This window comes from Cinclus cinclus, chromosome 27 (genome assembly GCF_963662255.1).
Source record: "Cinclus cinclus chromosome 27, bCinCin1.1, whole genome shotgun sequence".
Classification (NCBI taxonomy): Eukaryota; Metazoa; Chordata; class Aves; order Passeriformes; family Cinclidae; genus Cinclus; species Cinclus cinclus.
Window position 1 is genome coordinate 2,514,483 of NC_085072.1, and position 136,983 is coordinate 2,651,465.

At 50.2% G+C, this 136,983-nt stretch overlaps 7 protein-coding genes across 12 annotated transcripts in view; 6 read left to right on the forward strand and 1 right to left on the reverse strand.

Annotated features, from left to right (window-relative positions):
• The first annotated feature begins 991 nt into the window (after positions 1 to 991).
• SLC41A1 (solute carrier family 41 member 1) lies at positions 992 to 12,804 on the forward strand. The gene is made up of 10 exons (XM_062509485.1): positions 992 to 1,348; positions 5,411 to 5,518; positions 8,172 to 8,243; positions 8,656 to 8,800; positions 8,890 to 9,036; positions 9,669 to 9,816; positions 9,890 to 9,969; positions 10,712 to 10,846; positions 11,226 to 11,374; positions 12,619 to 12,804. The coding sequence occupies exons 1-10, from the start codon at positions 992 to 994 to the stop codon at positions 12,802 to 12,804; spliced, it is 1,527 nt and encodes a 508-aa protein (XP_062365469.1).
• A 5,232-nt stretch (positions 12,805 to 18,036) lies between these two features.
• On the forward strand, positions 18,037 to 25,785 carry RAB29 (RAB29, member RAS oncogene family). 2 transcript variants are annotated; one of them, XM_062509407.1, is made up of 5 exons: positions 18,037 to 18,160; positions 19,633 to 19,704; positions 20,811 to 20,992; positions 22,515 to 22,636; positions 22,959 to 25,785. In XM_062509407.1, the coding sequence occupies exons 1-5, from the start codon at positions 18,037 to 18,039 to the stop codon at positions 23,074 to 23,076; spliced, it is 618 nt and encodes a 205-aa protein (XP_062365391.1). In that variant the 3' UTR covers positions 23,077 to 25,785. The 2 variants fall into 2 exon arrangements, with proteins under 2 accessions (XP_062365391.1, XP_062365392.1); XM_062509408.1 differs by lacking the exon at positions 19,633 to 19,704.
• Positions 25,786 to 28,246: 2,461 nt separating this feature from the next.
• NUCKS1 (nuclear casein kinase and cyclin dependent kinase substrate 1) lies at positions 28,247 to 45,276 on the forward strand. Of its 3 annotated transcripts, none has more exons than XR_009934000.1 (9): positions 28,247 to 28,547; positions 35,467 to 35,516; positions 36,564 to 36,669; positions 37,701 to 37,756; positions 38,051 to 38,203; positions 38,429 to 38,581; positions 39,968 to 40,117; positions 40,748 to 41,344; positions 43,178 to 45,276. XR_009934000.1 is itself a non-coding variant. In XM_062509544.1 (8 exons), exons 1-8 carry the CDS (start codon positions 28,531 to 28,533, stop codon positions 40,945 to 40,947), a joined length of 885 nt encoding a protein of 294 aa, XP_062365528.1. In that variant the 5' UTR covers positions 28,247 to 28,530; the 3' UTR covers positions 40,948 to 45,276. The 3 variants fall into 3 exon arrangements, 1 of the variants encoding a protein (XP_062365528.1); XR_009934001.1 differs by having other exon boundaries at positions 39,971 to 40,117; XM_062509544.1 differs by having other exon boundaries at positions 40,748 to 45,276.
• A 28,901-nt stretch (positions 45,277 to 74,177) lies between these two features.
• SLC45A3 (solute carrier family 45 member 3) lies at positions 74,178 to 80,957 on the forward strand. The gene is made up of 4 exons (XM_062509456.1): positions 74,178 to 74,561; positions 74,781 to 75,596; positions 77,025 to 77,290; positions 78,646 to 80,957. The coding sequence occupies exons 1-4, from the start codon at positions 74,414 to 74,416 to the stop codon at positions 79,105 to 79,107; spliced, it is 1,692 nt and encodes a 563-aa protein (XP_062365440.1). The 5' UTR covers positions 74,178 to 74,413; the 3' UTR covers positions 79,108 to 80,957.
• A 4,892-nt stretch (positions 80,958 to 85,849) lies between these two features.
• On the forward strand, positions 85,850 to 87,388 carry LOC134054067 (Krueppel-like factor 15). The gene is made up of 2 exons (XM_062509517.1): positions 85,850 to 86,718; positions 87,211 to 87,388. The coding sequence occupies exons 1-2, from the start codon at positions 85,850 to 85,852 to the stop codon at positions 87,386 to 87,388; spliced, it is 1,047 nt and encodes a 348-aa protein (XP_062365501.1).
• Positions 87,389 to 104,731: 17,343 nt separating this feature from the next.
• On the forward strand, positions 104,732 to 110,549 carry ELK4 (ETS transcription factor ELK4). 3 transcript variants are annotated; one of them, XM_062509469.1, is made up of 5 exons: positions 104,732 to 104,938; positions 106,245 to 106,643; positions 106,749 to 107,174; positions 108,945 to 109,061; positions 110,302 to 110,549. In XM_062509469.1, exons 1-5 carry the CDS (start codon positions 104,732 to 104,734, stop codon positions 110,398 to 110,400), a joined length of 1,248 nt encoding a protein of 415 aa, XP_062365453.1. In that variant the 3' UTR covers positions 110,401 to 110,549. The 3 variants fall into 3 exon arrangements, with proteins under 3 accessions (XP_062365453.1, XP_062365454.1, XP_062365452.1); XM_062509470.1 differs by having other exon boundaries at positions 106,767 to 107,174; XM_062509468.1 differs by having other exon boundaries at positions 106,245 to 107,174.
• Positions 110,550 to 121,228: 10,679 nt separating this feature from the next.
• The window catches only part of MFSD4A (major facilitator superfamily domain containing 4A), a 16,529-nt gene continuing 774 nt past the window's right edge, over positions 121,229 to 136,983 (reverse strand). Inside the window, exons 2-10 of the mRNA XM_062509633.1 lie at positions 131,876 to 132,074; positions 131,223 to 131,462; positions 127,109 to 127,277; positions 125,687 to 125,802; positions 125,132 to 125,305; positions 123,646 to 123,793; positions 122,949 to 123,019; positions 122,665 to 122,785; positions 121,229 to 121,293 (exon numbers count right to left, since the gene is read on the reverse strand). Coding sequence (XP_062365617.1) covers positions 121,229 to 121,293; positions 122,665 to 122,785; positions 122,949 to 123,019; positions 123,646 to 123,793; positions 125,132 to 125,305; positions 125,687 to 125,802; positions 127,109 to 127,277; positions 131,223 to 131,462; positions 131,876 to 132,074 — 1,303 coding nt within the window. The remainder of the gene's footprint in view (positions 121,294 to 122,664; positions 122,786 to 122,948; positions 123,020 to 123,645; positions 123,794 to 125,131; positions 125,306 to 125,686; positions 125,803 to 127,108; positions 127,278 to 131,222; positions 131,463 to 131,875; positions 132,075 to 136,983) is intronic.

A 136,983-nucleotide genomic window follows, 5' to 3' on the forward strand; every position in this document is an offset into this window, starting at 1 on the left:
GGTGCCCGTTCCAGAGGGCGGCTCAGGCTCCGCATCCCCTCCGAGCCCCTGAGGGTGCCCAGGGCTGGGAGAACGTCTGGGGGTATTTGGGGAGTACGGCCAGGGCTGAAGCTCAGTGGCTGTTGGAGCGAAGGGTGCGAGCCGGTGCTGAGGTACCAGGGGACCCCACGGAATATCGGCTTTCCTCCCGTGTGTTTCAGGTGAAAGACGAGTTCTTGGAAAAGCACGGTGAATCTCAGGCTGTCTAAATGCCAGCGCCCACCCTGCAGCCTGCCCAGCTCCGTGAGTAACCTTCACTGGGGAGCTGCTGTCACTCGGAGTAAGAACTGTGCTCGCCTCGTGCTGCTGGGTGAGAAATTCTTCTGGGGGAGGAGGAGGACGGCAGTGACACTCGAAGCCTGCTGGAATCGCTGGCTGTTCTGGCAGAAAGCCCGCAGGAGCCTTCAGACAGGAATTCTGCAGAGGGACGGTGCCACTGGACGAAGTGGCAAAGCCCTGGTAGCAGGAAGAGCCTGAGTGGGATCATCTTTAAAATCCAGTCCTCTCCTTCAGTGTTCCTTTAAGCTTCTGTGTCCTTCACATCATCTGGTTTTCCCTCTGCCCCATCCCATCTGCTGGAAAAACCGCTGGGACAAGATGCACTAAGGTGTCACATCGAGGGAGGAAAGCTTGGATCCTGCCTCGGCGGCTGCTGCAGCCCACAGTGCTGGAGAGGAGCAGAGCCAGAGGGAATCGCTGCCATTCCCAGCTCCTGCCGCGTCCCCTGCCCGCCCCGTGCTCCGTGTCCCCTGTCCCTGGGCGCTGCTTGATGGGGATCTCTGCTGCAGGAGCAGGCTCTGCACTGCCGGGCGGGCGAGCAGGGCTGGCACAGGTCGCTCCTAGATGCTGGAAAGGCCGTGTGGATAAGCTGCTGCTGGCAGAAGATCCCTTCTGGAGCAGCTGCTGGCTGTAGGCCCAGCGAGCCAAGGGTCAGGAGAGCCTGTCCTGCAGCATGGCTTCCAAGCTGGAGCAGAAGGAGACCCCCCAGGCCAACGGGGCCGTGCCCGGGGACCGCCTGGCCAGCCCGGAGCACCCCGAGCCCTCGGATTTCCTGGGGCCTGATGGCACCGGGGTGGAAGTGGTGGTGCTGGAGTCCCGTGCCAACGCCAAAGGGGTGAGGGAGGAGGATGCCCTGCTGGAAAATGGCAGCCAGAGCAATGAGAGCGATGACACCAGCACGGACCGGGGTCCTGAGCCTGCCTCTCCCCTCAAGGAGACCTCGTTCTCCATCGGGCTGCAGGTCCTGTTCCCATTCCTCCTGGCTGGCTTTGGCACCGTCGCTGCTGGAATGGTGCTGGACATTGTGCAGGTAGGGTTGGTGCTGCCCTGGCTCTGCAGATCAGGGCTCTGTGGGATAATGGAATAATGGGATAATGGAATGCCAAGGATGGTCCAGCCACAGGGAGTGGGGGGAGAGCAGTTCCCTGGTGTGCTGGCTGGGGAGGGGGAGATGGGGAGCCCTCCATCACTTTGTCCCAACCCTGGCTCTGCACATTAAGCTCAGTTAATTTAAGGAGGTGGGAATGATGTGAGGAATGAAGGAAGGAGAGGACGCTGTGGCTCAGAGGAGAAGGTGCAGCTGGAACTGAGAGCGCTCTGTGCATCACAGCTGGAGAGAAATCCCCTCCCTGCTGCTGCCTGGTGACATCCCAGCCCCAGGGACTGCTTCCTCTGTCCCTTTCCCACCTCTGGAGCTTGCTGTGCTGTTCCAGGCTCGTGCCAGCCAGGTTAAGGTTTCTCTCAGGCTGTGCCAGACCGAGTGGCTCATTCCAGAGCTTCCTGCACCACTTCCTTCTGCTCCGGAGGCACCCAGGGATGACAGGGCTCCCGAGAGGAGGTGACTTTTAGCAAAGGCCAGCAGAAGGAGCTGGCGGTTGCCTCTGGATGGGAACCAAGGTGTTCCCTGTGGCAGGTGAGGCTGTGGGAACGTGCCAGCCTGGCTGTGTTTCCATGTGGGAATGGTGCCTTTGCAAACTGAGGCTCCTGTGCTGCTCTCCACATTTCCCAAGCGTGCCTGGCAGCACATCAGCTTCTCCTTTACCCTGAAGGCCGGGCTGGGCAGAGCCTCCCATCCCTGAGGCACAAAACTGGGCTCCTCCATGGGTTTGGGATGGGGATGCAGCGCTCTGGGAGCTGTGGGCAGCCAGAAATGCTGTGCTTGGAGCTGCTGTGTTTGCTGGGCTGAGGTAAACAAGCCCTGCTGCGGGCAGAGAGAGGCTCCAGTGTCAGCCCCTGGCAGCTGGGATCAGCCCAGCTCGCTGCCAGGAAGTCAGAGGGGTTTTTTTGGGGTTTGTAGGTGGTCAGGCAGACACTCCTCGTGCTGTCCTGCCCAGAGCAGCAATTTCCCTGCGTGCCTTTGTGCTCTGGTCATCCTTGTGGCTCCCTTGGTGGAACCTGCCGGGAGAGCAGGGGAGTGACTCCAGACAGGAAAGCGTCAATTAATCCAGGAGGGATTTACCAGAACCGTTCTCGGAAAAATAAGGACATTTCAAGCATGTTTTCCCTTCAAAAATCCCTGCAAATTCATGCCTGCCTATTCTGGAAGTTCCCCAAAGTGATTTGAACCCAAGCTAAAGTTTTTCCTGGAGCAGGCAGAGCCCCTGCCCCGATTGTTATGGCCTTAAGGAATAAAACTTTGTAATTCCTGTGTAATTCCTGCTCAGTGTGTGGCTGGGCAGCCTGTGCTGCCAGCAGCTCCTGCTTCCTTCTGCCTTGGGGTCAAATGAGCCATGGAAATGCCATAGGGTGGGGAAGGGGATGGTTCTTCCAGAACCTCCAGCAGAGCCAGGTCCAGTTCACTCCTCCAGTGCTGCATGGGAGACGCTGGGATCCTGGGCAGATCCTGAAGGATGTTGTCTGCTGTGTTTGGATCCCTAAATCCATTTTGTTTCTGTATTTCTGTGCTTCTCACAGCAATCTTAAGAGCTCCATGTCCTGAACTGAAATTCTTTTTTCCTATTTTCTTTCCCTTTTTATCTTGTTGGCCTTTTTTAGGGTTTTGGTGGTTTTTTTTTTAATTTATTGTGTTTTTTTTGTTGTTTGTCTGGGTTTTTTTTTTTTTTTTTTTTTTTTTTTTTTTTTTGCTGTTGTTGTTTTTTTTTCTTTTTCTCTCCTGACATCTCCCAGCAGCCTGGCTCTGGTTGTGCCCCTGGAACCACACTGTGGGCACTCCTCTCCATAGGGAGCTTTGTTCCCTGCAGGAGCCACCAAGGCTGTGGAGCCCCACAGACTCCCAGTGTTGTATAACATCTTATATTAAGAAATCTGGCAGGAGCCCACGGGTCCTGCTCTTTGCAGCCAGCAAGCTGCTGAGCTCTGCAGAAATCTCCTTGTTTTCCTTCCCCAAAGATGGCTTTTCTTCCTTTCTCCAGGAGCAGCCCTGTCCTGCTCAGGGAGCTGCTGCAGCAGGCTCCAGTTGGCAGAGCAGCCTCCCCAAAACTTCCTTTACAAAGCCAGGCTTGGGACAAGGTGATGGAGAGCTTGAGCTGCTGCCTGATCCTGCCCCTGGGAGCTCTGGAGCCAGGGAAGTTGTGGCCAGCCAATAATGGCAGTGTGGTTTTGGTGACAGCCAGCCTGTCCTGCTGGGCAGTGCCAGCGTGGTGCTCGCTGCTGGAGCCCTGGGTGCTGCCAAGGGGGGTTGGAATGAGGGATTCACCCACTGGACACGCAGCAAAACCATCCCAGAGTCTCCTAAAAATAGCCTGGGGGAAGCTGAGCTCGGCTGTTCCTGGAGGTGCCTGAAAGGAGGCACAGCCTGAGCTGGGTGAAGAATTCCAGGTTGTTCTCCCAGCAGTGAGCACTGAGCTCAGATCACAAAAAAATCCAGGAATTTAGGCTGGAAAATCCTTGCAGGATCATCGAGGCCAGGCTGTGCCCCATCCCTACCTTGTCCCCAGCCCAGAGCTCCGAGTGCCTCATCCTTGGGCAGCTCCAGGGATGGGGACTCCAAATCTGCCTGGGTTACCTCAGGAGCCTCATCCTGCAGATGCTGGGATTGTGAAATACCTGAGAGATCTCGTCTGTGTCCCTGAGAGTCAGCTTGGCATAAAATCCCAGAGGGTTTGGGTTGGAGGGACCTTAAAGCTCGTCCCAGTCCATGGCAGGGACACTTTTCCCCATTCCAGGTTACTCCAAGCTCAATCCAACCTGGCCTTGGACATTCCCAGGGATGGGGAGTCCACAACCTGTGCCAGGGCCTCCCCAAGCTGTCAGAAACATGAGGAGGATTTTTATCACTGGAAAAAAACACCTTTTCTTTTTGAGGAGAAATGATCCCAGTTCCTCCATCTCAATCTTGTCTCCACTGTTTTTTTTTTGTTTTTATTTTTTTAATTTTTATTTTTTATTTGCCTCCAACTATTTCTCAAGTGCAGCTTGAATTTGCTCTTGCAAATCACCAGGAAGCTGCAGCTCGTTGGCTCAGAGGTGAAGGGTGGAAAAGCAAAACACAAAATAACAGAACTCACAGGAAGCTGTTAGACAAATAGGTAGATTTATATTTGCTGATGGCTTTTCTTGTCCTGGAGAGAAATCCGTGGCACTGTGAGAGCTGGAGCCTGGCACAGGTGACATTTGCAGGTGACATTTGCAGGCAGAAAGCTGCACAGTGGTGTTCAGCACATCCCCAGCTGGGATTCCTAGTGGGAAACAGGAGAGATTTTGGGCACTGGCCATAAGAGCAGAGCAGTGAGGTTTGGGTGTTTTTAAATGTGGCTCTGAGGGGTTTTGGAGTGGTTTTGTGTTTTCAGCTGCTCCCCTGGAAGGCTGCTTGCCCTGCAGTTTGCAATTTCTCTTTGTTTTTGTTTTTTTTTTTCCTAAATAACTATGGCAGCCTCTGTCCCTCACCCCAGGGCAGCTGGAGAGGCAGAGGAGTTAGAAACAGGTAGCAGGGAAAGGTGGGCTGGGTTTTGGATCAAATATATATATATATATATATATATATATATTTATATTTGCAAGTCACACACATAGAAAAGACTCTCAGCTGAGACTGACCAAACTTCAGCACTCAAATCTGCCAAAAAAACTGCAAGTATTGGGCAAAGCCTCTCCATCTTTCCCTGTTCTGGCCTCTGGGTGTGTAAACATTTTGTCACTGGTGGCTCTTTGGAGGATTTTTCACTGAAAGTTGCTGGCTCAGAGCGGATTTTTCAGCCCAGCAGGATCATGTGGTCACTGCTACGAATGTCAGAAGTGGGAAAACCACTGCAGAATTGCAAGTGTGGCAGCAGGGAGGGCACTGGGATGTCTGCTCAGGGCAGTGCCAGCTGTCAGAGGTGACGATGGGTGGGTGACACTCAGCCCAGAGCGAAGGTTTGTATCAACCACGGTTTTATTTCATGGTTTTATTTCGTGTGCTTGGATCTTGCAGCACTGGGACGTCTTCAAATACGTGACTGAGGTGTTTATTTTGGTTCCTGCTTTGCTGGGCCTGAAGGGGAACCTGGAGATGACCCTGGCATCCCGGCTGTCCACAGCTGTGAGTGTGCAGGGGGCTGGGAGGGACTGGGACACCTGCTTTGGGAGGGGCTGTGCGCAGGTAAAATTGCCTGCAGCAGGTAAAATTCCCTGTGGGGATGGCAACAGGCACCAGAGCCTGGGGTTCAGCCTGCTGGGAAGGTGTTTCCACCCTGCTGGGCTGATGGGATTTGAAGGATTAATGATCCTGAAGCTTTGCTGACAGTTCACTTCCTCGCTCTGGCTGCTGGGGCCTGGGGGCACAGGCTGGGAGCTGGCTGGGGTCCAGCTTTTCCACAAGGAGCTGGGCACAGGAATGTCACCAGAGCAGGCTGGCAGGAGCCAGGGGGAGGAGGGAGCAGAGGGGAGCTGGCAGGGGGACTCCAAGGGATGGAGATCACAGCTGGGCATTTCTCCTGCTGGAATCCACTCTGGTCCTTGGGAGCAGGGAGCTCCCTGTCCCCTGAGCATCCCCGAGGGCTGGGGGAGGCTCTGGCAGCTCCTCAGAGCTCTGTGTGAGCCCATGAATTGCTCTGTGTGCTCCCCTGGAGCTGAGCAGGGTGGAGAAGGACCCATACCCTGTCCTGGCAGGGACAAGGACAGGGACAAGGACACTCCCTCCTCCTGTAAAGCGTCTCCAGCCTGATGTCCCTGTGTCCCCGTGGTGAGAGCTTGGGATCTTCCCCCTGCAAGGTGTTCTCTGCCTGCTGCCAAGATTTTAACTCCTCTGGGATGGGAATTCCTCAGGGGACGCCTTGCAGGGGGGTCCTGGTCCTGGCAGTGCTGATGTTCCTCAGCCCAAGGAGCTGCTTGGGAAGCCCACACTGAGGTGGAGGGATGGAGAATAAAATTCTGCTTGGCTCGTTGCCTTGCTCTCAGCCCTGCCCTTGCTGCAGGGGTTGGTTTCTCTCTGGATCTGCTCTGCCAGGTCCTTTCCTCCCCATCCTCTGGAGGTTGGTGCTGTGGCTCTGCAGCTCAGGCTGCTCTGCCCAGCTCTGGGAGGACAGAGCTGCTGGGCCCAGCCTGCAGGGACAGAGGCTGAGCTTTGTTCACCTCTTCGCTCTGGGAAACAAATCCCTTTGTTTGACTCCCTCAGACAAAGGGATCAGGACAGGATCTTTGCTGTCCCAGCCATAGGGGCCTTCTCCCTCCTGGCCCTGGCCACCTTCTGGGCTGCTCAGGGAGAGTGCTTGGGACGTGGGCAGGGCTGGCACTTGTGTGTCCCTTCCTGGGGCTGGCAGGGGCAGCTTTGGCAGAGGAACAAGACTCTGGAAAGTCAGGAATGCAGAACTTTGCCCTGCTGGCTGCAGGAGGGTCACGGGGACACCACAGCACAGGGAGCACCCCCAGATCCTGTCCTGGTGCTTCCTCCTGTCCCCAGGCTGACCCCAGCCAGGATTTGGCCTCTGCCTGCCCTCTTGTGCTTCCTTAAAATCATGGAATCACAGGAATCCTGCAGAGCACCTCCAGGATCATCCAAGGAGCTCCCTGTGCCTGTGCTGGTGGGACAGGGGGATCTCTGCTCCCGGGTTTGTGTAGGGAGCTCCCCCTGCCCAGAGCTCCCGGGGTGGATCCCGAGCTCTCTCCACAGGGAAGCAGCCTGGAGTGGTTTATCAGACTTTGGGTTTCTAATTAGTGCTGCTGTAAGGCACCTCAGAAATTCCTTTCACAGTTAAGAGGCAGAACTCCCCCATTAGTTAAAGGATTAAGTGCCTACAGGTTATGTTAATCCCAGCCTAATTGCCATGTGGCTGGAATTTTAAGGTCAGGCTCAGATTCCTGTGCTGGATGTGCTGCTCCAGTCAACTTCTTGTTGGTTTTTCCCCATTCCTTCCTCCTCTTTGTCCAGAATGATTTGCCCCAGGGATGGGGACATCTCAGTAAAATGAGCTGGCAGCTCTCAAGCACATCCAACAAGGAAAGCAGGGGGATTAATTCATCAGTGATTTCTGGTTTTCTTGTTTTCCACCTTAGAGGAGGAAAGCTGCTGCTGTGCACAAGTTTGGTGCTGTCAGGCAGCACTTCCAACTTGCATTTCCCACTCCAGTGTTTGAGCCTCTCCCTTGTTTCCTGAGCTCAACAGCTCCTAATAATGCAAATTGGATATAAACTTATCAGGGAGGATAAGAGGAGCAGAGCTCATGCCCTGCAGTGATTCCTCTGGGTTATTTTGGACCGTCCACCAGGAATTAAAGCAATTTCCATCTCCTGGTGGTCCTGCTCAGCACCTCGAGGTGAGCCCTGTGCCACTGCTGCCCGCTCCTCTGCGTGTCCCCACGTGGCACCAGCCTTGTTTGCTCAGCTTTTTCCAGGACAGGAGGGTTTGCTACCAGCTCTGCCCCACGTGCAGGGCACAGGGCTGACCTGAGGCTCTGCACCCCTGGTCTGAGGGGCAGCTTGACCCAGCTGGGCCCCCCAGGCATGGCTGGGTCAGCAGTGCAGTGAGTTCCAAGAGAAATGCAATGTGGTGCTGCAGGGGCACAGAGAGGTCTTGCTGCTTTTCCAACATTCCCATCAGATTTTTTGGTTGATGTTTATTCCCTTCCACGCTCTCTTTTCTGCTGAATCCTTCTCCTGTAAGAGCTGTGGGTTTGAGGTCCTGTCCTGCAGGAATTTGGCTGTTAGCAGGTGTGAAGTGCTGTCAGGCTTTAATGGTGTCTCATTTGTTCTTCCAGGCTAATATTGGCCAAATGGATACACCCAAAGAGCTCTGGAAGATGATCACAGGCAACATGGCTCTGATACAGGTGAGGAGGGGGAATATTTGCAGCTGGGGCAAATAAAAAGTGTGGGAGGTTTAAGTGCCCAGGTTTTGCTGTTTGCTGTCAGTATTCCCTGTGTGATTCTGTGTTCTGAGGCAAGTGGCACCTTTGTGGCCCTGCAGGCTGGACTGAGTGTTTCCATGCTGGATTCTGACTCCCCTGGGTGGGGTTTCCCTCTTAGAATCACAGACTAAGATCATGGAATGCTTTGGGTTGGAAGGGACCTTCAAGCTCATCCATTTCCCAAGGGCAGGGACACCTTCCACTATCCCAGGCTGCTCCAACCTGGCCACGGGCACTTCCAGGGATGAGGCAGCCACGGATTCTCTGGGAAACCTCTCCTCACACCCCGGGACTGTTTTTGGTGTCTTGGTGAGCCTCTGCTTTCCATTTGCAGGTCCAGGCCACCGTGGTTGGCTTCCTGGCCTCGATTGCAGCCGTGGTGTTCGGGTGGATCCCGGATGGGCACTTCAGCATGGACCACGCTGTGCTGCTGTGTGCCAGCAGTGTGGCCACTGCCTTCATTGCTTCCCTCGTCCTGGGTGAGAGCCACCCCCTCTGTGCACCTCTTCCTGAAATATTAACCTCCCCTTGGCCTTACCCTGGGGTTTTCTCCTCTTTCTGGCTGCAGGCATGATTATGATTGGGGTCATCATCGGCTCCAGGAAGATGGGGATCAATCCTGACAACGTGGCCACGCCGATTGCTGCCAGCCTGGGGGACCTCATCACCCTGGCTCTGCTGTCAGGGATCAGCTGGGGCTTGTACAAGGAGCTGGGTGAGGAGCAACAAAAGGCCTTTGTCTCTGCCTGGTCCTTGCTGTGTCTCCCTCTCATTTCACCCTCTGTTCTTGGAGTGTGTGGGATTCCTGCTCTGGAGCTCCCTCAGTTGGGCTCAGTTCAGGTTAGGGGAGGGAATGAACCTCCTCCCTGCCTTGTACAGCTCCCGCTCTCCAGGTAAAGGGCTCAGGGAGAGGTTGGTCCCTTCCAGGTGCTTGGCTGGGGCTGAAGCAATGAGAGAAGGCAAATTTGGTTTCCATCTGCTGAGCTGTCAGCTCCAGCAGGGGATCCTCAGGGCAGGCCTGGAGACTCCAAAATTTCCTGCTTCTTCCTCTTCCTCCTTCCTTCTTTCCCTGGGACATGGGGCTGGGACTCAGCCAAGTTCACCCAGGAGTGAAGGAAGCAGCACTGGGAGATCCTGCCCAGGCGTGGGAAGTGGGAATGAGCAGCTGGAATTGAAGATCTCGCTCAGATCTGTTGGAAAACAGATCCCAGTGTTTTCCTGTCACCCCCTGTGAGAAGGAACCACCACATCCTGCACAGCCCAGGCTGACCTGGCCCAGCCTTTCCCTGCCTTTCCTGGTGCTCCTGAGGGACGTGGCTTTGATTTCTCTTCTTCTTCCCTTTCCAGAGAGCAAAGCCTACGTGAACCCCTTGGTGTGCGCCTTCTTCATCTCCCTGCTGCCCATCTGGATCGTGGTGGCCAAGAGGAGCTCAGCCACACGAGAGGTGCTGTACTCGGGCTGGGAGCCCGTCATCATCGCCATGGCCATCAGCAGGTGGGACTGTCCCTGTCCCCAGGCCCTCCCTGGGCTTATTCCAGCCCTGACCTCCCCCTATCTCCCCCTGCAGTGTTGGGGGGCTGATTTTGGACAGGACGGTGTCGGATCCCAACTTTGCTGGCATGGCAGTTTTCACACCCGTCATCAATGGTGAGTCCTGCCCTGCAGCTCCTGGTAATCTGGGATGGGCTGGGGTTTTGGGGCAGTAATTCTCTTTTGGGGTGCCAAAAGTTATTCCTCTTTTGGAAAGGTGAGTTATTCCTCCTTTGGAAAAGCTAGTTAGTTGTTCCTTTCCTTTAGAAAAGTTAATTATTCCTTTAGAAAACCAGGGGCACACAGGTTTGGCTGTGCCACTTTTACAGGTAAAAGACCTGGAAGGCTATTCCCTAAAAAAAACCCACATTTCCAGGGACTTCTTTATTTCCTTATTCCTCCTGTCCTATTTGCACCTGGCAACACAAAGATTTGTATCTGTACCTTGGAGTCAGGAAATCTAATTGGTTCTGGTGTAAAGTTTTCACCTCCTTTCTGCCTGATGGACCAGGAGAAGTAATTTTTAATTTTTTTTTTTTTTTTTTTTACAATAGGTGGAGTTAATTCTGAGCCAGTGCATCTTGCGCTGCTGGTTTTCACAGTTTCATGTGAAAAAGAATCGTTTTGAACTTCCTGTGTCTGTTTTGGTGCCTGACTCATCATTTTTTGTTTCACGTATTTCTTCCACCCCGAGCTGCAGTAGCAGAACTGCTTCAGCTTTGCCCCAGCTCCTCACATCCTACAAAAATAAAGCTGTCCCATTTAATCCCAGCACCTGGCACTTCCACATCTGCTGGCAGCTGAGAGCAGCTCCTGGAAGTGTCCGGGACGTGCCCTGAGTGCTGTTTGTGCCCTGCAGGTGTGGGTGGCAACCTGGTGGCAGTGCAGGCCAGCCGCATCTCCACCTACCTGCACATGAGTGGGGAGCCTGGAGACAGCCCCGGCACAGCCCCTCGGAAGTGCCCCAGCCCCTGCAGCACCTTCTTCAGCTCAGGTACAGCCCTGGGGTGCAGGGTTTGTGCCAGCTGAGCTCCTGGGCAGCGCTGTCACAGCAAAGGGGGACCCAGCCCTGCTCAGGGCAGCTCTGGGATCGATGGTCAGGTTTAGGGCAGGGGAACGTGGGTGTGGAATGTCCTGAGCTGGAAGGGACCCACAGGATCATCCTGGTGCTGCCCACACCCCCCCCCCCCCCCCCTCAAAATCCCTGCCAGCCCTCAGCCTTGGGATGTGGAATCACAGAATGGTTTTGGGTGGGAAGGGACCTTAAATCTCATCCAGGACACCTCCCACTATCCCAGGCTGCTCCCGAGCCCTGCCCAGCCTGGCCTTGGACACTTCCAGGGTTTAAGTCAGGCCTCATGTCCCCTTTGCAGACGTGAACTCCCGCTCTGCCCGCGTGCTCTTCCTCCTGGTGGTGCCCGGGCACTTGGTGTTCCTCTACACCATCAGCTCCATGCAGGGGGGACACACCACGCTCACCCTGATCTTCATCGTGTTCTACATGACAGCAGCACTGCTCCAGGTGAGCTGGGACCCCTCAGGGGGCTGGGCTGGCTCGGGGGACATGGGTGTCACCTGCTTGGGTGCAGAGACCCTGTCCCTGCCTAAGGGATCCCAGGTGGGACTGAGCCACTCCTTCCTGGACACACTGTTCCTCCATCCTGCCATTCCTGGGGAGTTTAGAATCTGCCTTTGGTCTCTTTTAAGTCCTTTTGATAGCCAAAGTGTTTCCCTCCTCATCTGTCCCGGGGGTTGATTTGGCAATTGGAAAAAGGCTGTTGATGGGTGGAAAGAGGATGTGGAGTTTGCAGGGAATGTTTGCCCTTTTCCCTGGCATTTCCTGGAGCTGTGGGAGCCCACAGGGATGACTCTTGTCAGGGACACAGAAAATCAAAGGCTTGAGAGGATCCACTGCAGATTTTGTCTGTCTTTAAATTCCAACATGAGCCTCTCACTGCATTGGAGCTGATGGAGGAGAAAATCCCACTTTGGCAGTGCCAGCTGCTGGGCTGAGAACTGATTTCTCTAGAAGTGATTCCTCTGGGAGAAGTGATTCCTTTAGGAGAGTCAGTCCTTTAAATTCCTCTAAAAAACCAAAAGTTGCTCTTTTATTTCTGGCAGCCAGGTGTTGCTGGCCCTGCCTGAGCAGTCCCCTCTCTGCCTCACGTCTCCTCAAGCTTGTTTTGGTTAGAGCTGAAAATTCAGGTGCCAAATTTGAGACTTTTTGTTGTTCAAGTGCCAGTTTAAGCCCAAACTGGGTGGTGAGAGGAAGCTGAAGGAGGACAGGCAGAGGCTGTGAAGGACAGAGAGGATTTGGGATGCTCAGGGAGCCACTGAAGCTCTCCAGCTCCTCTTTGAGCTGCACTGGTTGCTTTGGAGATGTAGAGGCAGAGAGCAACACTGGGGAAGGCAGTTCCAGCTCGTTTTTTTTGGGATGGGGCTGTGCTTCCCTGAGCCAGGGAGCACTGATCTGGGCTTGCAGGGCTCAGGAGCTGTGACTGACAATTCCAGCTCATTTTTTTTGGGATGGGGCTGTGCCTCCCTGAGCAGAGTGATCTGGGCTTGCAGGGCTCAGGAGCTGTGACTGACAATTCCAGCTCATTTTTTTGGGGATGGGGCTGTGCCTCCCTGAGCAGAGTGATCTGGGCTTGCAGGGCTCAGGAGCTGTGACTGACAATTCCAGCTCATTTTTTTGGGGATGGGGCTGTGCCTCCCTGAGCAGAGTGATCTGGGCTTGCAGGGCTCAGGAGTTGTGGCTCTTCCCAGGTGCTGATCCTGCTCTACATCGCTGACTGGATGGTGCACTGGATGTGGGGCAGGCACCTGGATCCTGACAACTTCTCCATCCCCTACCTGACAGCCCTGGGGGACCTCATTGGGACAGGGCTCCTGGCCCTCAGCTTCCACGTGCTCTGGCTCATCGGTGACCGGGACTCTGATGTTGGGGATTAAATCCCTCTGCTCCTCCCTTCCCACAGCTCTCCCTCTTCCATTTGTTGTTTCTTTGCTTCCCCCTCCTCCCACCCCCTTGAGACTTCATCTTTGATACTGGATTCTCATTATTTTCAATGGGAATTTTACATGGTTTCTACTTCAAGCTGAGTTTGTACAGAAAATCGATCTAGTTTTAGGGAGGACAAACAAACAAAAGTGTAATGAGACAATCACTAAGTGCAATTTTCATAGCAGTTTTGTCTGAACCAAGGTTCCAGTGAAGTTCCTGCTCTGTCAGGTCATGCAGGGAGCCCCCCCTGCTCACTCTCTGGAGGTGAAGGGCTGCTGTTTTTTCACTTCATAAGCGTTTTAAACCCTGCAGGTCGAGCTCAGGTTTGTTTGGCTGAGCTGGCACCTTCTAGCCAAGTACAACCTCATGGCTGAGGGCATGGGGCACCCCTGCCTTGGCTCTCTGGAGCTCCAGCCCGGGCCCACATCCACAACTGGGGAGTGTCTGTGAGGAGGATGATGAGGAAGGCTCCTGTGTTCACCCCAGGAGTGCGAGTGAGTTCATGTTGAGATCCCCAGCCCCTGGCTGGGCTCTGCTGGCTCCTTCAGGCTCCCTTGTGCCACCCACCCCAGACTGCAGAGGCTGTGCTGCCTTGGTGAGCCGAGCTCAGCTGCTCTGAGCTTTACCCAGAGGGGCTGGGAGCTCTCCCCACTCATCATCCCCTGCCTCAGAAATCCTCTGCAGGATCTGCTGGAGCCCTCCTGGATGCTGCCTCCTTGTGCTGCTCCATTTTCCTGGCTCTCCTCAGTGCAGCTGACTTTCTCAGAGGGGTGGACAGACAAAAACAGCTCCTGGTTTTTGTGTCCAGGTTTCCTTTTGGCTGCTGAGTGCTGCTGATGGGCCCCTTGCAGGCAGGAAGAAGCCCCCCAGCACCTCCCCCAGCTGAGCCTGAGGTGTTCTGAGCTGGGCAAGAGCATTTTCCTCCTGGTGTCTGTTAGGAAGGGACACCTATGGGATCCATGGCATTTCTCTCTCTGCGTAGGTGCCAGCTGGGAAACAGCTGGAAATGCAGGCACAGCTGGATTGGTGCAGCCCTGTGGAACAGGAACCCCCCTGCCCTTGTGTGAAATGTGGGACTGGGGTTCAGCCCAGCTGGGAGGCCCTGGGAGTGCAGGTTCCCTCCTCTGCTGCTTCCCCTCCTGCTTTTTGTGCTGCTCAGATCAGGGCTGGCTGGGATTCCTTCTCTTCCCCGTGCTGGGAAGGCAGCAAAAAACCAGAACTAGTGCACCCAGACGGGTAAATCAAGACCAAAGTTAGTCCAGGATCCTTGTCCCAGCCCAGGATCCAGAGATGAAGCTGCTGGAAAAAAGGGTCAGGATTAAGGAGTTCTGGAAACCCACGGGAGCAGGTGGAGCCAAACCTGGCTCCTGGCTGCTCCAGGCCCTCTCTGGAGTTGTGGAAACCCTTCCCTGCTGCTGGTGCTGTGCAGGAGGCAGAGGTGAGCTCCAGGCTGCTCCTCCTCAGCCCCTCAGAAGAGCAGTGCTGTAGTTCTGAGATGATTTCCCACCTTTTTTTTCCTTTGCTAATCCAACATCAGGCTCACTGCCCCTCCTCCCTCTGCTCCCTGTCCTGTGTGGGAGCAGCTCTGATCTCCTCCTCCACCCTGTGACATTTCACAAATCTCCTTTGGCCAAAGCTGGGCTCCAAGTAAAAAAACCCAACCACAAAACAAACCCCGTCCCTGCTGTGCTGACCTTTCAGCCCAGGGACTTCTGGAATATTTTTTCAGGAATATTCTCAGCTGCTCACCTGATTTCTCTCCCTGATGTTGAGGAGTAAATGCAAGATTTCCTTCCATTAACACTTCAGCTTTTATGGATACACAGAGAAACTCTGCTGGCCTTTCTGGTGTCACATCACCACTTGATTCCCCAGGAAAAGATTCCCTAGAGGAGGAATCTGCCTCTCCTGGTCGGGGGTGGTGGGGCTGGGGGGGTCTGTACATTAAATACGGTCAAAGGTGTGCTTGGGGAATGGTCAGGGAAGAATCTAACTTAAAACTGAGGAATATTGATGAAAAAAAAAAAATAACCTCTTCCCACTGGTTGCACTCCAATGCATGCCCACTCTACAGCTGCCTGCAGATGAAAATCCTGGTTTACTCTTTTATTAAAGGAAAAAGACTGTCTTAATTATTTATAGTTCCTATAACTGACAGAGGTTGACCTAATGGATAAATTATATTTGGTTAAATAGATGACATTTATTTATGTGGACTGTAGTGTTTTTTTTTCCTTTGGGTTCAAGGTCCCTCTCAGGTTTTGAAGCTTATTTGAGCTCGGGCTGGAGCTCTTTTGATAGGAGAGTTACGAAAATCAAACAAATTGCTGGGCATGAAGCAAACTGGGATTACTGGGAGTGCCAGGTGACCTCGGCCGTGCCCTTGGCCAGGTCCTGGCAGCTCCTGGGGGCTGCCAGCAGGAATCCAGGTGTTTGTTCTGGCCCTCCCTGGGTTCACAATGCAGGTCCAGCTCCCCGAGCGTTGCTGCCACGTGGCCTCTGCCCATTTCTGCTGATTTCATGGGTTCTGCACCTTCAGGGGTGCAGAAGAACCCCTGGATTTGCAGGAATTGGTGTTTCCCTGCAGGGCTGTGCCTCAAGCTCACCCAGAGCAGGATCTTGGTGCAGAACCCCAAAACAAAGCATTGGGTTTGGGGAGCAGAGCCCCAGACCCTGCTGGCTTCACATTTTGGGGTGAATTTTTGGGTGCTGGGTCATGGGAGGGGGCTCCTGGGGCTGGGGAAGGAGCAGGAGCTGCAGAAAGGAACAAACACCTGGGCTTGAACAGGCTGGAGAAATGCCAGCAATAGCATTTCTTAAATTTCTTAAATTTTAAAATTCAATTTAAAAATTGATATCTCTTGGGTGCGGCGTTTGTGCATGTTGTGGGGTTGGATCTGGGGGTGCAGGGAGCATGGCCTGGGGTTCTGGGGTGCCTGGGGCAGGACACAGGGGTGCAGGGTTGGATAGGAGGGTACAGGGGTCTATGGGGCTGGATCTGGGGGTGCACAGAGCAGGATCTGGGGACACGGGAGCTGCTCGGGGCTGGATTTGGGGACACAGGGGATGTTCAGGACCAGATCTGGGGATGCACAGAGCAGGATTTGGGGACACAGGGGATGTTCACAGCTGGATCTGGGGGCGCACAGAGCAGGATTTGGGGGCGCACAGAGCAGGATCTGCTGCCACAGGAGATGCTCAGGGCTGGATTTTGGGACACAGGATGTGCAGGGCTGGATTTGGGGGTGCACAGAGCAGGATCTGGGTGTGCACAGAACAGGATTTGGGGTGCACAGAGCAGGATTTGGGGGCGCACAGAGCAGGATCTGCTGCCACAGGAGATGCTCGGGGCTGGATTTTGGGACACAGGATGTGCAGGGCTGGATTTTGAGGCGCACAGAGCAGGATCTGGGGACACGGGAGCTGCTCGGGGCTGGATTTGGGGACACAGGGGATGTTCAGGACCAGATCTGGGGATGCACAGAGCAGGATTTGGGGACACAGGGGATGTTCACAGCTGGATCTGGGGGCGCACAGAGCAGGATTTGGGGGCGCACAGAGCAGGATCTGCTGCCACAGGAGATGCTCAGGGCTGGATTTTGGGACACAGGATGTGCAGGGCTGGATTTGGGGGTGCACAGAGCAGGATCTGGGTGTGCACAGAACAGGATTTGGGGTGCACAGAGCAGGATTTGGGGGCGCACAGAGCAGGATCTGCTGCCACAGGAGATGCTCGGGGCTGGATTTTGGGACACAGGATGTGCAGGGCTGGATTTTGAGGCGCACAGAGCAGGATCTGGGGACACGGGAGCTGCTCGGGGCTGGATTTGGGGACACAGAGGATGTTCAGGACCGGATCTGGGGATGCACAGAGCAGGATCTGGGGGCGCACAGCAGGATTTGGGGGCGCACAGAGCAGGATCTGCTGCCACAGGAGATGCTCGGGGCTGGATTTGGGGGTGCACAGAGGAGGATTTGGGGTGCACAGAGCAGGATCTGCTGCCACAGGAGATGCTCGGGGCTGGATTTGGGGGTGCACAGAGCAGGATTTTGGGCGCACAGAGCAGGATCTGGGTGTGCACAGAGCAGGATTTGGGGGCGCACAGAGCAGGATCTGCTGCCACAGGAGATGCTCGGGGCTGGATTTGGGGGCGCACAGAGGAGGATTTGGGGTGCACAGAGCAGGATCTGGGTGTGCACAGAGCAGGATTTGGGGCGCACAGAGCAGGATCTGCTGCCACAGGAGATGCTCGGGGCTGGATTTGGGGGTGCACAGAGCAGGATTTTGGGTGCACAGAGAAGGATCTGCTGCCACAGGAGATGCTCGGGGCTGGATTTGGGGCGCACAGAGCAGGATTTGGGGTGCACAGAGCAGGATTTGGGGTGCACAGAGCAGGATCTGGGTGTGCACAGAGCAGGATTTTGGGCGCACAGAGCAGGATCTGCTGCCACAGGAGATGCTCGGGGCTGGATTTGGGGGCGCACAGAGCAGGATTTGGGGTGCACAGAGCAGGATCTGGGTGTGCACAGAGCAGGATTTGGGGCGCACAGAGCAGGATTTGGGGTGCACAGAGCAGGATCTGGGTGTGCACAGAGCAGGATTTGGGGCGCACAGAGCAGGATCTGGGTGTGCACAGAGCAGGATTTGGGGCGCACAGAGCAGGATCTGGGTGTGCACAGAGCAGGATTTGGGGCGCACAGAGCAGGATTTGGGGTGCACAGAGCAGGATTTGGGGCGCACAGAGCAGGATCTGGGTGTGCACAGAGCAGGATTTGGGGCGCACAGAGCAGGATCTGGGTGTGCACAGAGCAGGATTTTGGGCGCACAGAGCAGGATCTGCTGCCACAGGAGATGCTCGGGGCTGGATTTGGGGGTGCACAGAGCAGGATTTTGGGCGCACAGAGCAGGATCTGCTGCCACAGGAGATGCTCGGGGCTGGATTTGGGGCGCACAGAGCAGGATTTGGGGTGCACAGAGCAGGATCTGGGTGTGCACAGAGCAGGATTTGGGGCGCACAGAGCAGGATCTGCTGCCACAGGAGATGCTCGGGGCTGCATCCGGCGGTGCCCGGGGCTGACTCAGACGGAAAGCCGTGAACTACAGATCCCGGCAGCCCCGGGAGGTTCCGCTCTGCCCCAGCTGCCTCTCACATGACCGAGCGGGGCCGGGCCGGGCCGGGATGGGGCAGCGCGATCGGATGTTCAAGGTGCTGGTGGTGGGGGACGCCACGGTGGGAAAAACATCGCTGGTGCAGCGCTACGCCAACGACAGCTTCAACCGGCACTACAAATCCACCGTGGGAGGTGAGCCCTCCCCGGGGTCCCGGGGCGTTTTCTGGGGGTTCCAGGGGGGTTTTTTGGGGGTTCCCGTGTCCGGCACCGCGCCCGTCTCGGTGCGCATCCCGAGCCGCGCTCCTCGCCCCCCGCCCCGGGGAACTCGCCCCTCTGTCCCCGGGCTCTTGGGGGGTTCCCTGTGATTCCCTAGGGGTTTTCTGGGGGTTCCGGGGTGTTCCTGGGGGTTCCAGAGGGGTTCCCGTGTCCGGCACCGCGCCCGTCCCGGTGCGCATCCCGAGCCGCGCTCCTCGCCCCCCGCCCCGGGGAACTCGCCCCTCTGCCCCCGTCCTCCCCGGGCTCTGGGGTTGGGAATTTGGGGTAGGAACAGCCTCGCATCATCAGTGTTTTATGGGGTGTAAACTCCCAGAGCGTTTTCCCTGAGCTCCCGGGGGATTCTGTTCCTCTGCCCGGTTCGTTTGAGGTGTCCCATCTTTCTCCCACCCCAGGAGCTCTAAACTGGATAATCGGAGTTTACAGGCTCAGCTCATCCCAGTAAAACCAGCAGCAGAGCTGGTTTGGCGTTAGTTGAAGAGCTCTGAGTCCCTGGGGAGTTCTGTTCCTCTGCCCAGCTCATTTGGGGTGTCCCATCGTTCTCCCACCCCATGGAATAACCATCCCAGGAGCTCTAAACTGGAAAATCCGAGGTTACAAACTCAGTTAATCCCAGTAAAACCAGCAGCAGCGCTGGTTTGGCATTAATTGAAGAGCCTGGGCTCGCTGCTGAAGGGTCAGCAGCACTTGGGAAGGTCTGGGAGGAGGAGGCTGGGAATGGGGCTGAGCAGGATTTGGGTTCTTTGTGTAAATGAATAACCTGGAGGGGAGCAGGAGCTGCCAAGGGTTTACCCAGGAAATCTCCCCAAGGACCCAAAATGGTGAGGGTTGAGCAGAGCTGTTTAAATCTTCTTATTCCTGGCCCAAGAATGGATGGATTTGGGGTTGGAAAACACCAGAGAGCCACAGAGCTTTGGGCTGTGCCCGTGGTCATTCCCAGCAGGAAATGCTGCACACTGGTTTCTTGGTTTCTGGTACCTTTTTTATTTATTATTATTTTTTTCTTTTTGTACTTTGTTCCTGGTTTTGGGTCTGGCTGCCAGTGGAGCAGGGCAGGTTTTGCCCTGCAGTGAAGCCCTGACACATCAGGATCTGAGAACAACCCCAGGGCTTCCCCTTTTTTGACTCCCTGGGCTGCTTGCAGCAAATCTGGGGTGGTTCAGCTTGGGAGGGACCTCACAGCTCCTCTCACCCCATGGGCAGGGACACCTTTCCCCATCCCAGCCCCATCCAGGCTGGGATTGTGCCTGGGCTGGTGACCCTGAGCCAGGATTCCGTGCTTGGGGCTGGGTTGGTGCTCTGGAGATGGGGAGAGGCTGTGGGGGGAGCGAGCCCACGGTGCAGAATGGCCCTGATCACCTTTCCTTTCTGGTTTTCTGGGAATTCTCCAGTGGATTTTGCACTGAAGGTGGTTCAGTGGTCGGAGTCAGAGACGGTTCGGCTGCAGCTCTGGGACATTGCAGGTGTTTTGAAGTTTTTTTTTTTAAATTCTCTTTTTTTTGGCCTTTTTTGCCTTCTTTCCCCCTTTCCTCTTCCTCTGCTTCCCCCCTTCCTTTCCCCTTTCTTTCCCCCTTCCTTTTCCTTTTTCTTCCTTTTCCTTTTCCTTCTCCTCCCCAAAAAAAAAAAAAAAAAAAAATCCCAGGAGCCTTTGGATTCCAGGAGCAGGACTGCTCTGCTTTGCTACCTCGAGCCTGCTGTAGTCATTTAAATATGTAATTAAAAATCCATCTGCAAGGAATGCATGCAGCAATTCCTGCTGAGCCTTTCCTTTCTGTTCCAGAGCCACAACAGAGGGAATGTGGAACTGGTTGGATTTGAGACTGCTCAGCTCCCAATTTTGTGTTAAAATCTAAATTTCTGGCAATGAGACACACTCTGAGGGGCAGAATTACATGAGCTGGAGTGGCACGAGGAGCTCCTGCTCCCCAAAGAGGGGCAGAGAAATGAATTTCCCAAATTTCCCTGGCACCAGGAGAGGTCTGGGCAGCAGCAGCATCTCTAAAATGGCACCTCTGGATGTGGAGCAGGGAGGAAAACAGAGCTGTGGTTTCCTCTGGTTTTGCTGCTCGGGTGCCTGGAATCCTTGAAAAGGCAACAGGAAGAGAAGTTGGCAGAGTGAGCAATGCAGCAAGAAATTAGTTTCAGTTTTGGTCCCAAAGAGGAGTTGGAGGTGTGGGCAGCAGAGGGGCCACGCTGGCACTGGGGTGCCCAGGCACACTCAGGTACACTGGGAATAATTCAAATATTGGGGCTGCCCCATCCCTGGAAGTGTCCCAGAGCACTTGGAGCACCCTGGGATAGGGGAAGATGTCCCTGCCCATGGCAGGGGGGTGGCACTGGGTGATCTTTGCTCCCTTTTAACCCAAACAAATCTGAAATATCATCATTCTGCCATCTGAGATCACTACAGAGATACCCAGGCACAACACATCCAGTGCCTGAACTCCCACATTAATTAACCAGAGATCATTAGTGCCAGCTGCAAAAACGATGCACAAACACAATATTTCCATGAACAAACCCCAAACCCAGCAGCTGGGGGGTGTTTTCCCTGGCTCTGACCCCGCAGGGCAGGAACGCTTCACGTCCATGACCCGGCTGTACTACAGGGAAGCCTCAGCCTGTGTGATCATGTTTGATGTCACCAACATCAGCACTTTCAGCAACAGCCAGAAGTGGAAGCAGGACCTGGACAGCAAACTGGTGCTGCCAGATGGGAGCCCTGTGCCCTGCCTGCTGCTGGCCAACAAGGTGAGCAGCCCTGGCTCCGTGGGTTTGTGGGTTTTGTGTGCTTTGTGTGTTTCTTTGTGGGTTTTGTGTGTGCTCCTGTATTTATTTGCATTGGTTTCTGCTTTTTAATGATGTATTTTTCCCTTCATTTCCAAACCTCCTGTATGTTCTCCCTGTGCTCAGGTGCCCTTTCCAAATTCAGTTTGAGACTTGCCTGCCTTGGGGGATGCAGATGACTCAAAAATGGGGTGGGCGGGCAGGAAAGTGGCTTTTCTGATCCACTTCTCCACAAACTGCATTTCCATAATTATTTATTTCCCTTGATTGTTCTCAAAACTCCCTGACAGGAGGGGACAGCCGGGGGGGGATTTGGGATCTCATCCCAGGGAACAGGGACGGGAGGAGAGGGAACGGCCTCGGGCTGGGCCAGGGGAGGCTCAGGCTGGAATTTCCTCCTGGAAAGGGCTGGAAGGGGCTGCCCAGGGAGGTTTGGAGTGCCCATCCCTGGAGGTGGCACCTGGAGGTGGCACTGAGTGCTCAGGGTGGGGATTGAGCACAACTTGGACTCCACGATCCCAGAGGGATTTTCCAGCCTCAGGGATCCTGGGATTCTGTTTCAAGGCAACAGCTTTGCCAGGATCAGGGAAATCTGGGTGGCTGCACCCACGAAGCCAGACATTGTCTCTGCCTCTGTGTCCATCCTGATGGCATCTGTGCCACCTTTCCTGGTTGCTGAGAGCCTGGGCAGGTTTGGGATGAGGGACAGTGTTGGAAGCTCCATTCTGGGTGTGCTTGACTGAGGTGTGTCAGTAACTGAGATATCAGATAAAGAAATTGCTGCTTGCAACATCCCAGGGAGAGCCCTGCCCCAAGACCTGGGAGCTGCCTCACACAGCCACTGAATGAACCCTCCCAGCTTCAAAATTTGGGAGAAATTCCTCACTGAATGAACCCTCCCAGCATCAAAATTTGGTAGAAATTCCTCATTGAATGAACCCTCCCAGCTTCAAAATTTGGGAGAAATTCCTCACTGAATGAACCCTCCCAGCATCAAAATTTGGGAGAAATTCCTCACTGAATGAACCCTCCCAGCTTCAAAATTTGGGAGAAATTCCTCACTGAATGAACCCTCCCAGCTTCAAAATTTGGGAGAAATTCCTCACTGAATGAACCCTCCCAGCATCAAAATTTGGGAGAAATTCCTCACTGAATGAACCCTCCCAGCTTCAAAATTTGGGAGAAATTCCTCACTGAATGAACCCTCCCAGCATCAAAATTTGGGAGAAATTCCTCACTGAATGAACCCTCCCAGCTTCAAAATTTGGGAGAAATTCCTCCCTCTGAGAGTGGGGAGGCCCTGGCACGAGTTATCCAAAGAAATTGTGGTTGCCCCATCCCTGGAAGTGTCCCAGGCCAGGTTGGAGCAGCCTGGGACAGTGGAGATGTCCCTGCCCATGGCACTGGTGGAACTGGGGGATTTGGGGATCCAAGCCAAACCATTCTGGGATTCTGTGATCTGAAATGCCCCATTCCTGCTTTGCAGTGTGACCTTTCCCCCTGGGCAGTGACCAGGGAAGAAGTCGATCGGTTCAGCAAAGAAAATGGATTTTCAGGCTGGGTGGAGACGTCTGTGAAGGAAAACAAGAACATCAACGAGTCCATGAGGTAGGAACAGTGCCTGGTGATGTGTCCAAGGGTTCATTCCCTGCCCAGGGCAGTGTGGCTGCCCCTGGATCCCTGGAAGTGTCCAACACAGGGTTTGGATAGAGGGAGGTGTCCCTGCCTAAGTCCATTTACCATTCCTTATCCTGATTTTTTAGTCATTTCCTGCAGTTTTTCTCCTTCCGAGCTTCGCTTTTTATTTTTTTTTTACTTCTTTTCTGCACTGCCCAACGCTGCTGGTTAAAATAACCACCACCCCACAGAACAAACTCAGCAATGATTTGGGTTTGTTTGGTTTTGTTTATTTTTTTTTTTTTTTCCCCAGGGTTCTGATTGAGAAGATGATGTCCTCATCCACGGGAGAGGGAAGTTCTGCCTCTGCTGGGACTGGGGATTACATCAACATCAAGGAGACCTCTCCTCCAGGCTGGGCCTGCTGCTAAAGCCAGCACGGATGGGCTTCATCTCACCATCATCATCATCACCATCATCATCACCATCTTCGTCACCTTTCCCTAAACTCTCACTGGTTTGGGGGATTTTTTTCCCCTTGTGATTTTGAAGTTTTCTCCTGCTCAGTGACAATTTCCTCAGCAGACACTGCTGCAGTGACTTGGAGTGAGGAATGGAAGGAAGAGGAGTGGGAAGATTTCTCTTTTTTTTTTTCACAATGGAAGCTTTGATGGAGCTCAATCCATGTCCAAGCAGTGGCTTGGATTACACTGATTTTTATTTTATTTTTTTTTTTTTTTTAAATTTTAATTTTTGAGCACTTCCTCCTCTGGCAGTGCTGGGCTGTCAGAGAGAATATTTTTAATTTTCTGCACCTTTATCCCTGCTGTGACACCCTGATCCCAGGTGGTGCCTGTGGATTCCCAGACCAAACTGCTGCTCTGGAATGATGGATCTGTGTCCTGCAGGGACCAGCACACCCCATCAGTGCCACCACACATCCCCAGGACGTGGAGCTGCACCTGCATCAGCACTGTGAAATTCTGGGGCTCAATTTGGGGCAGCTGCAACAGCAAAACCCTCACCCCACCCTGGGCTCTGCCTGTGGAGCAAAGACCCCAAATTTTGCTCAGGAGCTGCCAAAAAATGGGAATTTGGCTCCTGCCCTTCCCATGTCCTGCCCAGCCCCTTTCTTTTTCTGCTGCCCCTTTATTGGGGTGAGAGGGGGCTGTAAATCCCTTTGTGTGCCCCACAAGGGTTCTTTGCACTTTTTTGGGACAGCCTCCAACCCCCCCACCCCAAAACTGCTTTTGGCAATTGCTGCTCAATTGCCTTCCCACCATTCTCCTGCAGCCAGGAGGGAATTTGGGATAGGAAACAGCTCCCTAAAAAAAAAAAAAAACAACAAAAAAAAAAAAACCAAAAAAACAAAAAAAACCCCCTGCTGTTTTAGTGAGGAGGAAGAAAAGACTTTGTGGGATAAAAGGAAAGGAAGGAACCACTCCCCATTTCCCTTTGGTGCCACTTTTCCCCCCACACATCCCAGATATTCGTGGTGGAAAGCAGTTCTGGCCCAAAAAAAAAAAAAAATGGAAAATTGGTATAAATTGAGGAGAATTTATAGAAAACCCACACTTCAGGGCTGGAGTTTTGTGTGTTTAATTCTGTTTTGTGTGTTTAATTTTACGTGTTTAATTCCCCCAGACATCCCAGATATTCGTGGTGGAAAGCAGTTCTGGCAAAAAAAAAAAAAAAAAAAAAAAAAAACGGTACAAAGTGAGGAGAATTTTTAGAAAACTCACACTTCAAGGCTGGAGTTTTGTGTGTTTAATTCTGGATTTACTATTCCATGATTCTCTGATTGTACACAGTCACCTTGCCCATGTTTTAGGTTTGTATTTCAGCAAATGGCCTTCAATAATTGTTATTTTTTTGTTTGTTTGGTTGGGTTTTTTTTTGTTGTTGTTGTTGGGGTTTTTTTTTTGTTTGTTTGGTTTTTTTTTTTTTTTTTTTTTTTTTTTTTTTTTTTTTTTGTTTTGTTTTGTTTTTTTTTTACCTCCTGGAGTGGTTAAACTGGAAAACAGGACCAGAAATTGCTGTGTCCTGGTTCCTGCTGAATTTGGACTGTTTCGCTCTGGTAAATTGTTCCTTGCCTTATATAGAGGGAGGAGCTGGTAAAAATCTGAGTTTTCATTCTCTGGAGCTGTAAAGAATTTCCAACTAAACAGCAAGGGTCAGGAAATTTAGAATTACTTGTGCTCCACTGTTTTAAAGAAAAGCTGAAATACCTGGGCTAGGGTTCTGCCGTGCAAATATTGCCAAATTTGGGGTCAGAGGTGCCTAAAAATACCCTTTTCTGCACCCTTGGTTTTGGAAGCAGGGAGGATTGGTTAGCAACAAAACTGAAGTGCCTTGCTGGATTTTACTTCATTGTTTTAAAAGAAAAAAAGAAAAAAAAAAAAAGAAAAAAATGGCTTTTTAATCCTATAAATATTTAATCCTATAAATATTTCTAGTTCTTTGTAGAACATGAGACAAGTGCCTGACTTTTTAAAGGAGCTGCCACAAAACCTAGTTAAGATTCAGGTGATATTTATTGATTTTTTTTTTTTTTTTTTTTTTTTGTACTTGCACCTTAAAGTATTTCAGCCAAGATCTCTCCTTAGAGGTGGAAAATCCTGCCCAGCCCCACTGGCTGCTCAGAGCAGTGAAAATTCCCAATTCCTGCTCCATCCAATTAAAAAATGATGGAATGGTTTGGGTGGGAGGTCCCAGCCATGGGCAGGGATATTTCCAAATTCCAATATCCCAGCCTGGCCTTGGGCACTGCCAGGGATCCAGGGGACAGCCACGTTAAAAATAACAATTAAATAATTGTACAAGAACGAATTAAATGAATTATAATAATATAACCTGTGCCAAAATGAATTAGGAATTTTGCAGGGAAATTTTTTTCCATCATCACTTGGATTCCTCCCAGTGACTCTTTGGTGCCTGCACCTCTTCCTCCAGAAATGTCTTTAAAAATCAACCAAAAAAAAAAAAAAAACCAATAAAAGAAGGTTTTACAAAAATCTATTTCACAGCATTCCTGTGCTGCCTGTTGGTTTCCACTCCCTATGTGTGCCTTGGGTTTTTGTTTTTTTTTCCCCCTACATTTACTGTTGGTTAACATCTGAAAAAAAAAAAAGTTAAATGAACCCGCCCCCCCCCCCCCCCCCACAAGCTGCACAAAAGGAAGAGCTGGATGTAAAATTTAAATCAGGCAGGAAAACGATTTCCCTGGGTAGCTGGGAGTGTTTGCAGAGATTTCCCTGTGCTTAAAAAAAGCCAAATAAACCCCCAAAAATGCCCCTTGATTACAAGAAATTCCAAAACCCCATCCAGGGGCAGCGTGGGAGCAGCAGGGGCTGTGCCCAGCTTGTGCCAGATGAAATAATTCTGGTTTTTAAATAGCAGAATTATTAAAAACTGCAAGGGGAAAGCCAAGAAACGTCTTAATTTTTGTTGAAAACCTGGATCTTTCAAATAGGAATCAGAAATTTTCTTTATTCAGCTTCACTCGTGGCCTCATCAGGAATGAGATTGGGAAAAAAATGAATTTTTTTTTTTTTTTCCTGCTTTCTCTCTGTACCCTCTGTGTGACTCTGGGCCAGCTGTTCCCATTTCCTTCTCCTTTTTCCTTCCTGGAAATTCAATTTTTGGACTGAAAAACCACACGAATTTCAAGGTGGATTTTGTGAATTTGTGGCTGCACTCTGTGGGACCACACAGCTGGAGAATTTTACTGCAGCCCCAATAAGTCAACAATATCAAAATTTAGCTTTTTTTAATTATTATTTTTTTTTTAATTGCCTGCTGTTTCTTATAAATATTTTAGAGTCAGGGTCCTGACTGTTGTAAAATTCAGTGTTATGGTTGTGCAAAGAGGAAAAACTGGATTTTAATCCACATCAAGCAGTCACTGGTGCAGCTTTGCAATGGTTTGAAATAAAAAAAGTTGGCATTGCTCGGTTGGTGGTTGTTGTTTTGCTGTCTCCACCGTGCTAAGGAACAAGTTTGCAAGTTGAAATTTGGAATAAAAACAACAAAAATGTACAAAAACCCGCGCTGTGAACTGCCCTGAATTGCCAGCAAAAGAAATTCCCCTGAAATATTCTCAATTTTTTTTTGTGGTTTTTTTTTCTTGGGCTACAGAACTTGAGCATCTCTGAGCCAGCCCCGGGGGGGTTTAATCCAATATTTCCAGTAAGGAATTCCTTGATGTGGTTTTTTTTGCACCTTCCTCCCCGGGGTTCCTTAATTCAGTGTATTTTGAATTTTGAACTTTTTATTCCACAATCAGCTAGGTTTTCCTGAGGGTTGGTTGGGTGGAGCAGGAAAACGGCCACAATTCCAAAAGAACTCCAAAAGAACTCCAAAAGAATTCCAAAAGAATTCCAAAAGAATTCCAAAAGAATTCCAAAAGAACTCCAAAAGAATTCCAAAATAATTCCAAAATAACTCCAAAAGAATTCCAAAAGAATTCCAAAAGAAATCCAAAAGAATTCCAAAAGAACTCCAAAATAATTCCAAAAGAGCTCCAAAAGAATTCCAAAAGAATTCCAAAAGAACTCCAAAAGAATTCCAAAAGAACTCCAAAAGAACTCCAAAAGAACTCCACAAGAACTCCACAAGAATTCCAAAAGAGCTCCAAAAGAATTCCAAAAGAGCTCCAAATGAACTCCAAAAGAACTCCAAAAGAATTCCAAAAGAATCCCAATGATGTCAAGCAGGGCATGACACGAACCCAAATCATCCCAAAACTGAAATGACTCCCATAAATCTGCCCACCTTTGTATAATCCAACCATCTCCTCACAGTTCCCAGTGCACAAAAACAGGATTTAAATGCTATTTTTTATTAAAATGGGGGCACGAACCTCCAGAGACCCCAAGGCAAAGCAAAAGTGAGAAGCTGCATTTTATTGACTGCGAAATACTTTTAATTTTTCCATGGGTCAAGCATCCGCTTTTGTAACCAAAATGAGGAATTTTGGGATTTCTGGGGAGTTTAAAGTGTGAAAAAAAAAAAAATCCAAAATCTTCATTGGACGTTGCATAAATGGTGAGTGTAGTGAACTGCTGACTAGCACAGGGAGAACTGGCGGTGCTGGCATCAGTGCTGGTGTCAAAATCTGCCGCTGAGATCGATATTTCGCATTTCTTCAGAATAAAAAATTAATGACACCGAACCCGCGCCGGGGCCGCCTTTTCCCTCCAAAACCGCGCCGGGCCCGCGCGGCGAATCTGCGGCTCGGGCTTTGAGGCCCCGCAGCTCCCCGAAAAATTCCCGGAGAAACGCGGAAAAAATTCAGCGTGGCGCCGGTAAAGGAGGGACGCGGCAGGCGGGGCGGGAAGGGCGGGACGGGGCGCGGAGGAGCCGCGGCAACACCCGGAGCCCGTGGCGAATCTGCCGCCGGAGCTCCGCCGCGTGCGGGCCGAGCTGCCCGCCCTCCCCGCGGGGACAGTGGGCGGGCCCTGCGCGCCGTGATGGTTCGAACGAGCCAATGGGGCGCGGGCTCTCGCGGCCTCCGACCAATCGGCGGCCGAGGGGGGGCGTGGTCAGCGGGGTCGGCGGCACCGCCCCCCCCGCTCGCATCCTCTCGGCGGGGCGAGCGCGACCATTTTGCGGGGGGGAGCGGCGGGAGCGGGACCGGCACCGACACCGGGACCGCGACCGGGATTGAGGGCGCGACACCGGGATCGCGGCCGGGATCGGGATCGGGGAGCGGCACCGGAGGCGGCGGCGGCGCCTGACGGGGGAGCGGCGGCTCCGCAGGCGCGGCCTGAGGCGCTGGGCCCAGCGCTCCCGCTCGCTCCGGGCGGCCTCAGCGGCCCCGGCGGCCTCAGCCCGGTCCCCGTTGACTCCGCTCCCAGCCGCGGCCGTCCCGAAGCGCGGCGAAGATGTCGCGGCCCGTCAGGTGAGTCCCGGCGGCGCCGCTCCCGCCGCTGCTGCCGGGCCGGCCCCGCGCGGGGCAGGCCGCGCTCAGGCCGTGCGGATTTCTCCTCTATTTCCCCTTGTTTCCCCCCTGCTCACTTGGCACGGCCACCGCAATAAACACCGCATTTCACACCGCGCCTCTCGCCCGGGCCCGGGGAGGGAGCGCGGCGGGGCGGCCCCTACGACCGCTGGCCCATATTTTATAACGGGGGGGGTGGGTGGACGGGGAGGGGGAGGGGGGGGAATAAAAAAGAAAAATTTTTTTTTTTTTCTCCGCCGCCTTGACCCACTTGGCGCAGGGCGGGCGCCGCGATCCGCGGCCTCCCTTCCCTCCCGCGGGGCCGAGGCGAGCGCGGTGCCATCCGGAGAGGGTCCGGGGCACGGGGGCTGTGCATGGGGAACCACGCGGAGGGGAGGAGCCGCCAGGAGCCGCCCCCTCGCAGCCAGCGCCGCTGACACACGCCCTGCTCCGCCCGGCCGCGGGCTGAGCGCTCCGGGCTCGCCTTCTTGCCGCTCTTCTTGCCTTCCTTTTTGTACTTTTATTATTTTTGTTATTCCACCCCCCCCCGGCGGCGGTTTGGTGGCTGGGTTTTGTGTGTGTGTGTGTGCGCCCCCCCCCCCCCCCCGAGGTGGGTTTGGGGTTGGTTGGGGTGGGAGAGTGCGGTGGTTTTGAGGATCTGCGGCGCTGCCCGAGGGAAGGGATGGATATTTGGGAAAGATTCCCCCCGCCCCGAGGGGTTTGGGGCACTGCTCAGGTTCCCCGGGGAATGGGCACAGCCCTGAGGCTGCCAGAGCTCCGGGAGCATTCCCAGGGTGGGATTTTTTTAGGTCTGTGCAAGGCTAGGAGCTGGACTGGATGATCCTTGTGAGTCCTTTCCAGCTCAGGATATTCTGGGATTCCCTTGTGTCTCTAAGGGAATCTCAAAGGTGTCTCTTTACCAAAGATGTGGCAAAAGAGTGAACTCGTGATTTAAGTTGTCTTTATAGCCAAGGTGTGAAATTTCCCACGGTGTTCTTCCAATGCTTTGGGTTTTCCTTATTCTCAAGTAACTGGTTGTAGTTTTATTCCCAGAGTGAGCCCGGTCTGGGGTGTGGATATTGGGTGTTTTGGTTTATTTAACTAAAAAGTATAAATTAATTATGTCTATAATACATCTATAAGTTTAAAGATGACAGCGTTTGTATTTAAGTAATACCTGTCATATGCAGAATTTAAAATGCAAATGGAACCCAGGACTGCTTTGCTAAGTAGGGGAGTGGCTCATTAATGGGCGAGCTTCCCAAATTAGTGCTGATGTGACTCTGCTGCTTGAGGGGACACTTCAGTGTTGGTCATTCCCCTGCCAGCTCTGGAGATTTGCTCCAGGTAAGGAAAAGGTGCTGTCTTAAAAAGCAGAGCCTCCAAGCGGGCTGGAATTGAGTATTTTTGCAAGGGTTTAAAAGAAAAAAAAAAAAGTAAAAAAATTAAAACACCTCTGTCCAGTCCTGCAGCGTTGTGAGAGGTCTGCCTGGTCTCACCCTCAGCTGGCAGGAAAATGAAGCACCAAAGTCCAGCAGGTTGTTAGGAGCACAAAACCTCGTGGCAGGATAGATGCAGCAGTCCCTTATCTCCCTGGATTTAATAACCCTTCCAGGGAAAAAAAGGTAAATATTCAGTGGCTGCTACATTATATTGCTCTGTTAACTAGAGAACTCTGGCAATAGATTTAAATCCATGCTGAAATGAATTTTTTTTTTCTGCTTATCTTAGCTGTTTCTTTGGCAAAATGGAAGCCTGGTGAAAGGTTCTTCATCAGAGTGAGATTTAGTGGTGGGAAAGTTTTCCTGTAGTCAGTGTTTTTGGAATTCATTCCTGGTGCCTGCTGGTTTCTGGTGAATATGTGTGCACCTAAAGTGGTGAACTTCATAAAATCCATCCTACATCCCAAGTTTCTACTCCACTTGTTGAGAAAATTGACCTGAGGCCGAGTGTGGTTGTTAAAGTCAGTTATTTAAAATTAAGTAGTCATAAAGTCCTGGTATTTACAGGCTTCGTGTGCCTAGCACTGAGAGCCAGGTACTTCCTGCACAATTCCATTTCTCCTGGATGGATAATGATGGGGTTTGCAGGGTTGTTAGAAAAAGGCAAGAAGGGAAAACTAAAGGAACCTGAGATTCCTGAACTTCTGCATCTCTTGTGTAACTCTCCTGAAGTTCTGCAAACAGAGCTGGGGCTGCTTGTAGAGCTAAAACAAAATACAATACTTTGAGCCACTATTTTTAATATATATATACATATACACAACATAAATTAATGTGTTTTAAGTCAGAATTTTGATTTCTGGTACAACCTTTCTTCTGCTTTTTCTCTCTGGTCACTTTAACTCACTGGTCCTCTCCTGCAGCCTTTGCAAATTGAGATGCTGTGGAAATCTCAGGGGGTTTTTTTTGGTCATTCATTTTAAGCTTAAAACCAGTTATGAATTTATCTCAAGTGCTTCAGTGCTTCTCTTTTCATTTTTCTGGATTTGAATCCCAGCAGTGGAAGGTTGAAATTTTACTTGCAGGGAAAAAAAAAATAATCTGTCTGTTAAATGTAACTTGTAGCCAGTGTTGTTGCTGGGCAATGTGTAGTAGAAATATTGTGGTTGTGGAAAAGCATCCATGGGATTGCAGGCAAGCAACAGTTCCTTGGGTATTAGCACTTAATAAAATTGAGTGATGCTGTGTGGTCCAGAGATAAATGAGTAAAAAGATGATTCTTGCTCTCTTTTAATCTGAAGAGAAACAGGGAGAAGGTGGAGGTTCAAGAAAATTCAAAATACCTGGGTTGGGGAGTGAGCTGGGAGTTTGGGTTTGGTGCTCTGCATCATTTCTGTATTAGAATCTCAAACAGAGAACAAACACAAAACTGCTTCAATTACTGCTGAGGAAATAATTTAATTTTAGTTTTGTGGAGTCGTGTGGATCCCTGAAAATCCTGCAGGTGCCATGAACAGACCCAAACTCTGAGCTCTGTAGTGGGACCCTCTCAGTGGTGAGTCCTGAGTCCAGTTTTTACCCAGATTTAACCCCACTTTTACCCAGATTTTCACCCTCACTTTAACCCCAAAATGAGGTGGTTTGGGTCCCAGGTACCCTGTACCACCTTCTGGTGGTGATTTTAAATCAAATGTTCATGGAAAATCCAAATCCAGCACTGCACATTTGCTTTGCACAGCTCTGAAAATCCCTGCAGGAAACACTTCTGGCTGGAATTTGTATTTTCTATGGATAAAAAAGCACAAAAAAAGTGATGTTAACAACAATATTTATTGATAATACTGGTGTGGAAGTGAAACCTGACTGCTGAGCCAGCTCTGAGGGTCAGGGAGGGCCTGGAGCTTTGCTCACAGAGGTTTTTTTGGTTATATTGGTTAAATAAAGGCTGTGGTGAAAAAAAACCCAGAAAAATCTCAGAACTGACTCTCCTTGCCTTTGCTGTGTGGGGTGGGTGGTTGTCATTTGACCTAAACATTCAGTGCCTGGATATTTGAAGATTCCTTTTAGCCCTGATTTTCAGGACTATGTTATGTTATTGTATGTTGTGGATTTTTTTTTTTTTAATGTTGATTTCATCAGTGGGTTTTAATGCCTCTACAAATAATCTGAGAACCTGCATTCCCTTTAAAAAACCCCAAAACTTTTCTACCTGATTGTAGGGCTGATGTTGGCTTTAGGGTTGGTTTAAAACCTTGTAAAGGTTTTAGGGACTGAATTGAAGATGAGGTATGAGATCCTTTCTCAGTTTTGTGGGCATTTAGTGTTCCTTTGACATACTGATGTTGCTTTTCAGAATTCCAGAATTGCACTTTGGCAGGCATCAAGAGCAGGTTGCAAGAATTTCTGAGCTGCAGTTATTTTATATTCTATTACTGTATTATTGTTATTATTATTATTATAAATTATTGGAGAATTCCTTTGCTGAGTGCATCCATCCCAACATGCTCATGAGTTACTGTTTATTCCAAAAATACTGGACTGACAGCTGTTATTAAAAACATGTGCTGTTCAACCTCTCCAAACCTTTTACACACACAGTTTTAATTTGAATTAGCAAGGAACTTGCCTTCAGATTTCAGTTTACATTTTAAACCAGACCCAGCAATGCCCATCCCAGCTGTCTTTTTATGCTCAGCCTAAGTGGGTTTAACAGAGAGTTTATTTTGATGTCTTCTTGCTTGCCTTAACAGCAAAGAGAAGCTCTTGACTGCCACCAGCAGCTCCTTTTCCCTGGCTCTTTACTCCAGTGATCCTCCACTGAGTGTTTTTATCACCTTGGTGTAGTAAACACCGAGTTGTTATTGCACACAGTTCTAAATAAAACCTGCCTGGGCTAAAAGAGGTGAAAGATGAGTTTGGAGTGAGGGGAAGGTTGGTTCTTTCTGTCCCCTCTGAGCTCTTCTGAAAATTTGTAGCTTTTTTTTTTTTTTTTCTTTAAAGATTCCTTCTTTACTCCACCCTTTGTGCCCTGTGAGATAAGATAATGCAAGGGAACAGCTTCACTTCTGGTTTCTTCTGAAACAGTGATTTTTTTTTTTTTTTTTTTTTAACAAATATCACTTTCTGCTCATCATGTGAGGAAAACTGAGCAGGGTTTAGTCCCTGGCTGAAAACCCAGGGGATGGTGCCTGGGGAAAAGATGTTTTCCATAGGATCAGGGATTTTGTTAAAGGATGATTTCCATAGGGACTGGGATTTTTTGTTAAAGGATTTTTTTTATAAGGATCAGGGATTTTGTTAAAGTGTGTTTTCCATAGGGTCAGGGATTTTGTTAAAGGATATTTCCATAGGGACAGTGATTTTGTTAAAGGATATTTCCATAGGGACAGTGATTTTGTTAAAGGATGTTTTCCATAGGGACAGGGATTTTGTTAAAGGATGTTTCCATAGGATCAGGGATTTTGTTAAAGGATATTTCCATAGGGACAGGGATTTTGTTAAAGGATATTTCCATAGGATCAGGGATTTTGTTAAAGGATATTTCCATAGGATCAGGGATTTTGTTAAAGGATGTTTTCCATAGGGACAGGGATTTTGTTAAAGGATGTTTTCCATAGGGACAGGGATTTTTTTAAAGGATATTTTCCATAGGGACAGTTTTGTTGATGCTCTAGCTGCCACTGTCACGTTCCCAGTACCTGATTTAATTTGTCTCTGAAGGAAGCAACGTGGAAAAACTGCCATTTCCATCTTGTTTGGCAGCTCAGTGATGTTTAAAAATGTTGTTTGTATGTGGAAATTCTGCTTTTTTTTCACCCTGTTTCTGCTTTCACAGGAAAAAAAAATCCAATATTTGATACGTAAAACCAGACTTCTTATTTAATAACTTAATTGTAAATTCATATTTTCACTTGTGAGATGGGTCAGGAGGCAACTTTCAGGAAGTCTCCTTGTTGGAATAGGAATGTGAATCAAAAATTGCCAATAATTGTGTCCCTAAACTGGTATTTTACCACCCTCAGACTGGGAGGGAGTGACCAGTGCAGGTCACTGTTGTGCTTTGCTCCACTCACACGTGCTCCAAAGCTGGGATGGAATTCAACCTGTACAAATCTTATCTTCCTTTCATTTGCCCTTTTTGGTATTTTTGGGGTGTTTTCTGACGAGGTTTGGATAGAAGTAAAACAATTTCGCTCCTGCAAAAGGAATTCTGTGAAAACCTTGTCTTTCATTTGCCTTTTTGGTATTTTTAGGGTGTTTACTGAAGAGCTTTGGGTTGAAATAAAACAATTCTGCTCCTGCAAAGGGAATTCTGTGAGTCATGAATTAGAAGTGCGTGTACAGGAGAGCAACTTAAAACTTCATTTACCTGTACAAACCTTGTCTTTCATTTGCTTTTTTGGTACTTTTGGGGGTGTTTTCTGAAGAGCTTTGGGTCGAAATAAAACAGTTTTGCTCCTGTGGAAGGAATTCTGTGAGCCATGAATTAGAGGTGCTTGTTCAGGAGAGAAACTTAAATTTGATTTCAGGTGGAACAGCAGCGATGGCTTTGGGGTGTCTTTGAACTGACCAGGTTTATCAGCAATTAATGAATGCTAATGAATTCATTTTGGGGAGCTCAGGGTGAGAGCAGGAGGAGGAAGGAGTGGATGGAGTTTTGCAGCTGTAGAACTCTCGTGGTGAGTGCTGCAAAATCAGATTGATCCCTGGCTTTGGGCTGGAAGAACTGGAAAAAGGAACTGTGGGAATCTCTTCTTTCCAGCTCCTGGCACTCCTTGGTGAGGTGTTTTTTGAGGCGTTTTCAGCTAAAATTTAATTGAATTTGTGGCTGTCCCCATTCCCTCTGGTGGCTGTTTTATAGAGCAGTTTTCTTGTCAATAAAACAGTTGGGATTTGATTGACAAGGTGCTGATAAAATAACCAACAATTCCATTTTTGGAGGTTTCAGTAAGTTGAAGAAGCAGTTTTGATTTTGTTGACTTCCAGATCAGTGTAACTCATTCAGAAAGCTCCTGCACACCCCAGTGAAAACTTCAAATGCTTTAAAAACAGGGATCGTGTGGGAAAATAAAAATTGGAGAAGGTGTGACAGCAAGTGAGCTGCGAGATGCAGAAAATTCCAAAAGGAGAAGTTTAGAAGTGCTTGATTCATGATCTTTGTGTATTTATCAAAAAAAAAAAAACCCATTCAGGTTCTGAGAGTGTAATCCAGATTGTTATAAAACCTCCTCAGGAAATTGCTATTTATGCTTTAATACACTTAATGTACTTTGTGTTCACTTCTAACTGCAAAGCTGGAGGTGGATGAAAAAAAATCAAAGTTTTCTTGGGATGTTTTTGGGCTACAAATCCAGCACTGGAAGCAGGGATGTAGCACATAAAGCTTTTGTAGCTCTGAAATGATGAATCCCTAATTTTTTCTTCTCCTGTTTTAACAGGAACAGGAAAGTGGTCGATTACTCCCAGTTTCAGGAATCAGATGATGCTGGTAAAAGACTTTTTTTTTTTTTTTTTTTCCCCTTAATCTCCTCATTCTTGCCGTGCATATTAATTATTCTCCTAATCCCATCTTCAACTCTTGATTCCAAGGAGTTTCTGTTCTTCACAGCCTGAACTGTTAATAAGTATTTGAAAATACAATGATTCTCATCTGTTTTGTGTTAAAGAAACAATGGTGATAGAAATCTTACTCTTTAATGCTGGTATTGTTGTAGTGCCTTGAGGCTGTTGGCAGCAATGCCTTCCTTGCTCTATGTTATGTGGCTCCTTGATGCCACTTTTCCCCCCCTCACCCCCCCAGGAAAATATGTTTTCTATTTATTTTATGGCTCCAGTTGAGCCCACATTATCAGGCATTTTGGGGGGATTGCAGCTGAAAAAAAAAAAATAGAATCTGTGTGAATTAACAAAGTATTTATTTCTGGTTCGCTTTTTGAAAAAAAAAAATGTAATCTCTCTGAAGTAACATTTCTGGATCCCGTTTCTAAAAACAATATAATCTGTGAGAATTAGCAGAAGATTTCTGGAATATGTTTTGAGTTCTTGGAAGATAAACTTAATGATGAGGTTGCATTGACAATTAAAATGAGACAAATGCTAATAATTCTTAGTTATAGTGCTTTTATTCATTAAATAAAGTGTTGTGTAAGAATTGTAAGGAATTGTGCTGTAAACTCCTATTTAATGACATCCTTTATCCCATCACAGGAAACAGTGTGTTAGAAGCATGTCGAAATACATATGGATGTAAATTTTTAATAGGTTTATACAGTAACTAAATGTAAAAGCAGAGCCTGTGTCCCCTTGTGAGGGTTGTTGTGTTCCTGTGGGTGAGACTTGACTGTACAGAGCATTCCCATGGGGCTGTTGGCAGAAGAAAAGGTCAAATGAGTGCTTTAAAGCAGGACTTTGGAAGCTTTGTGATGTCTTTCTTCCTGATGTGCATGGAGTGATCAGTTTGAGTTGTAGCTGAGGAAAGCTCAGTTTGATTTTGAAAATGAAAAGTTGGATTCAACCCCATTTTTGTCCTGTCCAGATGATGATTATGGGAGAGATTCAGGTCCCCCATCCAAGAAAATCCGTTCGTCTCCCCGAGAGGCCAAAAACAAGAGGAGATCTGGGAAGAATTCTCAGGAGGACAGGTAAAAAACAGCTTTTCACCTGCTGGGAGCATTTCTCAGAGCTTGTCCTGTGTGTGGGGAGCAGCATCTCCCAAGAGCAGTGACTGCAGGTGCAGCTCCAGTGGGACTGGGAGCTCTGGGCTGAGACACTGGGGTGGTTTTCTGAAACACTTGTCAGTGAGTGCTGCATCATTCCAGTAGCTCCAGAGGCAGCTGGAGTGGCAGGAATGTGATCCAGGATTGGCAGCTGCTGCATCCTCAGGTGAGTCAGGGCCAGGGGCAGCTCCTGCCCCCTGTTCTGCAGCATCCCTGGTGCCAGGGTGGGTGGCACTGAGGGCAGGGACAGCTGGAGCTTCTGTGGCTTTTTGTTCCTCATTTTGGGTGATCCATAAACACAGAAATCTGTTTGGAAGCCTCAGTGCTGTCCTACTGAAAAGTGAAATTTTTCCTGTACAATTTCCATTTTGCAGTCCACAAGTGAAACCTCTGAAATAATTTTTATGTTTTCATGACAGATTTTAGCTTCAGGGATAGACATTCTGCCAGCTGGTTCCTATTCTATCACCCCCAAGATCTCTCTAATTTTCCAGATCAATCAAATGATCAAATCGTGGAGAAATCTTAGACCAGACATGTGCCATTGAAGAGCAACATGCCCAGAATGGAATCTAAACAATGACATAAAAACAAGTGCTGACTGAAAATCTATCCAGGATAAACCTTTATTTCATCTATAGACTGCATATAAACCATCAAAATTGTAACTGAAATGGAAGCCTTGTGGATTGTGGGTTGGTTTGAGAGTGAAGTGCATTGTTCACCTCAATCTGATTTTTTTTTTCCTGCCTGGTTGAAGTTTATCTGTGATTCAGAATTTGAACATTATCTTCCCAACCATGATAACTCCACAGACACCTGAGTAATTCTAAAGTATGCCCAGGAAAAGTGAGAATTCCCAGCCTAGACATCAGTTTGCTCGTTAAAAACTATCATTTTAGTGACTGAAATCAAAGTTGAGACAAGCACTCAGACTTTCTTTCTCTCATTTGCAGTGAGGATTCAGAAGACAAAGATGTGAAGACTAAGAAAGATGATTCACACTCAGCAGGTAACTGATTGCATTGTGCTGATTGTGTATCTTTAAATTGTGTCTCTGCACACCTGTGAGAGTTGCAGGAGTAAGATTTGAGAAAGAAAAGAAATAATTCTGATTTATTTGACATTAGATGCTGCCTCTGCTGCTGTTACTTCCCACTCTGCTTTGGGATAATGTTCTTTTTTTGTGTGATGTGATGGTCCTATCTAATTTATCTTCACAAGTGGATAGATCTGGTGATCCCTTCCCTGCAGCTTTTATCCAGAATGATGCAAGAAACTTGACTTTGGTGGTTTTTCCTTGCAGATGAAGATTTTGGTAGTGAAGACGACGACGTAGGAGCTGACGATGGCAAAGCCGACAGCGACTACGAGAGCTCTCAAAAAAGCAAAAAAGGAAAGAAAGCTAAACCAGACAAGAATAAGAGAGCAGCCTCCAAATCCAGGAAAAGACCTGCAGGTAAATAATAATAAAAAAAAAAAAAATAAAAAGAGAGGGAGGAGGGGGGGAAAAAGTGGTTATTTTACAATGAAAAATATTGGAGGTTCTTTGGGTGAGTAAGGAAGGTGTGGAATTGTCCTCACAGTACCTCAGTGAGTGTTTGAACCCCTCACGAGTGCCCTGCCCCTCGAGGCAGGAGCTCTGTGCTCCGTGCTCATCCCACTTTGGGACTTTCTGCTGCAGAGGACAGCGAGGATGAGAAGGAAGATCACAAAAGTGTTCGTCAGCAGCGGCAGGCGGCGTCCAAAGCAGCCTCCAAACAACGGGAGATGCTCATGGATGATGTGGGCAGTGAGGAGGAAGAGCAAGAGGATGATGAGGCACAGTTCCAGGAGAGTGAGTAAATGTAAATGGGCTTGGAAAAAGGGACAGCACAAGGGACACAGTTTGTTTTTTGGCTTGGATGTAAATGGTCCTTTCTCTTTTCCTTTCTCTTTTCCTTTCTCTTTTCCTTTCTCTTTTCCTTTCTCTTTTCCTTTCTCTTTTCCTTTCTCTTTTCCTTTCTCTTTTCCTTTCTCTTTTCCTTTCTCTTTTCCTTTCTCTTTTCCTTTCTCTTTTCCTTTCTCTTTTCCTTTCTCTTTTCCTTTCTCTTTTCCTTTCTCTTTTCCTTTCTCTTTTCCTTTCTCTTTTCCTTTCTCTTTTCCTTTCTCTTTTCCTTTCTCTTTTCCTTTCTCTTTTCCTTTCTCTTTTCCTTTCTCTTTTCCTTTCTCTTTTCCTTTCTCTTTTCCTTTCTCTTTTCCTTTCTCTTTTCCTTTCTCTTTTCCTTTCTCTTTTCCTTTCTCTTTTCCTTTCTCTTTTCCTTTCTCTTTTCCTTTCTCTTTTCCTTTCTCTTTTCCTTTCTCTTTTCCTTTCTCTTTTCCTTTCTCTTTTCCTTTCTCTTTTCCTTTCTCTTTTCCTTTCTCTTTTCCTTTCTCTTTTCCTTTCTCTTTTCCTTTCTCTTTTCCTTTCTCTTTTCCTTTCTCTTTTCCTTTCTCTTTTCCTTTCTCTTTTCCTTTCTCTTTTCCTTTCTCTTTTCCTTTCTCTTTTCCTTTCTCTTTTCCTTTCTCTTTTCCTTTCTCTTTTCCTTTCTCTTTTCCTTTCTCTTTTCCTTTCTCTTTTCCTTTCTCTTTTCCTTTCTCTTTTCCTTTCTCTTTTCCTTTCTCTTTTCCTTTCTCTTTTCCTTTCTCTTTTCCTTTCTCTTTTCCTTTCTCTTTTCCTTTCTCTTTTCCTTTCTCTTTTCCTTTCTCTTTTCCTTTCTCTTTTCCTTTCTCTTTTCCTTTCTCTTTTCCTTTCTCTTTTCCTTTCTCTTTTCCTTTCTCTTTTCCTTTCTCTTTTCCTTTCTCTTTTCCTTTCTCTTTTCCTTTCTCTTTTCCTTTCTCTTTTCCTTTCTCTTTTCCTTTCTCTTTTCCTTTCTCTTTTCCTTTCTCTTTTCCTTTCTCTTTTCCTTTCTCTTTTCCTTTCTTTCAGGGATGGGAGTGTGTGTGGTTTCTTTTCCCCAAAGGTCTATTTCTTTGTAAGCAGCCCTAAAGGATAATTGTAAAGTTCTTTTTTGCTGCTACTTACTGGCCCTGTGGCATTGCTGATGTTAAAACTCAGTCAGATTTTGTACCATAGCAGATAAATGAAAACCCCCAAGGTCTCAGAGTCTGTGTCCACAATTTTCTGGCAGATCTCAGCTGTACCATTTCCTTTTTTTATTTTTTTTTTCCCCCCAAAAACCCTGAAATTTCCTTATGCTTCCAGCAGATTCAGGAAGTGATGAAGACTTCCTCATGGAAGATGATGATGACAGTGACTATGGCAGTTCAAAAAAGAAAAATAAGAAGGTCTCCAAGAAATCCAAGCCAGAGAGGAAAGAAAAGAAAATGCCCAAACCCAGACTAAAGGCTACAGGTGAGTCTGTGCAATGAAAACTTCTCAGTTTAAAACCCAGGTTTTTCTTTTTGCTGCAGAAAGCTTGGTAGAAATCTTGGGGTCACAGATATCCACAGAAATGTTGAAGGGCTAAAATGATTTAAAGCTGCAGTGTGGAATAATGAGCTGGCTTTAATTCTTCCTTTAGGGTTTGAAGTGGTGTCTGTGTCTTGATGGTAAAAAGTCACAGTATTGAAAGCCTTCCCTGCTGAGGTGCTGCTTTCTGACTTTGTGTGTCTCACAGCCAAATATTAACAATTTGTGGCTTTATTTGGGACTTTGTGATGCTGTCAGGGTGGGGAAATGTGAACCAAAGGAAAACTGTGGATGCATTTCTGCAGGAAATTTCAAATGATAACAGCAATGTATGTTCTGCTTTGACAAGAGCTGTGTCCATTTATGATGTCACATCCAGCAATTAGCCAGGACCTGCAATTAAGCAGCTTTTAAATCTTGTTAATTGCTCTTCACTGCAGCTTTGCTAATTGGGAGTGCTACAAAACACTGTGGGTACAGTCAAACTGCTGCTGAATGACTTGGAAATCCCATTTGCTGTGAGTTCTGCTGCCTTTGCTGCTGCTGAGTTTTACAAGGTTTTTCTTTTTCCAGTGACCCCCAGCCCAGTGAAAGGCAAAGGGAAGGCAGGTCGCCCCACAGCTTCCAAGGCAACAAAAGAAAAGACCCCATCCCCCAAAGAAGAGGATGAAGAGCCTGAAAGTCCCCCAGAAAAGAAAAAATCAGCCAGCCCTCCACCAGAAAAATCAGGGGATGAGGGATCTGAAGATGAAGCACCCTCTGGTGAAGATTAAAATGGCAGTTGAGGAAAATCTTTGTTTAAAAAAAAAAAAAAAGAGGAAAAAAAGGAAAAGAAAACAATACTTAGGGGTAGAACACGGTTTTGGCTGTGGCTTGACTCATGGGCTTTGAATGCTGTCTTTACTTTCAGCTGTTTAATACAGTGTATTCTTTTTTAATAAGAGGAAACCCTTCTACAGTAAGATTTTGAAGTCAGTGTTCTCTGTTGGCCATTCCGTTCTCCCTCCCCTGCCAAATCTGAAAAGCCATTTGAGACAAATTAACAGACCATTCAATATTTTATTTTTTTTTTTCCAAGGGATACTGCAGTTGTGAAGCAATAAGGTTTGAGACTGATCTGTGGAAACCATACTTACAAATCCTTAAGTAGAATAGATTTTCCCAGTGCTGGTAAGAGCTGTTTAAAACTATTATTCTGTATTTGGAATATATGGGGGAAAAAAGAAAAGGAACTTGTGCTTTAACAGACTTGGAGATGAGTTCACTCTCAGCAGAAATGTAGTTGATGAAATTCCAATGGAGGAGGATGGAACACAGGGAGGAATCCTGTGTTTCTTGGATTCAGGCACGTTTTTCATGGAAAGCAATCAAGAAACTCGGAGATGCTCCAGTGTCTTTGGTTTAGAAAAGACCCTCCAGTCAGGATGGGAGATCTTTTGTCTCTGCTGGATAGAATACTGTTCTGCTGTAGGCAAACTGCAGCCCATTCCAGACAAAATTCAGATATTAACCTACAGCCTTCCCACATCCGTTCACCCTTACTTTATTCCTTCTGTAGAGGGACAAAACAGGGAAGAGAAATGGCAAAATCACTTCTAAAACTGCTTTCCATTGGATATCATGGAAAATGGGCTTATTACAGATTCTTCCCAGGAAAAAAAAAACAAATTAATGGGTAATATAAAATGAAATTCTTCAGCTTACGGGGCGAGGGGTGTCCTTTTGTGGGTGTGAGCAAAGGGTTCCTGTAGTGCTCTGGTCACTTGGGATCCCATGAGTCAGCCTTGAGGGGTTCTGTTCCCTCCCTCCTGCCCTCAGCAGAGCTCCAGGGATCCCTGGCAGAGGGGGCACAGGGACACTGAGCACTCCTGTGCCCACCCTGCTCCCTCTGGGGTCTGTGGGATCAGCTCCCATCCTGTGTGTGGGGTCTGTGGGATCAGCTCCTCACCCCTTCCTGCCTGGGGGATTTACTCAATCCCCTCCTACTTGTGGGATCTGCTCCCCTTCTGCCTCTGGGATCTGTGGGATCAGCTCCTCACCCCTTCCTGTGGGATCTGTAGGATCAGCTCCTCACCCCTCCTGTGGGATTTACTCAGTCCCCTCCTGCCTGTGGGATTTACTCAGTCCCCTCCTACTTGTGGGATCTGATCCCCTCCTGCCTGTGGGATCTGTAGGATCAGCTCCTCACCTCCTGTGGGATTTACTCAATCCCCACCCTCCTGTAGGATCAGCTCCCACCCCTCTAAGGGATCTGTGTGGGGCACTGGAGCTGGGAGCAGCTGCAGTCAGGATGTCCCTGTCTCCCTCAGCATTTTATTTTTTTTTTTTTTAATCCAAGCAGCCATATCCTTTCTTCCTTTTTCTGTTTTCTAAACGTTAAACTCCACAACCCTTGGTTTTCACACCCTTACACAGAATTTTCTGCCGAGTTTGTTGGTGGAACCATTGAAAACTGGACCTGCTGTTTTTATTTTTATTTTTTCCTTAAACCCTCTGTGCTTCTGTCTGTTGCTCACACTCTCTTCCAGCTGACAAATTCTGCATTTTTCTTGTGTTTATTATTTTTTTTAATCACAGAAGTACCCATTTTGTAACCAGCCTCTCAAAGGTAACTAATAAGGCAGCTAATTAACGAGTTTGGGATTTCTGCTGTACGTGGCAGCAGATTTAGAATTGTTTTTGGGATTTTGGAGAGTTCTTAAGAGGTGACACACTAAATATGATCAGGAAGGACCCTGACTCTGTAGGAAGCTGAAGATGCTGAGCACAGGTGGGGAATGGAATATTCCTCCAGCAGCTGAGTAATTGTCCCTGTGTGATTCCCTAGCCCTGGATTTTCTTGAGGCTGGTAAATTCCTTTATCTTATAAAAATTGGAAGTTCTCTAACATTCTTCACTCTCATGGAACTACTGTTGCAGTTACAATAAAGATGATGTATCATTGTAAATCTTTAATTTTATTTTTTAAAGTGCTTTGATTTTTTTTTTTATTTTTTTTTTCAGAACAGCTCCAGGCTGCAGGGAAATCTCAGTCTTGAAAAAGAAAATGTAATCTCCTGTCCCAAACTTCTTCCCACCTGCTGGATTTCTGGGAGAGCAGAAATTCCTTCAACTACTTGAGTAATTCTGAGAAAATAAACAGCCACATTTTAAAAATAAAAATCATTTGGGGGGGTAACAAACTCTTGTGCAAATCTGATTCCCAGAGTTGTTCCCTGCAGCCCAGACTGTTTCAAGCTCCATTGGGTTCTTAGGTTTTGGGTTTTTTTTTTTTTTTTTTAATTTAAGTGTACAAGGAGAATTCCAGGTGATCAGTTCTTGGATGTTTTCTGAAATGTATTTTGTGATTCTCACCTAAAATATATTTTTTCTAACATGGTTAAGGGGGAGAAAAATCCTTTATTTGTTTCAGTTCAGCTTTTGGTTTGTTTGATCCTGGCAAGTTTGGCCCTGTCTTTTCCAAAGCTGTTCTGCTTTCTGCCACGTTCATTCCTGATGTGTTGGAGGCTGCCTGATGCTTCTGTGTCTCACAGCCCAAACACTCTGAAAATCCCACATTTTGAGGATTCTGTAATTTCTTCTAAACCTGTTTTGCTGATTTAAGCCCTAATGATGTCTATTAGAAATACAGCAAATAATTTCACGTTTTTACAGATAGGAGAAAATTGTCAAGGTGAATTTTTTTTATTACTTTGTTTATTTTTAACATCATTTTTTCAGCAGCAGCAGACTTCATCTTTTAAAAAACCCATTGGAATTAATTAGCATTAAGCATTCTGGAAGGAAAGCTGGGAAAATGCCTTTCTTGAGGAGCATGAAGAGATTTTTGGAGGAGCTGAAAGTTTCATTCACAGGAGGAAGAGGCTTTGAGAAGATTCTCTGTCCCACAGCTGTAGTTCTGGAGCTTTGCAGAGAGAGAAAATGGATTTATTCCAAAATTCATTGAGTCTCCAGCCCTGCCCTGGTCTTGCTGTTAAAATTTCAGCTCAGAGCTTCCATCCTGTCCCTGAATCCAACCACCACAGCCAGCTCTGGTTTATGGCACAAACAGTCAGAAACCTGCAATTCCTGCTGGGATTTTGTGCTGAAGATGGTTTGGTTCAGTTCCAGGGGGGTCAGCAGGAGAATGACCTGAGCTAGGGGGGTCAGGAGGGGCTGAAAAATGGAGCAGCTGAGGAGCTTTTAATCAATTTTAATTTCCTCCAGGCAGAGAGAGAGGGGAGAGAAGCAGCATCACCAAGGCAGTGGCACAAATCTCAAATTCCTGGGGTGTTTTTTTTTTCTTTTTTTCCTTTTTTTCCCCCCCTTTTTTTTTTTTTTTTAATTCAGTTTTTAAATCTTCCCTCCCCTGATGGTCACAAAGGTACAAAAGCCACTGAGGCAGCCAGGTGAGAGAGAGGGAGGGAAGCAATCTGTACCACGCTGGAAGCTTTTTGGAGCTGTAGAAAACTGGTGCTTTGCTTTTTTTTGTCCTTTGTTTGTGAAGCGTTTATTTTTCTAACAGATCCTAGCGTTGAATACACGGTTCCTAAAAGCTACAAACTGATGCAGGAGTTGTAATAATTAGATTAATTCATTCATCTGTTGGAGGGGGGAGGAAACGGAGCAGTTTTGAGGGACGCTGTCACAGAAATGTCGGTGGAATTTAGGACGTGTGAGTTTGGGGAGGGGGTGGTTGTCACATCCTTACCTGGAAATGATAAACTCCGTGTTTATCTGACCAAACAGAACATTTCCCCTCAGCTTTGAGTGTTTCCCTGCAGTTATAGGAGGCTTAAATCCAAGTGCTGATGGAATAGAAGCAACACTAAAGCTTTGTTCTGGCTGTCCTGGAGGATTTTTGGGGTTGTTTTTATTTTTTTTTTTGGACCCAGTCAGAGCAGGGAGAGCCACCAGTGCCCTTCAGAGACCTCCCCAAACCCAACCTAGCTCTAAATCCAATTCCAAACTTGCCACTCGAGTAGCTGAATGTTTTTTTTCCATGGAACTCTTGCTGCTGCAGCCAGGAGTTGTCGTGGGCCGTGTCCCCGCCGTGAGCCCCAGCATGCTCAGTGTGACTGCAAAGCACCCGTGTGCAAACGCTCTGTACAGTGGGGCCAGGGTTTTTTATATATATATTTTGGGATGTTGGGGGGGGGGGGGGGAGGGGGGAGAGGGAGGAGGGTGGGTGGAGATCCTAAAATCCAGCTTAAGCCAGACTTAAATGTGTGTAAAAGCCCCCCGAAATCTTTGGTGTGTGAGTGTGGGAGTGTCTGACATCCCATTCCCTTTGTGTTCTCAGCAGTTGTGAGGTTTTACTTCCTTTTTTTTTTCCCCCCCACCCTCCCTTTCCTGCAGAAGCAATTGTTAAAAAAAAAAAATAATTGTAAATAAGAGCTACGTAAATTTTTTTTTTTTGTTGTTGTTCACCATCATGTCACAGCAAACCCTGAGTGAGCAGTGTAAAGGTGGAGGAGGAGACTGGCAGCATTTTCTGGTATGCAATGAATATTTTTGTCTTGAGTATCTGCAATCCCCTGGTGAGCATTTGGGGGAAAAAAAAAAAAAATCAGGCTCTTTGCAGTTCCCCTCCCTGTCCTTTTAAATTTTTTTATTTTATTTTTTTAATTTCAAAAGCAGATAAAAGGGGGCAGCTGCAAACAGTCATCACTGTGGGGTTGGGAACTCTGGACAACAATGAGATCTAGCATGGTACTAGGAGTTAAGTCTGAATGTAACATTAATGCTTTATTTAAAATTAAAAACAAAACAAAAAAAATTATTTTTTTTTTTTTTGAAGGGGTTGAAGTGAACATGACTGTTGACCATGTTCGTGAATTTCTAGATGCAAACATTCATTGGTAGAATCGTGTGATGGTCTTTTGTGCTAATTAATTTGACATATTCCGAGTCTCTCTGTATGTACCTGCAAAGAAAGAAAAACAAAACAAAAAAAAAATAACAAAAAACCCTGCTTTGCTTTGATTGAAAAAGGGTTCCTGGGACTGCATACCTGCTCCTGAGCTCTGTTTTAAATATGTGTATCCTTCGCTTGTATTTTGTATTAAAAAAAAGAACCACGAGGAAAAAAAAAAAATGAACCCTTTATTGTTCAGCATGTTGGAATTGTGTCCCCTCTTTTATTTTTTCTCCTTTTTGGAATATATTAAGCAACTCATTCTTCTGTATCTTTTATTTTCTTTTGTAAACTTTTTGGTTTTGTTTAAAAATGGCTTTATAAAAGGGCTTTTATAACCCATGAACACGACTTGTGTTGTTTTTCTGCTGCTCCAAGGGGGTCATCCCACGAGAGGTAAAACTTGTTCATCTTCCAGCATCTCTGGGAGTTTCGAGGTGAATTCCTTGGAATTCTCTGAGGAGGGAAAGCCACCTTTGAGCCAGGTGAGACTTTCCCATCGTTACTTGAGAACTGAAGGGGGCAGAATTAAATAATTCAGCAAACTGCGCTTTCCCCAGGCTCTTCCTGGAGTTGTAAATTGAGATTTAAAAACCCAAAACTAACTTGAGGGAGAGATGAGAGGAAGGACAAAGCCCTTGGAATGTCACCTTCCCTTCCAGGAGCTTCCCCTGGCGTGCCCTGGCCGTGCCAGCAGATCCAGAGCCTGTCCTTGGGCGGGGGGGGGAAGAAAAATTCATGGGGAATTTGGGATAAATAATTCATCCTTGCCTGTTGTCATGGCGATCACGGGATCGTCCGGCTCCGGGTGCTCTCCACGCTCTGGAGCTCACGCAGGGAATTTTTTTTTTTTTTTTTTTTTCTCCTTTTAGATGGTGTGGAGCAGATTCCACGTCGTGTCCTTCCTGCAGCTCCCAGGTCGGATTTTTTCCCGATTTTGGTGTTTTTTTTTTTTTTTTTTTTTTTTTTTTTTTTTTTTGGATGCGCGGTCGTGCCCTCATTGTTCCAGCAGGGGGCGCTGGGAGGGCGCCCTGGCCCCGCTTCCCTTTGCCATGAAAATCCCAAATCCCTGGAATTGCACCCAAAATCGGAGCTGGGCACGTCCTGGGTCACGGCTAGCACCACCAAGGGCAGGTGCTGGGCTTCATTCGCGTTTTGCTCCCATGTTTTTGGTAAAAATTGGAGTTGTGGCTCTTGGGGATGAACACCTGGAAGTGTTGGTGGTTCTGGGATTTGGCTGGAGCTGCTTCTAGGATGTGAAGGGGGTCTTATCCAAAATGTTTGGGATGGGAAAACGTGCCTGTGACCCTGTGGAATGAGTGATTTTGGGGTGGTGGTGTCCTTGTCCCAGCTCAACAGGACACAACTAAAATGGGGCCAAAATCTTGGAATGTTTGGTGCCCCACAGAGCCAGACAGGAGCAGCAGGGAACAGCTGCTGGATTCCTTTGGGGTAATTTGGGAAGTGGCATCTGTGCTGCCCAGGGTGGAATCCCAGATTCTGGCATGTGGCTGCAGATCCTGCTTCTCTTGCCGTTCCCTCTATTTGATCCCACAGGGAGGTGAAAGCAGGTTCTGGATCATGGGAATGTTTGGGGTTGGATGCTGCTGCCCCAGGGCTCTGGAATAACGGGATCAGAGTGGTTCAATCCTGCAGCTTCTGGAATTCCTCCTTTTCCTTTTGAACACCTCAGCCAGGTGAAATTCCCACCTCACTGCTGGGGAATCTGCAGTTCCAGGCTCTCATCCTGACACAGATTCCTCATCTGGAGCTCCCTTCAGGAATTTCCATCCTCCTTCACTTCCAGGCTGCTTTCCCCCCCTCCTCTGAGCCCGCTGCTTTCCCTGCTGCTCCTGCAGAAGTTCAAACCACAGGGGCAACTTCCCTAATTAAAATTCCCGTTGCCTCTGTAGCATTCCCAGGGAACGAATCCCACAAGCAGCTGATTTGTTTGGGATTTGCTGGATGAGCAGTGGACACGGATGAGGTTCAGGAACCTCCAGCAAGCGCTGCCAAACTGGGGGAATCCCATTCCCTTGGCAGACAACGATCCCTGGGGAGTTCTAATGCAAGGGAATTTTGCCTCAGGAATATCCTGTTTGTGTCTTGGTGCCGTTTGATCCCAGGGATGAAAATCCAGTCCAAAGGTGGGACCCAGGATGGATTTGTTTGGGCCACGGGGGTGTCCTTGGAAGAGTCAATGGGACAGAGTTGATTTAAAGAGCTGCTGCTCCCTGAGCAAGGACAGCACTGGGGAAGGGCTGGGGCTGTGCCAGGAGTGGATATTTGGGAAAAGTTCTTCACCCCAGAGGGTGCTGGGCACTGGAAAAGGCTCCCCAGGGAATGGGCACGGCCCCAGAACTCCAGGACAGCGCTCTCAAGGATGCCTGGGGTGGGATTTTGGGATGTCTGGGCAGCGCTCCCTGAGGGTCCCTCCCAGCTCAGGCTCTTCTCTGAATCCCTGATTCTGTTCTTGACTATCTTGAACATTGATGGAAACCTGGAAAAACTCTGGCAATTGGGTTTTCCAGGATATTCCCTGTGCTTTAAAGGCCTTTCTTTGAGGGATTTGTTTGGTTCCCTGTCTCTGGAATGAGGGATTTGTTTGGTTCCCTGTCTCTGGAATGAGGGATTTGTTTGGTTCCTGCTCTGGAATGAGGGATTTGTTTGGTTCCCTGTCTCTGGAATGAGGGATTTGTTTGGTTCTTGCTCTGGAATGAGGGATTTGTTTGGTTCCCTGTCTCTGGAATGAGGGATTTGTTTGGTTCCCTGTCTCTGGAATGAGGGATTTGTTTGGTTCCCTGTCTCTGGAATGAGGGATTTGTTTGGTTCCTGCTCTGGAATGAGGGATTTGTTTGGTTCCCTGTCTCTGGAATGAGGGATTTGTTTGGTTCCCTGTCTCTGGAATGAGGGATTTGTTTGATTTTTGCTCTGGAATTGTGGTTTGAGGGTTCACAGCCACACCCAGAGCTCACTTTCAGTTCCAGCTCCGGGGTTTTGTGTAGCCCAGAAGTTTTTTTGTGTGTGTGTTTTGGGTTTTTTTTTTTAACTCTTCCCATTGATGGAGGTCAAGTTCAGGAGCTGCTGTGGAATTCACTCCCCCGTGGATGCAGAGCAGGGAGAGCTCCTCAGGAAGTTGATGCTGAATTGAAGTTTTTAAGCTAGGTTTAGCTCCATTTTTAGCTCAATTTAGCTCAGTTTTTAGCTCAATTTGCCCTTGGCCCCAAAATATCTTTTCCAGCTCTCCCTCCAGTGTGCAGGGAGAAAGCAACCCTGCACAGACCCATTTCCTCCTCAAAAATATTTCATTTACCTTCCAAAACCCACAATTTTGCTTTAAATCCAAGAGCTGCCTTCACATTCATCGTGAATCTTGATGAGGAGCTGGGATTTTATTTGAATTTTCTCTTGTCTTTATTTGAATTTTCTCTTCTTTCAGGTTTGTGTTGGGGTCAGATAACAGCTCCAGCAGCATCACATTTCCTGTGCCACCCTCTCTTCTCTCCTGCAGCATTTCCAGCTCAGCTCTTGGCCCTGGGAGAAGATTTTGGGGTTTCATTATCAACAAGTGCCTCCCCTGACCACAGGGCTCTGGTGGTTTTGCTCGTTACAACCCTTTTCAGATTATTTTTGATTAATTGCAGTTAAGGCTTAGTTAAGCCTGAGAATTTCTGTTTTCCTCCTCTCGTGAGATCAAGCCATTACTGATTTTTTTTTTTTCCTTTTTAAAGTCTCTGCTTGGAATTGAGGTTTGTTTTTTTTTTTGTTTTTAAGGTGAATGGTTTTATGAAGGTGATATTATTGTGGTATTTCTGCTTCACTTCCTGAGAAATGAGTGAAGGAATAATTTGTCTGTAATCTAATTTATCACACAGAGCTATCATTTCTTTTTCCCTAAACTGGCCTTATTTTATTTATTTATTTATTTATTTATTTATTTATTTATTTTTAATTTCACTGCTAATTATAACTCTAGATTTGAAGCAGCTTCTGTTCCCAGAAACAATTCAGCCCATTAATTTTAGATTAATAAGTAACACATTTGAGCAGGTCTCACATTTGGAAGTGACTCAGTTCTTTCATTCCCATTAAACTGGTTTTACACCTTTAAACAAAACCACTGAAGTGACTTTGAAACATTTCCCCATTTCCTTCTTTTGGACAGCAAGGTGCCAGAAGGAAAAAGAAAAAAAGCTTGGGTGCAAGTCCTTGTTCTCAGTCTTGAATCTCCTTTTCCCCACAGGTGCTTTTAAGTGTAAAAAAGACCAAATTGGGGAGTTTAGCAACTTCTTACCCTTAAATTGCATTTTCCTAAGTGAGTTAAATGCTAACAGGAATGTTCTTAATGGGCCTGGATCAGCCTGGCAAAGGCAGATTATTAAATGTTGTTATCTTGGCTCACATCTCAGGGGAGACTGCTGGAAATTTGTTTATTTCCAGAAATATTATATTATATTACATTATATTAATAAATGTTATATGTATGTATATATGGATGAAATTTATATTTATATATTTATATTTATATTTTTATATATTTATATTTATATTTTTATATTTTTATATTTTATATTTTTATATTTTTATATTTTTATATTTTAATATTATTTATATTTATTTATATTATTTATATTTATTTATTTATATTTTTTCTCCTCTGCCTGCTCTGAATTCAGGGGTTCTGCCTGGCCCTGACCAGGTCTCTGTGCTGGAAGAGGGTGAGGGCAGAATCCATGAAATCTCTTGGGAAAAAGGGCCCCAAAATCCCAGAATTATTTGGGTTGGAGGGACTTTAAAGCTCATCCTTGGGCAGGAACATCTCCCGTGGTCCCAGGCTGCTCCAACCTGACCTTGGGCACTTCCAGGGATGGAGCAACCACAGATTCCCTGGGAATGAGTCAGGAATCCTGAAACTGGGATTTTTTTTATTTAATTTTATTTATTTATTTTTTATTTTTTTTTATTTTTTTACAGAATCACAGAATGATTTGGGGTGGAGGGACTCCCAGGGATGTGACAGCCACGAATCCTCTGGGAATTCCATCCCAGTGCTGCAGCTGTGAGAGTCTGGGCAGGGAAATCTCCCTGAGCCCTGGCTGGGGGAAAATTCCCTTCCAGGGCTGGGAAGAGCAGCGTGGGAATTTGGGAATTCCTCCCTCTCCTCCTCCAGTTCAAACCCAACCAGGAAGAAGCCAGGCCTGTGATCTGCACTAATTAAAAGAAATAAAAATTCCCAAGGTTTTCAGAGCTGGGAGGCGTCGCTGCCACCAAAACAGAGGCAGGATTTAAACTGGGCAGCTGTTGGCAAAAAACAGAGTTTAAAAATAAAACAAAATTAAAGCTGCCACCTCCTTTTTCTTGCTGATCCTGCAGGATTTCTCAAAACTGCCTTTTAATGTACAGATTTTTCTCAGAAAAATGCTGGGAAATGCCATGTCCAGGCTGGTGCTTCTTCCAGAGCAGGTTAAAAACTTGGGAGTGTGGATAAAGTTTGTCCTGGAGAGGTTTGATAATAAATTCGGGTTCACCCTGCTCTAATTACAGCACAATCCTCTTTGGAATACATGCTTGGGATATATCTGAGCAGAAAAACAGAAGGTTTTTCTACATTTGAAGGTAATTCCTTGTGTCCTTGGAAATCTTCTCTCACCAGATTTGATGTCTCAGGATCCTGCAGCCCTTCCAGAGCTGAATGAGGGAGCTGCTCTCTCTGGGGGGGAGGAAAAGTTGAGAAATGTGGTACAAAAGTCAGGAAAACAGGGGAAAAAAAACCCCCCTGGAGGCTCATCCTGAGTGGCTCCATGTCTGGAGCACCTTCAGGATTTTAGGGATTTTTTAGGTTCACCAGCAGGGGATTGGGAGCTGCAGGGAAAAAAATTAATTTATCCTGTGCAGAATTAACTCTACTCTCTGCAGCTCCCCTGGTCAGGCTCCTGAGAGTGAAAAATTCCCCCTGGAAAAAAACCAAATTGGAGGGAAATCCTTTTCAGAAGTGGCTCCTTTAGGGCAGTAAAGGAGGGGGCTGAGCCCATGGTGCCAGCGCTCAGCACAGGGCTCTGACTGAATTGTGTGTCACAAAATTGTTGGGTTTTCTTCTGAGTCAATGATATTTCAGTGGGTTTTGCTTAAATTGTCACATCCCTGGCTGGAAAAATAGGGGGGACCCTGCCTGGCCCCACTGCTGGGATCAGCCCCAGGGCTGTTCAAGTGTCCTGACCCCAAAGGGCAATTCCTCCTTTCTTCCCTCCTTAATCCAGGGATCTGTGGAATTCCAGTGACCCCTGGGGCTGGGGGTGACACGGAATTGTCAGTGGGAATATCGGGGAGAGTTCATCAGGGAAAGGCTCCTCACGTGAGGGGTTAAAATCACCGCTGGGATTTGAGATCAGGCTGAGGAGAATTAAACAAATTAATCATGAAGTCACTGGTGCATTCCTGCTGGGGGTTTTTTGATTTTTTGGGAATGGCAGGAGTAGAGGGGCTGGTTCCAGGACATCTCCTGCCCCACTCCTGGTGCTGGAATGGCAACAAAAATTCCAAAGGGATGTGACAGGAAGGAAAATAACTTTTAGGGAAGATGAAAGGGAGAGAAGGGAACACACCGAAACCTGGGGTGGTGATGAGCAAATGAGATAAAATCATAACAGCATTTTTGTCCTGTTCTGTCACTGTGAGATTTAATGGGAAACCATCTCATTATTCTTTTGCTGAGCCTTTATTTTAATTTATGAAATTAAGGATCTCCCAGTCCTGAAGGATCCCTCTTGGGGCAGGCAGGTGCATGGCCTCATCCTCCTCCAGCACCTCAGCTACTCCAAGGCAAGATTCACCCTCAAAAAAAAAAAAAAAAAAGATGGATTTTATCCAACAGCTGCTTCCAAGCCTCTGGAAAGGAGCAGGGCTGGGGTGTCCCTGTTCTGCAATCGCTTCCTGCCTGCAGAATAAACACTCTGGGAAATATCTGCACCCTGTCCCATAAACAGGGCTGTGTTGTTTACCTGCAGCAAATATCGGCCTGACATCCCCAGAATAAAACCAAAGGGAAAAAAAAAAAAAAACCCAAACAAGTAAAGGCACCATTTTAATCCCCTGAAGTTTCACAGAGAATTGTTCCTGATCGACTGGTTTGACCAGAAATGCCTTTTACAGCAGATAGGACTGGGGTGGTTTCTGTAAATATTTTATCGTTCTTTTTCTGGTTTGGGTTTCCTGCTGTGCCCAGGAGTGGGGAATTGGCCCCAAATTCTGCACAGAACTGGATGGGAAAGTGAGGAGGGTTGTGGGAGTTCAGGATATTGACTGGAGGGGGAAAGGGGAAGGGGCCAAGGGCACTGTCAGGAGGAGGCTGGGGACACCTCCAGTGTGGCTTTAGTAACTCTGACTCTGTTTGGAGTGAGAATCTAAGAATTCCCTTTCTTTAGACCCTGCTTTTCTCCAGCAGCTGCAACTTTTCCTGTCCTTTTGCAGAGGAGCAGAATTTGGTTAAAGACAGGGCACAAACACAAACTCTGCTTTTCCCCTGGCTCTGGACTCGCCCTGGTCAGGGACTGTCCAGGGAAGGTCCCCCCTGGCTTTGGGGGTGTCCAAATCCCCACATCTGGGGCTGATGCTATGCTGGGAAATCACCCAGTGGCTCCTGGGGGGGGTCACTGGCAAGTGGCTGAGCAAATGAGCGGCCAGGAGGCTGAGTGGGAGCTGGCACCCAAATCCTTTAAAGATCCAGCTGCCTTTGTCCCCTGGCTGGCACAGGGACCCTCCCCGGGGGTGGCAGTGAGCTCAGCCCGTGGGCACGGCTCTCCCTGAGCTGCCTGGAACCAGATCTGGCCTTTTTCACCTGGAACGGCCTCAAATCTGCAGCCTGGAGCTGGGAATTGTGAAGCCACGCTGGAGCTGCCCCGTGGCAAAGGAATCTGGGCTGCAGCGAAATCAAATTTACCCCGGGGGAAGAGTGGGAGGGAGGGTGGGGTGTGAGCCAATATTTGATGGTCTGGAGAGAAAAGTGGAGCTGTCAGAGGGCAGTGGGACCCAGAGGGAAGATTTTCCCTGTCTCATTTGTAGGACTGAGGTGGGCCAGGAGTGATGTGCCAGGGAGGACGGGCAGAGGTGCCCGCAGGCTGTGGGGTCAGTGCGAGGTGTCCCCTGCGTGTCCCCAGCTGTCCTTGGTGTGCAGAGGGTTCGGGAGCTCCCCAGGCTGGCTGTGGGGACACTCGGGGTGGCACCTGAGAGAGCTGGAGCCTGCCCTGCTGTGCTCAGGGGCACAGAGCTGGGAATCCCGGGCTCACACTGGGGGTGACAGTGACAATGACAGTGACAATGACAACAACAATGGCAGCGACAGTGGCAGTGACAATGGCAGTGACAATGGCAGTGAGAGTGACAATGACAGCGACTGACAGTGACAATGACAGCGACAGTGACAGTGACAATGACAGTGGCAGCGATAATGGCAGTGACAATGTCAATGATAGTGACAGCGACAGTGACAGTGACAATGACAGCGACAGTGACAATGACAGTGGCAGCGATAATGGCAGTGACAATGACAATGATAGTGACAGCGACAGTGACAGCGACAATGACAATGACAGCGGCAGTGACAATGACAGTGACAATGACAGCGACAGTGGCAGTGACAATGACAGTGACAGTGGCAATGACAGTGACAATGGCTGTGACAATGACAGTGACAGTGGCAATGACAGTGGCAGTGACAATGACAGCGGCAGTGACAATGACAGTGACAATGACAGTGACAATGACAGCGGCAGTGACAATGACAGTGACAATGGCTGTGACAATGACAGTGGCAATGACAATGATAGTGACAATGACAGTGACAAAGCAGCGTCGGGCAGGGCAGGGGGCTCTGCAGAGCCTGGAGGATCTGGGGGTTCTGCTCCTCCTGGAGCTCCCCTGGCTGGGGAACTTTGGTTTCTGCTGCTTTTGTGCTTGTACAGCCACGACAAGGCCACCCCTCCCTGCTGGGCTCAGCCATGGCTTTGGGGACACCTCTCCAAACCCTGGGACAGTCATGGCTTTGGGGACACCTCCCACAGTTAAGGATCAATCGCAGCTTTGGGGACACTTCCCACAGTTCTGGGACAGCCACAGCTTTGGGGACACCTCTCCAAACCCTGGGTCAGTCACGGACTTGGGGACACCTCCCAGAATCACAGGACAGTCACAGCTTTGGGGACACCTCCCAGAGCCCTGGGTCCCCTCAGGGGACAGAGCAGAGAGGCTGTGCAGGGACAGGAGCCTGGCAGGGACAGGCAGAGGTTAAGAATGCAGCCCAGGGAGCAGCGGGGGGACGCTGAAATGTTTGTGCTGCTCTCTGTAAATAGAGCAGAAATACCCAGATTTCAGGCCTGGTTTCAGCACTGAGAGTTTCCTCCTCTCTGCAGGTTCTGGGCAGCAAACAGGAGCCAGGCCAGGATCAATGAGGATTTTGCAGCTTTGTTTGCTTGGCTGCAAAGGCCTTGGAGTCCAGTGAGTGACCCCACCAAACGAGAAAATCTCTCAGAACCAGATCCTGCTCCCCACAAGCTTTGCAAAATGTCAAAATCCTGAGGTTGTTGAAGTCTTGAGGCTCTCTGTTGACAATAAATAAATAAATTGCTCCCTGGGTTTGGCAGTTTATGGCAAATCGTGGTTCCAAAGCCTTCCTCCACAACCAAAACTCTGTTATTTTTAAAAAGCAAAATAAATTTTTTAAAAAGGAGAAAACCCTCATTGAAGCCAAGTGCTTGGAACTCAAATATTGTGAAACTTTGGGCAAAAACTGGGGCAGTTAAAAATTATGCAAGGTAGAGTGAGCACAGTGCTGATCCAGTGCCCTCCCTGCAGCCTCATCCAGGGAAAACCAATTGATTAATTGGGGATGAGGATGAGGAAGGAGACGGGGTAGCTGTGGGATGCTGCAGCTTTGCTTTGCTCTTGGAGAGGCAGCAAAAACACCCTCGGAGCCTTCAGGAATGGGGAATCCTGGAGCCCTGGGATGGGTTGAGTGGGGAGGGACCTGAAATCTCACCCAGTTCCACCCTGAGCTTTTCCTGCCACACAAAATGCAGCTCCTGCAGCTCCCCTGCCCCAGATGCTCTGACCCTGGCAGCTTTTCCTGCACAAGAGCAGCTCCTGTCGCTCCCTTCCCATGCCCTGATTGTCCCTGGGATGTGCTGGGGGATCCCTGCCAGCTCCCTCCGTGCATCCCCTGCTGCTCTGGGCACCTCCCAGCCCTCCCGAGGGTGCTGAGCTGCTCGTTTTTGGCACCCTGCGCTCTGAAATGTGGAGCCTGGTGGCTTCTCCTGCAGTGCTGAGACAAAAATACATTTCCTGTTTTGAGAGAGAGAGCCCTGAAGTGCTGGGACTTCAAACAGCCAGTGCTGCTGGGAGCTGCTGGAGCTCCTTCCAGTGGCTTCTCCCTTTTTTTAAAGGTGCTTTAAACACAATTAAACAAAGCCCAGCATCACTCCTGACTGGCACAAAAGTATTTTTTAACCATCAGCTCATCAGGAGAGAGCCTTCTAAAAGCCCCAGTGTGAATTCTCACTTTTGTGCCCCAGGCAGCAGCTCTGGACACCCTCAAAGTGGATTTTGTTTTGCATTTCTTCACCAGTTTTCCACCTTGGGATGTGGGAGTTTGGTAAACACTCCCTGCAGCCACCCTGGGTGGGGTGCTGAGGTCGGGTTTGTGCTCTCTGCCTCCAGAAAGGTTTGGGCTGTGAGTCAGCAGTCAAGTTCAGGGCTTGCATTTTCTGTAAGAAAGCACAAAATGGATTTAAAGACGCCTCTGGACAGAGCAAACCAGAGCCCCCAGAAAATCGAGGTGTGGAGGGGATTGTCCCACGTGTGATGCTGCCTGAGCCCTGGCAATATTCTGGTCCATGCCATGAGCCCGGCTTGGCTGGATCCATCAGATTTAGGTAAGAGCAGGGCTGATCTCTGCTGGGATCTGATCAGGCAGGAGCAGCTGAGGCAGCCGTTGACTTTGTATTTCCTCTGCTTGATAAATAATTTTACTTCTCAGATACCCGTGATAGCTCAACCCTGTGTTATTCTGGCCCTGCTTCAGAAAAATGATCCATTTTTAAGCCCAGGACTGGATCTAGTAAAATAATCAGTGTAAATAAGGCCAGGCTCTTGTTTGGGTGCCCAAGTTTAGGCTCCCTGCACTCAGAGTTCCTCATGGAGCCAGTCCTGCACAGCAGAAACAGAGATAAAGGTCTAAGAGTGAAAATTCCTCTCTGGAGAGGGAGAACAGAGCTGCAGCTCCAACCCACGGTTGCTTTCCATGGAGGGACAGCGTGCCTGGCTGGAATTTCAAGGGATTTTTGCCATAAAGATTCCTTTATCCAAAAGCTGCCCCCAGAGTGTGGGTCAGCAGTGCTGTCAGTGCTGCACCACAGGGAAAATGAAATCAGGGGTGGGAAGGCTCTGCTCCCAGGAAAAAGGGACATGACAAGGGGAAAGGGCCTCAGAGGTTGGACACCAGCAGGAATTTCCTAATGGAAAAAAGAGTGGTCAGGCCTTGGAAGTGCCCAGGGAGGTTTGGAGTGCCCATCCTTGGAGGTGTCCAAGGAAGGATGGATGTGGCACTCAGTGCTCTGGGCTGGGGATTGGGCACAAGTTGGATTTGGTGACCTTGGAGGGATTTTTTTTTCCCACCTAAATAATTCTGTGATCCACAGCAAACCCTCTGTAAGAGATTTCAGTCTTCTCCACCGGCATGAACTAATAAATGTTCATTTATCTCGTGACTTTTGAGAGAAACGAGGCTTTCTGTGATTTCCCTCCCATGTCCTGCTGCTGGTGCAGATCACCCTGGAGCTGTCACTCCCCCTCTGGCCTGTGCCACCCTCTCAGGGACATCCAGGAGCATCCAGCACCACCACAGGCTGTAATTTCTGCTTCCAAATTGTCTCAACCAACATCACCCAGTGACTCAGAGCCTGGAATAGAAGACTGGAAGCTGAAATTCACTCTGCTCCTCCTCTGACCACTGAGCCCTGCAGCGCCCAGCTCTGTGCAGGCACAAAGTTTGGGAATCCACCTTGGAGAGTCATTTGCTCCAGTGCTAAAGAGGAAGGAAAATAGAAAAAAAAAATAGAAATAAACCAGTGCTAATAGCTATTTAATTGCTTGTGAACTTCTCTGACTAAAAAACAGGGGCAGCTCTCCCCACCCAAATTTGGATTCTGGCCCTTTCCCAGCTGAAGTCATAGCCCAGCTCTCCAGCGTTTTTTTTTTTTTTTTGGGTTTTTTTTTTTTTTTTTGGTTTTTTTTTTTTTTGTTGGGTTTGGAGTTTTTTATTACCGAGTTCCTATCTGCATCTGGACTGCCAAAAATGCTTTTTTTTTTTTTCCCCCCCCAGGAAACAGCAGTGTCGTTTCTCCTCGTCAGCCACCCCAGCGAGCTCGCTCTCATCAGCTCAAGTGACAACAAATGCAGGTGCTCCTCTGCTTTTTTTCTGTGCAGGGAGAGTCCTTCCAGCAAACTTCGGGAGGGAGCAGCTGTTTCCAGTGGGAAAAAAAAAAAAATCCAACAAAAAAAACCCCCAAACCCATCATCCTGCTGACCCAAGATGACAATGTGACGTGGAAATGGGATTTTTTTGACCTTGAGATTTACAAAGTTCCTCCAAAGGAGGGACGCTGTGAAGATTAAAAGTAACTAATCTTTGTAATGCTTCTGTAGCTCATAGAGCCGAGTGAATTCATCACAAAATAAAAGGCCAAAGCTTTAAATAGCACGAAGTAGCACAAGGCTTTTGATGACTTTTTGAAGTCTTCAGCTGAAGAACTCACCCGAGCATTCACAAACATTCATTTAGGAACAGCTGGTTTTCTCAACTGCATTCTTGTCTCATTTTTCCTCTCCTTTCGTTCACACACACACACACACAAAACGAGATACTTGTTGCCGCAGATGTTTAGGGGATGAATAGAACGCTGATTTTTTCCTCAATTCCGGGCTCAGTTTAGCTCCTGATTTTCGGGTTAGATGCTGATACAATGTCTAGATTTCTCTCTGTATAATTGTATATATTTTGTGTCCCTCTCCCTCGCACGCCATGTGGGTTTAAGCACTCATCCACCATGAATAATGTCCAGGGCCAGGTCACAAACTTCCCATAGCGGGGGCCCTATTTCCATCCAATCCAGGCCGTTACAGGGAACCACCAGCTCAGAAAACCCAAACAAACCCAGGAACTTCTCCTGCTGCGGGAAATGCTCCGACGGGAAGGGGGGAAAGAGAAAGGGATGAGAGAAAAGGGGATTTTTTTAAAAAGAAAGGCCAGGTCTTTGGGGTGAATGGTGCTGTAGGATGGACCGGCTGGTGGGGGCTGGGGAATGGGGCTGAGGAAAGGGGGATGTTCTCCCGGTGGGGGCTGCGGGAATTGGGGCTGCGGGGACGGATCTGCGGGGGCTGAGGATGCGGGGAACGGGGCTGTTCTCCCAAAAGAGCCTGCGGGGAACGGGGCTGCTGTCCCGGAGGGGTTTGACCTCGGGGATGCGGGGATCGGGACAGAGGGGATGGAGCTGTAATCCCTGCGGGGACTGCGGGATCGGGACTATGGGATCGGGACAGAGGGGATGGGGCTGTAATCCCTGCGGGGACTGCGGGATCGGGGCTGAGGGGGTCAGGATTGAGGGGGTCGGGACTGTGGGATCGGGACTGAGGGGTCGGGACTGAGGGGATGGGTCTGTAATCCCTGCGGGATCGGGACCGAGGGATCGGGACCGCGGGGACCGGGGATGCTCGGCCGGCGGAGCTCGGCGGGGCGGGGGCGGCCGGGGGGGCTCCGCCCGCGGCAGCGCATGCTCCCTGCCGGGCACAACCTGCCCTTTTAAACGGCGGAGGAGGCGCGGACACCGGGCTGGGGGCCCGGGCTGCTGCGGGGGTACGGCTGGGTACGGCTCGGGGCCGGACCGGGACCGGGGGATGCCGCCGGTCGTGCCGGGGTGCGGCTCCTGCTGCCTCCCCCGGAGGGCTCCGGGCAGATCGAGGGGCTTTGGGGGTCACGCTGCACTCGCAGCCAGCACCGAGCGCTGCCCGAGGGTTCCGGCCCGGCCGGCGGCGCTGCCGGAGGAGGAGGAGGAGGAGGAGGAGGAGGAGGAGGACGAAGCGCTCCGGGTCTGATGCTCCTGCGCTGGAGCTGCTGCGGGAAAACAAAACAAAAAAAAAACCCACAAAAACCCGCGTGTGGGGAAGCGGAGCGGGAGTGGTCGCGGGCGGGGCTCTGGGAGGGTGTCCTGTCCTCCCTGTGCTCCAGGAGTTCTTCCCAAACTTCTCCTTCTTGCAGCGACATCCGCGGGGACCGCGCTGGTTTAAGGATTTCTGAGCGGGCAGAGAGTTCGGGAAGCGGGATGGACTCCCAGAAATCCTGAGGACTCTCAGGGACAGGTCAGTGAATCCTCAGGATCCGAGCGGGGCAGCGCAGTTTTCCTTACACCTGGTTGTAGGTTCTGCTTGGGGTTGGTGCCTCCCCTTCAGCTCCGTGGGATCTGCTGCCTCCGCAGCCCGTCCCTAAATGCCGTAATGGGGATAATTCCAGGGATTCCTGGCTTTGGCAGGACTCGAGGTTTTGGTGGTAAAACGCTGTAGTTGTTTATGATAAACATAAATGACCGGATTCATTTGTTTTCCCGCGGATGACAGCTTTAGGAGGGAGGGAGAAGCACTAAAATTAAATTATTAATTTTATGCTGGTGATGGCCAGACCTGGCAAGACGCTCGATTTCTGGTTTTGTGTTTCGAACAAACAAGCACAAAATTCGGGAGCAGCTTTCCTGGTGCTCACCTGGACCTGTTAGATTCACGAGCAGCACAGAGAAAGTGGCCAGGCTCAAAATCCCATTTTTGTCCTGTTCTGGTTCTAGATGTGATTCAGGAGAGCAGCCTTTACTTGTGTACCATGAGAATATCTCCAAATTTGTAGAAATAGAACATGAGTAAGAACTTCAAAAGTACCCAAATGACCTGGGCACTGAAGTCATGCAGACACTCCTGAAAAACGTGTACCAGTCTTGAAACATTCTCTATTATTCACCTCACCTGCGATTTTCTTTTTTTTTTTTTTTTTTTTTCCCTTTTAAATATGTTCAAATGTTTCCTTTCAAATATGCTACCTGGACTTTCTGGCATCATCCAGAGGTGTTTCTCCTCATGGGGAGTGGCACTGGAACCCAGATTGCCAACCCTGAGGCTCCAGGCTGTGCCTAAAACTTTGGAATTTTTTTTTTTTCCCAGAACGTTGTGGAAGCCAAGAGCGTTTTGCTTATGGGATTTGGGGAGGAGGAAAAAAAAAAAAAAAAGAATTAGAAATTTGATATGGATAACAAGGTTCTCCAGAATTAATAGCAAATTAAATGAGAGCTTTACAGGGGCTATAAATCCCTGTATTTCAGGGTATAAACGGATCTTGGGATTTAGGGAGGAAATTCTCCTTGCTGCGGCCGCTTTGGGGATATTCTGTGGGTGCCGTGTCCTCTTCACGAGGTCCCAAAGAAAGCATCCAGGTGTTCCCCAGCATCTGGAGGCTGCTGGAACGTGCAGAACCAGCCTGGAGGCAGCAGCACCGTCCCCTGTGAGCGGAGCAGTTTCACAGCCCATCATCCCCGGAGTAAAGTGCTTGTAGATGCCTCGCTGTGCTCCACCAGCAGCATCGTTTTGAAGGAACAAAATCCATTTTTTATCAGCAAAAATTTTTTTTTTGTTGTTGTTGTCCATGTCTGTGCTGTATCCACGGTGGGAGAGGCTGGAATCACTGATCCCTGAGTTTAAAAATTCAGCCCTGGCTCTACTTAATCTTTGCCAGAGTCCCTAGGAAATGATGTTTAGCATAAACTCTTGGTAACCTTTTCCCCAAACTGTTTATTTCTCTGGAGCACTCAAGTGGCAGTGCTGGGGAGGGGAGGAGGGGTGCTTTTGGTTTTTTCTCCCTGAGTTTCATCTCTTTTCAGCCAAAGCCTCAGCACAGAGCTCCAGGTGATGGCTGGGTTCTCGTGGCTGATTGGGAGTGCATGCAGGCTCTTAAAAATAAAGAAATCACCTTAGTGCCATGCTCAGGGTCTGTTTTCCTCCTCTGATTTACTCCCTTCAGAGGTTCACAGTGCTTTTGTCACACTGGGGATGTCTGAGCCTTCCAGAGGAGCTCTGAGTTTGTGTTTATCCCCCAGGAGTGGTTGCTTTAGGTGCTCTTTAATGTGTTGCTGTCGCCTTGTGTTGGCTGAGGCATCACCAAAGCAAAGCTTGAAATCTGGGGAGGTTTTTGATGGATTCGAAGCTCTGAGGGAGCCAGGAGGGAAAGGAGCAGAGGGATGGATGGGAGGTGGTGCTCGGGGTCAGCAGGGAATTGCAGATGTGAAGCCTTGTTAGGAGCAGGGAGAGCAGAGGGGATGGAGAGGTCGACACAGAAACCCAAAATGGGCTGGAAATAATTCCATCAGGTGACGCTGCCCTGTGGCTCACGGAGTGGGCAAGCAGTCTAGGACAGCTCCTGGTAGCTAAAACCCAGCCCAAACAACCACCCTGGCAAGTCTTGTGACCCCTCAGCCGTGTTCAACCCATGATGAGAGCTGAGTGTGGAGCAAGGGAGTCATGAGAAGCTCGTGAGCAGCTGTCAGCTCCTCTCAGTGCTGATTTCTTGGTTTCTGATTGCTTAATATCAGCCATCCAGACTGCCCTGTGGCAACAGGGACTCCCAGCTTGGCTGGGAAGGGGATGGAGACCCTCAGGGAGGAATCCTGGCTTTTTAAGAAGCAGAGGGAAGTTTTAAAACTGTTCCTGCAAGGCAGTCAAGCGTGGATCTGCACGGTCTTGCACTCACCATAAAGAAAAGGATAGGAAAGCAGTAAAACACAGGATTATTGAAGTTCTGTGCCCCAGTGTTCGATTATCTCAGGCTCAGGATGTGAAAACCGTCCTGCTCCTGGTGCTGCTGTTCCTCACTGCTGGAAGAAGCTGATCCTGTGTCATGGAGCTGCAGAAGTTGCTGATGTGCCCAACCCACTGAGCTGTGGGGTTGCTTGTTCAGAAAACAAAGCTGAGTGGGACTCTGAGGCCACCATTTCATTCCTGTTTGCCCGCGTGGTGTTCCTTGGAGGTCCCCTAATTTGTGCCCTTCCTCCTTGTTTTCATATCCTAAAATGTCAGTTCCTCTTGCCGTTCCCAAATATTTGCTTAACATTTTGCCAGCCTGCAGAAGAGGAGAAACAGACCCCCGTGAATATTGTCTGGCAAAATAAGGAGGAATGTGGTCCCAAAGGCTCCTTTGTCTCAGGGCTGGAACACACACGCAAGGAGCAGGTGCCTCATTTGCAGCTCTGAACAGTTTTTCCTCCTTTCTGGTGCTGCACATGAGCTAAAAGAAACTTCTCTTAGTCCACATCCCAAGGACTGGCCCTGTCCTTCATCCAGGGAAACCTTGTGGGATTTCAGATCCGGCTTTTGGTGACTTGCAGATGAATTCTCATCGTTGCCAGGGCTGGAACACTCAGGAGGTTTAAGGATGGCCTCTGGCAAAGTAATGAGTTTTATTTGAAAACAGCAACTTAAAACAATGCCTGGCACCGGGGTTGGTTTGTGAGGTGTGAAAGTTTTTCCCTTCAATCAAGGGAGCTGTTTTGGGGTGGTTTTTTTCCCACCTTTGTTTTGTTGGGAGTTGAAGTTCTCAGTGGTGGTTTGTCTGCAGGAGCTGGGACTTCAGGAGAAACAGAAATATAATGAGTGCAGTGACTCAAATCCGTGCAGGTTGTCAGCACTCAGAAGATGTTAATGTTCTCACAGAGCCAGCTCCGGGAATAACGTGCACAGAGTTGTGGGCAGCACCAAAATCCTGCTTTAGATTTATGGCTTGAGACTCTGTGTGTGAAATGGGGCATGCAAGAAAATCCCTGGATCACACTTTCCTTCCCAAACATTAGGAGTGAATCCTGCTGGGATCTGATTTGAATCCGCATGAAGAAACCTAGATGAGAATCAGACCTCAGCTCTGGTGCTGTTTTGTATCCCAATTCCTTGTTCTTAATTTAGGATTAATGAGCTGAACTGGCTCTTGGGTGGGCTTTGAAGTGGGTGTGAGCAAACCCCTGGACCTTGTGAGTGATTTTATCCCTGATGGTGATTTTGTACCTTTTCCATCAGCCTGGGAATGTTGGGCTGGATCTGCTCACTGCTCCAGGGTGTTTTCTCTTTCTTTCTCCTCTCCTGGAGCTGTGGGGTCACTTCAGTCAGGAGGGGAGATACCCAAAGTGGTTTTTGGTCATCTCCAGGGCCGGAGCTGACACAGAGTGTCCTGTGAGGGCTCTCCCTGTGATCACCTCGCTCTGGATTCTGGCAGAGTCACCAAATTCTCCACTGGGAGCTGTGCAAAGAGAATAAAGGATTGTTGTGGTCACGGGGCCAGCGCTTCCTTGGAGGTCACCAGCGGCTCATAAATCCAGAGAGCCGGAGCACAAAGGGACAAGGAGGTGGCAGTGGCAGCAGGCTGTGCCAGGTACGGGCTGGTGGTGGGACAGGGGAGGGCTTTGTGTGACCGGGCTCCAGAGGGGCCTTTGGGAATGTGGCAAACAATTCCAGTGCCTTTGGGAATGTGGCAAACAATTCCAGTGCCTTTGGGAATGTGGCAAACAATTCCAGTGCCTTTGGGAGCTTTGTGGCAAACGATTCCAGTGCCTTTGGGAGCTTTGTCGCAAATGATTCCAGTGCCTTTGGGAATGTGATCACAAACGATTCCCGTGTGCCGGGAGCAGCTGGAGCAGCGCTGGAACAAAAGGCTGCTGTGCCCCGGCTAAGGCCGACTGAGCAATTAATGGTCCTGGAAGGATGGCTTTTCATGAGGATTGACTGAAACCAGGTCTAGGAGAGAGGCTGGAGAGGGCTCTGAGCGTGCGAATCAACAGGAGAGCGCAGGAGTGACTCGGGGATAACTGGAGGGAGGGCAGGAAGGAAGGACGGACACTTCCCAGCTATTAAATCTTTCTAGCCCTTGGATGTTGTTTCAGGGGAAATTCCTGCAGCCTCAGCGCTTGAGATGCCTCCATTCATGCTGGAGGATGTGCTGGTGGGAACAGCCCTGGGGAAGATGATTCCACAGGGCCTCTTCCATCTGTGATTTCTCCGAACTGGCTGCCCCCAGATCCTGCCCCTGGCCAGGGCTGCTGGCAGAGGATGAGACTTTTGGGCACTGCAGGGAGTGCTGGCTGTCCCTGTGGATGGCTGGTGGCATCCAGAAGGTGCTGGGCACCAGCCCTTGGCCAGCTCTGGTGCCCTGGCCGTGTGCCCGAGGCAGCCTGGAGCACGCTGCAGGAACATCAGAGCTCTCTCTGCTCCCTGAACTTTACCCCCCGGCAAATAACAGCGAGAGGGAGCCTGGCATGGAGAGAAAATCCTGCCCCTGCTCAGTCCTCGGTGCACAAATTCTCATTCCAGCGTTTTTAACAGCAAAAATTTGAGTAATTTCAGCTCTCAGGGACCTTTCCTGCCTGTCCCTTTTGTGCCACAAAAAGCCCCCTCAGCATCCCTGCTCGGAGGGCTCTGCAAAAACCAGGCAGCTTTGAACTTGAACCCCATGCCTAATTAGTAAAAAGCTAATAATTTAGGGCTGGTGTTCTTTCCAGGGCTCAAAATGGAAGTGAGGTTTCTGTTTGGGTGGAGAGTGAGGGGGTGGTAAAAATGCCTCACTCCATTCACCTCCTGTAGAAATGGCAGCTTTGAGCCTTGTTTTTTTCTTTTTTCTTTTTTCTTTTCTCTTTTTTTTTTTTTTTAAGTGGAAAATTTCCCATCCGGATATTCCTCACTGCTCTATTTTTTAATTTTTTTTTTTTTTTTTTGTAAGTGTTAAATCCCTGCATGCTGTGAGTCCATGGCGCATTAAACTGATAGCGAGAAGGGGGAAAGGAAAAAGCTTCTTAAGTTCTCCATCAAACCTTCCAGTGAAACTTATCTGCCTTAGAAAATAAAAATCTGATTGCTCCTTATCTTTGCAATTATCAGGCAGAAATTAAATCGTGGAATCTCCCATTTTCAGCCCCATGCCTCGTGGCTGGTCTGTCACGATAAGGAAAAGTCTCCCTGTGCTCCTGCAGTGATCTGAGGGCCCTCATTAACCCCGAGGGGTTGATGTGCTACAGGCAGGAGGCAGAGCCTGAGCAGCTTCTGCTACCCCCAGACACGTGAAACTCCTTTTTTTTTTTTTTTTTTTTTTTTTTTTTAACAGCTCTGAGCTGTGGATTTTGCCCTTAAAACACCCCAGAAAATTCTCATTCTTTCCTGCACACCTTCCCCTCTGGCAGAGGGTGCTGATGTGACAGAAAGTCAGAAAGTTCCTTGGAATGTGGCATAAACTCCCTTCCATGGCCAGAGGGGTGACTGGGAGGGTGAAAAGGGATGGGAGGACAGAGCAGCTCCCCGTTTAAGGTATTTAGAGAGTTTTGCTACATTCCCTCCTCTTTGCACGTTGGCGGTGCCCATTCCCGTGCCAGGGACACCAAGGGGGTGTTCTGAGCTCTGGGCACAGCCTGGCTGTCCCTGGGCTGTGAGTGATGGGGCTCAGCTCTCACAGCTGTCCCGGGGCTATTCCTCACCCTGCAAAGGCTCTTTTGTCTCCTTCAAAGCCATGACCTCATTTTACAGACAGAAAACAGAGGGGGAGAAACCCCCCAACCTGCCAGGGGAGGTCAGAGGGCCGGCTCAGAGATCTGTTAGCTCAGGCAGGGACACAAATAACCGGGACAGTGGAGCAGAAAATTGCCATGAAGAGATGCCCTAACGACCATGTGATTATACCAGGGCCACCATTAGTCCTGTGGTGGCCAAGAGCACGAGCTCGGACTCCCAAAACTTGCAGCCAGAGGGGTTCTGGAAGTGTGTGCCTGTTGCTCTCTGTGGAGTTTGGGTTATTCCTTTTTTGTTATTTTTTTCCCTGAGGAACAGGCTCAGGGATGGTTGGAGTTCAGTGTTGGGTGCTGGTGGCTGCTGCTGGGATCAAATTTGTCTGTGGGCACAATTTGGGGTCAAGGACACTCCTCATCCTTCCTAAAACTCCACGATTTATTCCTGCACTGCTCCATGGCCCAGGGGTTGGATTTGCAGCCTCGTGTCCAGCCCTGGCCTTTGCTCTTTCCCTGGTTTTTGCTCAGACACCAGTACTGTCCTTTCCACCCCAAAGACAATCCCGAGCCTCCTCTGACCCCATGACTATTCCCGATAAATCCAGGAATGATGGGACAGAGCTCCTGGAGCTGCCTGGAAGCCCCAGAGGAGCCAGAGCTGGGCTCAGATGTCCCCAGAAATGTGCAACATTTCTGCCCCAGCTGCAAACAAGAAGTTCCAGTTTTACTTCCCGTTTTCCCAGCCCCGTGAGCAGACGCAGCAGAGCACCGAGGGCTCCTGGCTCCCCATCTCCTCCCTGTCACAGATGGGGAAATGATTCTCTCTTGCTCAGCACTGGTGGTTATAGCTCAGAGATTCTGTGTTGGTGTGTTCAGAGCTGAGCTGGCCCCTGTGGGTGCTCCGAGTGCCACCAGCACCGGTTTGCTCTTCTCTGTGCCAGTTCCAGTTTGTTGGGGTAAGCTCCTGGTGATCCCTGTTTCGCTGGCAATTTTCTCCCCCAAAAGATTTCAGCGATGCCAGCGCAGGAAATCCCATGTGCTGGCTCAGGCAGGGCTGGTGGAGAGGGAGGATTCCTCCAAGCAGGGAGGTGAGGAGCAGCACAGGAGCTCCTGTGAAGTTTAGGGACCTGCAGTGGGAGGAAAAGGAGATTCCAAAGCGCTCCTGGGATTTTGGTGAGTGTGCTTTGGCTTTGGGGTCACTGGGTGGAGATGCCCTGAGCCCTGGGGCGTTTTGAGGGGACTGTGCAGTCCCAGGGCTCTGAGGACAGGGGGTGACAGTGCTGAATTCCCTGCAGGAGCCATTTGGATGCTCCCCTACGAGTGCAAACCTTTGCAAGCCTCACCTCTGCTGAGGACACAACCCTGGGTCAGTCAGGGCACAGCAAACCCATCCCAGAGTCCCTCTCAGTGGGTGACTGGGATGTCCAGCCAGCCTTACTGGGGGATCTGCTGCAGAATGGGGGGCTCTGAACCACCTCTTGGTGTTCCAGCCGTGGGGAGCCCGCTGCCCTTTTTTAAGTGTCCATCTCTTTTTCCTTGCTCCTCACTTCCCGGGATTCCCTTTACAGCCAGCCCATTGTGCTGTGGGCTCCAGCAGCTGGGCGGAGTGTTTCAGGCTCAAGTGTAATTTTAAAAGCTTTTGGAGGGCTTTTTTTTCTTTTTTCTTTTTTTTTTTTTTTTTTTTTCCCCTGAAGAGGACAGCAACGCCAACAAGGGATAATTTGATGGATTACTCTGCGGGGCTGAGGGGCTCTCCTTAATCCCCTTTGTGGGGCTGTTTGAGGAGACGCGGAGGAGAAGCCCCCAGCCCCAGGCAGAGAAAAGGCAGCTCAGCAGGGTGGGTTTTACACTCTGACACATAAATACAAGCTCTGGTCATGTGGTGCCGGATATAATCTGTGCCCGTCCCCACACCGAGGAGAAGGGGGCACCTGGAGGGGGCTTATTTTTTTTTCCCCCTTTCCAGTTCAATTTACATATTGATTCTTCTGCTTAAAAAAAAAAATAATAATAAGCAGAGAAGAAAGGCTGGGGGAGAGGTTGGTTTGGATCAAGTGCCAGGGGTGATGGGCACAGTCTTTAAACAGCAGAAATGAGTGAAAAGCAGAAGCAGATCATCTCATTTCCCCTCCCGCTGCAGAACGGGGGCTCCTCTCATGAATAAAAGCAAGAGCTTGGGTCGTGCAGCAGCAAAACAAAGCTGTGGCTCTGCTGTGGAGCCAGCCAAGCTTGTCTGGAGGTCTGCAGCAGACCTGACACCAGCTCAGGGGAGCGTGACCCGCAGGCCTGAAATGCTGCTGCTTTTGGGTGCCTTGAGTTTGTTTGGTTGTGTTGAGGAGTTTGGGAGATTTTGCTCGATGAAGTTTGGTGAGGAGATGCCAGTCCTGAGCGGGTAAAACGCTGCCAGACCCTGCTGTGCACAAATCCCAGCGTGGCTCCTCCAGCCCAGCCTGGAGATCCCTCTGCAGCTGAGCTCGACTTTACTGGGGCTTTTCACCCCATCCCCACTGACCTGGACTCATCTTTGGGGTGCTCCTGATCAGGTGAGGGTCATCCCACCAGCCCTGGCCCCTGCTGCCTGCAGGACTTGGGGTGCCCAGCTCCAGCTGTGCCCAGCTCCAGCTGTGCCCAGCTCCTGGCCGTGCTCCTGGCGTGGGTGGCTGAGGATGAAGCCCAGCCAAGAGCTGCTGGCACTGCTGTGGCCCTGGGCTCATTTCTGTCCCTCAGAGAGCTCCACAAGTGTCAGTGCTGAGTCAGTGACCCTGTTAGTCAGACAGGCAGCTCCTGTTGGGGACAGGGGGAGGAGGAGGAGGAAGCCTGGTTGGAACTGCTGCTCTTTGCTGGGAGAAAGGCTCCTGGCAGGAGCAGGTCATTTTCCAGATGAGCTGCAGGCTGTGGGACAGGAGGCTGGGGCTCAGCTCTGTGTGGTGTTTGTGCTGTGGGATGAGGTTAAAGCATCCCTGGAGTTGCTGGCACAGCTCCTGAAAGGACTGTGAGGTACCAGGGTGAAGGGCAGGCAGGACAGGGATTTCTCCACCCTGGCCAACATTCCCTTTGGGCTGTCCATTCCCAAATGGAGGTGTCCTCAGCCGTGTGTCCGTGCCAGGGGTCCCTCCGTGCCTCAGGAGCACAAAAGGGCCTGGAGAGCTCAGGATTTTAGCAGCAGGATCTCCCTGTAGGTGCTGCAGTGCAGAGGTTCCAGCGAGGCAGGAGAGAACCATGCCCAGCTCCTGACAAACCCCAGGGTGTCCCTGTGTGGAATTTGGAGCTGTCACTGGGAATGGCCCTTCCTGTGACTCCGGGTGCTGCAGCTTTTCCCATGTCCTGTGGATTGATAGATCCTGGCTGCTGGACTCTGCCCTCGGGGATGAGGGAGGGAATCCCAAACCCACCGGGTCTTTCTTGCTCTCCCCAGAGAGGATTTCCAGCACTGCTGCTCTTCCCTTAGAGTGGGGCTCAAAGGAAACGTGGAGTTCATTCAGAGAGCCCAAATAACTCACCCTTCTCTCCTCTCCCTGCTCTGTGAATGGGGTCAAGGAGATTTGAGAGGGGAGGAGGGCTGGGGAGGAGGTCAGGAGAGGTCAGGTGAGTTTTCCATTCCATCCCGAGGAGCCTGCCAGAGCTATTCTCCATGGTGCATTTCCCATTCAGCAGCCCTGAATGGACACTGATAGCTGTGAAAGACTCCCCGAGCTCTCTCCCCCTGAGCTCTCTTCCACCCTTTCTTCCAAAGGGCTTCCAGGGAATTCATAAAGAGCCCCTTGGAAGGTTGGAAATGTCACGTTGTGAATGGGAGCCCTTTGCCTTCCCCTCTCTCTGGGTGCCAGACCTGGCCTGGGTAGGGAAGGTGAGGATCTGAAATCACCTGGGGACTGCTGGGCTGGAGCAGCCCCACCTGAGCCCAGGGATTTCCTTCCCTAAGGGAATAAGGCAGCCCTGGCAGGCCAGAAATAATTAATAATAAAATCATCAAATGGTTTGGGTTGCAAGGGATCTTAAATCTCATTTTGTTCCTCTCCCTTGCCACATGCAGGGACACCTTCCACTATCCCAGGCTGCTCCAACCTGGCCTTGGACACTTCCAGGGATGGGGCATCCACGGATTCTCTGGGAAACCTGTGCCAGTGCCTCAGCATCCTCACCCTGAATCCAGTTCTCTGCTGTCTGACCACTGCTGTTTGTTGAGCTGCAGAGGAGGTGCACAACCACTGCAAATCAAAGCCTACAGCCACGTTTAAAATCATCTCTGGGTCCCTCTGCACCAGCAGCAGAGATTATGGAGTAGCAGGACATGGATTCTTCCAGGAATAAATGAGTTTTTCTCCACCATGTAAGTACACCCACATTTTATTTTTAAAATAACCACTGCTGAGATATGATTTCCTCTAAGATCCTGTGTTGGGGAGATGTAGGAGATGGGGAGGAGCACAGCCTTGTGTGTGTCCATCAGTGCCTTTCACATCCCAATTTTCCAGTTGTTTTGGGGTTGTTTTTTCCTAAAACCTCCCCTGGCTTCATTATCTCTGCTTCCTTTGTCCAGCAAGGCTTTACTCCTGCCCTGGACCCACCCTCCCACCTGGCTGCCAGGTGAGGCAGCCTTTGGGAGTTGATCTGCTGTTTCTCTGCAGGGAAAGGGGGGGGGGGGGGGGGAAGTTGGGTCTGCAAGCTTTAAAAGCAAAAGGACCGTGGGTTTTTGGAGATGGTTTGGTTTTTCCATGAAGAGGGAAAAAGAAGAGCAGCAGCTGATGTCCTGTGGCACGCCAGCTCCAGCAGCAGCTGTGGGAAAGCCCCACATGTGGTTCCCTTCTGCTCCCCAGCGCAGGAAACCTCCAGAAGTCACTTTTTTTGGGAATGCTGCTATCCTTGTCCAGGTGCTCCTTGAGGATGAAAGGACAAATCCTATTCCTGTTGTAGGAATTTGGGGAAACTGAGGCCGGAGGGTGAGAAGTGTCAGTGTCACCTGGAGCAGGGGCTGGGAAAAGTCTCCAAAACCTCTCTGGGATGGGCAGGGTGCTGCCAGCTCCCTGGGTGAGCTGTAACTGCTGCTGTTCCACCAGCAGCTCCCAGCTGGGGATGGATTTTCCTGACTCCTTCCACGCCAGAGCCAAGCAGCCCTGCACAGTCCAGGGGATAAATCCCCCTGGGAAAGATTGGATTAGGGGGTTTGGTCTTGCTGCTGCTGGGGCCAACCTGTCACCTGCAAATCTACAGGGACATCTTGTTGGCTTTAAAAAGAAAATGCCAACCCCACATCCTGAATCTCTGCTGGAGCCACCAGCAGGGTGATAAATGTGAATATCAGGAGTTTTTTGGGCAAAATTCAGGTGTGAGCCCAGAGCTGGGGTTTCCTCAGGGCAGCCCCGTGTGAGGGGTGCCAGCAGTGTTTGCTCAGCCCTCAGCGAGGGGCCCGGGCACAGGATGGTGTGGATTTAATAACACCACTGTTATCAGCACAAAGGGAGGGCCCTGGAACCAAACCTGTGCTGGGTTCCACCTCTGCTGCCCTGCAAACACTGCAGCAGCTTTTGCTGGACTGCAGGGAGCACCTGCCAGGGACGAGGTGAGTCCTGGCTCCCTGAGCCTCCCAAAACTTCCTTTTCCAGCCCCTGTCCTCACAAATCAGCAGTTCAGGTGATTTTCCTGCTCAGTGTGTCTTTTCCTACTCAGCGTGGTGATTTTTCCTTCTGGCGTGTCTTTTCCCTGTTTCTATTCTGCAGAAACAATTGAAAGAATAATTAATGGGTATTGGGATAAAGTTTGGCTCAAACAGGAAAGTTCATTATCATCTGCTGCAGTTTTATCTACACTTTTATTGCAGTCGAGGCTTCTCACCTCTGGCTGCTGATGATTATTGCTTCAGGGATTTGTTTTCTCGTTAAAGCCCTCGGAGGGTGTGGAGGGGGAGGACAGGTCTGTTCCTACCTGCAGATAAGAAATCCAGCTCTCCAAACTGAGATTTTCAGGCAGATGGACAGATCCCTGCTGCCTCCCCAGCGCTCTGTCACAGCAGCTAGAGGGAAGAAAACAATTTTTCATCTGTGTGAGGCATCTTCTTCTTGATGTACGGTGTTTATTTTGGGATTATCTCCTCCTCTCTGAGTTCTCCAGACCCCTGACTCCAGCAGGCAGTGGACATTACATCCCCCTTTGGGGTGTAACCGGGCAGTGCTGGCTCGGTTCATTTTGCCTGCTGGCTCTGGGAGCGGCACCCGGGCTTGAGCTGCTGGAGCTGAAATTCCTCATGGCAGGGCTGGGATCCAGCTGGGCACCCTCCTAACCGAGCCAGGCTGACACATCCTGTGTCTGAGCCACATCTGAGCAAGGTGGGCGCTGCCCCCTCCCCGCTCCGAAGGGATGCTCAGCCCTGCTGGGGCCGCTTTGAAGCTGCCTCTGGTGATTAAAGCAAAGCCGCTCCCTCTCTGTTTGCTGCTCGACCTTGGTTTAAATGTTGGCTCTTGTTGAAAGGAGGGAATCTTCTGTGACAGCTGAGGGGAGGTGAAGGGTCCCAAAAGGGGAATAATGGGTATTTATTGAGTGCCACTGGCAGCTCCTGAGCTCAGGAGTGGCGCATCTCCCCAGCAATGAGAGGCAGGGAGTGATGGCTGAGCCTCCTCCCCACCCTGCCGGCCTCCCCCAGCCACCCCTCGTGGATTATCAGCTGATGGTGACACGGGGACAGAGGGAAAATGGCAAAACTCTCCCGTCTGTACCTGCCTGCACACACCTGAGCAGTGATGGAGGGCTCAGGGGGGCACTGATTTCGCCTCCCCGAGGTGTTTTGAGCAGATTTTGCTGGGCTGGGTCCTGGGGACCTTGGAGCCATTTGGAACAGCTCCCCCCTGCCCTGACTGCTCAGCCCCTGCCCTGATCCCGAGGCCTCTCCCTCTGGAGAAGCTGGAGAGAAGGGAGCAGTCACAGGGCAAATAAATGACTCAGGCTAATGAGTAAGGTAATTGCCATTCGCTGTTAGATGAGGCTAAAGTGGGTCAGGTTTGTTTGTGAAACTCCACGGAGGCACCATCTGTTCTCTGTGCCCCATCCCGGGGGCTGGAGATGGGATTTGGGTGGAATTGCTGCCCCAGGAGCCTGAGGAGCAGCACAGGGGGGTGTCCTGGTCATCGGGCAGTGGCGTGGTGGGCTCTGGAGATGACCCCGTGTGGCTGCAGGCACTCCCCTGATCTTGGAGGGGGCTCTTGAGCGATTCCCCCATGAGAGGAGACCCCAAATCCTTTGTCTCTGCCATCTGGAAGAGGTGGCTGGACAGGACAGAGAGGTCATCAATCCCCGGGGGCAGGATTGGGTTTTCCCAAACCCTTGGAGACAAACCTGGCACGGATGGAGCTTTCATCCTTTAAGCTGCCCCTCTCTCTCCCAGCCCGTTGGGATGGGGACAGTCCCTTGCAGCAGTGTCACATCCGTGTGCTCCCTGGTTTTACCCCGTCCCCCAGCGTGTCCAACGCTCTCTCCCCACAGACCACAGCCTGTGAGCAGGAGGGGGAGCCTGCACTGGGATCCCTGCCTGGACTCTGCACATCTCGCAAGAAGAGGAAGAGGAAAACACCACGGTTCCTTCACCGTTGATAAAATGGGAAGCAGCATCTCCCCTGCAGCCCGGGAAGGGAAGCACGGATCCTTGCCTGGGGAGCATCCCTGGGAGCTCTGCAGCTGGCAGGACACAGCCCTGTGCCACTGAGAGGTGGGGACAGCGTGGCTGGGGGGGCTGGGGACAGCATGTCCTTGCAGAGCCGCCGGACCCAGCTGCTGCTGGTCAACTCGCTGACCTTCGGGCTGGAGGTGTGCCTGGCTGCTGGCATCACCTACGTGCCACCCCTGCTGCTGGAGGTGGGCGTGGAGGAGAAGTTCATGACCATGGTTTTGGGTAGGTAGCTTTTGTCACCTCTTTGAGGTGTTTTGTTGTTTGTTTTTTTAAAAAAACCTTGAAGTCTGGAAGGTGGGGGAGAGTTATCCCTCCAGGGGTTGTGACCCACTGAAAGCTCCCAAATTTGCAAAATTTTTTTTTTTTTTTTTTTTTTTTTTTTTTTTTAGAGTGTACACAGAGCAGCTGTGTCCCTGTAACACCCCCCTGTCTCTTCCCCAGGGATAGGCCCTGTCCTTGGGCTGGTTTTTGTGCCTCTGATCGGCTCGGCCAGCGACCACTGGCACAGCAGCTACGGCCGGAGGAGACCTTTCATCTGGGTGCTGTGCCTGGGGGTGCTGCTCAGCCTTTTTGTCATCCCCCACGCCAGCAGCCTGGCCAGCCTGTGTGCCCTCAACCCCCGGCCTCTGGAGATCGCCTTCCTCATCCTGGGCATCGGGCTGCTGGATTTCTGTGGCCAGGTGTGCTTCACCCCGCTGGAGGCTCTGCTCTCCGACCTCTTCCAGGAGCCGGACAATTGCCGCCAAGCCTTCTCCATGTACGCCTTCATGATCAGCCTGGGGGGCTGCATTGGCTACCTGCTGCCAGCCATCGACTGGGCTTTCCTGGCACCCTATCTGGGAGGGCAGGAGAGCTGCCTCTTCAGCCTGCTGGCCCTCATCTTCCTCAGCTGTGTGCTGGCCACGCTGTTTGTGACAGAGGAGGTCGCTCAGGGGGATATCCTGGATGGGCCAGCGCTCAAGGACACGTCCCCAAAGCTGTCCCTGTCCTGCTGGCAGCTGGCACGGGGGTCCTGCGTGCTGCAGGGCAGGCAGGTGCTGCAGGCTGCCAGGGACCTGTGTGCGCTGCTCCCCCGCCTGCACGGCCTCTACTGCCGCATCCCCAGGGTCATCCGGCGCCTGTTCGTGGCCGAGCTCTGCAGCTGGATGGCTCTCATGACTTTCATGCTGTTCTACACTGACTTTGTTGGGGAAGGGCTGTACCACGGTGTGCCCAGGGCCAAGCCGGGCACGGAGGCCAGGCGCCACTACGATGAAGGTGAGGACAGAGCCGGGTGTTCCCCTGGGTAGAAACATTTACTGGGAGCTTGGGATGGGTTCAGTTCTGTTGGGAATGTCCAAAAAAATGAAAAACCCTACAGCAAGATTGGCTTTCTGAAGATAGGTCAGGAGAAAAGATTTTCCCGTGGCTGCCACAGCGTGGGACAGAGGACCAGGTTGGGAAACACCTCCTGGTTGTTCCCAGCACAGATCTGGCAGGGCAGCCCTGACCTGGGCCTGGGCTGTTGAGTGGCAGAACGATCTGGCAGGTGGCACAGGGAGCAGGATGGAGCTGGCTCTGTCTGCTGGCTGCTGCCAGCTCCTGGCACTGCTCTCCCCTCCTTTTCCAGCAAGGGATGAGGGTCCCATCCTCGGGAAGCCCAGAGTGTTCTCCATAGCAGTGAGACTGCAGCTCCCAGCTGGTTCTGGGAGCCCTCCAGCAGCTTTCCCAGCTCTCAGCCCCCTCTCCGGTGCTTTAGTGCTGCTCACAAGCCTGCAGCTGCCACATCCCCACCCTGGGGCACTGCTCCAGCAGCCCTTCACCTGCTCACAGGTGTTCCCTGCTGTCCCATTTTGGCTGCTGCGTTGAGCCAGAGCCTTGCCTCCCTGACTAACAGCTCTTTCCCTCTCCTTAATCCAAATCTTTTATTCTGGAGGCACCTTCCTGGCCCTCCTCCTGCAGTTTTCCACTCGGAGGGCCCTGCAGCACACTGCCCCTTTGTGCTGGGTGTCTGTTTAACTTAGAGGCAGCTTAATTATTATTTAACACTTGCACTGTTTAGCTCCCAGCAGGTCAGCCCTCCTTTGTGCTGGCTGTCATAGAGACATGAGTTGAGTAATGATCCCTGCTCCAAAGAGTTAATGGTTTTAATTCCCTGAAATCTGAGAGATCTTTGCGAAAGGGTAAGGTCCGGATTGCTCCCGGATACCGCAGTTTAGAGCATGTTCTGTACTTTACCTTGGCTCAGGCACAATTCCTCGTCGCCTTTGTTCTGCTGCTGCCTTTGGCATCAGATAACAACGGATCCTGGTTCAGCAGCAGGTGACAGGTCCTGGGGCAAGAGCGGCAGGAAGGGGCAGGCAGTGAATTCCAAAGGCGGGGATGGCATTTGGGTCCCCATCTCCCATGGCTAGATTGGGGTGCCCACGGTGGAAGGAGGGTTTGGGGGTGGCTGCTGCAGTCCTGGGACTGCTCAGGTGATGCTGCTCTGCTTCCTGAGGCAGCCCGGGCTGGCAGGGCTCGCTCTCTGTTGGGGAGTTTGGGACTGAAGGAGAGGGAAGGATGTTTTTGGAGTTTGGGACTGAAGGAGAGGGAAGGATGTTTTGGGATTTGGGGCCAAGAGGAGGATGTTTCTGGCCTTTTGGACCGAGGGCAGGATGTCTGGGGGCAGCCAGGGCAGTGTCCATCAGCCCTCTCCCCCCGCAGGTGTCCGGATGGGCAGCCTGGGCCTCTTCCTGCAGTGCATCACCTCCATCTTCTTCTCGACAATCATGGACCGGCTGGTGAAGCACTTTGGGACGCGGGCAGTGTACCTGGCCAGCGTGGTGTTCTTCCCTGGGGCAGCCTTTGTCATGTGCCTGTCCCACAGTGTCACCGTGGTCACCATCTCCGCTGCCCTGACGGGATTCACCTTCTCCGCCCTCCAGATCCTGCCCTACACGCTGGCATCCCTCTACCACCACGACAAGCAGGTGGGGATCTGCTCCAGGGCAACCTAGCCCTGCATGGTTTTTTGATATTTTTCCAAATTTTAGAGAAAGTGGTCTGGTTTAGTTATCCACGTATGAATTTTGCAGCTCTGCCAGCCTGAGGTGCTACAAACCTCAAGGATTTCCAGCCCTCACAGGTCCTGCTTTCCAGTTTTCATCCACAGCACCGTGATCAGTAAAATGAAAACTGAAGCTCTTCCTATTCCCTTAGCTCTAAGAAAAATAAACCTTGTGAAACTTGTGACACCAGCACAAAAGCTCGTAACCCTGTCCCACAGATGTTATCCTTGTGGAGAGGTCCTAGGAGGTTCCTGATTAATGGGAGTTTCTCCTGTGCTGCAAATGCAGAATTAATTTGTGGTTTGCGAGCAGCTCTTTCATCCCAAGGGCAGTGGTTGGCTGTGCCGTGGAATAAGTAGGAGTTGTTACCACAGGCATCCAGATGTTCCCATTGAACAAACCCTTCGGAACAACCCATCCCAATTGGCACCAGGAGTCCTGTCAGAGCAGGGGGGTGAGGGAATGCTCAGCTTGGCAAGAGCTGCAGCTTGGCCGGGATCTCCCATGGATGTTTTATCAATGGAATGAAACCCAAACTCCACGTTCCCAAGGCTTTGCCAGAGGCTGGGAGTGCAGTGAGGGAGGGCATGGTCTGCTGTGTGAACAAAGGCTCTGTGGGAATACTCCAGAGACCTCACAGCTTGAGCAGAGCGAGGCAAAAAAGGGCGAGAGGGAAAAGATTTTGGGTTCCCTCTGCCCCCTTTTTTCCTGGCTGCAGCGATGGAGCAGCTTGGTTGAGGTTTGTTGCAGAGCTGAGAAAAGAGCTCTTCCCTGAGTTCCCAGCACTGTTGTATCCCAGCTGGTGGCACTTTTTAAACATCCCAGATGAGAAGTGGCTGCTCGTACCGGGCTCTGGGTTTGGGTTCCCAGTCCCCCACCCCACAAACCCCAAATATTCCTGTTTGCCCTGCCCTGGGTGTCTGGTACCCCACAGCAGACCCTGGCTCTTCACTCCTGCCCTGCCTCAGGTGATTTCAGGCTGGGCTCAGCACAGGTTCCTTCGGTACCCAGTGAGGAGGTGACAAAAGCTCGAAATGTCCCCAGGCTGGCTTTGGGCTGTTGAGCACAGCCCAGGCCCCTCTTGGCTGGGCTCCCCAGGTGAGTCAGGGCTGCTTTGGGAAGAGCCAGCCTGGCTCCTGGAGCCCATCTCACGTGGGCCAGGCTCAGGCTGGCACTCCCCAGAACACACACAAAGCTCTGGTTTTGCTCTCCTGCACAAAAACAAGGCTCCCTCAGAGTGCCAGCTCCTTCCTCACACACCTCCCTCCTCCCCACAGGTATTTCTGCATAAATACAAGAGGAAAGAGGAGGAAGATACCGCTCTGCTGGACAAGAAATCAGCTTTCCCCAAGGGGCTGCTCTCCAGCCAGAAGCTCTCTTACCAGAATGGCCACACTGGGAGCCTCTTCTCCTCCTCTTCCTCCTCACCCTCCTCCCCTCCGGCCGTGTCCAGCTCTGCTTTGTGTGTCAGCTCCTCCTGCGACGTCTCCCTGCGGATCATGGTGGGAGAGCCGGAGCTGGGGGCTCCTGGCCGAGGGATCTGCCTGGACCTGGCCATCCTGGACAGCGCTTTCCTGCTGTCTCAGGTGGTGCCCTCGCTCGTCATGGGCTCCATCGTGCAGTTCACCCAGTCCGTCACTGCCTACATGGTGTCAGCTGCTGCTTTCGGACTGGTCGCCATCTACTTCGCTACCAAAGTTGTTTTTGACAAGGGTGACATGGCCAAGTACTCCGTGTGACACCAGGGCAGCCACGTGGGTGGCACAACCAGCTCCGTGTGTGCCCACAGGGCCTCTTGTGGGGTGCCTGGCGTGGCACCGGCCGTCCCCAAACTGCTGCTGTCACCCCGGGGGTGGCTCTGGGGCTGGGGGCAGCACGGGGTTAATCTCAGGTGTAAATAAGAGGCTTTTGGGGTCTTGTGCTCAGGGCCAGAAGTGCTTTCCAAAGGTGCCTTCAGCAGAGGGAAGCAGGGCACAGCAGCACCAAAGGAGTTCTGAAAGGGGGGCAAAGGGAACTGGAGTTTCCCTCTGCTCACGGGGTCGTGTTCCTGAGCTGGAGCAGCACAGGGAGGGGATCAGGCACTGGCTCTGCTCCCCTCCACCTCCAGCTGCGTCCTCTCCCCCTGCCTGTTGTAGTTTTTCCCAACTTCTTGAGCAATACTTCAGCAAATGGGACACTGGGAGGAGATTTCCTGGGGGAAAAAAAGAAAAAGAAAAAAAAAAAAAGCAGCAGGGTGGCTGAGGTTTGGCTGAAGTTTTGCCCAGGGGTGCACCCACATTTCTGCCCTCCTGTCCTCCCCCACCTCCATCCAAAGCCATCCAGGAGAAAAGTTACTGTGCCTTGTTTAGGGAAAAACAAGGAACATCCCATTAGGGCCAGTTCCAAAAGGTGACTTAACCTTTACCAATGTACCAGCTTGCATCAGATAGAGGGAACCTCTGAGCCTTTGCTTTTTTTTTTTTTTTTCCTTTTAATGATTGTTTTTTTTACCTTTCTTCACTCAGTTCTCAGTCTCTCTGACCTCTCACTCCTCACCTCAGTGCCTGGACCTGCATTTTCTCTCTCCTCTCATAGATCCAGAGTGTTGTGCCTGTTCCACACAAGGGAAATCTGTCCCCAGAGGGGTTGTCAGTCGTGGGGTAGTGAAGCAGAGCTCTCCTGGAAGGCCTGGGGGAGCTGCTGCTGAGTCAAACTCAGACCTGGAGCTGGTCACTACCTGTGGCTGTTTGGGCTTTCCTAAAAAAGTGTTTTATTTCCAGTCAGGAGTGCCTGTTCTCACTGGGGCAGAGCCAAGCCCTGTCACAGCGAGGCAGAGCACCTTGTGTTGATGTCCAGGTTGTTTTGGCTCCCTGGCCAGTGCCATTCCTGTCCCAGTGGCCTGGCTGGTGCTGGTCCAGGTCAGGGATGATGCAAAGTGCTGGGTTGGTGCTGTGAGCGCACAGCAGTCCTCGATTCTTCCTAAACCAGCTGTTTGTGACTAATTTTTATTTTATTTTTTTTTTTGTGGAGGTGTGTGGGCAGCCAGACGCACTTGTGAGGTCGGGCTGGAGGGTGAAATGTTGCTATTTTGGCAGAGTTTTGTCAGCCTGTTCCTTGGCAGGGAGGCCGGGTGACTCCCCTGCTGTCTGAGCCGGGCCCTCAAAGGTTTGGAATCGTCCCTTTCCCGTCAGGGGTCACTGTTTTTGTTTTAGTTCTTCTCAAATTATAGCCCTGCCAGCCTCCCTTTCCCACAGCAAGGGCTGCGTGCAGCTGTTTTGGGGACGGATTTGGCAGTGCCTTAACCACTTCCAGAAACAGTTTTTGGGGTCTGGACTTCCTACCCAGGGCTCTGTCCACTTCAGGCTGCAGCAGGAAGGACTGGAGACAAAATCCCATTGCCAAAAAATTGGCTTGAATAAATTCTCCCCTGACCCGAGACTGAAAAGCCCTTTATTTTTAATATTTATTGTGTAAATGTGAGGAACTTGCCCTGCACAGAGGCTGCTCTGATGCTTAAATGATTTTGATAATTTAAGTGCCTTAAGTGCTTCCACACTGAGCTTCAGGTGAAGGGGTTTGGTGGGAAAAGGTGATAAATTCTTAATTTCAAATCCCCAGGTGATAAATCAGAGGGTCAGAGGGGCACAGAGCTGGGATGGATAACTGGAGATCAGCATGAGGGAGCAGGAGGATGAGGAAATCTTTACAAAATTGCCTTTTTTTTGGCTTCTTCTAAGAAAATTTCTGTGTCAGGACCAAGTGTAAGACCTGCAATGGATGTCCTAGTCTGGGTAACCTGCTGTTACTGATATTGCCTGTGTGACCACAGAATTCCCGAAGGACTGGGTCCTGTCTGGTCCCAGGTTTGGGTACGAGCTCCTCAGAGCTGATGAGCAGGAGCTTTTCTCTTTCAGGTGTGAAGTGAATCCCTTCCTCACAGGTGGATCCTGCCTCGCCTTTCCTTGGCGGAGTTTGGGATGTGGAGGAGGGAGAGCTGTGCCCGTTCACTGATGTGAATCCCTGGGATCGGGAAGGACTGGGGGGATGGATGGATGGATGGATGGATGGATGGATGGATGGATGGATGGATGGATGGATGGATGGATGGATGGATGGATGGATGGATGGATGCTGGTTTTCCTTTTTGAGGTCACATCCTGCCCGTGAGATGTTCGTGTTTTATTTATTCGGTAGAGTGAATATTTTGTATATGGCGTGAGAGGAAGGCCTTTATTATAAATTTTTATGGAAAAATAAAAAGTGTGGAATGAGGGGAAAAAAAAAAATTTTAAAAAAAAAATCTCCAGAACTGATCGCCAGGGGGCGACAACACCGCGCGGGGAGGGGGCGTGGCCAATGAATGACTGACGTGGTGGGGGCGTGACAAATTAATGAGGTTGGTTTGGGGGCGTGGCCAGTAGATGATGGACGTGTCCGGGGTGTGGTCAAACAATGAGGGGTGGGGTTTGAGCGTGGGCGAGGGGCGTGGCCTGGATGTAGCTTTTGGGATGGGGACAGGCGGGAGCACGGTCGGGGGCGGGGCCAATGACTGGGTGGGGTCGAGAGGCGTGGTCTTAAATTGGGGAGGAGTCGATAGGGCGGGGATTAGGGCGTGGCCAGGGGCAAAGGGGCGGTGTGAGGGTGGGGGTCAGTGTTTTATGGGTGGGGACATGGGCAGGGAAGCCGGCAGTGGGTCGCGTGGAGCTGCACAGCCGCTCCTTTTTTTTCCCCAAAAAAGCTCCGAGATCCCTTTTTTTTCCCCCCCCTTAAAGCTCCGAGCTCCTTTTTACCCCCAAAAAGCTCCGATCCCGCTCCCCCCTGTTGTTCCCCCAGGAATTTTGTGGCACTGTGGATTCTGAGGAGCTGAGACCTTCCCAACCCCTGCACGGTCATAAACAAGTATTATTAATTATTATCAATACTTATCTGATGCGTGTTATCAGCGGTAATCTCAATCACCGAGGGGCTGTGACACGGGGTCAGTGACACACAATGGCACAGCCGCGGATCGCCCTTTCTGTGCCCCTTCAGTTCTGGGGTTTTTCTTTTTAAATTTTGTTTTGGTTTTTATAAATTTGAAGCCTTCTCCTAGGCAAGGTGTTTTGTTCAGACCCAAAATCTCACTTTCTTCCCCGAGCCGACGAGCTCGGTGTTGCTTTGGTGGGGCTCAACCCAAAGCCACCCTCAGGGACCCCAAATCCACAAGGACAGACCTCACCCCTTGTCCCACCAGCAGCACTACTGCCCTGCCCAAACCCCGCCGCACACCTGGATCCACCTGGATTCCAGCGGCCTGCAGGGACTCGCCTCCTTTTCTTGAAACGCTGGAGAAGACCTGGAGCGCTTCCAGGGTAACCGAGCGGCGAGAGGAAAGAGCGGCGGGTCCGCGGGATCTCCTCCGGGAGCTGCACCGGTTGTCGGGGACATCCCGGTGTCGGCACATCCCGGTGTCGGGGGCATCCCGGTGCGGGGACATCCCGGTGTCGGGGACATCCCGGTGCGGGGTCATCCCGGTGCGGGGTCATCCCGGTGTCGGGCACATCCCGGTGTCGGGCACATCCCGGTGCGGGGACATCCCGGTGTCGGGCACATCCCGGTGTCGGGGACATCCCGGTGTCGGGGACATCCCGGTGTCGGGGACATCCCGGTGCGGGCACATCCCGGTGTCGGGCACATCCCGGTGTCGGGGACATCCCGGTGTCGGGCACATCCCGGTGCGGGGACATCCCGGTGTCGGGCACATCCCGGTGTCGGGGACATCCCGGTGTCGGGGACATCCCGGTGCGGGCACATCCCGGTGTCGGCACATCCCGGTGCGGGGACATCCCGGTGTCGGGCACATCCCGGTGTCGGCACATCCCGGTGCGGGGACATCCCGGTGTCGGGCACATCCCGGTGTCGGGGACATCCCGGTGCGGGAACATCCCGGTGCGGGGACATCCCGGTGTCGGGGACATCCCGGAGCCCCTCCCGGCTCGCTGCTCCCGTTCCAATGGGATCGTGCGGCTGCGGCCGAGCCCTCGGCGGGGCGGGGCGGGCCGGGAGCCGCCCCCGGTGGAGCCGCGGGACCCGCGGGCAGCGGAGCGGGGTAAGGGGCTCGGGGGTGGGGGAGGGTCCCGCTGGCAGTACGGGGGTCAGGGGGGGAGGGTTCCAGACCGCCAGCACCGGGCTCGGTGTCCCTCCGGCCCCAGCGGGGCTGCGGTGGAGCCGGAGCCTCGCTTGTCCTTGGGCATCGCTTTGCGGCGAGGGATCGGCCACGCGTGGCACTGGTTGGGACCGTGTGATTTGTCCCCAAAGGCTCGGGGACCCCCGGTTCTGCAGGGCCCCGGTGTGATTCGCGGTTCTGCGGAGGTTACAGGTGTTTGTTCGCATTGCTCGGTCACGGGAGGGGAGCCGTGACCCTCGGCTGCGTTCCCAGCTCCCGCTGCTTGTTGGCTGACCTTGGGCAAGCCTTGCTCTCCATGTGCTCGGACTGCACATGTGCTGCTCTCCTGCAGCACCCCAGGGTTGGAGGAACAGAAAAACCCTGGACGGGCAGAAATGCAAAGCGAGGCTCGGGAACGACGCTGTCCTTGCAGGGAGGGACCAAGCCAGGGCTCCGCTTCCTTGCGGTGGCTTTGGGGTGACAGCACTGGTGGCATTTTGCAAAAATACCTTGGATTGACAGGGCGGGGGGAAACCACCTGTGACAGGTGCCTGCGGAGTCTGTTGCCACCAGGTAACACCTTATCCCACAGCGCTGCTCTGCCAGCGTGGGCATCACCACTGCCCCAAACGAGACGGGTCACGGAGGAGCAGAGCGCTCCAAGAACTCCCCCAAGGCTGCCCTGCTCAGATTTCCTCAGTCCCGAGCCAGCAGCTCAGCCTCTGCACCTTCCTGCCCTCTGGTCGTGCTTTTATTCCTGCTGTCAGCTCAGCAGGAGGGTTGTGCTCCATGAGGAGTTCAGAGTTTAATTCAGCTGTCCTGGGGACGTGCTGGAGGGATGGAGATCCTCGACCTGCTCTGCAGGAGCTGGTTGGAAAATCAGGTTTTATGACACTGTGGGAGAGGTAAACAGGAGCCTTTGGTAGCCAGAGGGGGGAGGCTTTCCCTGCAGAAAGAGGACATGGAGAAGAAAAAGCAGAAGATCCTAAAACTGGAGTGGAGGAAGGAGTGGAAGTGCCTGGAAGAGGTTGTTCAGAGCACAGATTTGGGCTGTGATGAAAATTTGAATCCTGGAGGCTGAGATTGGCCTGAACACCTCCTCACCTCTCATGTGAGCAGTGACAGTGACAGTCCCTCACTGTGACTTGTTGGTGCAGAGCTGTGCTGGACACGCTGGGCAGCACTGGGAGTGCCTCTGCATCTTGCTCCTGGCAGGTTTGGGACGACGTGGGGGTAATTTCTCAAGGAGAAGAGCATTAATTTGGCATCCAGAGTGCTCAAAAATTCCCTCTTGCAGCTCTCAGGACCCTGAGGAGCTCTGATAACAAGGACTGGCTGGACTGGTTTGCAGCTCCACAGAAATCTCATGGAAAAGGTTCTTAAGGGACTTTGACAAAGGTTTTCTTTCCCCTGGAAACTCCATTTCTGCATTAAATACAGATTCCTGCACCCTGGATGCTTTGGTGCTCCAGAGCAGGATGGGGACAGGGACTGGGACAGTGTGTGGCTGCTCTGGGGGTCCCTGGGGCACCTCCCTGCCATCCCTGAGCCCCAGCAGGGTCTGTGACAGCCCCCAGCGACCCCCTGAGAGCACACGGCTCCCACCTGCACACGCCGCGTTCTGCCTCAGCTCTTTGCAAACGCGGTGTTCGTGTCCTCAGGGACCCCCGAGCTGACCCCAGGCGGGCTGAGCCGCTCTCTGAGGTGTGACTGGGGCTGGGCACACCTGCCAGGACGGAGCTCAGCGTGCCCGGGCACCGCTGTGTCCCCAGCACCCCGGAACATCCATCCCGCGGCGCCCGGGGCGGGCTGGCAGCAGCACTCGGAGCTGTCTGCTCCTTACCTGGGCAGGTAGGGAGCTTTAACTCTGTCTGTGTCAGGGCGTGGTCCTGTCCACACCTGCAGCGTGCAGAAGACACGGCAGCTTCTCCCGGATCACAATTAACTCCTGGCTAATCACGAGTCATCCCCTGCGCCATCCAGCAGCGCAGAGCTGCCCTCCGGCGTGGCTGGCACAGGGAGGGATGAAGGCTTTCTTTGTGTGTTTTTACTTCCATCGACTCCCCAGAGAAGTTTGTTTCTGGGGGGAATCTGTCTCTTTGCTGGCAGTCAGCAGAGGAAAACGGTCAGCCCGTGTTTTTTCAGCAGCAGACTCTTTAAAAACAAAGGCCTCTGCCAGGTTCTGCTGTTTTCTTTTCGGTGCGCAGCCCAGTTTTGTTAAAAGGTTGAGGTTTGCGTGTTTGTTTTCTCATTTGGAAATAACCTTGGTGCCGTTCCCTTGCAGATGAACGAAGACTTCCCCAGCTGAGCTCTCCCAGCGGCTCCTGAGCCAAGAGCTGCGTCTGGGGAGGCACCAAATGGTCTCTGTGAGCTGCCAGGACCTGCTGCCCTCCCTGACCAGCTCTTCCCTGCTCGAGAGCTTGGCCAGTGCCCTGCAGTGCAGGATGCCACCGTCCCTTCTGCCAGGACACGGCGGTGACCGGACATGTGGCCACCCAGAGGGTTCTGGGCATGCCGAGCCTGTCCCGCTGTCCAGTGCCAAGGGGGAGCTCCCCAAAGCCCAGCTCACCGAGGCTCAGCTCAGGCTGCCTGATTTCTACCTCTCCCAGAACTTCATCCCCACGCTGGAGGAGATCGAGGAGTTCCTCAGGGAGAAGGCAGAGCTCCCCAGGGATGAAGCAGGAGATCCTCACCCCGCGGGGTGGAAGGTGGAGAGCAAAGCTGAGCTCGGCTCTGGGGCACAGCTCATCCCCAGAGCTCACCAAGGAGGAGGAGGAGGAGGAGGAGGACACGTCCCAAACGCTGTGGGGACAGCTGCTGGTGAGCAGGCAGTGGCTGCTGGCAGCATTCCCGTGGTCCTGCAGCTCCAGCCTCTCCCGATGGACAGCGTCACCCCCCCGGCACAGCCTGGGGGTGTCAGGGTGACCCAGCTGCTGATCAGCCTGCAGGGCCCAAACCTCCCTCAGCTCCAGCCCCCTGGCACCATCCTGGACCAAAAATACGTCAGAATTGCCCCGCTGCCGGTGGCCACGGGGCCGGGGGACGCGCAGGAGGCAGAGGCAGCCCCCAGGTGCCAGCAGGGTCCCCCTGCCCTGCTCCGCAGCCACCGCTGCTCCCACCCGGGCTGTGGCAAGGTTTATTCCAAGAGTTCTCACCTGAAGGCTCATTTCCGCCGGCACACGGGGGAGAAACCCTACACCTGTGCCTGGCCCAACTGCGGCTGGAGGTGAGTGGGGGTCCCCCAGGGTGGGGGGCTCCCAATTTGCAGGGAGAATCCACAGGGAAAACAAACCTTCCCTCTGTAGCCACACTGCTCCGGGCTGGAGGTGGAGTTCCAGGAAAGCATTCCCACCCAGGCTCCTGGCCCGTGGCCTTTGGCCACTTCCAGCCTGAGCTTTTTTCCCAAAAATCCAATTTTTTCTCAGTGTCTGGACCTCTCTGCTGCCGGAAGGTTCCAGCAAGGGAAAACAAATGAAGGAAGTAGGTGGACAGCATCCTTTGAGGGCAAGGGAAAGAAATCCAGATCTCGGTGGGAGAATTCTTTTCCATTTCCAAATCCTTGGAGGGGTCGGTCTCAGGAGCTGGGGGTGCCCCTGCCTCCTCTGGAGGGCGTGGGGTGACCCAGGAGGCTGCGGCAGGGACAGATGCCAGGGTCACCGTGCCCCCTGCCCTGCCCGGCAGCCGGGGCTGGATCCGGAATTCCTCCTTTCTCCTGCAGGTTCTCCCGCTCGGATGAGCTGTCCCGCCACAAGCGCTCCCACTCCGGGGTCAAGCCCTACCAGTGCACAGCCTGTGAGAAGAAGTTTGCTCGCAGTGACCACTTGGCCAAGCACCTGAAGATCCACCGGGGCCAGCCCTGCAGCCCACGGACACTTCCAGGGGGCAGCAGGAGTTAATTCCTGCTGCTCATCCCTGCCAGAGCTGGGGGAGCAGAGCAGAAACTGCTGCTGAGGAGGGGGAAATGACTCCTGAGCAAAAGACAGGAATCTTTGTTATCCCTCTTTTCCAGGGTGATGATATTCCCAAGTTGTTTCTGGCCCTACTGCTCCTCTTTGAAATACATGTGATGGAAATCAGCGTTGATTTGGGGTGTGTGTAGGAAAGTTGGGGGCACACTGTAAAACAGGATTTATAACCCCAGAATTGTTTGGGTTGGGAGGGACCTCAAAGCTCATCCCATGGGCAGGGACGCCTTCCACTATCCCAGGCTGCTCCAACCTGGCCTTGGAAACTTCCAGGGATCCAGGAGCAGCCACAGCTTCTCTGGGAATCCCATCCCAGCCTCTCCCTGCCCTCGCAGCCAGGAATTCCTTCCCATCCCTGCCCTCTGGGAAACATTCCCTGTGTGCTGTCCCTCCTTCCCTGATGGGATGGGGATGGATGGGGGTCTGTGCTGTGCAGCAGCTGTGGGGGCTGAAGCAGACACTGACACTTTCCAGTGTGCTTGACGTGGTTGGATTTGTCCCTAAATCTGCTTTTTGTTGTGCTGGCCCTGGACACCTCGGTGTCCTCTGGGTGCTTGGCAAACATGAGAGGGAACAGGAGATGGATTTTGTGGAGACCAGGAGAACAGAAAGCAGCACCAGCAAAGCCCTTTCCAGCACAGAAGGACTTTTCCAGAGATGTGTGAGGAGCCTGGAGGAGCTGAGCGCTCCTGCCAGGGCAGCAGAGCAGCTCCAGGCTGCTGACGTCCTCCTCCTATTTGCCTTTTGGTTAATTAAAGGCCAGCTCCTCGCTGCGGTGCCAACTCCCCGAGCTTCTGCAAACATCTGGGAGGGAACGAGGCGCTTGCACAAACACAGGATCAGCGTCAGGAGCTGCAGCAGGGCCGGCTGCCCTTTCCACGTGGCTGTGCCAGGCTGGATTTTGGTGCCTGCAGGCTCTGAGCTGGGCTGTGCTCGTGCCCTCCCGCTGATGCCCCGATGCCCTGGCAGGGCAGAGCTCCGCGTGCTGCCCTTGAGCTGCTGTGCTGAGGTGGGGTTGTAGCCAAAACACGGCAGGGAAATCAGCTCAGCTCTTCTGGTTGTAGGTTTGGGCAGCAGAGGTTGTTCCCTGTTCCTTGCAGACCTCTTTGAGGAAGGAAAAAGCTGGAGGGGTGAGAATGGAGGTGATGTTCAGCTCCAAGGGTTGAGAGAAGCACCTCTGGGTGAGACGCCAAACTCCTGGGTGAGGAACACGAGGCTGGGAAGGGATCTGCCCTGGGGATGGTGTCATGGGGCTGCAGGTGTTGGTGGCTGCAGTGTCCCAGCAGTGCAGCTTTGGAGAAAGAGGAGCGAGGCAGCTGAAAAGAATTTATTTTTATTCTGAAATATATGGGGATGCTCATGCTGGCCCTGAAGGAGCTGGAGATGGACAGGGCAGGGCCATTCCCACCTCTGAGGGCTCATCATCCCACAATGTCCTGGTTTCTCCTGAAGTTTGCCCCTCCAGGGGCCACAATCCAGCCCGGAACCTGCTGCTGTACAAACACTGAAGAGAAGCACTAAATTTTCCCCCCAAAACAGCAAAAATTCCTCTAAAAGTCCAAACTTCCAGCACACAAACACTGAGGAGAAACCTAACTAAAGCTGGCTTGGGGTTTGGATCCTTCCTTGTGGAAACAGCAGCTGAAGGATGGCTCCTGGCCTGGGACTGGGCTGTGGCAGCCCCTGAGCAGAGTCCCAGAAACCACCTGCATTCCCAGCAGGGTTTGGGACAGGAAGAGCTGGAGTTTCACCGCTCTCCTTCAGCTCCAAGGTTTCCCCAGAGGTCTGGCAGGGCTGGGTGTTGGATCCCAGCCTGAACTCCTCCATCCTGAGCTCCAGGTGTGGATTTGCTGTGCGGCCATTGCTGCCTGCAGCGGGGTTTTGTCCCCTGGCTGTGCAGGTGGAGGTGTGAGAGCCCTGCAGGGCTCCTGGCGAGTGTTTGGAGAGCTGTCCCTGCTGGGGAGGGCAGCTGGCTTTCCCAAGGATTTCCTGGAGAGCTGAGCTGCCCTGGGAGCTCTGCCTGTGTGCTGTGGGTGTTGCAGTGCTGCCCTGGCCTGGCCAGGTGTGAGCAGGTGTGATGTGAGCAGGTGTGAGCAGGTGTGAGCAGGTGTGAGCAGATGTGACTAGGTGTGATGTGACCAGGCGTGAGCAGGTGTGACCAGGTGTGACCAGGTGTGATGTGAGCAGGTGTGAGCAGGCATGACCAGGTGTGAGCAGGTATGAGCAGGTGTGACTAGGTGTGATGTGACCAGGTGTGACCAGGTGTGAGCAGGTGTGAGCAGGTGTGACCAAGTGTGACAAGGTGTGATGTAAGCAGGTGTGACCAGGTGTGATGTGACCAGGTGTGAGCAGGTGTGACCAGGTGTGACAAGGTGTGATGTAAGCAGGTGTGACCAGGTGTGATGTGACCAGGTGTGAGCAGGTGTGAGCAGGTGTGACAAAGTGTGATGTAAGCAGGTGTGACCAGGTGTGATGTGACCAGGTGTGAGCAGGTGTGACCAGGCGTGACCAGGTGTGAGCAGGTGTGAGCAGACAGGTCTGCCCGAGCCTATTTTGGGCTGCCTTTTGTCCCAGTGGCTTTTTGCCTGGCTCAGGATTGTCTCCATGCCCTCCTGGCTGCGGGGCTCTGCGCACAGGCCACGTTCCAGCCTGACTCACGCCCGTCTCGTGCTTTTATCTGTCCCCCCTTTGCTCTTCTCCCTCGCTCCAGACGCTCTCACAGCACGCCCTGCTCGTCCTGGACCTGCCCCATCCTGCCTCCCTCCTCAGGCAATGGCGAGATGGCAGAGTTTCCAAATTTTGGAGTGAGAAGATTTGGGTCTTGTCCTCAATCCAAGGATGAAACCTCAATCCTTCTCTGCTCTCCAGAGGGTCCTGGGGTGGCTCTGCTGTGGGAGACAGGGCTGGGAGAGCTGGGAGCAGGGGCTTGGAGTCGCCCTGGTTTGTTTTGCCATCCCTTTCAGCCAACCACAAAGGGAGAGGAGATATTTTTATAAAATAAACCATCCTAGATCCGTATCTCTTGTGCAATGCCTGTTGGAGTCTCACCTGCTCCCCTCTGGGGGACTCTGGATGGCTTAGAAGGTTTGCTGAGGGCTCTGTAATTACCTCTCCTTTGCTCCAGTCAGGATGTTTCTCCACAAAAATATTCCTTGTGGAAGCTGAGACCTGTGGCAGCAGCAGGGATGAGGCTCCTTCCCCCTGCCCACAGGTCCAGGGCTGCCAGGAGGTGACACAAGTGTCACCAGGTGATCACCTGGACCTTGGGGACGCTGAGAGGGAGCAGCGCCCTGTGCTGGCCACGGAGTCCCTGCGGGAGGAGGGGAACGGCAGGAGTGGGAATGGGAAGAGTGGGAATGGAATGGAGCAGTGGGAATGATAGGAGTGGGAAGTGTGGGAATGGAATGGCAGGAGGGGAATGGGAAGAATGGGAATGGGAAGGAGTGGGAGTGGCAGGAGTGGGAATGACAGGAATGGGAAGAGTGGGAATGGGAGGAGTGGGAATGTCAGGATGGGAAATGGGAAGAATAGAAATGGCAAGAGAGGAATGACAGGACCAGGAACAGCAGGACCAGGAGCAGCAGGACCAAGAACAGCAGGACCAGGAACAGCAGGACCAGGAATGACAGGACCAGGAACAGCAGGACCAGGAACAGCAGGACCAGGAATGACAGGACCAGGAACAGCAGGACCAGGAGCAGCAGGACCAGGAATGACAGGATCAGGAATGACAGGATCAGGAACAGCAGGACCAAGAACAGCAGGACCAGGAATGACAGGACCAGGAACAGCAGGACCAGGAATGACAGGACCAGGAACAGCAGGACGTGGCTCCTGGTGCTGCAGCCCAAGGCTGGCAGGTTGCTAAGCAGAGCTTTTGAAGAACTCCGGGAGCTGGAGCAGGGCAGGACGTGGGAGAGCACAAAGAGAAGCTCAGGCGCTGTTGCTAAATCTGCAGCTGGGGCTGTGGGGAAAGCAGGAGCAGCAGAGCCCTCCCCGGCAGCACGAGTGACAGCAGTGACATCCCTGGGCTGCCCACGTGGAGCTCGTGCTGGCTGCTCATCCTGCAGGATGAGCCAAGGGCCACTGCAAATCCTGCTTTAAAGCCCCTTTGGAAATACAGCCCTAAGATGGATCACAGCATTAGGGGGTTCTTTCTTCCTTTTCCCCCTTTTTTTTTTTTCCCCTAATAAAGTCAGAACTGGATTTTTATTAATGATTCTCCCAGGTTTCAGTTTTACTGGGGGGAAAGGCAGTTCTTGGAGGAGTTTCTGCTGCTCACAGTGCTTCAGCAGCAGAATTTGGCTCGAGGCAAGGAGAAAATAGGAGCTTGAGTTTTCCTAGAGGAGAAAGGTAGGGCCTTTATGGGAATGGGATCTGAAAATCAGAGAGGGACAACCGAGAGCTCCTCCAGCCACCAGCTGGGCCAGCTCCTGGCCCTGAGTGACAAGAGGTGGTGGGAAACATCTGGAGAAGCTTTGCAGCCCAATGGGCAGGGTGAGGAGCCTCAGGTGTGCCCACAGCACTTCTTGTCCCTGAAATGGGGAGGAAAAAGGGACAGGAGCCCCTTTTTGGGTCACACATACCCCAGGGGAAGGTCCAAGCTCTCCTGGAGCCATCAATGAACATAAAACACCACAAAATGTGGGTTTACCCCAGCCCGGACCTGCAGGAGCTCCCACCTGAGGCTCTGTCCAGTGCTGGGACAGTTCAGGACACAGCAGCTTTAATGAATAAATGAGTTAATTAAAAGAGCTGGCTGGGCTGGGGGAATTATTCCCTGATAATCAGCTTGCTGAGGAAGCACCAGGGCCCTGCTCGGGCAGGAGCAGGGAAGGAACATCTCGGGGCAGGACAGGGCTGAAGGGCCAGTGGATTTTGTTTGTCCTTAGAATGGATTTGGGCTGGGCTGAGCTGCCTGCAGCGATTCACCTTTGCTGGGAGCTGCTCTCCACTGCAGGTGAAACACTCTGTTTCCTGGTATTTGGCCCAAACTGGGGAAGTTTTCCAGTGGGAGAGGGTGATGGAGATGGACAGTGCTCAGCCGTGGTGTTCTGGGCTGTTTGTCCCAGGCAGTGCCACAGAAAAGGTTTTCCCTTCCCTGCACAAATTTGGTTTATCCTTCCCTGCTTCCCCTGCAATTCCACCAGGATAAATCCTCCCTTGGCTTAGCAAGGACGTGGTGGGAAGCAGGGGGGGATCAGAGCCGTGATTTCACATCCCCAGATCTGGGTTTGTCGTTTTTTTCTCTCTGTGAATTTCCCCCAGTTCCACCCAAGCACAGTTTCACACCTCTGCTATTTCAGGCCTGGGGTTGTTTGCACAAACAGGCTCTGAAATTAGAATTTTTAATTTTTTTTTTTTTTTTTTAGATGCCATCTGCACGGGCTTTGCCCTGTGGTTTCCAGCTGGGCTGGGTCAGGTGAGGAGAAGCAGGGAGGTTTCCCTGAGCTGTGTTAGGAATTCCACTGGGGATGTGGGAACCTCACCGGGGGAATTGTGCATTTAGCAGGAGAAAGTTCCACGGTGGGAACGAGTTTGGCAACGTTGTGTAATAACCAGAGCTCTGGGGCTGAGCCTCAAACCAACTCTGAGCTGGGCTGAGGCAGGGGAGAGGAAATTCTGACAGAAATTCCAGATTTTCTCCTGCTCCTCACTGTGTGCTGGAGTTCCCATGGGACTGGGTGATCCCAGCTTTTCCTGAAATGAAATTTTGAGTGTGAACAACTGCTGGATGATCTGGGCATCACCAAGGGCTGGTTGGTGAAATATTTAATTTTGGAGATTTTATTCCATCTCCCTCTGGCTGTTGGTGAAGTTTGGAATTGTCCCATTGAGTAGGGATGGAGGTTTTTTGGATTGGAAAAATCCCCCTGTGCCTGCTGGGGATGATGAATTTCCTCTCTACCTGTTATCTGCCCTGAAAATACAATCACATGAGCTGGGAGCTTTTTTTCTGTAGAAAAATATTTAGAAATAAAGGTTTGAAACCAGCAGAGATCTGTGGCTTCTTGAGAGCATTGCAAACACCAGAGCAGGAAACAGAAAAAAAACCAAAAAAACAAACCAAACCAAAAAAAACAAAACAAAACAAAACAAAACAACCAAAAAAACCCAAACAACCAAAAAAACCCCACACCTGTACTAAAAAGGCTTTATTTGGAAAAATAACAGATTTTTGGGTATGGAAGAGAACACAGGGATGGGAACTGAGTTATTTCTCCACCACCTTCACGGTGTCCCTAAAAGCAAAAGCTGCTGGTGTTTGTGGCTCCCTCAGTGCCTTGGAATACTCAATGGGCAGAGTTTTTGGGATCTTGGAGAGGTGATGATTTCCCCCATGAGGATCCCAAAACCGGGAACTGAAGCCTTAGTGAGGACCTGGCCTGGTGAAGGTGTCCCTGCCCATGGCAGGGGCGGGAACGAGATGATTTTTAATGTTTATTTCCCTGCTTTAATTCCCCAAACCAGGCTGGAATTAGGATGTGAATATTAAACTTCCTGAGAGAGCAACCAGCAGCTTTCCCTCGTGAAATTCCCAAAGCCAACCAAAAACCCTTCCCTGACCCAAAGGCTTTTCCTACCAAAACCCTCCCGGAGCTGCTCCGTTCATTCCATGGCTTTTGGATTCCCAGAGCTGGAATTTTGGGGCTGGATTAAAATAGCACCTCCAAGTGTTGGTCACAACGTCCTGGCTTTTCCCTGCCTTTCCCATTCGCTCCTGACACCCTCTCCAGCCAAGTGATGGCCAAGCCAGGAGGGTTTGGAGAAGTTTTGGAATTCTCTGCGCTCCCCTGCCTGGGCTGTCCCGTGTTTTCCTAGAACTGGGGGCTCTCTATCCCCCCACGGCTCTGTCCTCGCCTCAGAAATTGCAAAATCCATTTTCCAAGTGCTGCCACCTGATTAACATTCACCAGAAATCCCCAATTAAATATGTTTATTTTCCCTTTTCTGCTTCCTCTTCCCCGTTAAAATGGGAGCTGCTTTCCTAAAAGCTCTTTGCACATGAGCTTTTTTGGATATTTTTTTCCCTCCCAAACCCTGCCTCGTTCCCTGCTTGATTTTTATTTCATCCCTTTGTCTGTCTTATATTTTCTTTCCCTGGCTGATGCTGTCTAAGATAGGAACAAGCCCACGTTGAATTGCAAACACCCGGCAGTGGGAGCAGAACAAAATGGGAGTTGCACGAAGTAGGAAATTTCTTATCCCCCTAAAATAAAAAAAAAAGGTTGATTGCCACTGGAGCCACCCCCGTGATGCAGCTTTAGGAGCCTGGGGTTGATTTTTTGGTGCTGTCCCTCTCTGTGCTGCTTTATTTTGGGTTCAGCTCCTGCATTTTTTCCCTGAGTACCAAAATTTGGACGGGTGGTGGGGTGCCAGTGGATTTTGCTGGTGGGAAATGGAGACAAAGCCAGGGGAGGACGTGGAGTGATGGAGCTCTGCCCTTTGCACCCCCAAAGGAGGTTATTTTATTTTTTTTTTCATCCCCAAAGGAGATTTTTCCATCCCCACAGGAGCTCCTGGAGGAACCAGCTGGATTTGGGAGCAAGTTGTGCACAGCCAGGTGCTGGAGCTGTCCCAAAAAAATGGGATTGAGCTGGAGATGCTGGCAAAGCTCCCACCTGTGACTCGACAGGAAGAACCTGGGAGGGCTTTGCTTTATTTCCCTCTTTGTTCTGGGGTTTGGTGGGGGAAAAGGGACTCCAGGTTAATGGGACAAAGAGGGATGGCAGGAAAAAGGGGTGGGAAAAGCCTGGAGGGGTTTGTCAGGTCAGGTGGGGGTGAGGAGGAGCCCCCAGAGCTCCAGATGTTCCTGGCTCGGGCATTCCCCAGGGAAAAGCAGCTCTGGAAATACTGCCTGATGCTTTCCACAGGAAAAAGAAAAGGGAAAATGTCCACGCTTTCACTTCAGAAGGGTTTAATTATTTTGAAAGCTGAGGAAACTGATTGTGGAGGAGTTTATTTGTTTCTTTTCCTCCTTTCCTTTTCCTCCCTGTATGGTCCCTTTCACTTTTTTGTGTGTGTGTTTTTTTTGGTTGGTTTACTTTTTTTTTTTTTTTCTGAAAGTGGAGCTGGGAAAAACACAAAAAAAAAGCTCTTAACTGCTGCATTTGAAAAGAAAATGAACTTCTGTAAATGAATTAATTAATGGTCAGGCTGGCTGAAAACTTCCTCTCTCCTTGTGACAATGTGTTTTGTGGGGGAAACCCAAACTTTGTCAAATCCTAAATCCTCTGGCCTTCCTTGTTTTTATCTCCCTCCTGCTTCTTCTGTACAGAAAGTTCTGGTAAAGGAGAGCTGGAGAGGAGCTTTGGACAAGGGCCTGGAGTGCCAGGACACAGGGAACGGTTTCCCACTGGCAGAGGGCAGGGACAGTCGGGATTTTGGGAAGGAATTCCCAAAATTGTGTCCGCCCCTAGATCCCTGGAGGTGTCCCAGGCCAGGCTGGAGCAGCCTGGGATGCTGGAAGGTGTCCCTGCCACGGCAGGGGTGGCACTGGGACATCTTTAGGATCCCTTCCAACCCCAACCATCCCACGGCAGAATAATGGAGGAGCAGCTTCAATGAGCTCGAGCATCACCAGCGCTCCCACCGTGCCCTGGCAGGAAAAACATCTGGGAATCACCAACATCTGGGAATAACCAACATCTGGGAATAACCAACATCTGCAGAGCCCCGGCTGCACCTCAGCCTGCCCTGGGGGAATCATCCAGGTGCGCTCCTGACCCAAACGTTCCGCGGCCATAGCGTTCTTCAGGGAAATAGAAATTTTGTGTCCAATTTTCTGGGAACTGGGAAAAAACTGGGAGTCCCAATTGCAGCAGTGGGAAGAGTGAGCCCAGTGCTCCTTTCGCCTTGCTTCGCCGGCAACCTCTATGCGTCTACATCACTTATCCACGTATTTATTTTTAAAATAGAGTGGTTTTTAAAATTTTGAACCATTTTAACGCGCTGGACCCCGTCCTCCCTCAGCACCCCGGGAGGGGTGAGGAGAATGTTCACCGCTCTCCCCAGAGCTCGCTGAGGAGCTGAGGGCTGTGGGTGCGGCGGGGGCTGCCCCGGCCCGGGCCGGTTCGGGGTTGGTTCGGGATCGGTTCTGGGTTGGTTTGGGGTCGGTTCGGTGGTCGCTTCTGGGTTGGTTTGGGGTCGGTTCGGGGGTCGGCTCGGTGTTGGTTCGGGATCGATTCGGGGTCAGTTCGGGATCGATTCGGCGTCGGTTCTAGGTTGGTTCGGGGGTCGGTTCGGGATCGATTCGGCGTCGGTTCTAGGTTGGTTCGGGGGTCGGTTCGGGATCGGTTCGGGGTTGGTTCGGGATCGATTCGGGGTCGGTTCGGGATCGATTCGGGGTCGGTTCTAGGTTGGTTCGGGGGTCGGTTCGGGGTCGGTTCGGGGCCGGGCCCGCGCACATGGCCCGGTCCGGGCACCGGGACCGCGCGTCCCGCCCGCGCCTCACGCCCCGCCCCGCGCCCTCACCGCGCCTTCCCATTGGCTCGCGGGCTCGCGCTTCCGCGCTCCGATTGGCCGCTTCCCGCGAGCTCCGCGGGCCCGTGGGCGGAAGCGGCGCTACGGCGGCCGCGGAGGGTCCCCGCGCGCGCGCGCCCCCGGCCGTGTCGAACGCGGCCGCCCCGCGCTGCCCGCCCGGGATGCGGCCCCGGCGGCCGGGCCGGGCATGAGGGACGGCGGGGGGGCCGCGCCCAGCACCGGCACCCGACGGCACCCGGGCACCGGCGGGGCTCCTCCTCGGTGAGCGGGGGCGGAGGGGTGCGGGGAAAGCGCCGGGCCGGGGTGCGGGCGGTGCCCCCAGCGCCGCCCCGGCCGCCCGTCGGTGTTGGGAGCGGGCACGGAGAGAGAGGCTGGAGCCAGGGGATGGAGGAACCCGGGCTTGGTTTGAGTCCGGGGTTGAGTCGTTCGGGTGTTTCCGTGCTAGGGGTGGTTGGTGAGATCCTGGAGATTTTTGGCTCCAGACGTTATTTGGATCCAGAGGTCGGTTGGTGGGAGCCAGGAAATTTGTGGGTTCAGGAATTGGTTGTTTGGATGTAGGAGTTGTTTGGATTCAGGGATTGCTTGGTGGGATCCTGGAGCTGTTTGGGTCCAAGGATTGTTTGGACCCAGGGCTTGCTTGGTGAGAACCAGGGAATTTATGGGTCCAGAAATTGGTGGTTTGGATCCAAGGGTTACTTGGTGGGATGCAGGGAATCCTTGGATCCAGGAATTGGCTGCTGAGATCCGGGAGATTTTTGGGTGCAGAGCTTTGTTGGTTGAGCCCAGCAGTTGTTTGCATCCAGGCTTTGGTTATTTGGCTCCAATGGCTGTTTGGATCCAATGGCTGCTGGTTTTTTATTTATTTATTTATTTTAATTCTCCACTCCACCACTATTTTTTTTTTCTTCCTCCAGCACTCCCCTGTCTGAACTGGGTGGATTCCTGCCCACATCAATAGGGGAGGCGGAGGGGAAAGTATGCAAATCCTGCCTTTTATTTGGTGTTCACTCATACACACACACACACACACATCCCATACCTGTGTGCCACCTCCATCCCCAAAAATCCCCATCAGGGCTGGACAACACCCGGATTTTTAAGGAGCAGCTGCTGAGAAAGGCAGGGCTTTGCTTTGCAGTCATTAGGAGCATTTCTGTGCTGCTCCCATTCCCACCGAACGCGGTGCCGGTGCCTGACACGGTGGCGTGTGCGTGATTTTGGTCGGGATGTTTATTTTTAGGGTCTCCTCTCCTGTTTGCAGGGAATAGTTGTTCCATCGCCATGGCAACGGGGCTGAGTGTACCATAAACATTGTTCGAGGGGAGCTTTTCCAGCTGAAATCACAGTTCCTTTTCACCATCTAGCCGGCGGTGGAAAGAAGGAATTTTAACCTGTGCTTTGGGTTTATTCCTGCTCTGAGCTGGGGATGCTTTTCCTTCCCGCAGAGGGATTGTGCCTGTGCAAGCCAATTTAATCTGCTGTTGGTAAACACTGCCCTCAGCTCAGATGAGGAGGAAGCCACTGTAATCTCATTAGGAGCTTCCAGGAAATCAGAGTTTTTATGGTTTACTCAAGAGCAATCCCAGCAGGGGCACAAACCCATCAAAAGCCTTTTGGTTTTGAAGTTTGCCATCCCCTCTGCGTGTCCTAAACCTTCCCTGGGCTCTCATATCCTTAAAAAAAAAAAAAAAAAAAAAAAAAAAAAGTTAGGAAAGGGATAATGCTCATCCAGGTGTGGAAAATCAGGGAAATTAGGCCTGTCCATAATCAGTGTTGGGATGTGAGTTGTCCCCAGGCAGCGATGGAGGGGGAGAATGATTGAAGCAGCTGCAGGAATTACACAGAGTGGGCTTTAAAAATCCCCTTTCCCCCCCCCAGTTTTCCATCAGGTTAAACATTACAAGTCAGGTGTGATAATCAAAATTGTATTTGATAACAAAAGAGGGTCCCTTTTTCTCTGTGTCAGGATTAAAGTATCCCCAAAAAGCTGCTTGGCTCATCTGCTGCCAACCTGATGCTGCAGCCGTGAGTTCCATGGAAATCCTGATGTCATTGCTGTCCTTCATGGTTTGTTCCTGATCTTGGCTAATTCAGAAAGGCAGGGAAGGCCAGAAAACACTGAGGAAAAAACTGGAAAATACAAAGAAAAAAAAAGGAATACTTCTTTCTCAGGACTTGAAAGCTGAAACAGTTTGTTCCTAACCCCCCCAAATATTTGCTCAAACACCTTAATTTCTGCTCAAGCGGCGTAATTTTTGAGCCAGGGAGATGAAATTTATTGCAACATTTGTTTTGAGTTAAAAAAAAAAAAAAGAGAGAGAGGCTTGGAGTGGGATTAGGCAATGAAAACTCTGGAGCTGCTCTTATCATGAGGACATCCTTCAGCATTTCCTTCCAAGGAACTTCCTGCCTTGATAACCACGGCTTCTCCTTCACAATAATCTGATTTTCCTGCCTGGGTTGGGAACAACAGTGCAGGGAATGCCAGAGCTGGGGTGAAAACAAGAATTTATTGGAGTTTAGGGTGCTTTTTCCTTATTTTCCCTGATTTTTGTTAGAGATGGAATGGTTTGATTAGTCCTTGGAAAGCTGCCAGGGGGTTGGAATTTTTTTTTAAGGGAGGTGTAGAATCCTGCATCTCTAGTTTGAATTTCTTGTTTGATTTTCCTTTATTTTACACATGTTAGAGGCTTTTACCTGGAATTTCACCTGTGTGTACTCTGGGAAAGGACTCAGTTCCCTGCTGTGCTCCCCACCCCATCAGGGTATGGGGTTTTGGACAGTAGGTTTCTGGATTTTTGGGGTTTTTTTGACAGTAGGCTGTTTCTAAAATTAATTAAAAATGATAAAATCCTGAAAGTACCAGTTCAGGTGAGTCACAGTCCCCGGAACTGGAAAAAGCTTTTAGGAAAGGTTTACTGAGAATGGGATATTGCTGATGAAACTGTTGCTTGGTTTTATTTTGATAACCCCTTAATTGGATACTTCATCAACTGTGTCACACCTGCCACTACAGTAAAAGGGATGGGGCAGCCATTTATTTATTCATTTATTTAATTGGACAAAGAGGGGGGAAAATCCTGCTCAGATTTTGAGGTTTTCAACGTGGACTTGGGCCTGTGACCTCCAAAAGAGTCTCCTTCACCCAACTGTGTTTTCCTGGAACAGCCACCAAGGCCTCATGTCCACAGCAATAATTGCACAACAGAGCAGGAGGTGCTGTCTGCAGAATTCCTCCTGCTCACACACCATGGCCTTCCCAAAGTGCTAAAAATCCCTGGGAATGTCTTTGGGAAGTGAAGGCAGAGCAGCTCAGAGCTGCAATCACAGCAAGCTCTGCTCTCCTGGAATTTCCTGGAACTGAAGCCTTGATTTGTTCACCTGCACCATGAGCTTTGCCAGACCTGTTGCTGCTTTTATTTCCGTTTTTATTTTGGGTCCAGGAGCTGTTTCTGTGTCTCCCTGAGTTTCCTCAGCCACTTTTTGGGGCTGTCCCCTCTGTGTGACACTGGGACAGTTGTCACCGTGCCAGTTCAGCCGTGCTGGGGATGATTTTGCTGTGTGGCTGTGACATCCTTCCTTTCCTCTGGGCCTTTGTTCCTGTGTGGGGGCCTGACAGGGCTTTTTATTCAACCCATCTGCAGAAATCATCAGGCTGCAGATGCTTTACCAGAGGCTGCTGCAACAAATGGAGGTGAAAGATTATTGGAGATTATTTGGTGTTGAGTCAAAGCACAGGAAATCTGCCAGAAGACCTCGAAGGAGGGGTTTAGGACAGGCCTAACCCCCCTAATCCTGCCTTCACTCCCTTCCCAGGGAGTGCAGAGGGATCCTTTTGGAGCACAGAAGGTGAATATTTGGATTTACTGTGCCACAGGCTGCCCACGGGGGCGACTGTGCCACTTCCTAAACTCCCGTGTGCCAACCCTCACACTGCCAGGAAAATCCAAACCTCCAGGCCCTGTAATCCTATGGATCACCCCAAGGAGAAGTCCCTGGAGAAGAGACAAATCCCAAATCCTGGCTTTTGTGGATAAACTCTTGCAAAGCCCAGCCTGCAGCAGCAGCAGGAGGAGGCTCAGGTTTGGTGGGAGCTGCAGCCCAGCCCTGGAGCTCCTGCTCAGCTCCGAGGGTCACCCGTGGGCGTTGGAGAACATCTCAAGACAATAATAGTGCTCTATTTTAGCTCCCTTCTTACAAAGCAGAGCTGCCCTCTGCCTCTAGAAACTATTTTTTCCTCCTGCTCACATGGTGCTCTTCCCTCTCTGTCTCATTCCCACTTCCAGTGAGGCTTTTCCCTTTCTCCACGGGCTCTCAGGATGGAAAAGAACCTTCATAAAAAGATGTTTTGCAGTGGTATGTTTATAATTACTGTGTTCATCCTGGAGGAAAAGCACTTGGACTTAGGAGGGTTTTTGTGCTGGTGGAGAGGAGAGTGGGGCCTTTTGAGGAAATTTAAGAGGTTGAAATGCTGTTTACAAACAGAGAGAACGTTTCAGCCTCAGTCATGGTGGGTAGGAATGGGACAGGGGTTCTTGAGCCACTTCTCATCCCCGTTGGTGCCAAGGAAAAAGATCAGGAAAGGCTGCAGCTGCCTTCTGCCCCGGGTGCTGGAGAAGTAAAAACCTTTTTCCCACGTTTGGTGGTGCTCAGACAAAGAGAAGTGCTCAGCTCACCTGTGCTGCTTTTAATTTTACATCCTGCGTGATGGGTTCTTTTATATTCTGCTTTTTTTCCTGGAGAAACAAGAGGTTTTTTATGTATTCTTCTGCTGAGCAGCTTTGGTACTGAAGTGAAATGAGACACAGCATTGTCTCCTAATAGACATTTCCCAGGTAACAACTCACTCCTGGACTCTGAAGGGGCAAAATCCACCTGTGATCCCATTGCTTTGACCAAAGTTGTTTTCTGGCCTTCCCTTTGGATATATTCTCCAGAAAAAAAACTCCATATTCCCCATTTCTTTGAGGTTTCCGTGAGGTTGCATTGCGGGATCTCCATCATTCCCTGGAGATAAAGGCAGTGAATATTTAATGAAGAGGAATATTCGTTCTGTTTTAGGCAGTAAAACCCATCCATGAGCAGTCCCACAGTTCTCTCTGCTCCTGTTCTGTAACAGCCAAGGAATCAGTGATTCCTCCCTTTGAATCTTTTGAAGTCTCCAACCTTTGAATATCTCTTGGACAAGACTTTTCCAAGCTGAGGATGCGCCGTGTGTCCTCCAAGTGATGGACAGAATGATGGGCAGTGACACTCCTGAAGCTGCAAATGCCAGAAACATCAGGAGGAACTTGATCAAAATTACACTCCAGTAGAATCTGTAACTCTGCTCCTGGCTGAGGATCCTTCCAGCTGGAAAACTGCAGGATTTGAGCAGCGTGAACTTTTAAATTTGGTCAACGCTCCTCAGAACAACTTAGCTCATCTCTGGGAAAGGTGGTTTTTTTTTTTTTTCTGTTTGTTTTTTAATATCAAGTATCTTCCATCGTTTTGGCCAATCTGTGTGTGTGATGTTTTACAGAACTTTGTGCTGCTCTGTGCATCTCCAGCTGGATTCCAGACCAGCTGTGACCTGGGCAGCAACGCTTGGCTTGGGTCAACTTGGAATTAACAGCGAGGTGGGACTTCCTAAAGGGAAGCAGCCTCGTGAAATAACACCAGTTCAGTCCTGGGATGAAAGCTGCCTGGATTTTTTAGCGGGAGAGGTGAGGGGAAATTAAAAAAAAAAAAAAAAAAAAAAAGCTTTTGCCACTGTGAATTCCTGTTGCTAATCTGATTTCCACGTTGCATCAGTCAGCGCCGTTTGGTGCAGTGCTCCCAGAGTGCTGGAGATAAACGCAGCGTGGGAATAATCACTCAGCTTCATTTCCCTGCTCTCTCTTAGCACATCTCAGTGCTCCTGACAGCTCTGCTGGGTGGCAGAACCGAGTCCTCGTGCTCTCCATGCCACCACGTGTGGCTGCATCATCCCCCTGGGTAATGAGGCTCAGGCCTGGCGTTCCAAATCTGGGATTCTGGGGGGCAAATGGCAACACCAGGTGGTCCTGGAGGGGTTTGAAGGTGTTTGCCTGGTCCCTAAATCCTGTATGGATCAGCTGGCACAGCACAGAGCAGTGTGGGGAGAGTCTGGAAGCCCAGCCTCCAGTTTCTTCGAGTGCCGAGCGATTAATTTGGGCAAGCAGGGAGTTGTACGTGTGTGCAGTAATTAACAGGGAAAGCACCTGGGGCCAGCCTAACGAGGGGGTGTGCGTGTCCTCCTCTTTGAGATTGTTCCATCTAATTGCAGCAGTTTACCTGGCTGGATCAATGTCACATCAGCCCGTGTGCCATAAGGCAGGGATTCTGCAGAAGGGCTGAAATGCCACGGGCTGTGCCCAAAAAGGTGCCAGCCTCGGGGCACCTCATTTCCCCGAGAGCCGTGTGTGAACTGTCAGCTCTAATCCTGTCCCAGGGCTCCCTGAGTGCTCAGCCTCTCCCCTGGCCACAGTTCCCTTCCTTATATAGGGCTGGATAAGTGCTGGGCACTAATGAGATTGGAATAAAAGGCTTTGGGAGCAAAGATGAGCTGGCAGGCCGGGCTGGATCTCAAACTGAGCCCTGTGTACACAGGGACTTCACCCAACGCCAGCCTGGCTCCTGCTCCCTCAGGCTGGGCTTGATGCCCTTGGTTTGGAGCTTGGGAATAGTGTTTGGATATCAAATTCACCCAGATGGAACCCCTGGACCCCTTTTGCTTAGGGGCAGAAATAAAGTGGTTATGTATATGCAGACGTTTTTAGTGTTATTCACTATCCCAGAGCATTTTTCCTCTGTTTTTATTTCACTGGAGGAAGTTTTAAGCTGCATTAATTAAACAGTTCTTGACTAAGAGAATCTATAGGAGATGGTGAATTAATATTTTATCTGGTTTAATTCACACTGTATGTTATCCAGAATGGTGAGTGTTCTGCTTAAAAATATTTGTGAAAATACTGTTTGGTGTAGTCAGATATGGTCAAGGTAAAACTTTCTGTCTCTGCCTGGTTTGTCCTTGATGAATTTATGCATCAGCAACTTTAGAACAGGAATCAACTGGCAGATACCAGTCCTAGAAAGTCCCAGCCTAAATCATTGACATGGCTAAGACACGGCAGGAATTAACAGCTGAGCAAAAGCAGGGTTTGAATTTAAATTTAGTTTTGTGTTTACTCTCATTAAAAAAAACCAGAGGTGATACCTGGAAAAGAAAGATTCGAAGGAGAGATTGAGGTGATGGAGAGGGGCTGTTGGCAGAGAGGCAGAAACGGAAACTGAGGCAACAATTGAGTTGGTTTTGTTGTGGCATCTTCCTGGGGCTTTGCAGTTCCTCGTTGTGCTGTGCTCCCTCCGAGGTGGGAGCAGGGAAAGCAGGAGGTGAGGGGGTGGTTTGATCCCTACCTGGCTGTACCTGAGCTGTTCCTCACAAAGCAGCACAAGCCGGAGTGGGGGAACATGGAACAACTTGGAAACATTTTCTTTTTGGGGGCTAGTGACTCACTGCAACTTACCCAAAGTGACCTGATTTAGTTAAATGAGGCTAAATATAACCCATGTGAAAAGTACTGACATGTGGGAGGAGACGCCAGAGTTGGCACTCAGCCCCTCAGTTCTGCAGGGAACATCTTTCACGACTGGTGACTAATAATTTTTTACTCTTGCTGGCTTTGGAAATAACGATCCCCGCTCCATTTTTTTTCCAACCCCCCCCTCGTAGGGAGAGAGGAGGGAAATGCTCCGAGTTTAACCTGCCTTTGTGACTTGCAGCTCTCTGCTATGGACAGTGCCATCACCCTGTGGCAGTTCCTCCTCCAGCTGCTCCAAGAGCCTCAGAACAAGAATATCATCTGCTGGACCTCCAACGACGGGGAATTCAAGCTGCTGCAGGCAGAGGAGGTGGCCAGGCTCTGGGGGATCCGTAAGAACAAGCCCAGCATGAACTATGATAAACTCAGCCGGGCGCTGCGCTACTACTACGTGAAGGTAGGGTGGAAATCCTGCTCCCATCCTTATCCCTCCTAGCTAAGGAGCTTTGTTTCCTCCTGCCTTCCCTCCTCCAGGGGAGGGGTGGCACTGCTGCGTCTCTGCCAGGTTGGAGGAAGCTGGGCTGCTTTGTTTAAAGGTGTTGGTTTGGTTTTTAATTCAGTTTATCGTTGCGCTGTTTCCTCCTGGCTGGTTGTTTTGGGAGGTTCTGGTGGTTTTGTGTGAAGTGTTGGCTCGGTGGCTTTGTTAATACAAATCTGCCTGTGGATCCTATTCCCCTTTCCAAAAAATACACGCCATTGGAAGGGTTAAAATCCACATCACTTCAGGTGAAGCACCGGGAGAGGATGATGATGAAGAGCATGAATATTGCACCACTTTCAGATCTTTCTGCAGCTTTCTCTTTATGCTTATTTCTTTCAAAATAAACATTTTCCAACCCAAAGTATTTTTATTTTCTCTGTGTGTTCAGAATTTCACCTTCAGTTTGACTGTTTTCAGCCCAGCAGAGTAAGAAACTTTTGTTTATCCAACATCTTTGAGTCTAACCTTTGTTTCCCTTTATCCCACGACTGCTGGTGTGTGAGTGGAGCAGATAAAAATAACCCCCAGTTTCTGAGGAGCCTCAGCCTGGAGCAGGTGGGAGGTTGCTGGTGTTCATTACTGGGTGGCACAAATCTGCCTCGGTACTGAGAGATCTCAGCAACAATCACAGAATGATAAATAAGGATAATCCCAAATCCAAAGTGTGTGTGGCGTTTTACTGAGGAGCAAAACGAGTTTGACAGATGCTTTCTGTGGTATTGAAATAACTGATTAGCCTGCATTCTGCTGACTAGTTCAGCTGCTTATTTTCCTTTATTATCATCTTATTAAGAATAAAGGTGGTTTGATTTGAAGTACAAGCTCTCAACTCTGCAGTCCTGGAGAAAGCCTTTAGCAAGTTTTACTATTAAATTAGCCATAGTGTACCCAGCTCAGTGATTCTTGATGGGGGTAATGGGCATTTTTTGTTTAATTGAAGATGTTGAGGAGGATTTCTTGGCAGTTTTTAGGCTGCTTTTAGTATGTTTAATGTCAGGTTAAGCTCACCTGTTGCAGTGTTTTGTCTGCCAGCTCCGGGAGCAGAACTGGAACACGCAGGGTGTTTTTAAAACAGGAAAAAAAGAAACTTTTTTTTTTTTTTTCTTTTTGGCTGAAAGATTACAGACTTTAATTCCTCTGCCTATTTTAGGCAGTGTTTGTAGGAAGAAAATTAAACTGAAGAAAGGTCTAAATATACTTTGTCTTCTTCCCCCCTCTCCAGAATATCATTAAGAAGGTGAATGGGAAGAAGTTTGTGTACAAATTCGTGTCGTACCCAGAGATCCTGAACATGGATCCTCTCGTGGTGGGCCGGATCGAGGGGGACCCTGAGGTGCCAGGCTTTGGGGAGGTGACCAGCACTCCCAAGGACGTGGAAAACTGTGGGAAGGAGAAATCCCAGTCCTGTGCTAAATCCTCCAGCCGCAACGACTACATCCACTCAGGCCTGTACTCCTCCTTCACCCTCAACTCCCTCAACTCCTCCAGCGTGAAGCTCTTCAGGTCCATCAAGATCGAGAACCCGGCTGAGAAGCTGGCGGAGAAGAAACCTCAGGACCCCACTCCCTCTGTCATCAAGTTTGTCACCGTGCCCTCCAAAAAACCTCCCTCTGCCCCCCTGGTCTCCACCACTTCGGCCGTGGCCGTCACTTCCACGGCTTCTGCCACCCCCAGCGTGTCCTCCTCGCTTCCCCTGGGATCTGAGGAGACCCTGCAGACCCTGGAGACGCTCGTCCTGCCCAAGCTGACGGTTCCCGAAGCTCCTCCAGCACCTTTACCAAACTTGAGCACCAGCTTCACCCCGACCCCTCCCATGTCCTCAGTTTCCCCCACCCTGCAGGTGCCCTCCACGCCCCCCTCGCCGCCCCTGAGCTCCAACCCCGACCTGGACATTGACACGGACATCGAATCTGTGACTTCCCAGCAGCTGGAGCAGGCCCAGAGCCTCCAGCACCAATCCCCGGAGCCCAAAGAGCAGCAGGATTCAGCTGTGCTGGAGAAGGAATTTGCCAATCACCTCTCCAGATCCAAAAAACCCAAAGGGTTGGAGTTGGCTCCCACTCTGGTGATCACAGGCAGCGATCCGAGTCCTCTGGGCATCCTGAGTCCTTCTCTCCCCACTGCTTCTCTTACTCCAGCACTTTTCTCTCAGGTGATCAAATTCCCTCAGATTCCCTTCCTGGTTTCTTTTTTTTTTATTTTTTTTAATAATAATAGTGGTGATGTTATGCTTGGAAACACCAAGTGGGAAATGAATAGTTCATTGTATGTGGAGATTTGAAACTCAGGATGTCACTCCCTGGTGTTTTTTTGTTTTTGTTTTTTTTTCTTTTTTAAGTCAAACACAAGTTTAATTCACGATTGGTGTTAATTCACCCCCAAAGTGTGCCCAGGTGCTGGGCATGCACACAAGGCTGGCATGTGGAGGCAGAACCCAAACCAGCTCCAGCAGGATCTTTATAAACATTGCCAGGGGGATGCTGAATTATTCCTAAACCCTGCCCCTAAATCCTTCAAAAACAGAGACACACAGAGGTGTCTGCTCAGCTTTTTTTTACTCAGTTAGTAGCATTTAGTTAAAGCCAAAATCTTGTGAACGAGCAGCAATAAGAGCAGCTGCTTAATTTGGTTGTTATCTTTGTGTGGGAAAGGAAAGCTTTCATGTCTCATGGAAAACTTGGAAGAGAACAGAATCCAGCAGGGCTGTTAAATCATTCTGTATCTGTGTAATCTCTACCCTGCAATAAATTGGAATTACAATGAAACCATGGGGAAGCTGCTGGTTGAAAACTGAAATGGCTGAAGACAGGGGGGAAAAAAAAAAAATCAAAAAACCAAAATCCAAGTGGAGTTGTTCTTTTGGCACCCTGGGAAGTGCTTGGCTGGTGAACCTCGAATACTGAGGAGCTGGATGGAAACTCCTTTTGTTGTTGCTGGCATTGTCAGTGGCATCAGAAGCACTGTTTTATTTTATTTTATTTTAATTTTTTTTTATCCTTTTTAAATCCAGAATCCCACTTTTCCAGAGTGCAGGTGCTGGATTTGGTGGGGGAGCTGCTCTGCTGTGGCTTCCAGCGGGATTTGGGAAAAAAGAACAAAAAAAAAAAAAAAAAAGAAAAAAAGGGTTGGATTTCTCAGCGAGGGGAGGGAGGGAGAGCCAGATGGGGCTGGCAGGGAGGAGGAGGAAGGAGGGGATGGGAATTCCTGAAATCCTCGGCAGCTGGGGGGATGTTGTGGCTGGAATTCCACAGGAAAGGTCGGAATTGTTATAAATCCATATTATGTTATTGGCATTTTGCAAGTATTGACAGGAATACTATATGTATAATGTTGGAAAACTTTGCTGTATGAATATAGTTTCTTTTAGTTCTGTTATTAAGAAAACTCAGAAATAGTAGTGTGTGATAAATATATATTTTTTTTTCTTGGACTATAACATGATGATATAAAAAGCTTTGGTTCATGTAACTAACTCAGAGAATGGTAAAAAAAAAAAAACAAAAAACCAAAAAACCCAAAACAGGATAATCAGGAAATTCTTCACATTCTTAGATTATTGGTGACACACCAGAACCCCAGGGAAAGAATTTCTTGATCTCCATTATCAGGGAGTACCAACATGTTGATTTACAGTTTGGGAGGGGATGATTTGAAATAATCCATGAAGCTCTATGAGTATGCAACAGGTTGATGCATTTAAAGAAGTATTTTCTGAGTTATTGTGTGCTCTTGGCTGACTGTGTTTGTCTCTTATTGTCTTTAATTTTATTTTTATTTTAAAATCTACAAGGACAGTGATCCTGTTTTTTTTTTTTTTCACAGAATTCTATGGGGGAAAGCTCTCACAGTTATTTTTCCCGTTTTGTTTATTTTATTTTATTTTATTTTTTTATGTTTTGTTTTGTTTATTTTATTTTTTCAGACTCCAATCCTGCTGACTCCCAGCCCTCTTCTCTCCAGCATCCATTTCTGGAGCACCCTGAGCCCAGTGGCTCCTCTCAGCCCTGCCAGGTTGCAAGGTGCTAACACCCTGTTCCAGGTGAGTCTCAGGCTTCTTCCTCCAGGGATTTCCAGTCCTTTCCCTAAAAAAAAAAAACAAAAAAAAAAAAAACCAAAAACAAAAAAAAAAAAACACCTGTCCCAAATATCTGCAGTGGAAATAAAATAGGAGTTGTTGTTGTTGTTGTTCCTTTATCCCCTTGTGGTAGCTTTTGAGAGTGTTAATTTTAGTTTTTACCCCAAATTTCAGGATATTGTAAATGGAATGTTTGAAATTAACTGCAGCACTGACTGCTTTAGAGAGAAATTATTTTTCTTTTTTTAGGTCTGTTCTTCCTGTAAGAATTTCCTCCCTGTCATTTTTTTTTTTTTTTTGGTTGAGATTTTCCTGAATTCTGACATTTTCCACACTACTGATTCTTCCAATCATTCCTGCTGAAAAATATTAATTAATCTCACAACTAATGAGGAGAAGGAGTGTGTGTTTGATCTCTGTGATGACGTGTGGCACAGATTTTGATGATTTTTATGGAATAAATCCATAAAATTCACCCCTGGCAGGGTGGGGAAGCCCTGGCACAGGTTCCCAGAGAAGCTGTGGCTGCCCCTGAAAGTGTCCAAGACCTGTGGTTTTTTTTTTTTTTTTGTTTTGGTTTGGTTTTTTTTTTTTCAATATATATAAAAAAATCCACAATATTTAATAGGAAAAAAAAACCCCACCTTTAGTTGTAATTCTCAATTTTTCCCCTCACACTTCCACTCTGGCGCTGGAATTAACCACATTTGCTGAGGCAAAGGGTAGAATTTAACCAATTTAAATCAATTTTTATTTCATTTCATCGAAATTCAAGAATTTAATTAAATCTTCTAGCTTGGGATCTGTCATCTCCATGGAGATGAAGGAAGTTCCTCATCTGTACCACGAGGATAAGGAATAAAACAAGGAGGGCTGAAGTGATATTTCACCCTGGAAAGAGCTGATAATTAACTGATCATTTAAACCTTGTTTTCCCCACAACTTGGATTCAAATCACATTTTAATGAGGATATGGGGCACTGCACAGCTCAGGGGTCACTGTGACACCACTTGGCATTAAAAAATAAATTAAAAGTGAGAAGCCAAGAGGATTCTTTGAAGTTTGGGGTGGGTTTGATTTGTTTTATTGTTACATTTTGGGTTTGTTTTTTTTTTCCCCCCCCCCCTTTGCTTGTGCGCAGATATGGGAGGAGCAGTGAATTAAAAAAGGATTTTTTAAAAGGATGATTGTTTTATCTTTTAGTTTCCCTCAGTGCTGAACAGTCATGGCCCATTTACTCTGTCTGGACTGGATGGACCCTCCACTCCTGGCCCCTTTTCCCCGGATCTCCAGAAGACATAGCACATGGAATTCCTGGAAAAGGACACAGAGACAAGCAAGGCAAAGAAAGACAGGACACTTCTCTTGAACCACCATTTTTAAAAAAAACAAAAAACAACAAAAAAACCAAAAAAAAGAGCAGTTTGTAATTCCACAGAGATTCTCAACACTCGTAGTTGTTGCCATTCCCGAATCAAAAAAAAAAACAATTTGCCTTTTTTTTTTTTTTTTCCTCGCAAAAATTCCCCGTTTTTTTTTTTTTTTTTTTTTTTGGAAAAACCCAGGTTGGGAATGTATATGCAAAACGCCTTAATAGGAGCTGCAACTCCAATCTCTTCTCCTCACTTTGGAAGATTTTTTTTTTTTCCAAAAGGAATTTTTGGGTGATGTTGCAGCAAACAGCACCGGAGGAGGTTTTTCCTCTGTGACTCTTGGAAAAAAACAAAACAACAAAAAAAACAAACAAACCCCTCTGTTCTTCTGCTTCCTGTGCTCGGCAAGGAGAACCCTGAATCCTGATGGAAGCTGGCATTCCAGGAAATGTTTGGGAATGGGGTGTGTGCTCTCAGCTCTGCCCCTGGGGCACCAGGACTTGTGCAGCAACAAAAGCAGAGGAAGGGTTTTGTTTTTTTTTTTGTTGTTTTTTTTTTGTTGTATTTTTTTTCTGCTGGAGTTGTCTTCTGGTTGTTTATTTTTTTGTTATTTTGGTTTTTTTTGAAGGGAGATTTTTTTTTTTTCCCCACCCCCCCCGAGGATTTATTGCAAATTTTGTATCCAGGACAATTCTGTGGAGTGGTGGTGTCGTCCAGCAGCCCCTGGGAGAAGATGTGGGGCTGGATTTTTGGATGTGGGGATGGATTTTTGGATGCTTCCCTGCCCTCCTTCCCTTCCCATGGATTTTGGGATGAGCTCCTTTCACTTCTCACAGACTTTGAATGCTGGAGTCCAAACATTTCTTGTGCCAGAGACCTGTTCCAGAGCCTGGGAGCTCCCTGCTGGATGAGCAGGATGGGCAGATTTTCCCTGGGGGTTTTTGGGGGGAAATTTTCCTTGGGGTTTGGGGGAAATTTCCCCTGTTTTTTTTGGGGGGGTTTCCCTGGTTTTTGGGGGAATTTTCCCTGGATTTTGGAGGGAGGTTGCTGCCTGACCTGAAATTCCAGACCCCAGCGGGGTGAGACCAGCAACATCCCATCATTAATGTTGCTCCTCTTCCCCCACAGTTCTGGAAAAGCTTCCTGGTTTTCCCCACATGGAAAGGCTCCTCTTTTGCCAGCTCTTACCCCACGTTCTGCAACGGAGCTGTTGCTATTTTTTTGGGGGGGGTTTTTTTTTTGGACGGAGCACTGACCCCAAACCAGGCCGAGGGGTTCCATGGGGTTCAGCCTGGTGGGAAATCTGCTTTTCACCTCGTTGGTGTCCCGGATTAATAATGCAGGATTGTTTTCCAGAGCCATTGGAGACGAGATGGAATTTGTAGGTGGATATTTTACACCTCAAGAGGCCTTTTAAAAAAAAAAAAACTGAGGGGTGGAAAAAAAAGTGAGATTCTCTTCTTGGAGCCCCTCAGTCTGGGTGTGTTGGACTGTGGGTCTGTGTCCTTCAGTCCTTCCAGTTTGGGTATCTGATGTCAGGCAGCAACTTCTGGGTTTGTGTTGGGGGTGTCAGAGGAATTTCTCCCTAAAATATTCCCAGAAAACAGATGGAGACATCTCTTTGCTTCAGCATCCTCAGGGCTGCCACGAGCACAGGAAGATTTTTTTTTTCCCTGTGCAGCACGAGGAGCTGTCAGTGTTTGCTGTAAATACTGCACTTATTCCATGGATAAGCAGTGAACTCGAGCTTTTTCCAGAGGTTTTTTTTTTTTTTTTTTTTTTTTTTTTTACCTTTTGCCACTTTTTGCAGGCTTGGAATTCCCTTTAAAGCCACAACACCCAAGACTTTCCTTTCCCTGCAGTGATGTTCCCTTTCTATATCCTGACACTGAGATACAGGAAAATCACTTTTGTGTATGTTCCTGATGTGACACCTGGGACAGGTGGGTGGAACAAAGTCGCTTTTTTTTTGGGGGGGGGGGGTGGGGCATTGTTCACCTGCCCAGGGGAAAAGTGGGAGAAGAAAAAAAAAATATTCCTTTTTCAGGTGGAGAAGCAGGGAGTGAGCTCATGGAGTGATCTGTCTTCCTGTTGGCTCCTGTCAGAGGCAAAAAATGCTTCACATTTAGACATCAGCAGATGCAGGAGGAAATTCCTGCGCCAGCAGCTCTTAAAATGTGCAATATTGACCTTTTTATTGTGTTTTTTTTTTTAATTTTAATTTTATTTTTGAAATGCAGAAGCGATCATGAAGAGCAGGCATCTGGAATTATTAATTTTTTTTTTTGGGGGGGGGGGGGTTTGCATGTTTGGAGCTTGCTCTGGGAAATTTCTATAGCTATGTATAAATAGCAGCACTTTGGTTGGTTCAGGTTGGCCAATTTTATGCCTACCAAATACATGGACTTTGGAGAGAGCAACATTTTGCGGGCTGGGATTCTTAATTGAAAATTCATGAATGAGCACTAAAAAACTTGCAATTTAATTGCTTTCCCTTCCCCCTTGTCCCCCTGTGGAGAAAAGCCAAGTTTAGCTGTTGAAAATTTGTGCACTTAATTCTTTGTGAGCTTTCATCGTTTTGGGCAGAGGGTCAGGCCCCCAAAAAAAAAAAAATGCAATTTTTGGGTTCCTGCTCCTCGCCAAGAAGCTTCCCAAGATTGCTCTGCCGTAGATACCCAGGTTTTCCTTTGGGAATGCTGAGTTCCTGTGGAAATACAGCCTCGATGGGATGGTTTCCACTAGGTAAAATCCAGCAGGCAGAGTGGGAATCTGAAGGAAAAAAATAAAATAAAATAAAAAAAAATCTGAGTCCACAAGCTCAGGAGGCAGCTGGGAAAGCTCATGGAAAAGGGAGAGGAGGTGGGAGAGGAGCAGATCTTGCTGCCTTTTCTCCACTGCAATTTTCAGGTCACTTAAGGGAATATTTCCTTGTAGGTGTGCTGCCTCATCAGCCACATCCACTGGCAGGGAAGTGCCAGCTTTTCCTGGGATCACATTCCTGACAGAGCCTCCCTGCCTGGGGGCTCAGCTCTGTGAACTGCTGGTTCTTTAGGTCACTGCAGGAGCTGGTTTGTGCAGCTCCTCACCATTTATTTTGAATTTAGCATAGGGCAGGTGGGGTTAGAGTAGATTCTGTTTTAGTTCTGTACCGTGGTGATTTAAAAAAAAAAAAAAAATTAAAAAAAATGCAGAATTACAGGAACTTTTTTTTTTCTTGGGTTCCTGTTGCTGGTGTAGCCTTGGTTTTGTGGAATGCTTGGTAATTTTTGTATCATTTCTTTCCTGGCTGGGGTTCCATGGAAGGTCAAAGCTTTTGGTGTAGAACAAAAGAATTTGGTAGAAGACAAGAACCCAGCATCCTCCTCAGTTTCTGGAGATGGGAATGGGATCCCTGCTGCTCCCAGCTTCCATGGAACCCAAACCTGGCAGGATTTAGGGAGCCTGTGTCTTGCTTTGGGAATCTCTGGGGGTTTTTTTCTCTCTGTGGGGAGCTGCTGCTGCTGCCTGGCTCTGTTTGGGATCCTGGATTTTCAGGGTTCCTGGCAGGAGCAGCCCATGGAAGCAAGAAAAAAATTGTTCCATGGTTCTGGAACTGTTGGTGTTCTGTCTTTCCTGGGAAGGTGGTCCTGGTAAAAAGAGGGTGATGGAGGAATTCTGGGATTTTCTAGCAGCAGCTTTCGGTTTAGAATTTTGTTTCAGCCTGTCCTCCTCAGGGGATGCAATTCCTGTGCCCGGATTTTGGCACATTCAAGCTCTGCTTTGCAATAGGTCAGGAAGGGATGAAATCCCTGGAGTTGGACAATTCCTTGTTTTCATTTGGAGCATCCCAAGGCTTCAGTACCTGTGCAATCTTTGGGATAATGGAGTGGTGTGTGAGAACAGAAAGGCTTTGGTTGGGATAATTTCTCGCTCTGATGCATTTTCACACCTCAGCTGTGTCACAAATAAATCATTTTGGGTTTCTAATGTTCCTTTTCAGGGCAGTGAAGCTGCTGAGGTGCAGATCTCCCTTCTCCAGCTTCCCCCAGCCCAGGGAGCTGCATCCCTGGGGGATTCCCTGTGGGATTCCTTGGGGGATTCCTTGGGGGGATTCCCTGTGGGATTCCTTGGGGGGATTCCTTGGGGGGATTCCCTCTGGGATTCCCTCTGGGATTCCCTCTGGGATTCCTTGGGGGGATTCCCTGTGGGATTCCCTGTGGGATTCCTTGGGGTACTCCCTGTGGGATTCCCTGTGGGATTCCTTGGGGGGGATTCCCTGTGGGATTCCCTGTGGGATTCCTTGGGGGACTCCCTGTGGGATTCCCTCTGGGATTCCTTGGGGGGGATTCCCTGTGGGATTCCTTGGGGGGATTCCCTGTGGGATTCCCTGTGGGATTCCCTGGGGGATTCCTTGGGGGGGATTCCCTGTGGGATTCCCTGTGGGATTCCCTGGGGGATTCCTTGGGGGGGATTCCCTGTGGGATTCCCTGTGGGATCCCAGCTGGGAGGGGAGGGAGGGCCCTGATCCCCTCCTGGAGCTGAGATCAGAACCTGCAGCTCTGCCCCTCTCTTGTGTTCCATGCTTTATTCATTTCCCTTTTTTTGCTCCTGTTTCATGCCAGTTTTTGATGTGCTCTGCAGTTTTAACCTCTCCCACTTTTAATGTAGATTTTTTTTCCAGTCCATCTCAGTGTTTTATTAAGAGGCTCTCTTGGTACTGTCAGCTCTGGAAATCAACCTCAGCACTTGGTCAGGGAACGTTGTTAAAATCCACAGGTATTTAAAAACTTGGTTTGGGTGACACTCAGGAGTTCTCCAGGATGTTTGGTGAGGCTTGTGCTGCCTAAACGTGGGTGTTTATGGTTTGGTTTGGTTTGGTTTGGAGTTAATTAAGCAGCAATTAGCAGTGGTTGAGTGTGAGCAGACCCAGGGGAGTGGGACAGGCTGGAGCTGCTGGAATCAGAGCTGGCAGAGGAAGATTTTGGGATAAAATGCAGGAACAGTTTTGTGCAGCCCTCCAGGATGTCCCTTTGCTTTGGGGAATGCTTATTCCCCTCTGGATTTAGAGCTGAAAGTTGATTTGAAATAATAAAGCTGAGGTTAAAAAAAATATATAGGGAAAAACAGCTGGAATGTATCTGGGGGTGAATCCTTCAGCAGCAGGAATTCTGAGAGGCCACAGTCCTGGGAATCAGCACAGATCCAGCCTGGGCTTGGCAGGTTTTGGTGTCTTGGAGGGATTTAAATCAGTTTAAATCCATTTTTAGCCACTCCAGCTCCCCATCCAGCTGTGGAGCCGTGTGCCAGTGTTGTCCTGTTCATTCCTGGGGTGCCCATCTCTTTTGGGAAGGTGATTTTAGGGTGGATTTTCATTGCTGGGGTTATTCCTGAGGCGTTTTTGAGCACGGAATTCCACTGGGAGCGAGCTGTGCTGACTGGGGAGAGGAGAGAGGTGGTTCTGAACAGAGAGAAATCCTTGGAAATGGAACCAAATCTTCTTCCAGAGCCTGATTTTTGTCAGGAAGGCAAAACAGAGGAGCCACGAGGGCAGTGCTGCCTGTTCCTGTGGGGATTCCCTGATGGACTCAGAGCTGTCTCCAGCAGAAAGGTGAAATATTGGATTTGGTGTCAGCAAATCCTGAACTGAGGGATTTAATTCCTGCCAGGAACAAGCAGGAATCAGGAGAATTCTGTGTTCCCTGCAGATTGTTTTTCTGCCTGACCACAGGTGGGCAAGGTGTGGCTCTGTTTCTCCCTGGATATTCCAATATTTCCCTGTTGGAACAGCAGAATGTCTGCTTCCTATAAATTATTTCGACACAAAACCACCCTAGAACTGGTGAGAACTGAATTTTCTTTCCCCTTCCCAAAGAAAGCAGCAGATTTTAACTTGTGGAGCTCTTCCAGGCCCTGATGAGAAGCACACTCAGAGTTGAAAATTTGTATTTTTACTTTATTTTTTTAGATTCCTCATTGTTGAAGCATGGCTGGAAGAGCTCTGCCTGGAGCACACGTGGGTCGTGCCTGGCAGGATGCGTTCCCAAAAATCCATATAAATATCCCCCATCCTCCCCCCCCCAAGGCAGATTCTGCACCGTGCCACTTTGAAATATTTTGCACTCCCTTGGGAGGTTTTTTTGGGGGGTTTTTTCTTCTCTTTTAGCACTCAGTCCTTCCCCAGTGTGGACCCGTGAAGTTGCCAAAGGTTATTTTTTGATGTTGGTTACCACATCTCCTGAAACAAAGGAAAGAAGTGTCTTAAATGTGTTTTTGAGTAGTTCTGTGTGCATGGAACGGAATTTTGGGCTTGATTTGAAAGATTTCTCTGCTGAGGTTGCGTTGCAGGAGGTTTTCATCTCAAAGCAGGGGTGGAACAGGAGAATCCTGACCCTTGGGAGAGCAGGGATGTGAGTGGATTCAAGAGGCTGCTGCTGATTCCAGAGCCCATTTCAGCAGTGCTGTACCAATAACTGGAAGCTGTTGTTGTTTATTTTGTTTTTTTTTTTTTTTTCTTCCCTTTCGGGTTGTTTTTCTGGGTTTTTTTGGAACACAGGAAGGCTCTGAGGGTGGCCTGTGCATGGTTCCTGGAGTGTGCTGTGTGCTGGGGTGGGGGGGGTTCCAATATTCCAATCCCTGGCTTTGCTCTGAGCTCCTTGGGATGTGTTTGGGGTTTGTTTTTTTTTTTTAGTTTTAATTTTCCCTAGCATGTCCTAACCCCTCCAAGCTTTGAAACTGCTTCCTAGAATTGTGTTGACTTTTTTTTTTGTTGTTGTTGTTGTTGCTCTGCTGTTGTTCAGTTGCACAGAGTTGTTTTGTTTTTTTTTTCTATATAAAATATACTTTTGAAACGTTTCATTCTCTGTGAACAGGGTTGAGATTTTATTCTTTGTAGCTTTGAAAAAAGAACCTAAAATTCCCTTTTCCAACTTGTTTTGTAGCCTGTTGCAGTGTTACCAGATGGCCTTATGTACGTCACAGTGCTTTGTGATGGGTACAGTAGCACATTTAATGCTTATTCCCCTCTGGATTTAGAGCTGAGAAGTTGATTTGGAATAATAAAGCTGAAGTTAAAAAAAAAAAAAAAAAAAAAAAAAAAAGGGAAACACAGCACAGATCCAGCCTGGGCTTGGCAGGTTTTGGTGTCTTGGAGGGATTTAAATCAGTTTGAATCCATTTTTAGCCACTCCAGCTCCCCATCCAGCTGTGGAGCCGTGTGCCAGTGTTGTCCTGTTCATTCCTGGGGTGCCCATCTCTTTTGGGAAGGTGATTTTAGGGTGGATTTTTAGGCTGAGCTGGGTTCTTGGCAAGTTTTTTTGGGAGCTGGCAGCAGATCCTTCCCTCTGGAACTCCGGGCTGGAGTTTTCCCAGTTTTCCCTTGCTGGGATTTTCAGAACAATCAGTGGTGAAAACTCCCCTGAAAGCAGCAGCAGAAGGGGGAACATTTCCAGTGGCTCTTTCCAGAACAGAGTTGCATTTTTCTTTTCTCTATAAATATATATATATATATATATATATAGTACAACTTCAAGAGGCAAAATTTTTGTTGTAGTGAGTGTCTGAAACTTCCTACACTGGAGACTTTTCTGGACAAGACAACTGTAAAAGTCACCCCTTGTTCCAGCTGGGTGACCCTGCCTGGGACAGAATTGCTTCTCAGTCTAACTTTTTATTTTTAAATACCTTATTAGAGTATCTTAATGCCATTGTGTTTAAAAAAAAAAAAATGCTGGTATGTAATGCAAGTACATAAATAGCCAAAGTTTTCAGTAATTGTTCAGTGTTACTAAATTTTGCTTTTATTTAACCTTCAGAGATAACATTTAGGAAGACCTTCAGCATGTAAATCATCCTGAAAATTCAAAGTGTGAGCAACTGGATTAGGGCAGGGATGGAGTTGTTTGAGCACATTTCAGGTTTGAGTAAAATTGGGAGGCAAAAGTTTTTTAAGATGCAAAAACTTCCTTTGCACTGTCCTGACACTTCAAAGTGACAAATGCTGCTTTGGCAGTGGCTCTTTGGGAATTGTTAATTCTAACATCATGAAGGTCTTTCCTGAGAAATCAGGTGACTTTTTTCTATTGCTTCGATTTTTGTGCAAAAAAAAAAAACAAAAAACAAACAAAAAAAAAACCTAAAAAATCAATGTATTGCAATCTTTTTTAAGAAAAAAAAAATGGGGTGGGAATAGTTAAAGAAAACTATTTTATGTAAGAACTGACAGAGGGATTTTGCTTTGTATAATGCAAGCTGGCTTTAAAAAAAGCATTGTAGCAAATTATTCAAGTCAATCATATGTTAATAGTTATGTGCAACCAGACATGCAAAACAATTGTATTTTTTTAAATAAATATTTTTAACAAAGTTTGCTCATTTGACTGGGGTGGTTTTTTTTTTCTGTCAGAGAAAATGGAAAGTTACAGCTGCAGGGGATGTGATAAGGAGGGAGTTCATCAGACCTTGAGGTAAATTGTATTTTAAAGTTTTTTGCTAAATCAGGTACTATCCTGGTCCAAATTTCCTTAAAATAGGATTTTTTTTTTTTCTTTCTCTAAGTAACCAAAAGGGAGATTGGAATTACCAAGCCCAAAAAATGTGATGATGGATTTTAATTCAGAAGAGTTCGAGCTCTGTTTTACCAAATCTGCCAGGCCAGAATGAGAGATGGTGTGACACAAACTCAGATTTCTGCCCAGAGATGCTCTCATGGTGGGAGGAGCTTGAGGAAGGACGGATGTGGGGTTTTATTGTTTGGTTTTTTTCTGTTTTTTTTTTTTTTTTTGATTTTGATTTTTGTGGGTTTTTTGTGTGGTTTTTTTTTTGTTGTTGTTTGGATTTTTTTGTTTGTTTGGTTTTTTTTTGTTGTTTTTGGTTTTTTGTGTTTTTTGTTGGTTTTTTTTGTTTGTTTGTTTGTTTGTTTGTTTTTCCCTGTAACTGAGTTTTGCACTCCGTGGTGCTTTTATTGCGACTGATTTATTCTGGGCAGGTCCAGAGAGGAACAGTGGCATCCTGTGGAGCTGCAGAAGAATTACAGCCTGGATGGGATCTGCTCTGAGCTTGGAATAGAACTGCAATCTCTGCAATCAAATCCCACCAAGGTTTGGGAGGGCAGGATCTTCAAAACCTCCTCATTCCGTGGGCAGGGACACCTCCCCCTGTGCCAGGAATTGGGTTTAATTTCATTAGGGGATCACAGAATAGATTCCAGCTGAGGCAGGAGGGGCTCCCTGAAGTCCAGGGATGAGCTAAACCCAGAATTCAGCTGCACTGACTCACCTTGAGGGGGGAAAGTGGCAATTCAACAGCTCCAGGCTCTTTCCTGCAGGAGTTTGTGGAGGTATTTTATGGCAGGGAAAAGCTGCTGCTTGGAAAAATGGGAATTTCCCAGAGCAGTTATGCCTGCTCCATCCCTGGAAGTGTCCAAGGCCAGGCTGGAGAAATCTGGGACAGTGGGAGGTACCCAACCCATTCCACAATTCTTCAAATACCAAAACCATTTTAATTTAAAAAAAAAAAATCCATTAGATTCAGCCTGAATTTAAAAACAGAAATGGTCCAGCGAGCAAGCAATTAGCAATCAATCAATCAATCAATCACCTTTAATTAAACACTGCTCTATATACACACCTACATATGTACATCACATACAGCAGTTCAAGCGAGGAGTTACATCCACAGCCACTCCTGGCAGGAGGAAATTTTGACATTCCTCAAAAATCCAGTCCTTTCCTGGTGGCTGGGACAGGCCATGCGTGGGAGTACCTTACACAAGGCACCTGGATGAGGAGATTGCACAGGTGAAGCAGCTGGAGCCTGGCTCCCAAAAAAAAAAAAAAAAAAAAAAAAAAAAAATTTAAAAAATCCCTTCTGTCTTAGAAATAAAACCACCCTTAAAAAAACCCCAACAACAACAACAAAAAAAAAACAAAACAAAAAAAAAAACCAAAAAACAAACAAAAAAACCCCAAAAAAACAAAACCAAAAAACAAACAAACAAAAAAAAACCAAACAAAGACACTGGAGCAGCTCAAGGAGTGACTTAAAGCAAAACAAACCAGCACAGCTTATTCTTAACTTAAAAAATAACAAACTGCCCTCCCCTCCAAAAAAAAAAATAAAAAAGGAAATTATTACTTAAAATCATTTAAAAGGCCTGAGCATGCTGAGTAAGACACTGTTCAGAGTGTGGAATATACAGGAATTAAGTGTGCAAATAGAGGCAGGCCCTGCTACCTGTGTGCACCTGGAGGGGCTCTGCCACTGTGGAATTTCCCCCCTCGGAAGGAGCAAGGGAGGTGACGCTGACTCGAGTCACAAAAATGAATTAAAACTTGGGATTGTGCTGTAAATTCCAGGGGGTCCTGTGCACCACAGGCCAGAAATAAAATCTATTCAAACGCAGTGACCAAGGCAGGAGACATTCAGTCTTGGATGAGGAGCAGAGAGCAGCTTTTCCTTCCCACCCTCTGTCCTGAGCAGGTTAAAAAAACAACAAAATAAAAGTTCATTTTCGGGAGGAACTGCTGTGCAAATATCCCTGCTTTCAGTCCCAGGCTCAGGCTGGCACTCCCAGATTATTTTCTTTTCTTTTTGTGTGGTTTTTTTTTCTGGCACAACCCCACGCTCAGGGCTGCATTTCCTCCATTCTGCCTTTACCCCACCTACTGTGCTTTTTTGATTGCAGAGAAGTCGCCCGATTCAGTTCATTAAAAGTGAGATCAGCCTTGGGAGTGATGTTTAATTGGGGTTTAATTTATTGCTGGCGCAGAGCGGGCTCTCCCTCAGCGCTGGTACTGCCCCGTGTCCTCGGGCTCTGCTGCTCTGCCAGGGGACGCCTCGTCCAGCTCTGAAAAACATTCCTTCAGTATTGCACCCGAATGGATGCTTTAATTGAGATTAAAAGGTATACGAGTGAGGTTTTCATGGTTTTATTCTATTTCTAACCTCCCCCCCACCCCCCAACATCCACACCTCAGTGCCATGTCCAGGCCTGGGCACCTCCAGGGATGGGGGCTTCTCCTTGCAGTGTTTAAAAACTCTTTCCATGAGGAAATTGCTGCTAAAATCACCCTGAGCCTCCCTGTTCCCTCTTCTGTCCCTGTTCCCTGGGATGAGATCCCAAATCCCCCCCGGCTGTCCCCTCCTGTCAGGGAGTTGTGCAGAGCCAGAAATTCCCCCTGAGCCTCCTTTTCTCCAGGCTGAGCCCCTTCCCCTCAGGATTCTCCAGACCCTTCCCCAGCTCCCTCAGGATTCTCCAAACCCTTCCCCTTTCCCTCAGGATTCTCCAAACCCTTCCCCATCTCCCTCAGGATTCTCCAAACCCTTCCCCAGCTCCCTCAGGATTCTCCAGACCCTTCCCCATCTCCTCAGGATTCTCCAGACCCTTCCCCATCTCCTCAGGATTCTCCAGACCCTTCCCCTTCCCCTCAGGATTCTCCAAACCCTTCCCCATCTCCTCAGGATTCTCCAAACCCTTCCCCATCTCCTCAGGATTCTCCAGACCCTTCCCCAGCTCCCTCAGGATTCTCCAGACCCTTCCCCAGCTCCCTCAGGATTCTCCAAACCCTTCCCCAGCTCCCTCAGGATTCTCCAAACCCTTCCCCAGCTCCCTCAGGATTCTCCAAACCCTTCCCCATCTCCTCAGGATTCTCCAAACCCTTCCCCAGCTCCTTCAGGATTCTCCAAACCCTTCCCCAGCTCCTTCAGGATTCTCCAAACCCTTCCCCAGCTCCCTCAGGATTCTCCAAACCCTTCCCCAGCTCCATTCCCTCGAGCTCTGACCCCACAGTGCCCAGCCCAGCCCACGCCACACCTGGATGTGTTTTTTTGCTTGGCTCACTCTGCTCCTTTTGTATAAAAACAACCAGCAGCTCCAGGCTGAGGTGAGAACTCAAAAATCCTTTATCAGTGAGGCTTTTCCCAAGAGCCTGACAGCTGCCCTTGGATGGCAGCCTCACTTATTCCCTGGATTTCAGCCAGGGACCAGCCCAGGGAAGCTGCTGCTGTCTGTGATTCCTGCTTTTTTTCTTTTTTTTTTCCCTTGCTTCTCCAGCAGAAAAGAAAGCAAACCCTGAGCTGTGTCTGCCAAGGCTTTGTGGGCAAGACAAAGCAGGAACAGGAGAGAGGAAGCAGCAGTAAAATAAACATTTCCTTGCATTTTGCTGGAACGTTCTGCAGTGAGGCTTGTGCTCCCATCCCAAAGCAGGGCATCTCTTACCTGGGGAGGGCTTGGGGTACATCCTGTGGAAAAACACCAGCAGGGCGTAGAAGGTAAAGGCCAGGCATCCAAAGATCATCCCACACACCAGGAAACTGTAGCTGCCCCGATCATGGATAATCTGCAGTGGGATGGGAAATTCAAAAAGGATCAGACATCACTCACATTCCTCGTGGTCCATCAGGCTTTGCTGGCTGATCACTCAAGGCTCAGGCAGTGCCCAGGAGCAGAACTGATCCTTTGACTTGTAAATTCCAAATTTATTTTGGGTTTTGCTAACTCACCGAGCCCACCAGCAGCTGCAGCACCATCTCTCCAATGCCAGCTCCAGTCACCAGCACGGTTGTGGCACAACCTGCAAGGAAACAGGGCACGGGCTGGTGGCAGCAGAGGTGACACAGCCAGCAGGGCCACCCCCTGCTCCTTTCAAGCTTTTCCGTGGGTCTCACCCCACAAAAGTCACAAATACTTGATGCATTTTCCCACTTAATGTTGAAAATGCCACTGCAGACCTGCAGTAGTGCAGAAAGGTGAAAATTAAAGTTAAAAAAAAAAAAAAAAAAATCAATCTCCTGGCAGCTGCCTGTGCTGGCAGAGCTGATGTTGCCTCTTGCTGGGAAGTTTCTTGTTTTTCTGTCTCACTGCCCTTGAGACAGAGGCTCCCTGGAGGAGCTCAGGCTCTGAGATTTCCAGCTCAGGTAATGTGGTGATGTTTTCAGAACCATCCCCCTCCAAAACAACATTCCTGCCACTCCTCGAGCTCCCCAAACCAGGATCCAAGCCTGGATCCCTGCCTGGCCTCATTATCCATCAGCCAAACAGAGAATTTGACACTTTTCTGCAATAAATCTGCCTTCAAAAGCAAAACTGAACTTCCAGGCCTCCTGAGGGAGGAGGGAAGGAGCTGAAAAAAAAAAAAAGGGGGGGGGGGGGGGGGGGGGGATGGGATCCAAAAATGCACCTGGCCAAATGGCAGCTCACCTTTGTACTGCAGGATGTCCTCGGTGTAGGCCAGCATGCTGGGGAAGGTGCTGCTGAGGAACAGCCCCAGGGATGCTGTGCCCACAAACAGGAAAACCACGCTGGAGGAGAAAATCAGGAGCAGCAGGAAGGTGATGAGGACCCCGACCTGTGAGCAGCACCCACAAAAATCAGTCAGAAAAAATGCTGAGTGGAACAGGGGCTAGGGTTTGGTTTTAATGGGAGATAGTCTGGAAGAGAGAATATGTTTATATTTAATAGGAAGTAGTCTGGAAGAGAAAATATGCTGGGGGAAAAAAAAACAATCAGTGTTTGAGAAACTGAATCTGTTAGATTCAGCTTCATTAAAGCCATTTGGCTTTAATGGCCAAAGAAAATCTATCTGGTTTTAGTGACCTAAGAAAAATCCATCTGCACTTAAAGAATTTGCTGATTTTTATTATATAATTTGGTCGTGGAGTCTCAGTTTCATTATGCAGAAACTTAAGGGTTTTAGCTGCAAAATATACTTTTAAATACAATAGTACCTTCCACAATATTTACATGTTTTAGTCACTAGTAATTCTTTATTCCGCTGAGTAAGACTGAAGTCGCTCTCAATAATTACAGAATTAACTCTCAGTAACTGCTCAGAAAGCAGCCACAGCATTAAAGCCAAAGAAGCAGCTGCATTTAAATCAACTTTCCCTTACCTCTGGCTTTTAGAGGAAATAACCAAAAAACTCAGGGAAAATTCGAGTGATCCAGGGCAGAGGCAGCAGAGGGAGCTCTGATATTCCAGCTGGTTTTGCTTTAACTGGTCGGGCTCTAATTGCGGCCCTGTGCGAGCGCTCAGGAGAAATTTGGATCCTCAAGGAGCCGAATTCGAGCTGGAATTCATTATGACAATGCTGCCATGACTCCAGGAGCTGCCGGATCCCACAACAGCTCCCAGCACTGCACAGGTGTGTTAGCCAGGTGGATTTTCACTCAGAACATCCCAAAAATCTTCTCCCCGCCCTGTTAGATGTGTGTAATGTGTTGTATCACCAAAATACAGCCACCAAAATCACTTTTTGGTTCAAATAAATTGGAAGTTAACCGCCTGCTCGTGCTTTTATTCTTTGTAAGAAGTGGGATTTGGGATCATTCCCTCCCTCTCTCCTGCCATGTCCTTACACAGATCTCCCTCGCGCATCCCAAAAGGATTCCTGCCCCTTTCCCAAGGTGTTTTATTAACTTCAGCAGGTTAATGGATGAAGGAGACGCCAAGGTAATAATGTAAATAATAATGGGCATTTTTTTTTAGTGCCAGCTCTCCTGGTTCTTTCCCAACTCTCGCACCGGATCCACTGAGGAGCAGGCTCAGACAAGTTGGGCAATCAAGTTTTAAATCGTGGCTACCTGGAAGGCACCTTATCCCCACCCCCCAGAGGTGTGAGAGGAGCTGCAGCTCCAAACCCACCCACAAAGAGGGATTAATTAAAGCAATTAACCCCATCCTTACCACGTTGATGAAGACCATAGTGGCCGGCTTCATCCTGTAGGACACAGGGATGGAGATGAGCCTTCCCAGGGTGATGAAGCCCCAAAAAAGGCTGGGCAGGTACCCGGCCACCTTGTGCACCACGGCCAGCGGCTCCTCCACGGCGTAGCTGTACACGAAGCCTGAGTACTCTCCCTGCAGGAAAAAACACCCTGTCACATCCCCCTGGGGACTTCAGGCTCCTCTGTCCATCGTTTTTTTCGTGGTGGAACCCGTTCTCAAGGGCCTGCAGATCCACCAGCAGCAGCACGTGGGGTTTAATCTATTCTAAAAGGGTAAAACTCCACAGCTGTTCCAGGGAAAAGCCAAATCTGCAGAGATCCTCCCTCCCCAAGGGGCTGCCCTGCCCTCTTGGAGTTCCATACCCCCCAAAAGTCACATTTAGAGCTCAGGTTTGGTAATCCTTGGAGAGCCTGGGACACTCCCACACCTGTGCAACTCCTCTCACCATGAACCCCTGAGCCTGGGGGTTTGGAAGGAAAGAAAAAATCCAGAGATTTGGGCAACTGAACTCACCACGATGCCATCAGTCATGAAGAGAACCAGAGCTCCGGTGATGTGCACGGCAAAATAGGTGAAGGAAGCCCCTTGGAAGTTTTTGCTTTGGCAGCAGCTGAACAAATCCTCGTGACCTGGTGGAGAACAATGCAAAGCAAACTTGACCAGAACGTCCCCCCGGGGCTGGGTGGCTGCCAGCCCTCAGCGGGGTTTGCTTTGTGGGACAGCTGCAGGACAGAGCCAGCCAGAACGTGGGGCACTGCTGGCCTGGGGGGCTCCACCTCACCTGAACCTTCCCCTAAACTTCCAGAAGGAAATGGGAACGGGAATGGGATCTGCCTACAGCCTGGGATCTCAGCTCTCCACACCCCAAAATCCTGGACTCTCCACACCCAAGGATCCCAGCTCTTTGGGATACCTCCTGCCCACACCCCAAAATCCTGGTTCTCCACGTTCCAAAACCCTGGGCTCTCCTGCCACTCCTCTCACTGCAGCTGCTCGTGCTCCTCTTCCCATTTTGGGGCTCCACACTTCTGGCCCTGCTCTCACAGGCAATAAAAACTCAACCAGGGAACTCATGGCCCAAATCCCCTCGTCCCTGGAGCCGCCCCACAGGAGAGCTCCCATTCCTTGGATGATGGATATTGCACCCAACGAGGCACCTTTGGGAAAGGGGGACACACGCACAGAGCTTGGCATCACCCCTGTGCCTTCCCACCAGCACCTCACCTCATCCCAGCTCAACCCCCACCTTCAAGAATTCCCTGGAATTCCCTTCTATTGCCCAGAGGCAAAGCCAGGAATAACCAGAAATCTTTCCAGGAATAACACAGAACGCTCCCCATAGTCCCAAACCATATTTACTTCTGAGATTCACTGTTTACCCAAAGAATTGACTCTGACACGTCTCTCCTGGGCAGGAAAGAACAATGTCACCATTGTCCCCAAGCCAGGGTGTAGCCATGAGCTCAAGAGCAAACCATTGCTGGATTTCACTTTCCTCCTCAAAGAAGGGAGGGGAAATTTATTATTTCTTATTCCTTTCCTAGAAAAATCAGTGTCTGCAGCACAATGGCCACTTTTAAACGGAATAATCAGTAAGAAATGTGACCCAAAACCAGGAGGGAATGAAGGGGCACAAATGCCACGTGTTCCTAAAGGGTTAGGGGCCCCAAGGTTGGCTTTAGGATGGCTGGGGAAACATGGAATGAAGAAACACAGCATGGAGACCTCATTAGGATTGGGATACCAATCTCTGTTCAAAATTCCATCTGATGTGAGGGCAGCTGGCCACCAAACGGATTCTTTGGGTATTCCAGGATTAGATCCCTGTGCACCTTTCCTCCTCAGACAGCAGCGCTGGATCTCTCTTCACACCCAGACACGCTCAAACACTGCTTTTCCCCCCAAAAATCCATAAGAGAGGCATCTCCAGCTCACCTGCAGCCATGTGGGATCTCTGGCCAGCGGTGTTGAGCTCGTCCTTGTCCCCAGGCCGTGTCTCCAGGGCCAGCTCATCCGCTGACAGCAGCGGGTGGCTGCTGCCGTTGAAGCAGGGAACCATCCGCTCCTTGTAGAGCAGGAAGAACACAGCGATGGGCACGGGCAGCTGGGGAGGGCACAGAGGGCTGGGTGAGCACCTGGACATCCCCAAAAAACACAGCCCAGCTCCCCCAGCAGCGGCGTTCTGAAGGGAATTCCGAGGGCAAGGAGAGGTGGGGATGGGAGAAGGGGATGCTGAGGGAGGGATGGAGGCTGGGTGGGATAGGAGAGAGGGGAGAAAATTGGGAGGAAAGTCTCCTGATCTGCTGGGGCATTCCCAGCATTGGGAATCACTATCCACTGGGATGAGAGAGAAGGGAACTGGAGGCGCAGCTCGGGCTGGGGCTGCATGTTTGCAAAAGGTGATAGAAAACGATGGACATGGTTGGATTTCGCCTTTCACCCACAGCAACGTCAGCTGGTTCTGGGGTTGATTAGGAGGGTTTAAAAAAAACCTTAATCTTTTCTGGAGGAAGGGCTGTGACCTGGGTGGTGGCACTGAGCCACCCAGTTTGCCACGTTCACGCCACAGGAGTCTCTGTGCTGGCATCCACCTGGAAATGGGCACAGGGAGCCCGACACAAACCTCCCAAAGCCACCCCAGCCCTGCAAACCTCAAAACTTTCCGTGTCCCAGCCTGGCCTGCTCTAAAGAATGAAACCACAGAGCAGCCACTGCCTGGAGGATCTTGGAGCTGCGGCTGGAATTGCGCAGGAGGGAAGAGGGAGCTGCTCCCAGCCCCTCCCCAGCCATCAGCAGGGGTTGCTCAGCATCTCCTGAGAGAGGAGCCCGTGGTTCCCAGGCCAACAGGGAACAGAGAGGAGAGCAAAGCAGAGCAGGTCCAGCCACAGCTCTGTGCATCCAGGGATGCTCCAGCACTTCCAGGATCCCACCACAGTTCCCACAGTGCCCCCCCTCTGGATCCATGGGACAGCAGGAGCCCCTGGCACGGTGATCCCGTGGGATGAGCCCGCTCCCAGCACACACCCACGACTCCGTGGTGCCTCCAATTCCACAGGGAATAGCTCTTTTTCATTTTTTTTTTTCTCCTGGTGAGGAAATAGAGGGAAGCGAACGAAGCCCTCCCATCTCCTCCCAGCACAACCCAGCGATGTTTACACTGCAACCAACTGGGGGAGAAAGCCAGGAAATCCTAAGTGACAGCTCATTGCCTTGTTTTCTACATGTCTGGGAGCAAGTGTGAGCTCCAGCTCCAAATTTCCTGCCTTTTGTTGGCTCGTGGCATGATTTAAATGTATGGAGAACTCCCCCCCTCGCTCACACCCCGCCCCTCGAGCCTGAATTCATTTATGAGGTCTGCATTGTTCTGGAAACAATGGGAATAGGAACAGTGAGTTCGGTCCCATGGAAGAAAAACGCATTTGCTTGATAGTTCTGATCCTTCCGGAGGTCAGGACCAGATTTCATTCTTCTGAATTGCAGATTTAGCAAAAATATTCTCCCCCCTCAGAGGGCCTGGCTGTGCAGATAACAGCCCTGGGCACTCCCAGCCTCCAGGACAAGGTCCCAGTTTGGGATTCCCCAGTTCCCAGTCCCACTGGGGGTGCATCCCTGCTCTCCACACCCTCACCTTTAAATCAAGCAGTTCCTTTTTGCTTTAACCAGGGACATTTTTAGGAGGTCCCACCTGTGGTTGTGGCCACCACGCTGGATCCCTTATCCTATCCCTGACCATCCCTCCTGGACAGACAGATTTTGGTGCCACAACAATTTTCTCCTAGAATTCGTTCCCCGGATATTTTTTAGCCGCTTATTTTTTTTTTTTTTTCCCGGGAAGATTTTCTTTTCCCAAGGGAAGAAGGGGCACCACAGCATCCCCTACCAGGAGCCAAGCAGAGCCCCCAATTCCCTGCACCCAACGTTCCAGCTCCGCTTCCCAAATCCCCAGAGCTGCTCCCTCCCTCCTCTGGCATTTTTTATCCATCCTCAAAACCTCACCAAGTTGCTGCATCCCCCCAGCTCAGCATGGGGATATCCCAGCTCCTTCCTGCTGCTATTTCAGTCTCTTCCCCCCAGAAATCCAGGATTATTCCCTGCCATTGTATCCCAGGCTCCTTTGGAGCAGCCTGAGCACAATGGAGTGTCCCACACTTCCCCTGGGAAAGCACCTTCCGGACAAACACATCCCTCTCCGAGGAACATTTCCCTGATTTCTACCCCCTTGAAATGGGCTGGGTGATTAAATTTCCGTGCTGTGGGAGAAATGAATTTTAAAACATGGGGATGAATTCCAAAATCGGGATGAAAAGGCAAAAATTTTTTCTCGTTGAGTGAAAGATTTTGGCTGGGAGGGATCCAAGCGCTTTGTTTTGATTATGCTGAGCTGCTTCATTTTCCCAAAGCAAACCCATTTTGCTTCAAAAACATCGGCACAACTCCGCTGTCAGCTCTGCACAGAGCACTTGTGCCAGAGTCAGATTGAGACATTTCCACTCTAAACAAAAGCGAGAGCTCGAAATGAATCATTTCAGCTCGTGCCTTGTCAGAATCCACACAAAAACCGGGATGGAAATGTGGGATTTGGCCATTTTATAACCAAGCTGCTGCTCCTGGTTTCCATTTCTGTTGTTAACCCTTTTCATCCACATTCCTAGAGGTTTAAAAACCCCTTCCCATCATCTTCCTCTGCTGTTTCCACCTTGGAAAGGATCAGCAGTTTGGAGCTGAGCTGCTCACAGCATCTCCAGTGGGTTGGGGTGGCTTAAACACAGAATAAAATCAGTTCCCTCTGTGAGGATTTGGGAAAGGCAATCACAGCTTGGCTCGGGAGCTGAGCACATCCAACTCCCCGCTCTGTGTTTGTTATTTAACCCTTATCCCAAAACCTCTCAGTCTCCCAGCCTCCCTTCCACATTCTTGATGCTCGTCCACAGCCTGTGGGAATCCTGGGAATTCTGGATTCCACCCACCCGCCCGTGTGTGCAGTGCTTGGGAGTGTCCTGCTGCACAAACCCAGCTCAAACTCACAGCCTGTGGTGCCATCCTCCCCCAAAAATACCCACAAGGACCCTGCTGGGGACAGAGAGGGGTCTGGAAATTCCCGCTGGTGCTCCCCAAAATCAGACACATCGTCGGGTTCAGAGCAGGTGTTAAACTCTGCTTCCAAACTGAATGGGTTTGCTCAGGATCCACTGGCTCTGGAGTAATTAAAAGCACATTTCCCGTGGCACAGACAGAGCTGGGGGTAATTAAAGCTGTCTCTCCTCCCAGGCTGGGCCTTTTTTGGGTAACTCTGCCCAGAAACTCATCCCAGCACCTGCCTGAACTCCTCCCACAGGGAGCTGGGAGGGCTTGAAAACCCCTGGATTGGGGGAAAATGGGGGTGTTTAAATAAGTTCATATATGGGGAGAGCCCAAGGAAAGGAACTGCAGCTCCCTTTGCCTGGTGCTGGTGGCAAACCAAGGGCTGTTTTTGGTGGCCAGGGACAGGAGAAGGGCAACGTGCCCATCCTCAGGCTCTGAGAGCTGAATTCCAGAGGTGAAGCTGCCAGGCAGCATCACCCATTTTACTGCAGGAGCTCCTCAGGTGGGCAAAAGGGACACCAGCTCCCTCACCTCCCCCTCAGAGGAAGGATTTCTGCATCTGCTGTGACCTCCAGGGAAAATATTAAACAGAGAGAGGCCCTGATCATTTCTGTCCCATCATCCAGTTCACTGATGGGCACTGTCCTGGGAATATCCCTGAAAATCCCCTCCTGCCAGGCCATCCAAATGCCACCAGCTCGTCCCCAGCTGAGCACGAAGGAAAAGCTGGATCTGAGCAGAGTTTGCTGGTCCAGCTCCTGCCTGGGAAGTTCTGGAGCTACCAACTGCTCCCAGAGAGTTCAGACAAATCCCAGAATAAATCCCAGCACAGAAACGCCCTGACAAAAACAAGACTTGGCAACAAATGAACCTTTCACCCGTGCTGTGCACCAGCACAAGCATCCCTGCGCTCCTCCCTGTACCAAAACCCCCAAACCCACGGAGCAGGGACGCTCCCAGCACTCACATTGATGAGGGCCATGATCCAGAAGGCGTAGGACACCCTTGTCACCACCATGCCCTTCATGGGCAGGTCGTAGTGGGACAGGTTGCCCGGGTGGTGTGGCACCAGGGACTTGCGGATGTGCGGGAGGTTGCTGGAGGCGTTGGCCGTGCCGTTGGCCAGGATGCAGTTGGTGTCTGACAGGAAGGGGTCGGCGATCAGGGGGCTCAGCAGAGCCCCAAAACCCACGAAGAAGTGCAGGGCCTGCAAGAGGGGACACAGTGGAGCAGGAGGGTGGCAGAGCCCCCAATTCCTCCTCCTCGGAATCACAGAATTAATTAGGTTGGAAAAGATTTTGTGAGGTCATGGGGTCCAAACTGTGACCTGACACTGCTTTGTCACCAGAGCTGAGTGCCACTTTCCTCAAACAACTCCAAGAGTGGTGCCTCCACCATTGCAGTGCCCAACCTCTCTATTTGGGAAGGAATTCCTCCTAAAATCCACCCTAAGCCTGCCCAGGGCAGGGAGAGCCCCACAGTGCCACATCCAGGCTTTCCTCAAACACCTCCAGGGACGGCGATGTCACCATCCCAATGCCCAGCCACCCTTTTTGGGAAGAAATTCCTTCTAAAATCCACCCTAAACCTGTCTGGGGAGAGTGATGGCCCCGCTCTCACCTGCAGGAAGATGGCAGAGTCCTTCTGGTAGATCTTGACCAGCTGCATGTTGGAGATGGTGTCGATGCAGCCCATGGCCAGCCCGGCCACGGCCATGACCACGGCCAGCACCACCACGTTGTGGCACAGAGGGATGATGGCAAACACCAGGGAGATGGCCAGGGACGAGGCAAACAGGGCCAGCAGGGACTGGGCCAGCCTGGGGTGGGCAAAGGCAGGACAGGATCAGTGCCACCACCAGAGCAGCAGCCACGCCACCCCCACCTCGTGTTCCCAGCCCCGGGAACTGCAGCTCTGACTCCACAGCCCCAGTTTTTCTGCTGAGAAGAGGGAGATGCTCCACACCCCACAGCCTGGTGTCACCCCTGCCTGCAGGGTGATGCCTCCAAGAGACAGGTTTTCCACCCAGCTCTTGAGGAGAAGAGCAACCATCCCTCAAAACCCACATTCCAGGCAGAATAACAACCTGTCCTTTCTCTGGGGGTACGGGAAAGGATGTGGGGCTGTGCAGGTGATGCCACATCCTGACTTTGGAGCAGCTCCAGGCTGTTTGTCCTGTGGGGCTGGCTCACAGCAGAGCTGGTGGCAATCCCAGAGATGCCTGGGGGTGCTCACCTGCTCCCAGGGAGCACAGGGAAGCCTCTGCAACCTCCCTCTCCATGCCCTGTGACCTGCTCTGGCAGCAACATCGCTGCTCCCCAACCCTCCAAGGGCAGGGATGTGTCCCCTCCTGGCGAAGGAAGGAAGGAAGGAAGGAAGGAAGGGAGGAAGGAAGGAAGGAAGGAAGGAAGGAAGGAAGGAAGGAAGGAAGGAAGGAAGATGTGGTTGGAAAGGCACAGCAGACACGAGAGGGACCAGCAGGTCGCTGCCACAGCCTGGGGTGGTGGCAGTTGTTAATTAGCAGTAACTGGGGGATGTGGGTCTGAGCAGCCCTCAGGGACATCCCCAGAAAGGAGAATCCCTGAATCCTGCTCCACAGCCCCAGCCAGGCTGGAGAAGGCGCTGAGGAGGAGGAGGAGGAGAGTGAAGGAGGCTCAGCTACCAACTCTCCTGAGCTGCCAGGAGAGCCTGGCCATGGCTTTGTCACTGCCCTGGCCATGTCACCACCCTGTCCCTGTCACTGCCCTCAGTTATCTGCAGCCCCACAGTGACCTGGCCCTCCCTGTCCAGCTCACTGCTCCCACTGGAGCAAACGGGCCAAGGGCACCTCACTGCACCCCTGCACCTCTCCTGCAGCCCTGGGTTCTCCTGGCTGTCCCAGAGCCTCCCAGTGCCCAGCCCAGGGCAGAAGCAGACAATATTTTGCAAAGCTGTGGCCACTGATGCTCCTCTGACAGCAGAGCCGTGGGATTTCTGGGGGAGGGAAGGAGGGAGGGGGAGAAGCGGGCGAGATGTGCACAGTCACGGCAGGAAAAGCGCCTGGCAAATGAGAGAGGAGCAGCTCCGAGCCTGGAGAGAGGAGGCTGCTCCCTCCAGGGTTCAGAGCAGCGGGGAGAGAGGCACAGGCAGCAGCTGCTGGTGGATCCCAGGCTGGAAGCGATGGGAAAACCTCACAGAGCATTCCCAAAACTCCTCCCCTGCAGAACCCCCTGGCCTGGCTGGGGAGCAGGCTCAGCACCAGAGCGAAACGCTGATTGAGGAGGATGTTATGGCCTTAATGAGCATTAAAAATGTCACCCCGGGTAAAAATCGCTGTCTGCACCAAGGGTTAAGAGCACAGTTGTACCCCCTGGGAATGCCGCCAGCCCTGCTGGCCCTGGCACGAGGGGGGAACAAGGAATTGCTGCTGCCAGTGCCAGGTGGAGTGGGGGGACTCAGCTCAGCACCCAGGGAGGCACTGAATGATTTCCTGAGATTCAAAACCCTTGGGAAGCACCCGAGATGAGGTACCCCATGAATTCAGCATGTCCTGATGATGCCAAACCCCTCCAAAGGGCTGGAAAAGCAGCCCTGATGTCACAGCCTGGTCTCTGTGTCCCCAGCACAGCTCTGCCACAGCCCAGGGCAGGCTCCACTCCAGCAGGGTGGGAAATGAGTCTTGCAATGCCCCAAATTTAATCTCAGGAGCACCCAGAGCTTGTCCTGGCTCCATCCCAGCTGCCCACGAGAGGTTCGGGCTGATCTCCAGAGGATCAGGATGGGCAATTCCAGAGGCAGCCCCAGCCAGCAGAGCTTTCCCTCTCCCTGCCACATGGATTTAGGAACCCCCACCTCGGTGTTCCTGGATTTAGGAACCCCCAGCTCGGTGTTCCCATTGCAGCAGGATCTCTTCACCTCCCAACACAGGTTTGGTTTGGTTTGCTTTTTTGTTGTTTTTTTTTTTTCCCCACCTCAGGGCACGTTTTTCAAATCCCTCACATCAAGAAGAAAAATGATAATCAGGCCAACTCAGATTTGCAAAAGGGATCATTAACAACCCAAAGGCCCGAGGGGAGGCCGTGGAGGAGGTGAGGATTATCCCAAGGATTATCCCATAGCAGCCTCCGGGTCCCCCGTGTCTCCTGCAGGAAGCAGAGCCAGGCTCGGGGAGTTTTGTGTCCCCAGGGAGCTCATCCTGTGCTGCTCTCTGAGCAACCAAAGGTGGCAGTGACAAATGAAGTGTCCCGAGAGCTCCAGAAACCTCCAGGAGATGGGAATCAGGTGACAGGGACAGGACAGGGCTGTCCCTGGGAGCTGGTGACATTCACAGATGCCGTGAAGGGAGATTAAAAGGGTCCCAGCTCCTCCCAGCCCCACAGGAATGGGGTGGATCACGCTGAGAGGAGCGTCCAGCACAGCTCCAGTTTCCCCAGTGCCCTCCTCACCCCCGCACACACCACTGGGAGCAGCCCAGGGCTGCCCCAAACCCTGGGAGCAAAACAAATTTTCAACAAGACACAAAAAATGCCGTTTCTGAATTTTAAAAATTCCCAACACCAATCTGGGGCGCTCTGGTTGCTTCTGCCACCAGCGCGTGCAGGACTTCAACCTGACAATTCAAACCCGAAATGCAACAAAATGGGAAAGGGAAGTGAAATGCAGGGAAATGTTCCCCCCTGGAGCTGGCAGTGACAGGAGTGGGAATTTCCCCAAAATTTCACCTCCCCCTGGTGTGTCTGAGCCCAGGCTGGTCCTCCCAGCTCTCCCATCCCTTTGCTGGGGCTGCTCCTGCAGGGAGATCCTGGGAATCTTTTCCAGGAGATTCCAGGCAAGAGAAGTCCTCAGGGCCCTGCCAGGGCTCTCTGTGCTCCTGGAGCCCCCCCAGCAGCACCAGGGACTGAGGAGGGCTCAAAGCCCAACCCCAGGGATGAAAACCCCTGGGAAAAGCTGCATTTCCTGGGGCACTGCTCGTCCCACATCCCAGCAAAGCCCAGGGAGGTGTCAGTGGGAGCAGCCTGAGGCGAACCTGAGAGCCCAAACCACATTTCCTGGGGGGCTGCTCCTGGCTCTGTACCCCCAAAAGCTCAGGGAAGGGACCAGCAGCAGTCCCAGACTCTAGGATGGAGCAGCAGCATCGTTCCTCCATCCTTCAGAGAGCCTGGCAGTGGCAAACTTTGTATTTCCTTGAAATCTCACACGAGAGGGAATTCTGGAGCTGGGTCATGCTGAAGGGATAGAGCAGCACTGAAATCCCTCCTCCAAGTGCTCCAGGAGCAGAGAGCAGCACCCGGCAGCTTCTCTGGGGACAGGAGAACCTGGATTTAGGTGCCACCACCCATTCCTGTCCCTCACGAGTCACCCAGAGCGATTTAATCCAAAGGAAGCAGCAGAGTCTGTGTCCCTCAGGCTGCAGGGATCGCACTCAGCTCACAGCCACACTCCGGGGATGCTCCACAGCAGATTTCCATCTCCTAACTGGAAAAGATGACCTGGCCAGTGCTCCTCCCTGCCTGGCACCGAGGCCCCGAGGGCGGCGTAATTTGATTTATAAAGCTTTGGCAGGACAGCTCAATCCATCCATCCCTGAAGAAGGGATTGTACCGGAGCGCCTGGAGACTGAACAATTCTTATTCCCGCACATTTGGAGGCTGCAAGGCTCTGAGTAACCCCCCCCCACAACACTTACAAGCTCCAAATATCCCAAATATTCCCTCCTGCCTGCCTGCCAGGGCTATCAGTCCCCAGTGGGGCTCACAGACACTTCCCAAATCCCTTTTCCACCAAAATCCCAAACACATCCCGCATCACAACCAGCACCAAACACACTCTTCCCCCCGACACAAAGTGCAGTTGCAGAGTTTAAAGTTTGGGATTCTCCAAGCACAAAATCCCCGATGGGTTTGGATCTTTGGGAAGGAGCTGGCAGCAAGAATTCTGCTTTTTCCTTCCCTGCTCCTCCAAACATATGCGAGGCAGCCCGGGGGCTGGCAGAGGCTCTGCTGCTGACCCAGCACTGCCGGAGCGGTGGCAGAGCCGCAGCGAGGTCCCCACGTGCTGTCCCCAACCCCCTGTGCCCCCATTGTCCCCTCCTCTTCCTCGGGCACATCCTCCAGGTGTCCCCACGGTGGCGATTCCAACCCCATCTCCACCAGCTAGGGCTCCCCTCAATTTACAAATATTCAACACCAAGCGGTTTTAAAGGAGTTTTTGTTTTGTTTGGGTTTTTTTAGGGATTCCTGGGGAATTCTCCTGGCTCCAGCTGAGCCCCACTGGCGGTGCGTGGATCTCTCACACACACACACGGAGCTGACACGTTACATCACCGCCCCGAGAGTCGGTGACAACGTAAATAATCAGCTGATCCTCGGAGCTGTCACCGAGCCCCAAATCAAACGCCTCGCTGGCAATCTTCAGCCTTGAGCCAGCCGTGGATTATTTATTTGTAACACACCCTGGGCACCAGGCTCGCTGCGAATCCCTCTTTGGGGCTCTCTCGGCGGCCCCTCAAGGTCCCAGCTGACACCCCCGAGCCCCTGGCCCGGTGTTCCCCCCCTCCCTCAGCCAGACCACGAGGACCACTCGCATCCCTCCACGTGTTCACCCAAACTCCTGGAAAACGCGGAGCTGCCACCATTTCCGACGCCGAGGTTATTAAAACGCGCTTGCAAAAAAAAAAAAAAATTTGGCGAAAAACAACTAAGGTTAAAGGAAAAAAAAATAAAAAAGGCAAAAAACAAAAAAACAAAACC

Bases quoted from the DNA above. Each gene is read 5' to 3' on its own strand.
- RAB29 (XM_062509407.1), top strand. From the start codon at position 18,037: ATGGGGCAGCGCGATCGGATGTTCAAGGTGCTGGTGGTGGGGGACGCC. The intron at 18,161-19,632 runs GTGAGCCCTCCC...GGAATTCTCCAG, and splicing joins CTACAAATCCACCGTGGGAG to TGGATTTTGCACTGAAGGTG. The intron at 22,637-22,958 runs GTAGGAACAGTG...TTTTTTCCCCAG, and splicing joins AACATCAACGAGTCCATGAG to GGTTCTGATTGAGAAGATGA.
- NUCKS1 (XM_062509544.1), top strand. The intron at 37,757-38,050 runs GTAACTGATTGC...TTTTCCTTGCAG, and splicing joins AGATGATTCACACTCAGCAG to ATGAAGATTTTGGTAGTGAA. The intron at 38,204-38,428 runs GTAAATAATAAT...TTTCTGCTGCAG, and splicing joins ATCCAGGAAAAGACCTGCAG to AGGACAGCGAGGATGAGAAG.
- SLC41A1 (XM_062509485.1), top strand. From the start codon at position 992: ATGGCTTCCAAGCTGGAGCAGAAGGAGACCCCCCAGGCCAACGGGGCC. The intron at 9,970-10,711 runs GTGAGTCCTGCC...TGTGCCCTGCAG, and splicing joins TTTCACACCCGTCATCAATG to GTGTGGGTGGCAACCTGGTG. The intron at 10,847-11,225 runs GTACAGCCCTGG...TCCCCTTTGCAG, and splicing joins CAGCACCTTCTTCAGCTCAG to ACGTGAACTCCCGCTCTGCC.
- LOC134054067 (XM_062509517.1), top strand. From the start codon at position 85,850: ATGGTCTCTGTGAGCTGCCAGGACCTGCTGCCCTCCCTGACCAGCTCT. The intron at 86,719-87,210 runs GTGAGTGGGGGT...TTTCTCCTGCAG, and splicing joins TGGCCCAACTGCGGCTGGAG to GTTCTCCCGCTCGGATGAGC.
- ELK4 (XM_062509468.1), top strand. From the start codon at position 104,732: ATGGACAGTGCCATCACCCTGTGGCAGTTCCTCCTCCAGCTGCTCCAA. The intron at 107,175-108,944 runs GTGATCAAATTC...TTATTTTTTCAG, and splicing joins CTCCAGCACTTTTCTCTCAG to ACTCCAATCCTGCTGACTCC. The intron at 109,062-110,301 runs GTGAGTCTCAGG...TTTATCTTTTAG, and splicing joins GTGCTAACACCCTGTTCCAG to TTTCCCTCAGTGCTGAACAG.
- SLC45A3 (XM_062509456.1), top strand. From the start codon at position 74,414: ATGTCCTTGCAGAGCCGCCGGACCCAGCTGCTGCTGGTCAACTCGCTG. The intron at 74,562-74,780 runs GTAGGTAGCTTT...TCTCTTCCCCAG, and splicing joins GTTCATGACCATGGTTTTGG to GGATAGGCCCTGTCCTTGGG. The intron at 77,291-78,645 runs GTGGGGATCTGC...TCCTCCCCACAG, and splicing joins TCTACCACCACGACAAGCAG to GTATTTCTGCATAAATACAA.